General features: G+C 42.1%; 3 protein-coding genes across 5 annotated transcripts; 2 read left to right on the forward strand and 1 right to left on the reverse strand.

Moving 5' to 3' along the window:
* Positions 1-22,330: 22,330 nt before the first annotated feature.
* col1a1b (collagen, type I, alpha 1b) lies at positions 22,331-47,505 on the forward strand. Its single transcript, XM_031560650.2, is given in 50 exon segments — positions 22,331-22,560; positions 24,024-24,277; positions 24,980-24,991; positions 25,833-25,925; positions 26,896-26,967; positions 27,404-27,448; positions 28,183-28,236; positions 28,618-28,671; positions 28,944-28,997; positions 29,344-29,397; positions 29,493-29,546; positions 29,856-29,900; positions 30,118-30,171; positions 31,151-31,195; positions 31,558-31,611; positions 32,091-32,189; positions 32,283-32,327; positions 32,591-32,689; positions 33,143-33,196; positions 33,289-33,396; positions 33,690-33,743; positions 34,169-34,267; positions 34,721-34,774; positions 34,947-35,045; positions 35,248-35,301; positions 35,585-35,638; positions 36,052-36,105; positions 36,295-36,348; positions 36,594-36,638; positions 36,759-36,857; positions 37,718-37,825; positions 38,711-38,818; positions 39,091-39,144; positions 39,357-39,410; positions 39,734-39,841; positions 40,086-40,139; positions 40,887-40,943; positions 41,283-41,444; positions 41,877-41,984; positions 42,578-42,685; positions 42,819-42,872; positions 43,124-43,231; positions 43,438-43,491; positions 43,810-43,917; positions 44,497-44,550; positions 44,732-44,839; positions 45,030-45,306; positions 45,786-45,973; positions 46,256-46,498; positions 46,919-47,505. Coding segments are annotated over 50 exon segments (4,362 nt in total). The 5' UTR covers positions 22,331-22,475; the 3' UTR covers positions 47,066-47,505.
* Positions 47,506-67,903: 20,398 nt separating this feature from the next.
* LOC105909521 (complement factor B-like) lies at positions 67,904-86,077 on the reverse strand. 3 transcript variants are annotated; one of them, XM_031561190.2, is made up of 20 exons: positions 85,918-86,077; positions 83,251-83,463; positions 82,916-83,101; positions 82,669-82,716; positions 81,444-81,521; positions 80,754-80,896; positions 80,225-80,372; positions 79,361-79,489; positions 79,053-79,142; positions 78,451-78,588; positions 76,949-77,061; positions 76,406-76,535; positions 76,166-76,298; positions 75,415-75,503; positions 75,225-75,258; positions 72,323-72,402; positions 69,599-69,690; positions 69,094-69,226; positions 68,809-68,858; positions 67,904-68,276 (listed from the first exon to the last, which is right to left on the reverse strand). In XM_031561190.2, the coding sequence occupies exons 1-20, from the start codon at positions 85,979-85,981 to the stop codon at positions 68,121-68,123; spliced, it is 2,247 nt and encodes a 748-aa protein (XP_031417050.1). In that variant the 5' UTR covers positions 85,982-86,077; the 3' UTR covers positions 67,904-68,120. The 3 variants fall into 3 exon arrangements, with proteins under 3 accessions (XP_031417050.1, XP_012693612.2, XP_012693613.2); XM_012838158.3 differs by having other exon boundaries at positions 82,543-82,716; XM_012838159.3 differs by lacking the exons at positions 75,225-75,258; positions 75,415-75,503 and having other exon boundaries at positions 82,543-82,716.
* A 12,970-nt stretch (positions 86,078-99,047) lies between these two features.
* On the forward strand, positions 99,048-99,920 carry LOC116218745 (barrier-to-autointegration factor-like). The gene is made up of 2 exons (XM_042703266.1): positions 99,048-99,156; positions 99,430-99,920. The coding sequence occupies exon 2, from the start codon at positions 99,477-99,479 to the stop codon at positions 99,747-99,749; it is 273 nt and encodes a 90-aa protein (XP_042559200.1). The 5' UTR covers positions 99,048-99,156; positions 99,430-99,476; the 3' UTR covers positions 99,750-99,920.
* The last annotated feature ends 15,080 nt before the right edge of the window (positions 99,921-115,000 follow it).

Genomic DNA, 115,000 nt, shown 5'->3' on the forward strand with positions numbered 1-115,000 from the left:
AACTGAATGTTTACAATTCAGCGGGTGAAGTATACCAACGTGGACTGATTACTAGCGGTGTGAGGTTGTTCCTGAATATCCTCACTCATGGAATGTCTCTCGTCCAATCAGAAATGAATAAGTCACTCCACCAGATCTAACTGTTGGATGAATATATATGTTCGATAACATTCATTCACGCATGTATTGTGTTGTCGTGATCAATCATTGCTGTCACTTGCGAGTACTCAATTACTCTCTAGCATCAATCAGAGGTCCTGTTTCACCTTAAATCCTTACTTATGTGGATGCTGTGCATGGTTGGTGCCCCTCTACCTATACACTTCTTCATTAGCCCTTAGCTAACCTTAGGTAACCTCAGCTAATTTGCACTTTTACTCAGGCAGGTGTAGAGATTCCATAAGCAGCCAGCAGACTGAAAAGTAACAGATTTCAGAGGATGATTTCACAAAGCATGAAATGAAGAACCAAGATGGCTGCTCTCTCTCTCACTTACGCACTTACATTACTGGCTTCACTTAGACAATGGCCGTCCCTCAGCAGGTACTGTCACACCGGAATGTTGTAGCATGAATGTTCTAAAGAACATCTGGTCCATGGAATAAAACATTCATGGAACAACATTGAATCCTACATTGTTGACGAATGCAATCTTTTCTTAGAATGTTCAAAACTCCTTGGCTGAAGGGTTCAAAGTGGTTCCACTCTTCTTCCTCTGCTTTCTTCTCGTCCTTATCTTCCAGCTGTCTCTCTCAATCTGTGCATTTGTCACACAACTGTTTCTCCCGCAAGGTCATGACTGCTCGTCAGGCTGAGGGGGCTCATCGAAGTTGGGATTCAACAACACTACTTTCCACTTTGACTTTCTGCTGTCTCAACTTCAACTACAAATTCAAATGGCCTTTCTTGGCATGACCAGATCATGTTATATTGCCAAAGCACTGCTGACTTCAAAAGAGCTATGAGATGAAAGTGAACATCATTTTTACAACTGCAGTCAGAACCTCAGAACTTCAGAAACACAGCCAGTCTTTTTCTTCAAGAAGAGATATGGGGAAGAAGGTGGTATGTATTATGTGATGAAACACCTGGAGCTTTTAATTTCATACACACATCTCTTCAAATACCTGCCTCTGTCTGTGTGTCTGTGTGTCTGTGTGTGTGTGAGTGAGTGAGTGGGTGTGTGTGAGTGTGTGTGAGTGAGTGAGTGAGTGTGTGTGAGTGTGCGTATTTTGGCTTTTTATGTATGTTAACAGTTGTATTCCCCCACCAAGCCATTCATTACATTTTTTATGAAAGTGAAAATTATAAGGCTATTCCTTTGCGTACATCATGGCACAGGTTTGCACCATAAAAACACAAACGTGTTTTTTTTAGTAATTGCACACTGCATAACCAGATGTATGTGTCAGTTTTTGTCAGTTTAACATATGGTATCTGAAAACCTCCCCCAACTCTTTCTAGAATATAATTTGAATCTAATCTAACCCTAACATTTGAATAGGTTGTGAGTGTCTATTATGATTGCTTGTGTTCCCCTCTCCACCTCTGAAGTTACAATGGACAGTGTATGTAGCAACTGATAATATAAGATTCTGAATTGAAATACAGTGTCTAGAGTTTAAAGGGGATGTTTTCAGTTCAACACAGTCCTCATGAGTTTAAAGAGGATGTCTTCAGTTCAACACAGTCCTCATGAGTTTAAAGAGGATGTCTTCAGTTCAACCCAGTTCTCATGAGTTTAAAGGGGTGTCTTCAGTTCAACCCAGTTCTCATGAGTTTAAAGAGGTTGTCTTCAGTTCAACCCAGTTCTTTATGAGTTTAAAGAGGATGTCTTCAGTTCAACCCAGTTCTCATGAGTTTAAAGAGGATGTCTTCAGTTCAACCCAGTCCTCATGAGTTTAAAGAGTTCAACCCAGGTCTCATGAGTGCACAGGACCTATGGTTGGGTTGGGCAGTTGTTATACTGGTTAGTTTGCTGGCTATGAGTACTTGCAGGTGACAGTGACAGTGATTGGCCACTGTGGGAAGTCTCCAACCAATAGGACAAGGAATTTAACATCTTGTCCTGTGTATCACAAAACAAATGTATTGATCTTCTGCAGTAAGTCAATATTATTATTGTATGCACACTGGGGTGTTTTTCCCAGGTCATACATTTAATAGAACTGAATCATTATTATTGAACTGAATTCAACACACCATCCTTCACCAAGGCTCTCCCATCATCATCTGATAGCCATTAGCTAAAGGTTGGTAACTGTGTTGCAAAGCATGAATCCTAAGTTCTTCCCCTTTGAAACATGTGGCTTGCAGCAGGCTGGTCTGGACAAAGAAACAGAGAGAGAGAGAAATAGAGAGAGAGAGAGAGAGAGAGAGGAGAGAGAGAGAGAGATAGATGAGAGAGAGAGGTGGAGCGAAAGAACATGTGTGAGGTTAGAGACCCTTGGCAAAGTTCAATGTGTGAAAACAGAGGCCAGCGCTTCAGCAGGAGGAGGAGGAGGTGGAAAGGCTGTTCATTCCCAGCCTCGGAAACATGCCTGTCTTCCTGCAGCGCTGTAGGTCGGCTGGGCTGCTCATCTCAGAACGCAGCCAATCAGAACGCAGTGCTCTCTCTGGTCATCTCAGAACGCAGCCAATCAGAACTCAGTGCTCTCTCTGGTCATACATTTAAATCCATACTTGACATCATGTCCCATAGATTCCATAACAAAGGAGCACAGAGGCAATATCAACATGAATCTGATCAAGACGTTATGATCAGCGTGATGTTGTCACATTGTGTTAGTGTGTGACAGTTTTGAACATAGATACTGTTGAGGGTAGGACTGTGCAATTAATCAAATTTCAATTCCAATCCTATCCTATTTCAATTCCTATCATTATGGCTTCCAACGATTATAAAAAAAATCGAGATAAAACGATTGATATTCGGCCTTTCATTTCACTATGATGCTCTCGTTTTTATTTTGTGTTATAAATCCAGCACACTCATTTACTTTACAGCAGTTGACCTTTGCCAGTTTGATCCCTGATAGCATAAAACTTACTCTCAGCCACTGGTCAAGCAGCGACACTGCTGAAATTTTATGCAGTGTAATGTTCATGACGACGCATACTGTTACATTCGATCGAAAACTAAAGATATTATAATCGAATGCCTAATCTATACTGGGCAAATTACTAATGCCAGCCCCAGCCCCAGCCCCAGCCCCGGCCCGAAGTTAAGTAAGGGAGTAGCCTATTGGATAAGACTAGTGGTGAGGTTGGAATTTTTTAAACACAGAGATATACACGTTGAGTTTAAACAGTCCTCATGTGTGTCTCAATGTCCAAATCTGACGAATTGCAATGTTTGTACAGGGAGGAGCTGTCCACTCCCTAAGCATTCCCCACTACAGCCCTGTTCAAGACACGATTCACTTTTCTCAGTTATAGAAACATACCAGTTTAAAAGCTGGCTTAAAAAGTCAATTTCTTGATCAAGTGGTAGCATCGCATCTGATCTGTCATCCGTCAATATGTTTGTACTAGTAAAGTGTCCAGTGTACTAAAAAATGTCCAGTGTACTAAGAAGTGTCCAGTGTACTAAGAAGTGTCCAGTGTACTAGTAAAGTGTCCAGTGTACTAAGAAGTGTCCAGTGTACTTAAAAGTGTCCAGTGTACTAAGAAGTGTCCAGTGTACTAGTAAAGTGTCCAGTGTACTAAAAAGTGTCCAGTGTACTAAGAAGTGTCCAGTGTACTAAAAAGTGTCCAGTGTACTAAGAAGTGTCCAGTCTACTAAGAAGTGTCCAGTGTACTAAGAAGTGTCCAGTGTACTAGTAAAGTGTCCAGTGTACTAAGACGTGTCCAGTGTACTAGTAAAGTGTCCAGTGTACTAGTAAAGTGTCCAGTGTACTAAAAAGTGTCCAGTGTCACAGGCTCGTGTCTGCACACACAACCACACCGCTGATGAAGAAACACTGAATGAGCAATCGTGTTAAATAATCGCTGTCTACATATCGACCAAAAAAATAGTGCTGATGATAGTGGCCATAATAGAGCAGACGTCGTTGAGGGTGTCCATCAACCCCTCTTTGCCCTGAGCGTCTTGGACTTAGACAGTCAGACAACACTGGCTTCCTGGAGCAGTGAGTGCAGATTCTTGTGCTTTCTCCAATAATCCGGGTGGAATTTAGCATGGCTGCCACCCAAACAGACTTTTTACAAGTCTTCTGATCAGTGACAATGATGCAATAAATAGTTAGATAGATAGATAGATAGATAAATAAATAAATAAATAAATAGACAGACAGAGACAGACAGACAGAGAGATAGATACAGTATATAGATAGATATAGACAGACAGACAGACAGACAGACAGTAAGTTAGATAGACAGACAGACAGACAGACAGATTGATATAGATGGACAGACAGACAGATAGATAGTAAGTTAGATAGATAGTTAAATAGATAGATAGATAGATAGACAGATAAAGAGAGACAAAAAGAAAGTATTGTGGGGATGGGCATATCTAAACAATTCTCATACCATGTCAAACGTGGCAATGTTGCTCCAGTGAAAAAAGGCAAAAAAAAGGAAAAGAAAAAGAAAAAGGAAAAGAAAAAAGGAGGGGAAAGAGAGACAGACAGAAAGAAAGAAAGAAAGACAGAAAGAAAAAAAGAAAGAAAGAAAGAAAGAGCTAAACGGGAGTTGTGGTCACTGAGTTTAAAAAAAAAGAGCAAACTCTCTCTCCCTCTCTCCTTTCCTTTCCTCTTCTGAGCTGAGTGTGGGTTTGCAGCAGCTCCTGCTGCCTGGGTTTGACTGTTGGGGTTGAGGGAGAGGAGAGGAGAGGAGACCGCAGTGCATACTTTTCCATTGAAGTCACACTTTTTGCTCCCAACTGGAGTTCAGAGAGACAGAGAGAGAGAGAGAGAGAGAGAGAGGGAGAGAGAGAGAGAGAGCGTGCGAGAGGGAGAGAGTCAGAGAGATATAAAGAAGGAGAAAGAGAGAGAGCAGTTAAAGAGAGAAATGGAGAAAGCAAGAGAGAGAGAGAGAAAGAAGGAGAAGGAGAACGAGGGAGAGGGAGAAGGAGAAGGAGAGACAATGACTGAGTCTCTAACGTGTCCAGACCCCCATGTGTTTGTGCTGGGAGGAGGGGAGTGTGTGCTGAGTGTATGGCTGGGGTAGAGGGCGGCCATGCTGAAGGCATTTCGCTGCTGTTTAGATGTGTGTGATTGTGTGTGTGTTTGAGTGTGTGTGTGTGTGTGTGTGTGTGTGAGAGAGAGAGTGGAGCCGTGCGCTAATGCTGCCGAGCGATGAGTGGGAGTGTAGAGACTTTTAGCTGTGTGCCACATCACACATATATACACATACACACACACTCTCACACAGACAGTGAGTCAGTCTGAGCTGGTCTTCCCAGACCCCCTGCAATCATTCTGTCTCCCTCTCTCTCTCTCTATCCCTCTCTCACCCACTCTCTCTCTTTTCTCTCTTTTTTTCTCAGGACGGTGACACATGGTCACACACACACACACACACACACACACACACACACACACACACACACACACACACACACACCTGCTCGGCTCAAGAGTAAATTGTTCCAGCCATTACAGTGAAGGGGGGGGGGGGGGGGGGTATTACCTGTCACATAGTGAGGTAATGCACAGTGGTGGTGGTAGGAACGCACAGCACTGTATGTGTGTGTGTACTTCACTGAGGGCGAGACAGAAGGAGAGAGAGAGAGGTGGAGAGAGAGAGAGAGGTGGAGAGAGAGGGAGAGGGAGGGAGAGAGAGAGAGAGAGGGAGAGGGAGAGAGAGGGGGAGAGAGAGAGAGAGGTGGAGAGAGAGGGAGAAGGAGAGAGAGAGAGAGAGAGAAAGAGAGAGAGAGAAAGACAGACAGAGAAAGACAGACAGAGAGAGAAAGAAAGAATGGAGGAGGAGCTGTGGAAAAACTGGAGTCTCAAAGAAGTACCCGTGGCCCTGAGACTTCTGGGATTGATTTAGCCCAATGGCTGTTTACACTACATTTACATTTATGTGTCAATCTCTTTACCAGCGCTTTCAACTACAGCCTACTTTCACTTATTATTCATTTAACAATGGTGGCCACCAGCGTTGGGAAGGTTACTGTTGAAATGTAATAGGTCACAGATTACTAGTTACCCTGTTAAAAATGTAATAAGCAATGTAACTATTTTAATGACCTCATCATATCATCAATAGTTACCTTTTGATTGGCAGACGAGAGGCAGTGCCAATTCAAGCAGGAGAACCAATCAAAAACTACGCTCAGGATTTGAGCACATACTGCCGAATGAATGGAGCCTGTCTAGACGGCGAAAAGATACAAAACAACAGAATGAAAGTCATATTCTACATTAAAGTCTTTAAGGCTTTAAAGTTTAAGCTTTCTCAGTTTCCACTCATCTGTCTTCATGAGTCTTCTTCTGCTACATGAGTGCTTCTTGCACTGCTAATGTAACAAATACATCTTACAGGATGTTTTCTTTGCTGCCATTACCAAATTGCCTTTTTTTGCACTACCATAACCTCACTTTAAAGAAAACGTATGCTTCTGTACGTGTATCTGTATGTTTTATATCTATATGCAGGAAATGTGTTGTCTTATCTGTTGTGCCTGTGCTCTTTATATGTTTCACCGTAGGAGAGTGGGAAACGTCCTTTCGATTCCTTTGTATGTCTTGACATGCAAAGTAATTGACAATAAAGCTACTTTGACTTTGACTTTGACTACCTCTGTAGACGCTGATTTAGGGTCTGTTGGGTTGAGAGACGTGTGTTCAAACTACCACACTTACACTTAGAGCTTCAACTTTTGTCACTCAGTACTTCTCACAAGCAGTGCTTATTGAAAGAGTGGATGGCATGGCAGTCCCTGAGGTGTCAACAAGTTGGACAGACTCCAGTCAGCAACCATATCAGTCCATTTATTCTACCTCGCATAAACCTGGATACACATTCAAAACGAAAAGAAAATGAAAACAGCGGAAAATGAAGGTGAAACCACCCAACGTTCAATTTCTTTAAACTGTTTCTATTCGTCCATTTTTACTCTCGGTCCAGGTAATAGTGTGTTGAATCAAATGATGCAGACAACGGTGTGTGCTTCCCAGCTGGAACTTGATTGGCCCAGGTGACTTGTGTATGTCTGGGCCTCTGTGATGTCATAAACAGAGCGGTGTTCTGGAATGCTGGGCCGGTTGTTCTGCTCCCGTGGTGTCGGAGACAGAGGAGGAGGTGCACCCAGTGGCCAGGAGACCAGATGGGTTTACCTGCTGTTGGCCTCATTGGAAGCAGAGAGAGCCTTGCACCTCTGAAACACAGACAGGGGAATGAAAAGAAAGGACTGGGATTACGAAGGACGGAAGAATCAGTAGCTGTGTTTTCTGGCATAAGCCTCGCCGATTCAGTGTTTGCTTTCTCCTGCGTACGCCAAACCAGGGAGAATCTCAATATCAGTGGCAGAACCACAGGCCTTGGCAGGTTTAATAGACATTCTTCCTGCATGTTTGGAATGCTACCTGCAACGTCTGTTCTACTGGAAGGCTGAGAAACATCCAAATTGCAGAAGTGGTGCATTTCTCAAGTCAGGAAAGATGCACTAATTGGTGGAAGGAGAAAAATCAGTGCACAGCAGCAGGAGCAGGAGCAGGACAGGGCTGCCCATGAAAAGCAGGGCTGGTAAGAGCTTTCCTAGGTTCAGGCAGGGAGAAGGGGAGAGGGGGAGAGAGGGAGGGACTGGGGAGACTTAGTCATCCACTTGGGCTCCAGCTCTTCATTTTAGGGTTTCTCTGCCCCCCCCTCCCTCGTCTGACCCATCCTCTCCCCTCCCCCTTCTCGTCCTCACATCATCCTCATTTCATTTCTCCCCCATGCACTCTCTCTCTCTCTCTCAAGTCTACCTCACTCTCTCTATCCCTTCTCGATCACTCCCTCGCTCCCTCCATCTGTCAATCACATCATCGCCCTCCCTTTCTCTCTCTCTTTTCCACATCTCACCATTCCACCATCTCCTTCCTGTCTCTGTTGTTTTCTCAATCTCCTCCTCCTCTTTTACCTCACATATCTCCCTCGCTCAACCCAATCCCCCTTTTTCTCATTACTGTTTTTTTCCTGCTCTGTCTATCATTAATCCGTCGACGATTTCCTGCCCTTTTTGGAGAGGTTTGCACCTCCTAATAACCACCAGAGCATTCCCCCTATTTCTCTCTCTCTCCACGTTCTACTTTCTTCAGTTCTCTCCTTTCTTCTTCAGAACTCTGTCTTTCATTTCATCCTTTTCTCTCTACCTCTACGTCTCCCTCGTTATCCCCTCCTTGTTGTCTTATTCTTCCTCCTGCTGTTTTAGTCTCTTACTAACTTCCTAACTTTCATAATCCTTTTCTGTTCCTCTTCTCATTTCTTTCTCTCTCTTCCCTCTTGTCCCCCTCTCATTCTTTCCCTCTCCCTCTCCCTCTCCCTCTCTCTCTGGGTGTAGTATTTATGGGTGCCTGTGTGGAGTCTAACAAGCTTTCCAGACGCTGCCGTGAGCTCACATTCCCCACCATCACACATACACACACACACACACACACACACACACACACACACACACACACACACACACACACACACACACACACACACACACACACACACACACACACACACACACAGCCTCACAGTCTGTAAAATACTCTTTCGCACACACTCTCTCACAAACACTTTCTCACATATACTCTCTTACACAGTCTGCCTCACACATTCTGTTTCTCACACACTCTCCTCCACACACTCTCACATAGTCTGCCTCACACATTCTGTTTCTCACAAACTCTCCTCCACACACTCTCACATAGTCTGCCTCACACATTCTGTTTCTCACACACTCTCCTCCACACACTCTCACATAGTCTGCCTCACACAGTTTGTTTCGCACACACTCACCCCCACACTCTCACACACACACTCTCACCTTCACAAACTCTCCTACTCGCCCACACACACACACTCTCATCTCCACACACACACTCACCTCCCTGTTGCTCAGACTGCATCTGAGTAAGACCATGGCCACATCTGTCACACAGTCGTCTGCAGCAGGAGTTATCTTTCCACCTTAAGCGTTCCCATCTTCAGTCTCAGCCGTCCGATGCAAGCGTGGAAATATTCTCCTCAATTCAGCTGTCTCCCAAAAGGCCTCTTCAGGCTGCTGCTGTTGTTCATCACTTTTTCCCCTTCAAAGCTGGAAAGCAATAGGCAGGAATTAATCAGTCTGTGTTGTTTATTCACGTACTGATTCATTCATTATGAGAGCACTTCAGTGGATGTCAATGCAACATAAATGGGAAGGGTTTTTAAGCTTTTAGTCATTTTTCTCAAGTCTCTAGAATGTCATTTCCACAAGTATTAGATTACTGAGTGACTGTGAGCTGTGGAGAGGTATGGGTTAATGGCCTGAGGTTGATCATCCATTCAAGATGTGCGTATAGAGATGGCAGGGGCTCCCCCAGTTTTACAGACTGTGGTATATTATCTCTGCATGGTCCCCTATGTTTACAACTATAGGTTGTTTATGTACAAGAGGATTGGGCTGAGAACGTTATCGGGACACGAGAACAATGCCGAGAACATTGCTACAGAGAGACGGGACAATCCTTTGGAGTGAAAAAGGGATAGTCTCTTTAAGCAGATGTGTCTCCGGGCAGACGCAAAGCTGTGTCGCCGCTCTGCCAAGGCGGCTGGAAACCCCGTCTGGAAACGTCGAGTCTGAGATGGAGATTCGACAAAAAACCTGAAACACTCTTTCCTCCATGTTGGAGACCAAACGCTGTCGGGCCTGAGCAGCCCTGTCCAAGGCAACGCTGTCTGTCTCAACCAAACCAACGCTGTCTCAACCAAACCAACGCTGTCTGTCTGAACCAAACCAACGCTGTCTGTCTCAACCAAACCAACGCTGTCTGAACCAAACCAACGCTGTCTGTCTCAACCAAACCAACGCTGTCTGTCTCAACCAAACCAACGCTGTCTGTCTCAACCAAACCAACGCTGTCTGTCTCAACCAAACCAACGCTGTCTGTCTCAACCAACGCTGTCTGTCTCAACCAAGGCTGTCTGTCTGAACCAAACCAACGCTGTCTGTCTGTCTCAACCAAACCAACGCTGTCTGTCTGTCTCAACCAAACCAACGCTGTCTGTCTAAACCAAACCAACGCTGTCTGTCTGTCTCAACCAAACCAACGCTGTCTGTCTGAACCAAACCAACGCTGTCTGTCTCAACCAACGCTGTCTGTCTCAACCAACGCTGTCTCTCTCAAACAAACCAACGCTGTCTCTCTCAGCCAAACCAACGCTGTCTGTCTCAACCAAACCAACGCTGTCTGTCTAAACCAAACCAACGCTGTCTGTCTCAACCAAACCAACGCTGTTTGTCTCAAGCAACGCTGTCTGTCTCAACCAAACCAACGCTGTCTGTCTCAACCAAACCAACGCTGTCTGTCTCAACCAAACCAACGCTGTCTGTCTGAACCAACACTGTCTGTCTGTCTGAACCAAACCAACGCTGTCTGTCTCAACCAAACCAACGCTGTCTGTCTCAACCAAACCAACGCTGTCTGTCTCAACCAAACCAACGCTGTCTGTCTCAACCAAGGCAACGCTGTCTGTCTCAACCAAACCAACGCTGTCTGTCTCAAGCAACGCTGTCTGTCTCAACCAAACCAACGCTGTCTTTCTCAACCAACGCTGTCTGTCTCAACCAAACCAACGCTGTCTGTCTCAACCAAACCAACGCTGTCTGTCTCAACCAAACCAAAGCTGTCTGTCTCAACCAAGGCAACGCTGTCTGTCTCAACCAAACCAACGCTGTCTGTCTCAACCAACGCTGTCTGTCTCAACCAAACCAACGCTGTCTTTCTCAACCAACGCTGTCTGTCTCAACCAAACCAACGCTGTCTGTCTCAACCAACGCTGTCTGTCTCAAACAAACCAACGCTGTCTCTCTCAGCCAAACCAACGCTGTCTGTCTCAACCAAGGCAACGCTGTCTGTCTCAACCAAACCAACGCTGTCTGTCTCAAGCAAACCAACGCTGTCTGTCTCAACCAAACCAACGCTGTCTGTCTCAACCAAACCAACGCTGTCTCTCTCAACCAAACCAACGCTGTCTCTCTCAACCAAACCAACGCTGTTTGTCTCAACCAAACCAGCAGACTTTTCTTTCTTGTTCAAGTCTTGTCTTTCAGTGCGAGTGTAAAACTCGATACACAATAGATTCTAAAAATGATTCAAAGACTTGAATAAAATAAATACTTTCATGTTGCTTTGTTGTCATTTTGATGTGCATGCATGAATACCTAGAATGCCAAACAGAGAACCCTTAAGTAAATGAACCCTAACTTTCCTAAACATGCCATCACATCATATCCTCATACATTCCTCTCAGCCATGGGCAGTGGTTCCCCTAGAGAGTAGCTCGTGCAGTGGAATATGCTATCGCTGGGATTTTGGGCTCTGTCTTCTGTTTTAGGGCTGTTTTAAACTGAGTGGAGCACAGTGTGGACAGTTTGGGAAGTTATTTTCTCCTTCTTGCTAAAGACTGCAAATGATGGCTTTGAGTCTATTTGACATGGCATTATTACACTCTTTCTTTGTCTGTCTTACTTTCTTTCTTACTTTCTCTCTTTCTTTCTTTTCATTCTTTCTTTGTCTGTCTGTCTGTCTTTCCTTTTCTTTCTTTCTTTCTTTGTCTGTCTTACTTTCTTACTTTCTGTCTGTCTATCTGTCTTTCTCTCTTTCTTTCTTTCTGTCTGTATTTCTTTCTTTTCATTCTTTCTTTGTCTGTCTCTCTGTCTGTCTGTCCTTTTCTTTTCTTTTCTTTCTTTCTTTGTCTGTCTTACTTTGTGTCTGTCTGTCTGTCTGTCTGTCTATCTGTCTTTCTTTCTCTCTTTCTTTCTGTCTGTATTTCATTCTTTTCTTTCTTTCTTTGTCTGTCTTACTTTGTGTCTGTCTGTCTGTCTGTCTGTCTGTCTGTCTGTCTGTCTGTCTATCTGTCTTTCTTTCTCTCTTTCTTTCTGTCTGTATTTCTTTCTTTTCTTTCTTTCTTTGTCTGTCTGTCTGTCTGTCTGTCTGTCTGTCTGTCTGTCTGTCTGTCTGTCTTTCTTTCTTTCTTTCTTTCCTCCCCTCTCCTGCTCTTTGCTCTGTGCTCAGTCGTGTCATGCCTTCCAGCAGCCTTGCAGCACATTATCTAAAGTCTGGGAAGAATTCAGTCATATTTTCCATTCTCTTTTTCTTTCTCCCCCTCTCTCTCTCTCTCACTCCGTCTGTTTCTCCCTGCAACTGCGCATGAGCAAAGGAGAGTATGAGTTGGGGTGATGGGGACTGACTGCAGAAGTGTGTGTGTGTTTGAGTGTGTGTGTGTGTGTGTGTGTGAGAGAGAGAGAGAGAGAGAGTGTGAGTCTGAAGGGACTGGTAGCAGACAACTGCATTTAGAGACTGAATGACTGAGAAAATATGAGGTTCTGCACAAGCCACAACAAGTATGTTTAAAACTCCATTTAGATGTTCATCGTCCAGGCCACATTTTCTCAAAAGTTTTGCCTCAGATGTCTTTTGAACCCCTCCCCCCCCCCTCGTTTAAAGCTGTAAGGACCTATTAAAGCTATTGATTTGGGGAGGTGGTACATTCAGTGAATCCACAAATCTATAGTATCATTGCTCTAAAAAAACATCTTTAAATTCAGTCCTCCATTTTCCCCTCAGATTTGCATTCAGTTGGGAGTGGCTAAAAGGGTGTGGCCTGGTGTGTGTGTGTGTATGTGTGTGTTGATGAGGAGGGGGCGTGGTTTTAAAGCCTCTAAAGTTTCTTATTTCAAGAGATGTCAGAACGACACCCTAAATGCTTCTGCAGCTCGTGTGTCCTCTAGTTCTTCCTCCTTCCCTCTCCCTCACCCTCTCCCTCTCTCTCTCCTTCTCTCTCTCCCTCTCCCTCTCTCTCCTTCTCCCTCCCTCCCTCTCTCTCTCTCCTTCTCTCTCTCTCCCTCTCCCTCTCTCTCTCTCTCCTTCTCTCTCTCCCTCCCCCTCTCCCTCTCTCTCTCTCCCTCCCTCTCCCTCCCTCTCTCTCCCTCTCTCCCTCTCCCTCTCTCTCTCCTTCTCTCCCTCTCTCTCACCATCTCCCTCTCTCCCTCCCCCTCTCTCTCTCCCTCTCTCTCTCTCCTTCTCCCTCCCTCTCCCTCTCTCTCCCTCTCTCTCCACTGTCTGATGACGTGGTGCCCATGGAAGACGACTTCATGTCTGCAGTGCAGTGCACATGCTCCATCCCCCTCAGATACCTCTCATGGCCACAACTAGCAGCCCTGCAGCTCCACTGATCTGCATTACAGGAGAGGTGGATGACTCCTCCATTAGAGGAGAGGGTGGATGACTCCTCCATTAGAGGTGAGGTGGATGACTCCTCCATTAGAGGAGTGGTGGATGACTCCTCCATTAGAGGTGAGGTGGATGACTCCTCCATTAGAGGTGCGGTGGATGACTCCTCCATTAGAGGAGTGGTGGATGACTCCTCCATTAGAGGAGTGGTGGATGACTCCTCCATTAGAGGTGAGGTGGATGACTCCTCCATTAGAGGTGCGGTGGATGACTCCTCCATTAGAGGTGAGGTGGAGGACTCCTCCATTAGAGGTGAGGTGGAGGACTCCTCCATTAGAGGTGAGGTGGAGGACTCCTCCATTAGAGGAGTGGTGGATGACTCCTCCATTAGAGGTGCGGTGGATGACTCCTCCATTAGAGGAGAGGGTGGATGACTCCTCCATTAGAGGTGCGGTGGATGACTCCTCCATTAGAGGAGAGGTGGATGACTCCTCCACATTTGGGGAATGAGGGAATGACTCCTCCAGAACTTGGAACACTAGAACCTACCTGTCACACCTCTGTTCTGTTCTGTTCTAGAATTCCCTCCAGAATTCCTCCAACGTTCTGTCTCTATTCCAGGGCTGTGAAGTAGCGCCTGTCTATGGCAAATGATTGGTGTGGAGGTCGGAGTTGGACCGGGAGCATGCCATAGAGACACAGGGCCTGAGAGCCACGCCGTTATGAAATGAAACTGCATAAGCTTCAAATTACAAAAGCGCCGGACTGCCAAGTCACCAGGATGAGAGGAACACATCTACCCTGTAATTCAGCATCTCTGCACTTCTCTCTCTCTCTCTCTCTCTCTTTCTCTCCTTTCCTTCGCTCTCTTTTTCTTCCCATCTCTGCTTCCTGTTTCCACTTGCCCAGAAGAAGAAGGCGAGTCTGCTTCTTCTCCTTTGAGATGTCTGTTTTTAACATAAGCTAGAGGGACACCTAGAAAAAGGGAATGGCAGCCATGTTTGAAGCCGGGGAGTCTGACATCCCAGGTCTCTTGCTTCCCCCACCTCTGTCTACCCCACAGGAGGAAGTGATATGACACTACCAAGCTCTGGGAATCTGGCTTTGGTTCTTTTTACGCTTCTTTTCTTTCTGTCGTAGAAAGACAAATGCTCCTTGTGGCCCTGTCATAAATGAATCCTGACCAGAATCCTTTTGACATTGTTCCTGAGAAGGCTTATCACAGGAACAAGCCAGAATCCGTTGAAAAGGCATTGCCAAGCTACACAAGAAAAAAAAAGGATTCACTAAAGGATATTTTAGAATGCAGACAACTGGAATGTTTTGTTAACCAGAGAAGGAATGACTTGGACCGTGGGTCTTAGGAGGAAAATGAAGGGCAGGTGTTTCACATCGCATGTGAGACGTGTGAAGAGACAAATCAGGGCAGTTGGAGGCAGGGTGTTCCTTATATCAGGGATAGAAGAACTACACCTGCAGTTTGCACACATTTCTCACTTTGGGGAACAACAAGAGCAGTAGAGAGAGAGAAACAACAACAAGAGGTTTTTTCAGAGCTTCCATGGGAAAGCCAAAGGTGTTTTGCACAGAACATGAATCAGTGGTGTGAAATACTGTACTGCCCCTATCAGTCTTCACTCTTAGCATTACACTGACAAGGCAGGTGTCTGTATGAGTGTGGCTGGGTCCAAACATTGGGTTAAAGGTACAGTCTTTGATTCTGATGAAAGATTGATAATATTTGAGCTAAACTGCCAATCGAATTATACCCCTTTCCTTCCGCGCTCCTGAAACAACTTGTTGATTGGCTGGAGCAGAATATGTCTCAGTCTGAGTCACTTTGTTTTCAGAGCTGTAAGGGGCGTAATTTGACCTCTTGACCTTAACCTTTGACCTCTTAGCTCAGATGGGGGTGGCCTGAAGGTACAAACTACATTTTGGAAGAACAAGTTGGAGGGGGAAGAAAGAGGTAAGGCAAAAAGATAGCAAGCATGTGCAGGAAGGGAGACAGGGGTGGTCTGGTCTGGTGGTCTGGGAATGGGAGACTGATTGGGAAAATGGAGGGGGAGAATGAGAGAAAGAAAAAGAAAAAGAGAGAGAGAGAGAGAGAGAGAGGGAGAGAGAAAAAGAGAGAGAGAGAGAGCGAGGGAGAGAGAGAAAGAGAGAGAGGTGCTAGTGGGTGGGATGGGAATTCAAGAGAGAGAAAAGGAGAGCTATATACACAGGAGTGACAGTGGCCACACTCACCACAAATACATGATTAAATGTATGGAGGGGGAGAATGAGAGACAGAAAGAGAGAGAGAGAAAGAGAGAGAGAGAGAGAGGGAGGGAGAGATACGTGATTAAATGTATGGTTGACAACCTTAGGCATACGGTAATCAACAGCTGCTTTAATATGAATTACCCAGAGTTCCCAAGTTCCAGCGCGCTGCTTTTCTTTTGGTCTTCCCCGGAGGCTCCTGGGGGAGAGTTATAGCCCTGGAGTTCTTTTCTCCGCCAGACGCCTTCTCCTTAAGGGGAGCGTGGAGAGGTGCGGAGAGGAGCGGAGCGGAGCGGTGATTCTGGAATTTCTGTCCGTGGTAGGCCTGCTGGAGTGAAGTCAGGAAAACGTTAGTCAGGCCTCCAATTCTCCTCCAACACCACCAGCACAGAAAGCGTGCGCACACACACACACACACACACACACACACACACACACACACACACACACACACACACGCAGAAAGCACTATATGAGGCCATTGTCAGGGGCGCTTATATCCCTTTTTATCCTTCACCATTACTTACTGTACAGATTTGACAAGATTGTTCACCAATCTTAGTTTCTTAATCTCTCTCTCTATTTACAAAAGTGTCATTTCTGTATGATTATTTTTGACACTATAATGTGGGTGTCAGTCTTGTGCATTTAAGAGCAGTAGTGTGGGTGTGTGCGTGTGAGATCCATAAGAAGCAAGTGAGGATATCAACAAAGCAGGGAAAAAGCAATGGAGAGCAAGAGAGACAGAGTTGAGGAAGAAAGACTGAGGAGGAAGGAGGAAGAGTTAAGTTTGTGGGAGGGGAAAAGTTTCATAAATCATGTCCAAAACCATTGACCCTGACAGAAAAAAAACATGGCATTATGTGGAGAGGGTGGAACAAGCCTCGCTTTCAATTACATTCACACGTATCACTTCAAGTAGGAAGATACCGCTGTCATGCCCGAATGTCCTATACACAGTTAATCCCATCTAACCTTTTAACAGTATACTAGAGCTTCAGTTGTCAGACAAAAGCAGTAAGTAAGTACATGGACCGAATAGTCAACAAAACCTGGAAACATTTAAGTTGAGGATTTAACAGCCAATACAACTGGATATATCATTAGCAATAAGAACGCTAAAACGATACATCTGATATTGGTTCTTTATGGGTTTGTCAGAGGACCAGTAACAAGAATAGTGAAAAGACTTTGCCCCTTTTAATTAAAACCATCAAAACAGATCCTTCCCAGCGAAATGATGATCTGACCCAAGACCAACTAAAAGAGGGCCTAGCTTTCCTCACAGGCCACATGAGCACATCTCAGGTTGCCCTTCGGCACTCCCTCGTCTTCCTCGTCTCCGGTATTTTAAGACGAGGGCCAAACACTAATTCTGGAAAACGTGTGGTCCACCTCACAACAGATGCTCAGGATCTGCATCAAAGTAGTCCCTCGCTTTTATTTGGATTCTGCAGGAGTGCGACTAAAAGGTGTTCCTAGAGCACCTGGTAAACACAACAGCTAAATCAACCGCAATGGAACAAAAGTAAACATGCTGATGAAAATGAATCAGTCCTTTGGATGGAAGTTTTTTTTTTCTTTAAAAAAAAATCATACGGTCAAGCTGGTTTACATACAGAGAAGTAGCACACCATTATTCATATTCAAAGAGTGAGATGAAAATTTCTCTGTTAGGATTTAAAAAAAAAAATGATGCTAACTCATGTTAGCTATGGCCACGGTGTCGATAGCTAGCATTAGCCTGTTAATTGAATTACCCGTTTCAGCCATACAATAGCTTCTCATGGAAACAATTTGAATCAGGTTGTACAGTAAACCTGTAACATTGAAAACTAATCACAGATATGTCTAGAAAAGTTAACCTTTTATTGTAATATTTACTTAATCCCCTTTGTTGATATGATTACCATTAATCTATAGGTCAGTGACAGTTACTCCACACCCCTACTAAACTTCTACACATAAACAGGTGGGAGGTGGGAAAAAAGCATAATTATGGTCATTCTGATGTGAAACTTCAACTGATTCTAAATGCACTTTCCAGACAAAGCATTTTAATGAGAGTTTAGAATATAGTGGGTGTATACAAAACTTCAATAGTGAATTTCACTTAACCAGTGTTTTCTTGATCATATTTTCTGTCCTGCTTTTGCAGTCTCCTGAGTGTAATATTACACAGTGACTGGTTGTGTGCATGTTTTTCTCTTTTCATACACCACGAAGTTCACAAAGAAGTTTAGACGTGGTCAGTCGTTCCGAAGGTCGTGTGATTCCACTGGGCCTTTAAGGTCTGGGCCACTCACCCCCCCTGCCTCCCTTCAACCGACTGCCTGAACCCTCACACACAGACACACACACACACACACACACACACACAGACACACGCTCTCTCACACACACACACACAGACACACAGACACACACAGACACACGCTCTCACACACACACACACACAGACACACACGCTCTCACACACACACACACACGCTCTCACACACACACACACACACGTTCTCACACACACACACACACACACGGCGACCACAGAGGCACACATTACTAAGCTCCCATTCCAACCCAAACACTGAAAATAACCACCCTTAATTCAGCCCAGCCCAGCCCTGTTCTGCTCCTTCTCGTCTTAATCTCTCCTGCTTTTTCCTCCTTCCCACTCTCTGCATCGCCGCGTCTCCCATGATAACCGCTTATCAAGCCAGACGGGAGGAATCTAAGTGTGTGACTTCCTATGAGAAGGAGTTGTGGAGACAGAGCCATTGCTAAGATTGGTTGCAGAAATCCGCATGAGAAGTTATGCTAACTTGAAGCACTAGATTTATTTAAGTTGACAAGAACAATGGAGATGCTCCAAGAATAGCATTGTCCAAAATAGGCACAACATTCAGGAGTTTAAATGTTCAATAAAAAACAACCTTCAGGAGTTTTTAGAACTAATAGGGGAAAACAGAGTAATCTCACGAACTAGGGAAAACAAGGCACGGGAACACCGGAACACGGGCTCTAGGGAAAGGACACGGAGAAAGAGAATGACCTGGAAGTCGGGGAGAAAGACAGGAACAATCGTGGGGGGTGAAGAGTCCGGAGTCTGAATCTTCTGGAGTTTAGTCCTTTCAAAACGAGGCCAGACAGGGGAGTGAGGAGTTTATATAGTGGAGTGACAGGTGCTGGTAATCAGGTAACCAGTAGTCCTCCTGGTAAATGTATACATTCATGGTGCTTTGAACGAAACTTCCGCAGTAAAACATTGTGAAATGATGGATGGATGGATGGATGGATGGAAAATTAACTTACATATCACTTTCTATGCATCTATCTAGACCCCCCTCACACACACATACACACACACACACACACACACACACACACACACACACACACACACACAAACACAAAAACACATCACATATACTGTAGAACACTGTAGTCTTCCCCACATTTGAGGAATTCAAAGTTGTTTATTGAGTTATTTTGGTTGTACACACTGAAACGACAATTAGAGGACTGTGAGGAGCAATTCTGTGAATTTGACAACAAGTGTGTTGGATTAGAGTCGTGGACCACACCTTTAAAGGGAGTTTTTTTCCTTGCAGAGCCAATGTTCATTTTGAATGGCACTTGAATAAACATGAACTGAACATTTCTGCCAAATGCCCACATACACACAAGTACACAGGACACGATGTAAGAGATTCCACCTGCTAGGAAGCAGAACAGCTCAGACCCTTGTCCACTGATTTGATGAATGGCTTGGCTGAACATAGCCATTATTGGCAGGCCGGTTATAACCATTCAGATGGGTGCTGTTTGGCCATTCTGAGAATGCTGATCGGTCCTTCTTCTAGTAATGAGGACCGCACACCACGAAAACCATCCCTGAGACATGTATCAAACCGTCACGACACCTGGGACTACAGGTAGACACGATTCCCCACCTTTTCCACCTCTGAGGGGGGAGGAGTCAGTGAGAAGATTGGCAGGTGCCAAACAGGTGTGAAGTCCTATCTTCTCTTGGCCTCCGACACCCTCCAAACAGATCTCCCGAAATACCAGCTTTGATCACCAGACTGATAGCTGCTGTGTCATTTCAGCCTCCATTTTCCCTTTCTTCCTCCCTCTTCCTCCTCCTCCTTCTTCCTCCTCCTCCGTCTCGCCAGCTCGTAAAGCGTAATGGAGGTCTAAGAGGATGTGGACGACTGTATGCAGCACGGCTTTCTGAATGGGCTAGACAGTGCTGTGTATACCATTATGCACCCAATACCCCATCATAGACACACGTGGGGGGTCTCACTCTCTCACTACCATTAGTGCTGCGGCTTTTAAAAGATAATCATAGGCACCCTGCACTTCTTCACAGGTGTAAAGTGCAGAAACCAAACACATGCAGAACTGCTCTCCTCCACACTCCAATGGTGACTTCAGCAATGCCGTAAAGACTGTTTGCATTTCATTATTTGCTGTAAAAGATTCCGTAGGGTGCTCCGACCCAAACCATAGAACTACAGAACAGAACTACAGCCTGGATAGTTAATGGGAACGACAGGTGTGTTTATCTGTCCTTCACATGATCATATTCCATCACAATTACTTTGTAAGCTACAAGTTGCTGCATTGGTTGTCCTATAGGTCAGGGGCTCTCACACATTAGCAGTTGCTGGTAGATCTGTCATCTACTCTAAATGTTTCGAGACAACTTAACCATGGAGCACAAAAGCATGAATATATCCAGCTTTTAAATGTACACATTTAGCTAAGACTGTCATCCATAGGAAATGTAAATACAAGATTTGTATTAGGGTATGCGCTCCCTGAGATTTTAAACCTGTGACCTTAAAGCAACACTGTGCAACAGACTATTATTGGCTCGAGTGCAGACTGTGCATTTTCAGACTCTACTTCGGAGTAGTCTGAATAGTGTGTTATTCCAGTCGTCAAAGAATCAAACGTGTACAGTATATTGTTTGTTTTTTGGTCGAATTAATCTTTCCATTTTGAGTGATGAAGCCCGCATCCGCGTGCTCCCCCCGGCATGCTCTGCATTCGTGTCTTCAGCTGTTTGTGAATAGTACCGAATTGTGCTGAGACTTTCTCATGTCTGACTTTCATACCGGTGGATTGAATAGTCCTGTTCTATATAAAGCCAAATGAAAGACACGTTTACTAGAGAAGTGACAGGAACCCACGCACACACACACACACACCCAGGGAGGTCAGGCAGGGCCATGGCTGTTGAGGTTGCAACGTGTACACGGCACTAAAGATCTGCCTTAGAGTTGCAACGTGTCCACGAGCTATCTCTCTCTCTCTCTCTCTCTCTCTCCCTCTCTGTCTCTCTTTCTGGCACACGCAAACTCACACGCAACTCTATCTATCTCTTCATTCCATGCAAGCAAGCACGCTTTTTGCTTTACAACAATGCATTAGTTGTAATTGGCATGCAGGTTATCTCTTGTATGTATCGTCAGAGACAGTCATTGACCATGTGTATGCCAGTATGAGTATGTGCTTCTTTATCTTTGGTTGGATGTTACAGTTTTTACTTTTGAGTGCTTCTGCTGTGTTGTGTGAAACCCAGTTGCAAAAAGAAAAACCCATACCTTTGCCTGCTTCCTTAGTAAGCAGATGGCGAGAACAGTGTAAGACTGTGAAACATGGTTTACTCATTCACCTGGTTTATCTCTGGGTTGCGCTCCCAGTTACCGCATCATACACACACCCATATGGCATTGAACAAGATCATCTGGGGCCAGTAGGTATACAATGCCATCAACATGACTGGATGATCATAATTAAAATATAATGTATGCAGACGAAATGTTATGCATGGTTTCCTTGTAAAGACACTCCAGAATGGATTCTAAGATATCGTGAGGTTTTTTGGCTTTGTCAATTGAATCCACGTTTATGAGATCATTGTTCAAAATGTACTGTTTTCCTTATGAGATATGGTGAAGGGATTCATCTGGAAGCTATAAAATGTGTCTATTACATTTTCACAGTCCTGCCATGGCCATGACATACTTCGTTTATTACAAATATGATCAATTTTTATTTTTTAAAAGAAACGAACCGTGCACACACGCACAAACTTCCCCATTTCTTCAATATTTGAAACCGTACCCTAAAATCACTTTAACAATGGTTTAAGGAATGTGGAGTACGAACGAATTATCACTTTCCACTTTCCACTAACACAACCACCTGCCTCTAAACAACCCCAGCGAAGTACCTTCAAGAGCACAACGTACCAAAGTTGACCTGGCAACACTGAGAGAAGTATGATATTAGTGCGTAAAAGAGAAACATTACTGACACGCAAAATAGCCAGTGATCAGAAATAAATGTGCCAAAACACTATCTTATCATTTTGTCTAAATGTTTAATGTTAACGTTACTTGGATACGACTGTGTAAAAGGATGATGTCCAAGGAAAAGCGATCTTTAAAAACGATGTATCCATAGCTGCCTTTTGGATTTCTGCAGATGTGTCCATTCTCGTCTAAAACAGTCCTCGTTAGCTCTGATTTGATGTAAAAGTGTCCACGTTGTGAAGAGTACAAGGAGTTGCACGACATGTTTAAAGGCGGCCTCAAGACTTGGCGAAGGAGGGACTTTTCGACTTGTACATGTAGAAGTTATCTGGTACGCAGGCAGCACCTCCCCAAAACATGGGCATATAAAAGCTTCGGCCACCCGTTTGTTAAAGCAGTAGGGAGTTTCTGATAGGGTCTGTATTGGAGTTACACAGACCGGACCCTACCGTGCATGACTGGTGCTTCAGGACAAAAAAACAGGATTCCCCTTGCCTCAAAGAGTCTACATGTCTAATATTTAGACATGTTCAGCTTTGTGGATATTCGGTTAGGGCTGTTGCTCGCCGCAACAGTACTTTTGGTGAACGCACAGGGAGAGGAGGACGAGAGTGAGTATAACTTTTGTTACGCGCTTTTGAAATGATGCTGTGCAGAAAAGGAGAGACCGTTTGTTGGAAAAATGGAATTTAAAGTGGAATATGTGTGCTTTAAAGTTTTTCTCTCTTCGCATAAACGTGGCTCGAAAGATAACTATTTTTTCAGAGCATTTTTTTTTTTTCGTCCCCAACTACTCCCACTGCTTTCGGCGTTACATGGTGGATTCTCGCCTTTCTTTTGCCTGAGAGGCTGCGAGTCAGTTTCTGCGTGCCGTTACATGTTCTCAGCGCCTGTTGCTCGTGCACGATTGATGTCCTGGAGCGAAGGAAATTCTCGCAGCTGCAGCAGCGTGAACGCGCTTCTCCAGGGATGCAAAGGGATGGAGACACGCCATAGATCCAACCATTTGACAAATCACTGGACTTTTCTTTTTTTTTAAAAGACGGCAGCCCTTTACTTTTGGAATAAAAACTGATATCTTTAGAGAGGAAAAACTAGATCGCATAGGCCTATGTCTTTTTCTGTGCTGAAGGTTTATAGCCCCTAAAAGGTTGCATAAAGACGACTTTAACATCTGGATGTCATCAAGTTTCTCTTGAAAAAAGAACATCATTAGGATTGAACGACTGAATGTATCACGTTCTCTTAATTTGTCTGGCAGCATATTTTGGAAACCTACTTTTTTGTCAGTTCTTATTTTATTTTAAGCAATTTTTTTCGGTTATGATGGAAATATGTCGTCTGTTCTATATGGCACAGCTGAACGGAATATCTTACGTCCGCTTTGCAACAGTCTAGACATCCTTTAGTTGCAAGTCGATCCTGCGGCTAAAAATCATATTACGGTTATGGGGCGCCACCATGCGACTGAATGTGATACTGCAAGGGTTTTACTTGACCTCTGTAATTAGGCATGATGACGCCGGTCCAATTTACCCCCCCCCCCCCCCCCCCCCCCCCCGTTTCCTGAGAAAATAAGGGGATTTCATTCGAGTTCAAAAACACTCGATTTTACGTGGGTTACGTTTACGTTACAGAAATGTTGAATATACCTCAGTACTTACCTATAGTTTAACTTACATTTTCACTGTGGCATTATACTTATTTTTAAGTGATTTTAGCTCGACAATTGTATGCGTTCATGTCAAGGCTCACTGCTCTCCACAATCATGTATGGTACTGCGGGAAAGGCCATGGTTGGCCTTGATCCTTGAATAACGTTACCTCCGTAAATTTGCAGGAGCCTGTTTATAGAATCAGATTTACATTTGCTGTGTGTATTTTGGTAGTGTAGTTTTCACAATTGACACGATCCGATAAGGTCCGATTTCTCCGGTAATAGAATCATGACATTCCCCGTAGATAATTACTGCTTCACTTGTTTTTAACCATCATATTACTTACCTATAGTAAATGCTTGCAAGGTCAAACAGATCACTGTCTCAAGCGCATGTTGTGCTGTTGTCCTGCGCAGGCACCTACGGCAGCTGTACGTTGGACGGCCAGTTGTACAACGACAAAGATGTTTGGAAACCCGAGCCTTGCCAGATCTGCGTCTGCGACAGCGGAAGCGTCATGTGCGACGAGGTGATTTGCGAGGATACATCCGACTGCGCCAACCCAGAAATCCCCGACGGTGAATGCTGCCCCATCTGCCCCGAAGGTACAGCTGTTCCCCCTCATGTCGACCTCAGCATCATATTCCCCACCTCCCCACCTCCACCCCCTGCCGTATCGCTCCACCCTACTCTCTGCTCCTTCATGTTCTCAGGCCATAGGCTCACACCGGTGCCCTCCAGGTGACCCAGACTTAGTCTGAATGCTCCCTCAGAAACCTGTCGGGAAACGAGGCAGGGTTTAACACCACCCCTCCCTCCCTTAAAGAAGAAAAAAGTGGAAAAGGGACTTTGGCAAGGATATCCCTGAGAGAAAGATGTGCACCAGATTCCTGGATTATGTTTGGGTTGTTGCTTTACAGCTTGGATTGGACAAAAAAAAAAAAATAGCAGGTTTATGGTTGCTTTGCCTGACCTGTTTAAAAAGCCAAAACAAACCAGAATTTTTTAATTTAACATCTCATTCTTCACTGACACGGTCTCCAATGAGAACCCATGCACATTTTAAACACATTTTGTTTTTACATTTAAAGTTTAAGAACGCTGGTGGTGGATTTATTACATATGAGAACAAACTCTTTGATGACACTTTTCTGTTTTCCATTTCATTCCCCTCACAGACCGAGAACCAGGCCCCGAGGTTAGTTATCATGACATTGAACACAACCTTTAAACTATTCATTACACATGTACACACACACACACACATACACACACACACACACACACGTACACACACACACACACACACACACACACACTGAATGCTTTTGTTTGTTTCACCCTACAGCCTCCAGTTCTTGAGGACGGCGAGAAAGGTGACACTGTAAGTGACACCTCATGCTTTAATGTTTTCTGACAAAAAAAATTATGAAATATTTATAAGAATAAACATATCAGCTGTTTTTAACATATGGCATCACTCATTTGCTGTGGAAGGCTGAGTACTAGATTCCTACTGGAGTAGTGAATAATAATAATAATAATAATAATAATAATAATAATAATAATGATAGTAATAATAATAATAATAATAATAATAATAGATGATAGGTGTTGTTTTGATATTTAGTGTTTATGCCATTGGATTACACAGATTTCTCAAGATGAACTGAATCCATATACATTCCGTTTAAGTTCAGGAGTGTTTTAGAATGTAATAGTTTAATATAAATAAGCTTAATTTGAATGGAAATAGATTAATTTGCCAATGGTGATCACTCTACATGTTAACTGATGTAAACACTGAACAATCATGTCTATTCAGTAGTCTGTAATATGTGACAATGATTGGAGACCCTTAACACAAAGATGGCAACATAATGATGTCATTATGATTGACATTCTGACCTTTGACCTTTGTGACTTGTTGTCTGTAGTATAAAGCTAATGTATGCAGAATGTGGAGAAATGTGTCAGTAATGGGGAGACTGCATGAAAGACGTGATGGTGATTCATACTGACGGACGCTTTGTCTTAATCGTACGTAATTGTTTAGCGGTAGCATCACCTAGGCACTCTGTAGGAACAAAACAGAAGTGCTTGACACACTACATCTCTCTGATCTGACCTTCAGTGATGAGAGAAACTGTTGAACTGTTGACCCTAAGTGATGACCTCCTACCTGTCGCTTGTCTCAACTGCTCTCCCCTTTGTCTGCGGTTCAGGGTCTTCCAGGGTCTCCTGGTAACGATGGCATTCCCGGTCAGCCCGGTCTTCCCGGTCCCCCCGGGCCTCCTGGACCCCCTGGCTTCGCTGGAGTGAGTAGCATAACCCTCAGGATTAATGTCTTCTCCAAATTTGTGTGTGTGTGTGTGTGTGTGTGTGTGTGTGTGGGCGTGAAAGTGTGTGTGGTTGTGTGTGACCCACAATGAGGTATTTCCATCTAAAGCCACAGGCTGTAGCCTTGTAAATAGAAAGGTCAGTGTAGGTGTAGTAGTGCTATAAAATGAAGGGACATCCTTACACACACACACACACACACACACACACACACACACACACACACCCACACACACACACACACACACACACACACACACACACACACACACACATCCAGGTTCTCGTCTGGCACGGATCCACATTACAGATGTCAGCGTGTTAAACAGGGTCACCGTTAATACTGATTTCTTATTGGTTGACAGTAAGCAGTAGCAGTTCAATGCTCATGGAAATAGCAGTCACCATCAGTTATAGTTTATAATGATATAATCTGAATAGTAATGAATAGTAAAAATTGCAAATCATTATTTACTGATAAATAATTGAAAAAAAGGTATGAGACGACTGATAACAGCATTAAGATATGGTGTCATAACCAGTGCTGGGATTCGTGTATAAAAATAATGTCTTCACAAGATTAGATGCATCTCATCCTGAACATAATGGCCTCTGCCTCTGTCTTGTTCCTATTTATTGCCCACTGAGAGACCTCACTGAAGTTCACCTCACTCACGCATGTCAGGGTCAGTCACAAGGACAACTGTTTTATTTAGAAAATAGTTGGGTGTGAATGTAACCTGCACTTCAGAGAGGGGTTCAGTTGAAATGAATAGTAATGTTGCATGTGTTAATCAGGATCTGGAAGGCTTCTGAGTGTAAGGTCCTGTGTGTAAATGTGGTGTGTGTGTTCTTCTGAGTGTAAGGCCCTGTGTGTAAATATTGTGTGTGTGTTCTTTTGAGTGCAAGGCCCTGTGTGTAAATGTTGTGTGTTTTTATTCTCTCTAGGACTTCAGAACAGCTTCCCAGATGTCCTATGGTGGTGACAAGTCCAGCGGCCCAGCTCAACCTGGTCCAATGGTAAGGACTTCTCTCCTCTACACATTACGTCAGTCCTTTCCCCATATAATTTTGGTGTTGAGAGAGACCTATTGAGTAAGCTACTAGGCTTCGCCTTGTATTTAGGGCACAGTGTCACCAGCTGAAGGTCTCCGAGTAGCCTTAGCCTCTCCACACAGGCCATGATGAGAACAGACAAACCAAACTGGACTTGTTTTACGTTTCTAGTACACAAAGCCGAATGTCTCAAAAGCTTCCTTCAGTTTGTTGCAAGGATCACCATGTTGTTTTATTGTCATCGTTGGCCATGACTTGGTGAACTAATGAAAGATTTCCAGCAAGATATGCAATGAAAAATGCTTAGGACAATGTTCTACTGAACATGCCCATCTCAAAGTGTTTCCTCTCTCTCCTTGATTGTCTTGTGTGTTTAACTTGTCTCCCCCCCCCCCCATAGGGCCCCATGGGTTCTCGTGGTCCCCCTGGACCTGCCGGATCTAGCGTAAGTGTTTTTTTTTTCTCCCCTTTTACTGAAATGTGTGGCCCTGGTTTACTTATCTGCCCATTATTTAAAAAATGTCCATCTCTAATAATAGACAAAACAAATCTAAGACTCCCAGAGCAAGTCCTCAGTGATCAAGCATTGCATGTGATGTATTAGATATATCTTTGGCCGCAGCAGGCTTGTGTGAGACAGAACAAACATATCAGTATAACAGATGAAACGGGAGATTAAGTGTTTATGGTCGGAAACCAAGTTTCAATGGCAACAGCTGTCAGCTACAAGTAAACATATGTCAATGTAATACGCAGACTATTATAGTAATAGTTTTCACATGACAGGGTGCTTAGTAGATTGTCCTGTAGAGCAGAATGAACAGCAGCACTATGGAGTAGATCTTTGTTGTTTATTAGCCTGCACTCTGGGCCATTTTGGTGTCATGTTTATATAAAACTGCCATTTTAGCTCCATCTTTTCTTCTACCAAAAGAGCACACAGTTGGATAACCCAATAATTCAGAATCATATTCTGTGAATGAATTATTTAGACACAGTTTCCTGGTCCAGGTTTTCTGGGATACCTAAGCAAATAGTTCCTGTTAGGATCATGTCCAGCCAGCTAGAGACACACCCAGTCTCACAAACAATGGCCAACTAGAGAGTTGATCACTGATTGTTGATGATATTGATGGTCGATCAGACTGATTGATCTGTGATTGCCTTTCTCCCTCTCAGGGCCCTCAGGGTTTCACTGGACCCCCTGGTGAGCCCGGTGAGCCAGGTTCACCTGTGAGTATGAACGTTTACCTGTCCTCAACTTACCTGTCTTTACATTACCTGTCCTCACCTTACGTGTCCTTACATTATCTATACAGACATTATCCGTGCTCACATAACCTTACTTGCTGTAGTGACCCAGATTGACTCGTGTCACTTACTCAAACAACACTTCCTGCTCTTAAAGAGCCCACTTTCACCTAGTACACACACACACACACACACACACACACACACACACACACACACACACACACACACACAGAAGACATTTTCACACACAGCCCCTCTTTTTCCGACATCACCGTTTGTGCTGTTTGAGGAGCCCTGTTGTGGTTGAATCTCGGTCAAGTCTCACTTGAGACTCTCCTGATTCTCTCCTCTGTCTCATAGGGTCCCATGGGTCCTCGTGGTGCAGTTGGTCCTCATGGAAAGAACGGAGATGATGTGAGTGATGTTACTCTGGCCAGCAATCACTTCTTTTAAAGATCACCTTCATGTAACAGTGGTCTGAAGAACAGAGATTCTAATCGATGTGTGTTACGACCTTAAGTTAAGAGTGTATTACATGTCAGATATGATCTTATTAAATGTCTTTGCTACTCATTCTATACTGTTGTTATGACATTGGTAATTACACAGTGAGTATTTTTAACTGTTGAGAACTTTTATGTTGCTTATAAAGTGTCTCTGATTTTCATTTTTTTTTCTTTGTTTAGGGTGAGGCTGGCAAAGCTGGTCGCCCCGGTGAGCGTGGTCCCTCTGGTCCTCAGGTGAGCATCACACACACACACACACACACACACACACACACACACACACACACACACACACACACACACACAAACACACACACATTTACACACACACACCCTTTCTTTGCCTTTCTTTCAACACACACACACCCTCTGGACAGATGCTTACTCAAATACACACACAAACACACAAGCAGCCTCAGTCACTTCACCATTCCCCATCATCTATGCAAAACCCATAACCTATAACAATTCTTCCAGCCTTATTGTGATGACTGCTTTGCATAAAGGTCATGTTCAAAATGGCTGCCATGTAATGTCATAAGATGGCCCTGTCCTAATTGCTCCCTTCTCTTCTCTGCAGGGTGCTCGTGGATTCCCAGGAACCCCCGGTCTTCCTGGCATCAAGGGACACAGAGTGAGTCCTCTTCCTCAGATATGACATCAGATGTCACAACCCCGGAGATGATGACCCCGTGACCTCTAACCGACGTTTCTCTTTTCTTTCCACAGGGATTCCCCGGTCTTGATGGTGCCAAGGGAGACGGTGGAGTTGCTGGACCTAAGGTACTGTTCTGAGTCCAGTAAAATTAACATAATTATTATTGAAAACATTAACATAAAGTCCTCTTTTCCTCTAAGACCAAATGAGGATGTTCATCACATAGTGTTTAGACAGTGTTTGACTGCATATATCTAATTTCTGAGTAGTTATTTGGCAATGTAGTTTAGACAAGTGAACAGATCAAAGCAGACTCAAAGCGGAATCTGTTTGACATGTTTTGGGGCTGAACTGCCATAGTTGTGGTGGTGTGAGCCCTCAGTCCTTCTCCATGCAGCTGACCTGACGGCTTCTGTCTCTGTGTTGTGCTTTAGGGAGAGGCCGGTTCCGCTGGAGACAATGGAATTGCTGGTGCCATGGTAACCTTCCCTTCCTACCTCTCTCTCTCTCCATGTCTCTCTGTCTTCTCTCTCTCTCTCTCTTTCCATTTTCTTTTTGTTTTTTGTCACTATTTCTATATGTCTCCTTCTCTCTCGCAAAAACAGTGACAACGTAAAGCCATACGAGAATGCAATTTGTGTCTTGTATATTCACCCGGCTGATGTGTGTGTGTGTGTTTCTGTCTTTCCCTCTCAGGGACCCCGTGGTATGCCCGGCGAGAGAGGTCGCCCCGGACCCCCTGGCCCTGCTGTGAGTCCAATTACCCACAATCCTCTCTGTGGATACACAAAAACTCACAAAAAAACTCATTTAGCATTTCACTAGCTGCATCAACATGGCTGCATCAACATGGCAACATGACAGGCAACCATTTAAAATAAATCACAAGCAAGACACGTGGTGTAAGAAATATATTTAGGAATTTAGATTACATGGGGATGTCAATTAGTGGCGTTCATTCAGCTATATCTTATATATAAACAGTGATGGACAGTGGAGAGTTTTCACAATACACAAATATTACATTATTTGAACTATGCATATACAGAGGAGAAGTGGACAGAGTTAGAGAAGATATCTCATTCTGCTCAGCCCTGCCTGCCCATCACATGAGTGGCTTAGCAGCTGACTGCTTTTGCTTTGGAATATGAGGAATAGGCTAGCTGAAGATTTTGTCAAAACTGTTGAATGCATATCTTCAGCTTCAAAAACGATAGTGAAACTACATCAGCTTCCTGATAGTGATCACTGAAAGAGATGCTGTAAGTGAACAATGGAGTATTTTTTATTATTTGAATATTTATTATTATTTATTATTTGTATTATTTGAGTGCCTCCTAGGCTCAGAACAAGACATATTTTAAATGGACGCGTCAGGAAAACTGGAACAGGCAATGTTTAGCCCATGAGCAACAACAGTGTGTGTGTGTTTGTGAGTGTGTGTGTTTCACTGTGTCGACTTTTATAAAAGGAAGGGAGGGTTAGCAAAGTGTGGGCGACATTAGCAAGAGCTACGGAGGTCAATTCCCATAGACTGGAGAACGGAAGAATAAAACAGCATCCCTAAGATTAGCATTTTAGCATTTTAAGGCATTACTTCCCTTCATCGGCGCATGTCTATGTCTCAACTATACAATTTTTGACAGTCTGAGAGTGTGTGTGTATGTGTGTGTCGTTGCCATCATTTTGTGTTCAGTTCAATAATCATTTGTTTGTTTGTTTATTGTAGGGTGCTCGTGGTAACGATGGTGCTGGTGGTTCTGCTGGACCCCCTGTGAGTGTTTTCACAAACAACAACAAACAACAAACTACACAACACATCAAATAAACAGCACAGCAATGGAAGCATAACAAACCACTAGTCGTTTTTGTAGGCATGACTCATTCACAGGACTGATCTTTTTGTGCATATCAATATAGCATAGTAGCTAAAAGCTATATGGTCAAAGCAACTGGTATCTAGTCATAGGTCATGCTGTGAATTATATTTATGTGAGTAATTTATATGAAGTGAAAGTCCATGTTTACTCAAGTCATACCCCATTTACGATGCCATATTCTATAATATATATATATATATATGTATATAATGTTCTAGTTGTTTTTACTGTATATTAATTTGTCTCATTGTTATAGGGACCTACTGGCTCTGCTGGACCCCCAGGATTCCCTGGATCTGCTGGAGCTAAGGTAAGGTTTACACACACACACACACACACACACACATGTACAGACACGTACAGACACAGACACATACGTCTCCTTTTATCCAACATTTGAAATCCAACATTGATCAACTATAGCTATTAATCAACAATATAACAATAGAAATACACACTATGACAACAATGACCATAACACAAATCAACATTCCAACGGTATATATCAGTTCATTGGGATTGTAAATATGCACACACACACACACACACACACAGACACACAAAACACATAATACCTCAACTACAGTATGACACACACACACCAACAGAAAGACCCCCCCACACACACACACACACCAGTTGAAGCACCAATTGACACACACACACACACACACACACACACACACACACACACACACACACACACACACACACACACACACACACACTCTTTCAAAGTCTCCACATACACACATCTAACCCCTCTCTTGTCCCCCTGGTACCCTGCAGGGAGAGACTGGCCCTGGAGGCAACCGTGGTTCCGAGGGACCCGCTGGATCCCGCGGAGAGCCCGGTAACCCCGGACCTGCTGGTTCTGCCGGTGCTGCTGTGAGTACCACTCAGAAGTGCACAGAGATATGACCTATGACTCTTGACCTCTTGACCTTGACTCAACACCTGATCTTTCTCTCCTCCCAACAGGGTAACCCTGGATCTGATGGTTCTGCTGGTGGCAAGGGTGCCACTGTAAGTGTTATTTTCTTTTTTATATATATATTACCTGTTATTCTTTTTTAATCACTTATTTTATTCAGAGGGCACCCCTCACTAAATCAAAACTTAGAAACAATAAAAAAAAGAAAAGATGATTTGGTTCTTTATGCTCAGATGAAAGCTGAATATGCTCTTCTAGCTGGAGGCCAGCTGTAATCACAGCGCCCCCTGGTGGTGGTGCCCCTGTGTGCATCCACTTTAATGGACCGTTATCTCCACTCACATGTTGACTGCAGGGTTCTCCTGGTATTGCTGGTGCTCCTGGCTTCCCTGGACCTCGTGGACCCGCTGGTGCAGTGGGAGCAGGAGGCGCCCCCGGCCCCAAGGGTAACAACGTGAGTATCACCCCCCCACCCCGGAAGCTGTTCCGTTCATACCCATCTGCCTAAACTAAAGAGGATAACGCAGTCCATACATCACCCACAGGAGAGGACAGAATGAAGAGGATATATTACTTCCGTCAGCTCATACTTTTACAGTTTTGTAGGAGATATTGCAGATAGCATGATTGGCAAAAAATAAAAATACAGACAAAGATTTGAATAGGTTTCAAAGGTGCCATAAGTTCACATCCAGTTTCTGCTGGTCAACATAGCATTCTTAACGCTCATCACATTCAATTAAGCATTCTTAACGCTCATCACATTCCATTTATAATCTAATATGCAATTCCAGGTGCCAGCAATAATCTCCGAAAATGATTATGATGAGTTAAATATGACGTGTGTGTGTCTGTGTGTGAAACCGAAACTGAAACTGAATTGGTTGGGTGTGTTCTGGCCTAACAGGGAGATCTCGGTGCCCCTGGATCTAAAGGAGAGCCCGGTCCCAAGGGAGAGCCTGTGAGTATATTTACTTCTGATCTCACTCTATAAACCCATTTCAGTTGACCTTGATTTCACCTTGATGTGACCTTCCTGTGACCTCTTGCCAGGGCCCAGTTGGAGGTCAGGGACTTGCCGGTCCCGCTGGTGAGGAGGGAAAGAGAGGCGCTCGCGGTGAGCCCGGTGGTGCCGGTCCCGTTGGACCCCCAGGAGGCCGTGTACGTTGAACTTGTCATTAAATAATCTCATATCACTTCTACCTGTGACACAGTGTACCCCAAAACTATGTCCTACTCGCTCAGTCTACACATACTCTCTTTTCTTGTTAGTTACTAAGCTTCCACTGTTATCACTGTCACCATAGCAACCACAATCCTTTAGCATCTGACCATTTCTGATATTTCTTGGTGACAACAAATGAAAGTGTCTTATTATAACTGATTATGATTGATTAGGTATTAAATACTGATTGTATTGATTAGGTATTGATTGTATATGCTGTGCCCAATAGGGTGGCCCTGGAGCTCGTGGATTCCCTGGTGCTGATGGATCTGGAGGCCCTAAGGTTAGTTCAGCTGCCCACACACACACACACACACACACACACACACACACACACACACACACACACATATTTTGACGTACTTTGAATTTAGCCAGTAGATAAATGCAAGCAGTATTGCATGGTTAGTGTGTACAGGATATGAAAATATTAAATAAATTGTAAAATATTAAATATTGTAAATATTTAAGTAGTTTTTTTTCTTTCACACAAATCAATCAACCTGTCTGAACAGTTAAAGTAGCCCAACACTCCCCTCCTCTGAATTCCCTTACTGACACTGGATGGGAGCCGGCGCTGTCCTCGGTCCTGAAGTCGCTGACCGTTCTCACCTCAGTGGAGACGTCAGTAGGCTTTAGCAGGCATTTAAATGCCCTGTATCTTTCTCTCTCTCCCTCTCTCTCTCTCTCTCCCTCTCTCTCTGCTAGGGAGGACCTGGTGAGCGTGGTGCCAATGGCGCCATGGGTGCCAAGGGTGCAACTGGTGAGGGCGGACGTCCTGGAGAGCCTGGTATGCCTGGATCCAAGGTGAGGGATACATCAGTGTTGACTTCTGACCTGCTACATCTCTTTTTCTCTCTCTCTCTCTCTCTGCCCATACATCTCTCTGCCCATATTCTCTGTCTCTCCTTTCTCTCTCCCTGCCTGTACATCTCTCTCTGTCTCTCTCTCTCTCTATCTTTCGCTCTCTCTCCCTCTCTCCCCGTACTCTCTGCCTCTCTCTGCCTCTCCTATCTTACCCTCTTTCTCACTCTGTCCAGACTATCTTATAACCTAAACATCGTACTCTGTTCTGTTCTGATATTCTATCTTGTATCTTTGTCTCTCTTCCTCTACCTCCTAGCATTTTATAACCATATCTCTCCATCTCTTTTCAATCCATCCACTCTTGCTTCTTCATTTATTCTGTCAGTTTTTTGTCGTCTTCGATGTGCTTGAATCAGAGTGTTTTAGCATCTTTGTCCTCTTTCTGCCTTGTAGGGTATGACTGGTAGCCCCGGTTCTCCTGGACCTGATGGCAAAGCTGGCTTTTCTGTAAGTACAAACAAACAAAACAATCACCATAGTAACTCACATTCATAATAGAATAATGGAATAATTATTCTCCTCTTCTGCTTTCTGGTACTACATTATACCTCTCATACTGCTGATGCCTCTCCAACCTGTATTCTGATTGGTTAATTTTCCCCTTTCTGCTCTCTGATAGGGTGCCTCTGGACAAGATGGTCGCCCCGGACCCCCTGGCCCCTCAGGATCCAGAGGTCAGCCTGGTGTGATGGGATTCCCCGGACCCAAGGGACCTGGTGTAAGTTCCAGCTTAGTCCTTTCAAATAAGATTTAAAGTCAACCATTAAGTAATTCATTTGTTTTTCTATATATTAGTTATATATATATATTTATGTACACATACAGTATCTAACCACAATCTCTGCACTATGTAAGGGCATGTTATCTCAGCATGCAATCCCATACTCTGGTGTTTATTCTTTTCCTCTGGTTGTCCTCAGGGTGAGTCTGGCAAAGGTGGTGAGAAGGGACCCGCAGGAGCGGTCGGTGCTGTTGTAAGTGACCCACCTCCGTATTTATGACGACTAACATGACCAGATAGGGCTGCCATTAGTCATACCATCCTCACAATATACTGTTATACACGCAAGGCAAGTAACAGAGAGCTTATAACATAGGGACATAAGGTTTAAATGCAACACAAATCAGTTTCCTTAACAGAGAGCTTATAACATAGGAATATAAGGTTTTAATGCAACACAAATCAGAGCAGCTTCATTGTAATTGGTGTGATTGGTCAAAGTCAAATATGTGGTTTGTTTCTTTTTTTCTTTCAAGGGTGCCCCCGGTAAAGATGGTGATGTTGGAGGACCTGGAGTACCTGGACCTGCTGTAAGTATGTTTTATGGCTATGGAACCCTGCTGCCGGAGATGTCATGGTCATTAGCCGTGGTAGCAACCATAATAATTATACATCCAAAACTATTGCTATTCCTGAATCTAAAGTTAGAGCACATAACTGCCTCTTCCTCTCAAATCGACAGGTATGGTTTGCATACCAAAACCTACTCAGAATTGGTGTATCAGCACATCCTGAAATGATCTATTGCAAATGTGAATAAAAATGTCATAGAAAATTCATAGTACATTCATACTGATGATAAAAACGGATTATCAGCATAACTAACAGGTCATTAGTAGTGTACGCTGGCCGGATAGGAGCTCATTACAACACTGTTCCTTCCCCTAACAGATTATTGATTATTGTTGTGCTGATGTCACTTCTTGTTCTTGTTCCTCTACAGGGACCTACTGGAGATAAGGGAGAGGGCGGTCCCTCTGGCCCACCTGGATTCCAGGTAGATACATTGTACACACACACACACACACACACACACACACACACACACACACACACACACACACACACACACACCCACACCCACACCCACACACACACACACACACACACTCACACATCTGTTGTTTATTAAATGCCTGAGAAGTTTTCTCCACAACTAAGTGTAACCACTTGTTTTCTTTTACAGGGTCTGCCTGGACCTCAGGGAGCTACTGGAGAGTCTGGCAAGTCTGGTGAGCAGGTGAGTGCTCCAGAGAACCCATCCCTTCAGCAGCACACACACACACACACACACTTTACTCATTCTTTATAGGATCAATCATGTTAGCTTGTCTCTGATACCTTGTATTATGTTTGGACTGCTAAATATCTATGCTACCTACTCTATATTTCGGTTTACACTTATAGATGTCATAAAATGTGTCTTTAAGAGTATTTTTTTTCTGTGAACGGAAGTGACACACTCTCCCTCTCTTCCCCACACAGGGTATGCCTGGTGAGGCTGGTCCCTCTGGACCTTCTGGAGCAAGAGTAAGTGACTCCCCCAAACTACATTCACACCCCATCACCCCAAAATGACCTTGCGTGCCTCCCGTGAAAAAGACGTACCTCCATGCTGACAGGGTGCTTTCTGTCCGCTTCCTTCCCCAGGGAGACAGAGGCTTCCCTGGAGAGCGTGGTGCCAATGGCGCTGCTGGACCTATGGGAGCTCGTGGTTCCCCTGGTGCCGCTGGTAACGATGGTGCTAAGGTACGCTAACAGGAAAAATGCAACGGAAATAATGTTAGGTTATGGTTTAAATATTTAGTAGACACTTTCATGTGAAGTGACTCAGAAATAATCATATACATGGAGAATTTGAACAGTTCCAAAAGCATATATGTGACAGGATGACTTTGAACTCTGTGTCTAAGCATCCCACATGCAGAGAGCAGTCAGAGCTATGCTAAACCCTTAAGACAATATACTGTTGATCTCTGCACAGATGACGAATCATTATCCATAACTTCCTTTTACGATATGTGGGTTATTTTATGTCATATTAACTCAGGCACTGCCATTCCACCTGCCCTTCTCTTTACATGCCGCTCTCTTACTCTTTCTTCCGCTGATACGGTTCATTTCTCCGAGGATTAGCTGCTGACTCACTTCAGGTCCCCAGTAACCAGTCTGTTTGCAGGTTGTTAGCGTTAGCTCATTAGCATTAGCTCATCGCTCATTAGCATTGATGCTCTCTGCTGTCCCTCCCTCTGGCTCTCCAGTATGTTAGAATTATTATGGGTGCCCTTACTCATCTCTTTCTGACTCGTCACTGTGTCAGGGGCAATAACGGCCCTTTGCTTCCTCTCTCTACCCCATAGGCATTCTTCCCCATAACCCTTTTTAAAACATTTATTATTATTATTTTTTTATTATTTTTACATATTTTACATACATTTTATATTACTTTAACTCCCCTTTGCCATCTCTCTCTGTCTCTTCTGTACGTTGTGTTTATTTTGGATGCCCTCTGGCAACCCTTGTCCTCGCTCTCTGCCTCTCTCCAGTATGTCGTGATACATGTGTTTGCCCTTTGATGACCCTTCACCTCTCTCTGCCTCTGTCTCTAGGGTGAGGCTGGTGCTGGTGGCGCCCCCGGTGGCCAGGGACCCCCTGGCATGCAGGGAATGCCCGGAGAGCGTGGTACTGGTGGTATGCCCGGACTCAGGGGAGAGAGGGTGAGTGTGTCCACCACACATACCTCAAAATGAAAGCTCAAAGTCAAAAGTCAAAGTAGCTTTATTGTCAATTACTTTGCATGTCAAGACATACAAAGGAATCGAAAAGGACGTTTCCCACTCTCCCACGGTGAAACATATAAAGTGCACAGGCACAACAACAGATAAGACAAGACATGTCCTACATATAGATATACATATAGATATAAACATACAGATACCTATATGTGTATCTATATGTAGGACATGTCTTGTCTTAACCAAGCTGACTCTGGACCTGATAAGGCTCTGATCTTACCAGAGTGGTTCTGGAGTTAGCGGCAAGGCATGCAGGGTTGGGAAGGTTACATTTGAAGGTTACAAATGAGTTACTAGGTACCCTGTAATAAGTAGTATAACTTGTTTAAATACTTAATCAAAGTAATGTAATGTATTGCATTTGATTACTTTTTGATTGGCAGAGGAGATGTGATGTAAATACCATATGGTATATATATACCACACCATGTAGTGAATATGAGTAAATTCATTGTGGAATATTTGACCAAATATCATATCACATTTTTACTAAACTGCTTGATTTAACTTCCTTTTTTATGCAGTATGCATCGTGTACTGTGCAGTATCACAGATACAATTATCCAGAGCCAGGCCTGTGGCTAAGGCTAACACTAACCCAGAGATAGTGTACATTAGATGTGGGCCTGTGGCTAAGGCTAATGCTAAGGCTAACCCAGAGGTAGTCTCCATTAGGTGTGGGCCTGTGGCTAAGGCTAACACTAACCCAGAGATAGTCTACATTAGATGTGGCACTGTGGCAGAATGGTAACCCAAAGCTGGCGACATTATGCTATTGCTAATGCCTTCCCTCTTCCTGACTCTTAGGGAGAGGGTGGAGTCAAGGGACCCGAAGGTGCCGCAGGCAAAGATGGCTCCCGCGGTATGACTGGTCCCCTCGGACCTCCTGGCCCCGGTGGTGCCCCTGGAGAGAAGGTGAGGGCACGGACAATGTTTTCTATGTTTATTGTTTGTTTGTAGTCAATTTTGATTTTAATATTTCGAAAAGGAAATGAGCTTAACATATCTTGATGAAAAAAAATATTTTGAGATTCACTAGTTCATTTCAGTAGTAAACCAGAGTCCATGTACCAGTGGACACCAGATAGTCAACATACTAGCATCAGACTAACATCCTTTCTGGGGTTTTTTTTCACCTGTTTTTTATTTTACATTGCTGTGCTTTCTCTTCTCCTCCTGTGTAATAGGGCGAGGGCGGACCTGTCGGACCCAATGGACCTGCTGGTGGTCGTGGTTCCCCTGTGAGTACCCCTCTCCACCAGGCTCTACTCACAACTTCCTGTAGTTAATTTGACCAGTTAGCAGATCAATCAGCTGTTCAATAAGAATAGTCAGCAGTCTGAAGGGTCATTATGGCTTACATGAAACATGGAGATTTTGACATAGCTTGTAATGTGTTGTTAGCCTATGCTTGAGACTGACCTTTGACCTCTGTCAATCTACACACTCTTAGGGTGAGCGTGGTGAGGGTGGTGCCCCTGGACCTGCTGGATTCGCTGGAGCCCCAGTGAGTACACCCCATCCTTTCTGCCCCAAAGTCCGCTTCAAAATTAGATGCTTACCCCTTTTGTAATGGAAAGCATCATTTCTGTTATTGGTCTTGACTGTTCTGTTGCCCTTTCCTGCTGAATGAGGTTATTATAAAAATGAAATGTACCATCAAACCATTCTACTGCTACTTCTACAACTATTCCACCACTACTACTAGATTCTGTGTAAAATAATGGTAATACCTTTGTAATTTTACATTTCAACCTGACCTGGTGTTACCTGGTGATGAGCCTATGTGCCATGTCCACTCAGCTCGTCCTCCTCTGTGTTGATGTATAGGGCGCTGATGGTCAGCCGGGTGCTAAGGGAGACAAGGGAGACACAGGAGCCAAGGGAGATGGTGGTGCCCCTGGACCCGCCGGAGTTGTTGGAGCTGCTGGACCTCAGGTAAAGGACTACATTACCCAGACTGCATTACATGCAGAAGAACATTTACAAAGGAATTATTATCATTATTATTATTATTATCATTATTATTATGTTTATGGTGCCTTAATAAAGATGTATTTGTGTAGTTTTAAGCGCTTTGAACTGCATTGTTTTGCATGAACGGTGCTATACAAATAAAGTTTATTATTATTATTATTTATGTTTATCTGTGTGTTCATGTTTATGTTTAACTCTACCCCAGGGACCTGCTGGTGCTACAGGAGCCAAGGGAGCTCGTGGTGGTGCTGGTCCTCCTGTAAGTGCCTCCACTCTCTCTGTCCCTGGATCTCTCTGTAGTTCAGATACTCCCATCCCAACTCGAACATGTCAGGGTTCAGATACTCCCATCCCAACTCAAACATGTCAGGGTTCACATACAGCATCCCAACTCAAACATGTCAGGGTTCAGATACTCCCATCCCAACTCGAACATGTCAGGGTTCACACACAACATCCCAACTCAAACATGTCAGGGTTCACATACAGCATCCCAACTCGAACATGTCAGGGTTCAGATACTCCCATCCCAACTCAAACATGTCAGGGTTCACACACAACATCCCAACTCAAACATGTCAGGGTTCACATACAGCATCCCAACTCAAACATGTCAGGGTTCACATACAGCATCCCCAACTCAAACATGTCAGGGTTCACATACAGCATCCCCAACTCAAACATGTCAGGGTTCACATACAGCAACTGAAAGTAAGAAATCTGGTCCTGATGTGACAGGGGTTGGTTCAGTGCTAGATCAAGGCCAGATTGATTTCCCTGTCTGTCGCTGTTAGTGATAAATAGTAATTGATGATGATAATTGATTGATGTCATGATGCACTTTCATTGATAATGAATAAATCATTTTCAATGCTCATCTCATCAGGGATTGATGATCAACAATAGATTTTTTTCAGAACTTTTTCAGTAGTCATCTGAACAATTTAGATGTACTACATGGGTAGCGGTTCAGAATATCACTCATGGGCTTTTGTGTTTTTGACAGGGTGCTACTGGATTCCCTGGCGGTGCTGGCAGAGTTGGACCTCCCGGCCCGCTGTAAGCCTCCTTAATGACCTCTTCCAATCACTTTATTTGTTTATTTGTTCTGGAGTCACCATTCACTGATGATGCTTTCTCTCCATCTCTGTATTTCCTTGTTTCTCTCTTGCTTTCTCTCTCCATCCCTCTCTTTCTCTCTCCATCCCTCTCTTTCTCTCCATCTCTGTATTTCCTTGTTTCTCTCTTGCTTTCTCTCTCCATCCCTCTCTTTCTCTACATCCCTCTCTTTCTCTCTCCATCCCTCTCTTTCTCTACATCTCTGTATTTCCTTGTTTCTCTCTTGCTTTCTCTCTCCATCCCTCTCTTTCTCTCTCCATCCCTCTCTTTCTCTCCCCCTTAGGGTGTTTCTGGACCTCCTGGCCCCAACGGACCTTCAGGAAAGGAGGGACAGAGAGGCGCTCGTGGTGAGAAGGGAGCCGCTGGCCGTCCAGGAGAGGTTGGCCCAGCTGGAGTCCCCGGACCTAGTGGAGAGAAGGGTTCCCCTGGTAGCGATGGACCTGCTGTAAGTATCCTCCTCTGTGTTACTGCAGGTTCGAGACTGTCACACACACACACCACTGGTGGTTGTTGTTAAACTTTCTATTAAGTGCCCTTAGGTAGTATGGACTTCATAACGAATTGTGTAGTAGTCTGCACGTCATACTTAATACAGCAGCAGTATGTTTTTTATATTAGTACATGCTGCAAGAATGTGCACTTTGGGCTAAGGTTTTGATTATCAGTATGTAATAAGTTGTATGTACATGAGAGATATGCAGTATTATTAATTACTTTCTGGAGTTACCTGCAAAAGAAGAGTTCATATAGAGTGGGTCAATGGTCCTTGCTATGGGTACACACACACACACACACACACACACACACACACACACAGTAATGTGCCCAGCCACTAGCAGGCATGGTGACAAAGCTCTGCCTCATCTCTTTCGCACAGGGCCCTCTGGGATCTTCTGGACCTCAGGGTATTAACGGAGGACGTGGTATCGTTGGTATGCCCGGACAGCGTGGAGAGAGAGGATTCCCAGGCCTGCCTGGACCCGGAGTAAGCACATCCATTGACGCTGGACTTCCCTCACCTATTCTGTTCTGCTCACTGGGGGGATTCTGGAACTTCACCTGATAAATTCAATTCAATTCAATTCAATTCAATTCAATTCAATTCAATTCGAATCAATTCAATTCAATTCAATTCAATTCAATGAAATTCAATTCAATTCAATTCAATTTTATTTATATAGCGCCAAAACAATACAATTGTCTCAAGGCGCTTTGCAGAGCCCAGTGCCTGAACCCCCTTAGAGAAATGTGAAACCTTTATGGCCCAGAAATGGCATTTTGCCGACTGACCTCTTGCCATGTGCAGTTGCCCGTCAGGGCAAGTAACTCATAATGGTCACTGCAAACTTTACATTTGTATTAGATTTCGGTTAACCTATTTAGAAGTGTGGGGTTAAAAAAGAAAGAAAAAAAAAGACATTTCAGAGTTGCTTTGTTCCAGTCTTATAGCCAATCTTTCTCTCTGTCCAGTCTTATAGCCAATCTTTCTCTCTGTCCAGACTTTTTGTTTACATTCCTGGTGTGCTCAGGTAGCTCTTCCCCATGAAGTCATACCTATTCTCCCTCCTCCCTCACTAGGGTGAGCCTGGCAAGCAGGGACCCGCTGGACTCTTTGGCGAGAGAGGAGCCCCAGGACCTATGGGCCCCTCTGGACTGACTGGTCCTCCTGGTGAAGCCGGCCGTGACGTAAGGAGATCTCTCAACACACACACACACACACACACACAATTATAATAATAATATTAAACACAATTTTTAAATAATTCATAATTTTAGTGGAAATCTCTGACCGCCCACTCCATGTTTTCTGCATATACAGGGATCTGTTGGTAACGATGGTGCCAGTGGTCGTGATGGACCTGGAGGCCCCAAGGTACAATATCCTCTTCGTTCACCCTCTGCTGCACAACAGGAAACACTCTCGCGTCACTTCCTGTAGTTCTGTCAACATGCAAAGCATGTGGACTCCTTTACAGGACTGAAACGGCAGCTATCTTATGCTGTACCTACTTATGTCCCTTTTGCCTACACAATGCTTTTAACGGCTGAATATTTACCCTGGTTTGCATTCAAGGCTCCCTGTGAATAATAATCCCTCATAATATCCTCCCCTGTCCGCTTTAGGGAGACCGTGGTGAGACTGGTAATGCTGGCGCCCCCGGCGCTCCTGGTACCCATGGACCCCCTGGCCCCCTCGGACCTTCTGGCAAGACTGGCGATCGCGGAGAGGCTGTGAGTACCTGTGAACTCACCTCTATCTGATTTGTCTTTGTTACGCACGTGTGTTTTGAAGACTGAAGGAAAATACATTTGAAAGACATTACACTCTTAAGTAGAGAAGAGGAGACTCACATCTTATCTCTCTGTCTTTTTATTTCTTGTTTTTATATTTCTTTATATTTCTTGTCTTATCTCTCTTTCTTTCTCTCTCTATTCAGGGTCCCGCTGGTAATGTTGGTCCTTCTGGTCCCGCTGGTGCCCGTGGTGCTCTTGTAAGTCAGCAGTTGAAGCAAAATACCCGAACACAAATAAACCTTCTCAAATAAACCTCAAGATTCAGTATACTTTTAGCACAACCTTCTCAATCAAACCTCAAGATTCAGCATGAATGAGAATGTGTTTTTATATCACATCTTTTTCTCTCCCTCTGTGTTTCTGTATCTCTCTCTCTGTCTCTCACTTTATCTCTTTTCCTCTTTCCATCTCTCTCTCTCTCTGTCTCTCACTTTCTTTCTGTTCCTCTTTCCATCTCTCTCTCTCTTTCTCTCTCTCTCTCTCTCTCTCTCTCTCTTCCCCTCTCTCTCCTTCAGGGCCCTGCTGGTGGCAGAGGAGACAAGGGAGAGGCTGGAGAGGCTGGAGATAGAGGCCACAAGGGACACAGAGGATTCAGTGGAATGTCTGGCCTGCCTGGACCTCCTGTGAGTACACATTAAAACAAGGATCACACACACACACACAAACGCACACACACACACACACACACACACACACACACACATTAACACGAGGATCAAATGCAGGAGAATCAGTTCACCTTGACAGGCAAAGAGAAAATTGAAGGATAGAAGAGAAGAGAAGAGGAGAGGGGAGGAGAGAATTGAAGAGGAGAGAGTCATCAGGTCGCTGGTCACGTGCAAGTTCATAAGTGCAATATTGAAAAAGAAAGGAACTCTTAATCATTTTAGTAGATTCTAGGCGTAGAGTGGGGCTGTTAGACCATACCAACACCTGTTTTTAATCATTCAACAATGACGTCACACTTACATTCAATTTTAAAATGTTGCAGGTAAATAATGATATATATGATTAATGATACAGGTTGCTAAATTCTGCTTTGAGAATCCCAAGTTGTAAGAAGTAGTGAAAACATGTTTTGGTTTGCACATTAAGAGTCATAATGGACATAGACATACACATGAAACAAAGATACCCTCATTTACAGGCTTAAGGGTACCCTTGGTTCTTATGTGTGTACATTTGTATTCTATCATTCATAGGGTTCTTCTGGAGAACAAGGACCTGGCGGAGCTACCGGACCTGCTGGACCCAGAGTAAGTACTGAAACAAATGGCCTAATGCAACATATGTATACTGTCTACTGTACTCAGAATTGGATAGATATTAGCATTAATATTTGCACTGAAATAGGCAGGTTTCTAGTGTTTTACATTGGCGCTAAACTGCAAAGATATAAATAGCATCACCTCGTGACAATTATAACCTGTCTCACAGGGACCTTCTGGATCCAATGGAACACCAGGAAAGGATGGCATGAACGGTATTCCCGGACCCGTTGGACCCCCTGGACCTCGTGGTCGTAATGGAGAGATGGGAGCTGCTGTAAGTGTTTGACCCATACTCATACCCATACTGTTATATTGTTATATACGTATATATATATTGTTATAGTTATCGTTGGCAGTGTGGGCAGACCTTGAATCCTGAAATTGCCTGGATCTTTTGATTCAACCTGATGCTGGGTTTCACCCCAACTTTTCCAACCCTTCTTCCATCCTCTGTTCACCATCAGGGTGCTCCCGGCACACCCGGACCCCCAGGCCCCCCTGGACCTCCCGGTTCCGGCATGGACTTCTTCCCTCAGCCCCAGCAGGAGAAGGGCCCAGACCCCATGCGCAGCTACAGAGCCGACGACGCTGGCGCGATCCGCGACCGTGACCAGGATGTGGACACCACCCTCAAGACCCTGAGCCAGAAGATCGAGAACATCCGCAGCCCCGAGGGAACTCAGAAGAGCCCCGCCCGCATGTGCCGCGACCTCAGAATGTGCCACCCCGAGTGGAAGAGCGGTGAGTGACAGCTGGCCCTTGACTACCTCCCTCCAGTCCAGAGTTTCTCAGTGGGGCCCAATTACAGTACTCAGTAAAGTAGTAGCACTACTTCATTTTGTCAATACAGAAGTCGTATTCTATGGGCCTCTGCTACAGCAGTTTGTACCGCAGTAGCCCTCTCATACCTCCACACCCCCCCCTTCCACCTGCACCTCACCCCCTCTTTCCATCCTTTCTACTGAGCTGGTCTCAAGCAGATGGGTCCCCCCTGTTGAGCTGGGTTCTGCTCAAGGTTTCTCGTCTATTGTTACTGGAGTTATATATCACTCCAGTAGGGGAGTAGGTGATGCATTTTGTTCAATATTCGATTGCTCCATTACAGTTAAATGAACTACTGGCATAAGATGTATTTGTGCTCTAACTAGTATCCATATGTCAAGCTGTGAATGAGGGTTGTTAATGAGCAATTAAACTTAGCTGGTTTTATCTCCCGATAGGATTCTACTACGTCGACCCCAACCAGGGCTCTCCTCTTGATGCCGTCAAGGTCTTCTGTAACATGGAGAGTGGCCAGACCTGCATCTACCCATCCCAGGCCAGCATTCCTCAGAAGAACTGGTACACAAGCAAGAACAAGGACAAGAAGCACGTCTGGTTCAGCGAGTCCATGCCCGAGGGCTTCCAGGTAAAGAACAGGAGACTGGGGTCGTGTGGGACGTTTAAATGATCAGTGTTAGAGGGCATTTTAGTTTTCAATTACCATGCTGCATCCAAACTAGTGCAGTACATTTATACAAAGTTGTGGGATACAAATGTTTGTGGTTTACAAATGAATGTGCTTAGTTGAGATACACATTTACTGAAGCTAAGGCTACAGATTATTGGAAAAAATGTCTGAAGAAGAGTACATTCCTACTTCTGGGTATGAACCATCAAATGTTTTCCCACCTTGTTTCTCCGACTGTAGTTCCAGTATGGCAGCGATGGCTCCGATCCTGAGGATGTCAACATCCAGCTGACCTTCATGCGTCTGATGTCCAACGAGGCGTCCCAGAACCTCACCTACCACTGCAAGAACAGCATTGCCTACATGGACCAGGCCTCTGGCAACCTGAAGAAGGCCCTCCTGCTGCAGGGATCCAACGACATCGAGATCAGAGCCGAGGGCAACAGCCGTTTCACCTACAGCGTCAGCGAGGATGGCTGCACGGTCAGTGGCCCTTCTCTGTCTCACTCTCTCTCTCTCCCTCTCTCTGTCTGGTCCTCTCTCTTTATCTCTCTCTCTCTCTCTCTGCATGGTCAGTGGCCCTTGTCTCTCCATTCATTGAATGTGTTTTAATTCTAGGGACAAGGGGCAATTTTTTTTGATTAATTTCTTACAGGACCTAGTAACATAACATAACATAAAACTTATTCTATGAATAATACGAACTTATTATATGAATAGTTTTTCGTAAAAAAGGGTATTTAATATAAAGGTGTGTGAATTTTGGCATTCAGGCACAATTAAGTTGTTTGGGTCCTTGCATGGCTTTAAGGGCAAATACGGATGATTTGGTACATTTAGGTCCTGGTTATGTTGTAAATCTGTTACTGAAAAACTTACATGATTTCTTTGCTTCCACAACAGTCACACACTGGCACATGGGGCAAGACAGTCATTGACTACAGAACAACGAAAACATCTCGCCTGCCTATTATTGACATCGCTCCTATGGACGTTGGTGCTCCAGATCAGGAATTCGGTGTGGAAGTTGGCCCAGTGTGCTTCTTGTAAAAAGAGAAATCTGGACATGAAAAAATTGTTTTTTTTTAGCAGTCATCTCTAAATCTTCCTCTATGCATTAAAAAAAAATCGGTCCACCTGCTTCACACTACATTCCCGAAGACAGTGTTTCAACCTTGAAAAAAAACGTTCTGCTTTTTTTTGGGCTTTTTGGTTTTGGATTTTTTTCGAGGACCACTACAACATCCAGCACCGACACCAAGGACACTCAGAACTTTTTGTTTTGTTTCAGCTGACAACAAGAAAATAATATATACTTGTGTAAAGTGTACCCCGCCCCTCTGGAGCTCCAAAAGAGTGAAGAAGAAAAAACCAACAAACAACGAAATGAAATACTGGTGACTTTTTTTTACCACTGCGGAAGGACAATGAAAAACAAGCAAATGCTTTGTACCATTTTCTGGTGATAAATAAATTTCAAAAAAACGACAGCTGAGTGTCTTGTTGTTGTGCCTACAAGGGGACAAAGATCCAGAAAAATAACATTGTTCTTTGACAAAGTTACACAGGTATTTTAGTGGAAAGGGAAGAGTTAATTGTTTTGCTACCTCAGTAAAGGAGACCAGACAACGCATGACCATACATAAGACAACACAAGAACTTTGTCACGAACCCCCAAGGGCAGGTTTACACTTTGTCACAAGTAATATTTAACGAGAAAGAAAAAAAAAACATCAAAAAGAGCAACAGCTGCAAAAAGGTGCTAGTTCCTTTAAGGTCACAGCGGTGGTGTATTACTGATAGCTACTGTGAGGACATCAACCAGACCACTTGGTGCTAAATGTCGAATGTTTTGCCTGCCATTGAGTGCAACTATTTTCTTTTTTTCAAACGTTCCTTTGAGTGTCGATGTCGACCAAAAAAACTGAAGCAGGAAGAGGTTGCTGTGGATGTGAAGCATGTTTTCGTGTCTAATGCAGACCAAGCAAGTGGACTGGTTTGTCTCCCCTCCTTCAGTCCCCCCCCCCCTTAAATGTTCTGTCCCATTCTGCTGGTGTCTGTTTCTGGCTCCTCCGCCTCATTTAATGGTTGCTATTTTTCACCAAATCATCCTCCTCTGTATGTTTTATGTTTTGATTATTTTGTTTGTTTGATTTTTTTTTTTTAGAGAAAGGTCTTTTTTTTTTTTTTTTACAAAACTGAAATGAGGCAGAAATTAAAACAACAAAACAACAATGCAAAAATATCACAGAAACAGACACCGCTGTGATTTCTCCCCAGAGGATTTGTACTTATTTTGTACATGTATGATAATTCAAGATGTTTTTAATTATTTTGGATGCTGAAATAAAGCATGTTGAGTGATAAAACTGAATGACGGTACATGTCATCTTGACTCCCTGCCCCCCCCAATCTTTCTCTAATACTACAATTAAACAAACTCGAATGCTTTCACGCAAACAATCATTCTTTTCCATGTCTTTCTTAGACTTGAACGGTAGTTTGTGGTTGCACAGATAGAGTTTGTGGTTGCGCAGATAGAGGGATGCTTGTTATTGTTTGTACTTACATTCACTTGTATTCATTGATCAGACACTTTCATCCAAAGCCACAGTAGCTCGTTTTTTTTGTTAGCTTAGCTTAGTTTTTGCTAGCTAGATTTGTTAGCTAGTTTGTGAGCTCCTTGGATATCAAACCCATGTTGTTATCAGCCAATGACTTACCAATTGAGCTGCAGTTGTAGCCATACATATAACATATATGTAAATTGCAAACGCAATACATTTTTCTCCCCTCAGAGAAACAGCAAATTCCATAACCTAAAATGATACAGTGATTATTTGTTGTGTCAGTAACGAGGTCAGGAGTACAAAAAGGCCTTTTAGTGTCACCACTCGTTTTTTAAGTTAATGCTCTTATTTCTGCCTCAAAGCATCTCAATAATGATCTGGCTGATTTGTGTTTATTCTGACACTTCCTCTGTCACCGTTCAAAGAAAGCTACAGGATTCCCCAGAAAGCATCTACAGTAGAGTCACTTCCTGTCCCATGCGAAACATTGGGCAGTGACATCCTGAATGTGATGATAAACCAGAGGAAGAGAAAAAGAAATGGTGAAATCACAACATTGCAAAGAGAAATGCAGTCTACGGGGTCTTCAAAAATGAAGTGGGATAAAGGTGTCTGTTCACACATAAAACCTTCTTTGGTCCATAACCAATAGTTTATCCTTGATAAACAAGAAATAAAAATAGCTATCCCTCTCATTGACTCTCTGTGAGAGTTTGCCAACAAGGGAATTCTACTCTATAAAACGTTCCTGAGGCTAATCTAAATATAGTAGCAGAAAGGTCACGAGTGACATGAGGAGGTGGGGTCAATCGGTGTATGACAATCTGCTAGCTGAGTTTACACGCTCCTCGTGTACTGCTCACTGTGGCTGCTGACCTACGACTTACGACCTATGACCTGCAGTACTAGTCAAAAGTTTGGACACACCTTTCATTTTTTCAGTGTTTTCTTTACTTTTATTATTTTCTACATTGTAGATTAATACTGAAGACATTTAAACCACGAAAGAACTCATATGGAATGATGTACTAAACAAAAAAATACCATGTAGAAAATAATAAAAGTAAAGAAAACACTTCTCAAAAAATTAGAAGGTGTGTCCAAACTTTTGACTGGTACTGTAAATGTCAAGGAAGGGTTGCCACCTGTTCTGTTCATGAGGCAGTATGACGTTTCTGTTTCCTGTTTTTCAAACAGAAAACATTTCAACAAGTCCCCCAGCAGAGGGCAGCAGAACACTACTGGAGTACTGCACAGTCCATTCAGATAGGATTCAGACCCCTTCACTGCTTTCACATTTTGTTATGTGTCAGCCTTGCAGAGTTAGTGTGTCCAGAAGCAGGTAGAAGGCCTGATACAGTCAGTGCTTTTTTCATTTTCATTCATCACTCACAGAAGATGATTTTCTTTTTAAAATCATGTATATCTTATATCATGGTGTAATGCCATTGAAATTCCTATAACATGCATATAGTAAGGGTTCACACACTAAGGGGTCATTGTTGTCTTCAAAGAAATACGGGATAAATATTTTGTTATGTTAGGATTTTATTTGATTTCTTTAAATAGAATCTGCCTCAACTCAGTCATGCTGTGTGAATTAACACACGTAACCGAGACACAGAAGTTTTGTACTCAGTCATGCGGTGTGAACTAACACACGTAACCAAGACGCAGAAGTTTTGTACTCAGCCATGCGGTGTGAATTAACACACGTCACCGAGACGCAGAAGTTCCCAACCCAGCCGCGAAGTACATGCAACGCAACGTATTTTCTTGAGCAGTGAGCTGAGCTGAGTGTGTGTGTGATGCTTTGTGACAAGGGCTTATCTGCAGGTTTATGACTTCTCAGAGTTTACTCCGTCACATATTATCCAGTTCTTATCAGACCCCAGTCTCTAGACTCCACTCTCTGGACTCTGCTCAGCACCACACACACCTGTTAACAGTGTTTATGGATGTTCCAAAGAATGAACTTCAATAAGAGTGTGTGTGTGTGTGTGTGTGTATGTGTGTGTGTGTGTGTGTGTGTGTGTGTGTGTGAGTGTGTGAGAGAGAGAGAGAGAAGGAGAGAGAAAGAGAAAGAGAAAGAGAGAAAAAGATAGAGACAAAGAGAGTGCATTATATGGCTCTGTGTGCTGTGCTTAAAGACAAACAGGTCTCATCCGAAGGTGGTATTAAAAACTGTATGAAATGAAATTAAATGAATCAGGTACCTAAAGTTGTTGTTTTTGCTCATTGTGTCTCCATTTACCTGCTGTACAGTCCCACTGTGTGTGAAGAAGAAATAAGGCTCCTAGTCCTAAACCAAGATCTAAATCATAGATAAAGACATGTGTTATAGTTGAGAACAGGAGAGGGCTGAGACATGTGTTATAGTTGAGAACAGGAGAGGGCTGAGACATATGTTATAGTTGAGAACAGGAGAGGGCTGAGACATATGTTATAGTTGAGAACAGGAGAGGGGCTGGCAACAAAAAGCAGTCAGCAAATTTGGTGACAAGTGGCCTCATTGTGATACAGCAAATTTGAAGGCAGAGTAAAGGACTCGGAACCATGATCTGGTCCTGTACAGAAACTCCAGTACAAGAATATGTATCATCACATTTTCACCATTTGAGTAAATTGTGGACCTCAATCAATAAAACATACGTAGTATGCTTAGACTACGTAGGCAAACATTTCTTAAATGGCACTTTACAAATCTTTTCTCATTTAGTAGACATAATCTCTGAAGACGGTAGAGGTGCATGGCTCAGAATTCTGTCATTCATCAGTGACATATAAAAGAATATGTGATGATTGTGCTGGAAATTAATCAATAATTTTGTCAGTGAGAGGAAAAATAAAGATCTGATAAACAGTTTTGTCTGTGTTATTTATTCAGAAGAGAATCACACAGTGAAGAATCTTGGTCGAGGCCAGAGCTCATACACCAATAAATGGTTCAGAGGTCTGACAAAAGCAGAACTAAAGATTGCTATACTCATGACCTACCCCTGTGTGCGCACAGGCACGTACACTTTCTAGCCTCTGCAAAAGATTTCACTTTCATAACATAAGCAGACACTTGGTGGTTCTCGGTACAACAGCTTATTGTTTCAGTTAAGAGAGGAAGTGGTACATTGAGCCATACAAGGACATTAGTTCAGTCAGAGTTCACTTAAGACAGATGCAAACTTACAATGGAAATCTCATGACAATAAAGTGTGGCGGAAATCTGATAATAACCAGTCTAATACAGATCAGTCTTATAATTAGATATTAGTAATACGTTTATTAGTCTTCTGCAGAAGGATCAGAAACACACAGAGTGAACAGCAAGCGGTCAGTGAGAATCGGAATTACTTAAAGAAGCAGACTGAAAGAATCTGTGGAATGTTCTTTGAAACACTTGAAGCAATCTATCTGATATGTACCTTAAATACTGTACCAGTGTACCTATAGACAAACTGATACTGTTCTAGAGACAAAGGGAGGTCACACCAAATATCGATTTGATTTTTTTTTTGGGGTTATTGCACATGTTATGTTATAACTAGAGTACAAACTTTTCATGTCATTAGCTATGAAAGCAGTGTCTAAAATTTTGCACAGTTTTCTCTCTATTCTTAACATAATTTTTTAATGTTGTTAATATTGGATGGGTTTGTTTTTTTGCTTTGTAGGATTTTTTTTATAGTTGGTGAATATTCATACATGAGAGTATGAATGGCGTTATTTAGGTAGTCTTTGAGAAAATGTGCGTGGTGCCAAACAGGTAACACGCTCTGATTGATGTGGAGGTCAGAGGTCAGATTGCAGGGTTAGATCCAGGGGTCAACCAAACAACAGATAGATGGGTGTGAACCGAATTTCTTTTAAAAAGATGAATGCACCATTCATACAGTGAGATTATCCATGGAGCATGTTCTGTTGAAAGCTTAGAACGTTTCAATAAAGAATCCGCAGATACACGTGTTTGGCCTCTCGCCTTCTGATTGCGAAATCTTGACTAAGTTGCTCTTTTCTCCGCAACACCTAATCTTCATCATCTGTCGTTTGTTCTGTCATGAAATGGCCAAGATATTTTACCTCATGACAGATACTAAGATCATGATGACACTCTTACTGACATTAGATTTGATATCATGTTCCACACCAAACACATAACATAGTATAGTAAGGCCTGTTTCACACTGCCTGCACTGTGTGTGGGTGGCAGCTGCGTTACCTGTCGATTTGTATTGCATCTGAACAGCCTACAGTAAGCGCACTGCCTGTGTGAGACGTGTGGTTCGCCCGCGCTACTGCCCCTAGTCATGTGGTGTTTGGCCGTGGAGCCTGCTTTTCTGGTGTGGCGTAAGAGTGAGGAAAACGGTTCTCAGCAAAACTAGACAGTAAAAATATGTTTTAATTGTCATATTGACATCGTATCAGCAACATTACATCACTGACACCTTTCACTGAAGTTTTGATGTCTGGGCTATGTGTCACAGACATGACAGAAACAAGATATTACATTTTTTAACCATTTTAGCAATCGCATGTTATGAAAGGGGAAAGTGGATGCTACATGTGTACTATACACTAACTTCATGTAGGGTTATAATTACACTATGTCCATAAGTTAACAGAACAGTAGGTGAAGGGCAGTAGTTTTCCGTTGTGCTCTCTCTCTCTCTTGCCCTTGCTCTGACGAGGGTAATAAAAGTCACGTAACTGATTTCTGGTTACAACTGGTGAACTTTCTGGTCTTCGCTTTTCAGACCACTCATCAACGATAAATGATACCAAACCAAATTGTTTGATTGAAGGCCATTATCAAAGGCAAACTCAATGCAGAAAGACAGGGCTGGCAGTAGCAGCGCTGCAGCAGAAATGTGTGAATTTGGTGCAGAGTGAATAAACACATGTGACCGAGACGCAGAAGTTCCAGGAGGCAGAAGTTCCGCAACGCAGCTGTTTATTTTCTTGAGCAGTGAGCTGAGCTGAGTGTGTGTGTTTGTGATGCTTCGTGACAAGGGCTTATCTGCAGGTTTATGACTTCTCCGTCACATCTTATCCAGTTCTTATCAGACCCCAGTCTCTGGACTCCACTCTCTGGACTCTGCTCAGCACCACACACACCTGTTAACAGTGTTTATGGATGTTCCAAAGAATGAACTTCAATAAGTATGTGTGTGTGAGTGTGTGTGTGAGAGAGAGAGAGAGAGAGAGAGAGAGAGAGAGAGAGAGAGAAGGAGAGAGAAAGAGAAAGAGATAGAGAGAAAACGATAGTGTGCAGGACACGTCATGTGGACACTAGGAAGAGGGGCTGTCCTTCCCACTCAATGTTCTTCAGAGAAAGTCAGAATCACATTACAGTGAGAAGACAGAGAAGAGAAAGGGAGGACGTGAAACAACTGAGAGAAGACAGAAGAGAACGTGAGGAATGCATGCAGATAACTGAGGTACTGGCTGGTGCTTCTTCTTCAAAACTCTGACAATGACATAAAATAAAATCGTCAAGGGTCATTCAATAGAATAATTATGAATATCACATATGTGGACATGCCACTTCACAAAAAGTTGTGAACTACTAAAGCTGTGAACTATCACCTTTCTGATTTTTAAATCTACTGAAGTATAATCACAGTTGGATAACACAACTGAAGGCTAACTGTAAAAGAGGTAAGTACTTTGGTAGAGTAAAGTTAGCCAAGACTAAATGTGCAGTCTGTGATTCTAATCCAATACACCTTTTGGTCAAATTCAGCAAATTGCTCCTCAGGGGCTCTATGCACTCAAATAAACCTCCCGTGTTCATATACAGTCCTGGAAATGGGAAACAAAGAAAGTGGCTCCTATTCCAGAGGCGCTGTGTGTCACACCCCAGCCACCGTACTCTAGATCGCCTGTAGTGCTTTCTCACATCTGGCATTTAGTTGAACACTGAGTCATGTTTATTTCTTGTTGTTGATATATAAGAAGTACCTGAATACATCCAAGAAGACCACATATGTGTCTCACACATGTTGTCTCACACATGTTGGCTCAGAGAGCTCAGTGTGCCACCACAGCAATAGCCATAAAAACTGATTAAACAGTAACAGATAGTTCAATCCTTTTCATGTACACCACGGTGTTCACGTACATTTGCGGTTACTTTTTTGGACAGCTTTCTGCATCTGCACCGTCTTCCGATTGCGACTGTTCAGTCTCACATCTCTCAGTTTTTTTTGTTACATCAGTGTTACGCAACACCCAACAATGCAGGCCCCCGTGTCAGGCAGCACGTACAACAAAACGGGCATACAGACCGTGAGCTTTCTCCACAGGGGAAGTGGGTTGGTGGGGGAGGGGGTGGGGGTGGGGGTGGGGGTGTTCCAGGACCTCAAATGCAGATATGAGTCATACAGACCATGCATTTGCAGGTTGCATTAGTCTGACTGTAAGAACACAACATGTTGCCTGCGGTCTATGTGCACGTGTGTGTGTGTGTGTGAGAGAGATAGATAGAGAGAGAGAAAGAGAGAGAGAATGTAAATTACTGAAAATAAATGAATGAATAACTAGCACAAAACCCCTGAGGTGGGGCCATCATGTGTTAATGATCTAGTAACTACTCTCAGTACAAAATTAAGGACAGCACTTGACTCTGTAGTACCCTTGAAACAAAAAAAGATTTTAGTCAAACAAAAAGCTCCATGGAGAAATGAGGAAATTATTCAACTTAAGAGATCTTGCAGAAGGTCTGAGCGTATATGGAGAAAGACCAAGCTACAGGTCCACCTTGATATCTAAAAAGGATTATCTTTCAGTCTTTAATAAAGCAATAAGAAACATTAGGAAGGATAATTTCTCAAATTTGATATCTATAAATTCTAACAATTCTAGGGTGCTCTTTTCAACAATCAACCCCCTTATAAAGCACCCAAAGTAGATGATAGTCTCTTTTCCACCTCCAAATGTGAGGAATTTGCAGCATTCTTCAGAGATAAGATAACGAACATTAGGATGAGTGTTGCTCAGGGAATTCCAAATGTCTTGTTTTTTATCCCCTTCCTGTATCCCCTTCCAGTAACAGTATGAGCTTTTTTGCACTGGCTGATATAGAAATGCTAAGCAAAGTAGTGTCACAACTTAAGCCGTCTACATGCCCTCTTGATCCCATTCCCACCACATTTTTTCAGACCATCTTTAACTCTGTGTCTAAGGACATTCTAGCCATTGTAAACTGTTCCCTGCTTACAGGTATTTTCCCATCAACATAACAAAATTGTGTATGAACTTACCCACTGGCTCATCTTACCCCTCTCTCTCCCCCAAGCCTAATTGCTTGAGTAAATATTCAGCTGGATAAATGAATGGTGTGTAGAAGTGTAAACTGTGGATCAAAGTGTGTGCTAACTGCAGGAGGTTTCATGTCATTTTATGTTATGATGTCATCAAAATTCATATTTTTTATCCAAATGAAGGTCATTAAATGTTATCTATTTTTCTGTCTTTTTCATCTTTCAGGCCAACACAGGCTGCACTTGAACATCACTGCTTAGATACCGAAGGATTCATAAAAAATGGGGAACGGACCGTCAGAGAGCGGCATGGGCGACCGGCTAAGGTGCTGTAAGTGTTATAAAGTCCTGCCTCCTTGCCGTTCCGACTCAGATTATTACAAAAGTACTGTCTGTGGACGGCATGTATATGTTTACAATAATGGAGAATACTATAGACCAATTGGATACGATAATGCCTACGAGTGTAAGGAGTGCTTTCACAAGCCAGAAGAGGAGAGGATACGATTGGAGGAGAGGACAAGAGCGGCGGAGAGGAGCAGAGAGGAGGAGAGGAGAAAAGAGGCGGAGAGGAGCAGAGAGGAGGAGAAGAAAAGAGAGGAAGAGAGGATAATATTGGAGGAGAGGAGCAGAGAGGAGAGGAGAACAGAGGCGAAGAGGAGCAGAGAGGAGGAGAAGAAAAGAGAGGAGGGGAGGAGAAGAGAGGCGGATAGTAATATGGCCACTGTGCTGAAATGCTGTAAATGTGACCATGTCCTGCCTACTGTCCGTAACTTGTCAGATGACTACCAAAGTACTGTTCATGGGCGGAATGTTTATATTTTCAATGGAGGAAATACTACAGACCAGTTGGACAAGACTATGAGTGTAGACAGTGCTTTGTCAAGGAAGAAAAGGATAGGAGATTGAGAGAGGAGCAGAGATGAAGAAAGGAGGAGCAACAGAGAGTGGAGAGGAGAAGAGAAGCGGAGCGAAAGAAGAAGAACTGTCTCAAAGACTGGAAGAATCACACAAGCAAGCTCGAGAGCAGCATGAGACACAACTGATCAGCGACATTTCAGAGGAACACGAGTCCAAGCAACATGTTCTAAAAAGCCATCCGAATGAGTTTGAGCCTGATAGGAATTAAATGTATCCCAAAATCCAGGTTTATTCTTGCAATGATATGCACCAGAGGAGGAGAGACTTAAATTTCACCGGATTGGCTTCACCTAATTCTCTTTCTGTCTACCTTTTGGAAACCACCAGTTTTATCCTGTTCGCAAGCAAGCTGGGGTGTCCGGCTTTCCCCCAATGAATCCTATCTCTTAACACTTCCAATACCAAGGCCTTTTTTTGACTCTGTTAGGTAGTCTGCCATGTCTGATATTTTTGTATATTTCACCTAACTAAAAACCATGAGGCAAAATTATTACCTGGGAGTCGCCGGGTCTGGGACACCCATTTGTTCACAGAGAACACAGGGGTGTCAGAACTCCAGCAATGATCAAAGACTCTATGCATGAGGCTGAGGAAAACTAAGAGACATGTAGGCCAGGTTCAGAATACACGTGAGAAGTTTTCCACCTCTCACGTTCTCCAAACAACACTAACATTACCACTAGGAATGAGATATATTGAATTATTGACTATGGAATATATTTAATAAACAAAATCTTAAATCCTGATCCCTTCAAGCCAAACTATGAATCAGGCAGTGACAGTGATGAGCTTCTAGAAACCCTCTCGTCAAAATGCAACATCCCCCTTTCAAACCTCAGCCTAGCTCAGCTGACTTCTGATCAGCTGGGGAACATCCTGTCAGTCCTGGACAAACTCCTGTTTGATGAACGGATCAGTGCTCCTCCATCCCTGAGCACTCTCTGCAGCACACTCAAGTGTTCATCACCGAGCTGTGTGCGCTGTCTCTGGAGAAGTCTGAGGGACTTTCCCTGCAAAGCATCTCCAATCGTGTGCAGTCCCTGGTGGGGTCTATCAGCCAATCAGCATGCAATGTTTCTGAGAGTTTCCTGCTGACTCAAGCCCTGTATCTGAACCTGATGCACTTCTTCACTGACCATGTCAGCTGTGATAGTGATGCAGCTCTCACAGCCAAACGATGGGTCAAGGACGATCTTTCCACTGAGGATCTCTTCCTTGTAGAATTGCTTGGCACCCTCACATCATCATTGCATAATGTGGCAAAAAAAGAGATTCTGTGTCCATTTTACAGATGGAAATCCGGTGCTTAAAGTCTCTCCTACTCAGGCTTACACATCTAAATGGCAAGGAAAGCCACACAGAGTCCATTGACATGCTCCTCACACTTGTGCAGACAAGCCAGTGGCCCCCAGTAGAGGCAGTGACTCTGCTCAAAGCGCTGTCAGAGAAATATGCAGAGGATGCTGTAATACCGGAAGTGCTCACGTTGGTACAAGTGTATAACATATCAACAGAGTGGACAGATGACTCCGGACGCTCTCTCATCCAGGCTCTGGACTTCTGTGGTTCTGAAAGATTCCAACTGGATTCCCGAAAGACTCTTAGAAAGCAGGATGAGAGTAGTCTAGATTCAGCTCTGGCAGAATTAAAGAGGCCAGTCAGAGGCCATCAAAAACATTACCACTGGTGTCCTACAATATTCAGAAAATACCCCAAAGGATGAACCATTTATGAAAGATTCATTTAAGGTCCAAACCTGAACGCAGATGAGCCATTTTTGACACAAAAGGCTGGTGGCCCACAGTACAGCAGATGCTGAGGTGGTGTGTTAGTACTGACTGAGAAGAGTGGAGCGTTAGAACTGGTTGGTGTGGAAGAGGACCCCTGTGTCAGAGCCATGTTTGCAGCCACACAAGTCTGCATGGGAAACAAACTGGACATTGTGCTGAGCTCTGACGTTCACTCACACAAGCAAACTAAGGAGTGGTCTGACTTCTACAAGGACCTGGGAATTTCTTTCAACACAAACGTGACAGAAACTAGGGATGTCTATGAAGCAGACATTGTGTATGGTCTCAAGAGATCAAACCAAAGAACTTTTCCAGATGGTGTCAAATCTTGTAGCACAACACCTTTGGTCACCAGAAGAAGTCTTAGACCTCCTTGTAGCATTAACTGATCACCACCATGATGAAGACTGTATTTCCATCATGAAGATTTTACATCTGATGAAAAGCTATCAGGTGTCTTCTGATTGGACAGATGAGAACAGCCAGTCTCTCCTTACGCTCTTGAACTCCTATGAAACAGAGAATGTGATACAGCGCTTAGAAAAGAGCTTCAGAGATGAGAAAGGAAAAAGTATTGACTGTCTTTTTGATGAAATACGGCAGATGAAAAACATTGATGAGCAAACACTAGAGAAATGTTGCTGTATAGTAAAGACTGTAACAGCCGGTGATGAGGAGATCGATTGGCCTATGGGTTCTTGGCTGTGGTCTTGGGGTGAATCTGTTTTTAAAAGATGAGGCTACTGATTGGTCTATGGCAGCGTTTCTCAAAGTGTGGGGCGCAGAGACGTGACAGGTGGGGTGCGAATGGACGCGATGAACGGGAGATTTTCTCGTTGCAATGCCTTCCTTTATAGACAATAATGATCATACACTCCCATTGCACTAAAACAACCACACTCAAACAAAGAAATATTGTATTAATTAGCCTATTAAGTATTGTATTGTATCAATTAGTTGTTAACCTTTCCTGCTGGTCGTAGTCGGAGATTACAGGGTAGACTTTTGTTTACTGCTCCAGGGCCGAACTCCGGGGTTATCTCCCTGTTGATGCGGTTGATGAGCAAATTAATGGCAACTTGATTTGGCCCGAGGATTTATTCTTCACACTTGTTGCACAGAGTTCAACATTACAGCAACATAATTTTGCTACGGTCTCTACATCTGATCTATACCGTGTGCATCACCGTTCTCGCGCTCTCTCTCTCTCTCCCTCTACCACACCCACCCAGTAGCCTACGTGTTGCTCCATTATACATTATACATTATAGGAGCAGCACCATTATATGACACTGTATTGACATTAGATGGGGGACCTGGATGAAAATGCGATGTTGCAATTTTAACACACTTTCCCGCAAATTTGACAAATCATTGTCGTCTCCCACAACTTTCTCCCTTCCGCTACACCAAGGGCGGAAATTCTGCCCTGCAGACACGGTGCAGACACTAGCAGAGTTCTAATCCGTTGTAAACAATGAGAATGGCTACACCAGACATGGCAATTGAACGCAGCCCATGTCCGCACTGAAGATTCAGAAATTTTTTATAATTTTCCGCAAGGTGTGCGTGGCCCTTTTTACATAGAGTATGGTAATAGATCTATGAAATGTAATGAACATTATTTATTTTGCTGTGAATAATGAAGGAAGCAATACATCTTATTATTTCCCAAACCCTTGAGAGCTGTTGCCATGGAGATTTAACATTACTTTCGGATTGAAGATAAGGTAGCAGCTAGTGTAGAATAATGGATTACTTGAAATTGGAACTACTTTAAATTAATATATGAAATTGAACAACATAAACACCTATACGGATCAAATAAATCAACAAGGATAGCAAAACAGATTGAAACGCATAGAATGAGAACGGCAGAAACGCAGGCAGGACGTCAGACGACGAAACAGATCACAGTTTTATGTGAAGGCTGAGATATTCATAACATTTTATTCAGTCTTACTTGTGGTCCTTTTGTAATACAAAAAAGGTGCATTTCGTTGTGGATAAGTAAATCCTATGTACGGTTCCCGCTACGTGTTTAGCATAACATAGCATAACTAGCTAGGTTTCTAGATAACTATCTAACAGCTGTTGCCATTCCCACAAGACGAACATTTGAATGATGTCAAAGTAAAAGTCCTATAGCCTACTATACTGTGTTCGTTTCCAAAACACCAATACAAGCAATATGCACTTCCTGACCTAAATAAGCAGAGGGCAGAACAGCCTATTTTGCAAATTTTTTGTAGTCCTGGTAATCTTTTGTTTGGCATGTTGGTAAGGTTATTTTGAGGACCATTTCTCAAGAATGTTTGTTTATAATTTTTTATTTTTCAACAAATAACTCAATTATAATTACAAAGAGGGAAATTCGCAACATTTTATCGCAACTTTCACTTGCTCCCGCAATTTCATCGCAACAAACACCTAAAAAACACTGAAACTTTCACCGCAACTTTTTGGAAACCCCCCGCAAAATCAGTAAATTTAGGCCGCAACTATCACAAAAAAGGCCCGCGAAATCCTGGGGGGACTGATTATTTATTCCAATGATTATCCACAAGGGGGATATTGTTGTGAAAATGTTTTCTTTTTCTTTGGTTTCATGGAACCGAATCACTTTTTTATTCTTTTAAGATGCCTACACTTCCAAGTGTATTATATGTTAACCCCATGTTTAATGTGTAATCAAGGGTTTGATCATGAACATATATTTTTGATGATCAAGGGAGAGGAATGAAGGACTTTGGTTAATTAATGTAAAGTTTTAAGTGAATTTCTGTATGTAATGTAAGGGTTTGAGTTCACAGCCTTTCTACTTCTCAGTGTGTCTAAGTTTCAATGAAAGGGAGTTTTCTAGTAGATTGTCACTGTGGCTTGATTTACCATGCTGCTAAGACTAAATATTCTTTGCATATGTTCCGTATGTCAATGATGGCCGTAAGATATACCGGTCTGAGGGTCACTTGGCCTTGCTGGGCACATGGATCTGGTTAGAGCGTCTGACTATACCAGCTGACACGGGCCTTCAGAGTAAACATCACATCGGTTGTGCTGTTGGTTTCACTACTCCCTAATATGGTCAGTTCCCAAATCTGTATCTGCTATGTGCAGCTGTTGGACAAATGATTTACGTCTCTTTAGTGGTAGAACTGAGGGCTTCCGGGACAGTCAGGGACGAGACAGAGACGAGACTCAGAAGGAGAGATGGAGAGACAATGGAGGGAGAGAGAGAGAGACCACAGAGACATCGCAAAGAGACCTTGAAGCGATGAGCGGTAACATCTTGAAAGACACAGAAACTCTCCAACCAAACAACATCGACACCTGATGGCCCAAGAGGACTTCAAGACTTATCTTAGCTTCACAGTTATTCTGTAGCCTGTGCAACTTTGTTTCATTTTAATCAATAAACGTTTTCAAGATTTTATTCCAGTGTCATCTGAAGACAAGTCTTCTGTTCAGGGAAACAGTCATGCTAATTTTCAGTATAGCTCATTTCAGAAAAAGAAAAATTAAAAACACCGAAATCGAACAAAACTGACCATCCTTGGTGCAATGGTCAGATTTAGGTTAAATAGTGCCAAGAACATCAAGAAATCACAACAACCCAAAGAGTAAAGCCGGGTTGGCCAGTTTTGAAAAGCTTTTCCAGCAACATTCGATAAAGATGGTACAGGAATGGTTCATCCCGCTTCAAGACAAGGGTGTCATGGAAACTGCCTATCTCAACACCCTTACAGCATGGATCAACAAAATCTCCTAAGAAATAATCCCGAGGTCCTCTTTACAGACTTTAATAATCCAAAGGTCCTCTCTACAGACTTCACAAAACACATGGACAAAAAGAGTTAAAAACAATCTGATATTTCACACCAACTGCCTATCAGAGTGGAAATCGGTCCTCTGCAAACACTATGACCACATAGGCAAGGAAGGCATCGGACGCGGAGGCAGATTTAAAAATCTGATCCTGAGTTGACCATCACCTACTACACTAAAGGCCCAATCCTAGTCCAGGGACACAGATTACCCTGAGTTGACCATCACCTAGTACACAATAAGGGCAGGGAGCAATCCCTCTCAAGGCAAAGAACAAAGATGAAGGAGGAACTGGAGATCTGGAGAACACACAGAGCTACACACACACAAAGGCAAACACAAACTGAGCTACACACGCACAAGGGTAAATACACACAGAGCTACACACACACAAAGGCAAACACAAACAGAGCTACACACGCACAAGGGTAAATACACACAGAGCTACACACACAAAAAGCTTTGTCTATGAGCTTTTTGGCCAAACCCATATTTTGACGGTAACCCGAGGCTCGGTCCGTCACACACATTAAAAACCCAGGAACTGAACCCAGAAAAGAGCTCTCTGAGCCAGCTGGTGCTGGAGCTCACTAAATTAACAAAAACTAATAAACAACATGCTCAGACCAGTACTGCTTCTATCTGACCCTAACAAGAGAGTAGACATTTGCAGAGTTATATACGTCCCTGTAAGTCTACACACAGATATTTAGATTTCCTGTTCCTTGTATTCATCTACATCTGTCACGCCAATAAAGAACTTTGAATTGAATTGAATTGAACTGAATTGAATACCCAAGTACTGGTCAAGTTAGCCAGCTTGCTAACTGATAACTCACTAACAACACATAACTACCACACTCAGGCACACACTGTTAACACTCACACACACACACACACACACACACACACACACACACACACACACACACACACACACACACACACACACACACACACACACACACACACACACACACACACACGTACTTACCTCCAGATGTGTCCTACAGTCATGACCCACTGATCTGAGAGTAGTGATCCTCCACACTTTTGGCCATACACCTCCAGGGAGACCATCCAGGGCCAAGCCCCCCTGTGTGCGTCACGGCCCTCCGCGATCGACAGACAGTCTGCGGGGGTAGGACACAGACGCACACACTCACACACACACTTCACATCACACACACACAACAGATAGTAGGCAACTCTTACACACACACACACACACACACACACACTTCATATCACACCAGACACACAACAGATAGTAGGCTACTCTCTCTCACACACACAACACATGTTAGTCTACTCACAAACACACAGGCGCACACTCATACTCACGCATGCACACACATACACACACAGACACACAAGCATCTCACCTGTAACGGTGCACATTAGCACCGTCACACACAGCAAAGTCCTGAGCCCCATGTCTGCACTCTGCCGTCTCCTACAGTCAGCACACACACACACACACACACACACACACACACACACACACACACACACACACACACCCTTACATCTATGGACACGCATGCGCTCACCTGCATGCACACACTCACACGCACATGCAACAGCTATGGATTCGGACAGATATGGGTAGGCACGCACACACACACACGTCTGGAGGCCTTCAATCCAAGATAGAGTCCTCCTCATTCAACATCAGATGTGTTATGGCTGTCCTCCATAGGGTAGCCTCTTCCTGTGATTGCATCGGCAAAACACAGGACAGAGAGAAATTAGACCACTAAAAACATAAAATGGGGAAAAAGCCTAAGAATACCTTGGAAAATATCATAATGCTTTCATAGTAGGTCTGGAAAGAGTGAGAAAAACACTTTATTTATTATGCAGCCTTAAACAGTAGACTGAACACATGTGTGGTTTATGTTTGGGACATTAGACCTATTCACCAACAAGGACCGACAGGAAACTCACCTTTTATAACATTTATACATACATACATTTATATATTTTTATGTTGTTTCAGAGTTATGCATAAGTCTCCCCAAGGCTTCCTGTAAAAAGTACATTTAGTAAGGGTGTGTGTGTGTGTGTGTGTGTGTGTGTGTGTTTAGTAAGGGTTCAATTCAGCGACGTTAAGGCATAAAGCCGGAATATTCCCCGCGTGTAGGAGTAGCGTCCCCAGTCTGCATTCGAAAGCTTCTTTGTGAGCCATGGTCAAATAATCTGGTAGCAGGGTATGATGTAGGCCTACAGCTAATTTCAAATGTATGTATGTAATGGTATTAAGTGCTAGAATCAGTATCAGTGTAATGGTGGCACTGACCTTCCCAAGGCAACCCGCCAAATCCCTTTCCCATCAGCAATTGATTTGTTGGAACAGTAAGACACAAAGTTCAGATTGGTCTGCTGTCACTCTTGTTCAGCGATGGATTCGAAAGTTGGAACAGTTGAGCACTGAGTCACAGGGTTCCGAATGGTCTGATACCACTCTTGCTCACTGGCAGATGATTAAAGTCACAGACCAGTTAACATTCAAACGTGTAGGAAATTGTTATTTATTTTGTATATTTAGCATAGTCAGTATATTTAGTATATTAAGAATGTTTTTAGTTTTCTACTTAGTATAGTTTTTTTATATGTTTATTGTACGTGTAATTTATGGTCAGAGTACTTATGTTATGTTAAGTTGTCATAAGCATTTCATCTATAGTCTGACTGTGTTGTTCTGTGCATCTGACAATAAAAACACGTGACTTGAATTGGATGGTATATTTGTGGATGGATTTAGATATAATGAATGGCCCTGTGATGCCAGGTCCAGGGCCCTAATACAGTGTGTTTGTTAGCTGAAAATGTACTCTCAGGACTCAGTATAGATCAGTATATTTATTCAGTAACAATTGCAATCGTGCTCAACCACAGCACAAGGATGAAAGAGAAGCAATTTCACTAAAATCGCACAGGGTTCATATACTTAAGATTTATCTAATTCTGACACCATAAATGTTTCCAATGTCAGCAAGAATAGCCACGCTCGACTAAAAGTCCTTTTGTGTCATCCCAACTGCGCTTTCTGTAATGCAAGGATGTCAGTTTTACACAGGGTCGAACAAGCACAGTTCGACCCTTCTTATCGTCTCTGAGCTCACCCAAACATATGAGGACTAAGTGGTGTCAATGACAAAAACACTAAGCTAACTCTAAGCTCACCCCCACCTAGTGCACAGAACTCATGTGACCTCATCTGGACTGTAACCTCTCACCCCATGGAGTGCACATGATTCTAACTGACGGCCTGCTCTACGTAAGCAAACTCTTTCTGTATACAGCACTTATCATACCAAGAATGCAGCTCGAGGCACACAAATACAAATTTAATAAATAGACCACACAATAATAAACAGAGATAAATCACACATTCCACAGGGGCATATAACAGGGAAGATCATATGAATTAAAGAAGAAACCAAAGATAAGAAACTCAGCCCACCTCATTAATAGCCCACTTCTTGATAGGCTGCTCCATTCGCAAACACAGAGCTCATAGTGCCTCAGCTCCAGCACCCTATATGGGGAATGACGTACAGCTTTGTATTCCAGGAGGAAAACTAAGTACATTGGTGCATGGATTCATGTATAAACAAAGGTCAAAGGTCAAAGGTCAAAGGTCAAAGGTCTGACTAAATGGTCTTCCCAATGGAGGTTAAAGGTGTAGTCCAGGATTCTAATGGAGGTTAAAGGTGTAGTCCAGGATTCTTATCCGATGCATTTTTTTTGTCACATTCAGCAAATTGATCCTAACGGCCCTCTAGCTGTCCATTCACTGTGTGCAGTAAAATAAGTGCTTGTGTGTTTGTAAACAGTCCTGGCTCGGTACATGGGAAGCAAACAGAGGACCAGTGGCTCGGATTGAGCCATTGCATCCGGAGCACGGAAGGGAGGGGTGTTAAATGACTGGATGTTGAGCTCAAATATCAACGACATTTTGCCAGAATATTGGACTACACCTTTAAAGAAGAGGTTGATGACATACAGGATTCACCACACTTGTGCTGTCTAATTTGCTATGCTACGTAAGCCGGCCTCTCCTCTTCCACAGTGCCATTGCACACTAACCCCGCCTCCTGCGCATTTACTGTCTGTCAGCCTTCTCAGCTGCGGATGTGTGGGGTGGTGGGGGGTGGGGGGCTGTTTACATAGCCTTGTTGCATCAGCCTAGCCCTTTGGTTCCCAAACTCTTTCAGCTCAAGATCCAACACAGGAATCTGGTGTCTCCCCGGGACCCAAACATAATTACCATGACATCTTCATTCATGAACTCCTGATAAAAATAAATAAATAAATAAACACAGCAAACCGTGAACTTTAAATGTATATGAAAAGTATTTATTTCCTTATAAAAACAGGCCACATCACAGCAATAACCAAATTTGCTATCTAATATTACTATACTATTGTCTGAATTTCTGCAGTTTTTTGGGTTACACTACAGGTTAAACAGGAATACTTATTCCAAAGCTATTCTGTCACTATAAGTATCACATTCAGACAGTATATTAGGAGGCTATAAACTTTCTATTTTGATTCTTCCTATATATCAGTAGGTTTTGATTGAGACCAACTAGCTCATTATTAAGCGTATGCCAGGAATAAATGACCTATTGAATAAGACTAAGAAGTTGGTGAATACAGGTGTAATAACTGATTAGTCATGCTTAGGGACTTCAGAGATCTTATTGGTCACTATTACAGACCTGTATTAGTTACACGTTAATGGCTAATGCTACGTTTCCATTAGGACGTTATTCGTCCCGCTCTCATTGGGAATGAATGGAGACGAAGTCCCGTCTGTCGAGCAACGAACCGTCTCCGCCTCCCTTCCAAAGTTGACGAACCTTTAACTCTATGCAAATGCAGACCAGGCGGTAACCAATCAGTTTGACGTGTGTGAGAATTGGCAGCTGAAGTTGTGCAGATGGGCGTAGAGTAACACATGATCGTTAAAATATTGACCCCACCTCCTCATGTCACTCGTGACCTTTCTGCTACTATATTTAGATGAGGAACAGTGAAGGGACCGGCATAGGTCATAAGAATATGCCATAGTCAATAAGTCAATGATATTATACCTAGTTATAATTGTTACTTTTATTTGGATTTAACTAGCCATGAGTGGACTTTCCTTGGTGAATATACTTTGGGCTGACCTGGGGAGTGAGGTGTGATACTAGACTCTCACCTTCCCCCCCAGGTCGAGACAAAGAACCCTGCATGCATGGCCCATTTGAATAGACGGTAACACCCCTTAGATATCAGTGTATTTAACAGACTGTTCCTCAAGGAATAAGTCAGATATACTGAGGTGAAGTTCTGTGAGGGAGGATGGATCCTCAGTCTCTGTCTCACAGTGGTCGGCCGCCATTCTTCAAGAATAAACCTGAATCCTGACTGATCAAACCTAAGACTGAATCTTCAATATATGGTATAAATTATATTCCATCAACAGGAACGTTTTATAGAGTAGAATCACTGATGCAAAAATGGTTGTCCAAACATTATCCACATAATTTCATCTTTATTGATTCATTCATGTCTGCAAATACTAATATGTGTTTTAAATACACAAAGTTGCTGTAATGCTTTCAAACAAAAGAGATTCAAATTAAAAGTTAAAAGAGTGACATTCATGTGTCTTGAAAGAGTGGTAAAAATCGATTCTTGGCCCTGAAAACAAGGTTGTTTTTTGAATACATGAGAAAATATTTTAGTCTATAAATGTTAGAGTCCCATCGACCAGGTTGTCCTTCAAGAACTGCTGTACTTTGAAGAGGTTGATGTGGAAATCTCTATTGTCATCACTAGATTTTCCTGAGCCTTCTCCTGAGCAGACATCCACCACACCCCAACTGATAACTCCAACCTCCAGGGAGAAACACATAGAGTCAAATTAACAACAGGAAGGTTAAAAACCTCTAAAATATTCAATTCAATTAAATTCAATTTTATATAGCGCCAAAACAATACAATTCTCAAGGCGCTTTAAAGGGCGCGGGACATTTCCTTAAAATATTAAACCGCTAGTTAAACCGCTCTGTGACTACAGCAGGTGAACTATCATTACATTACTTCACAAAAAGACATGCACACACACACACACACACACACACACACACACACACACACACACACACACACACACACACACACACACACACACACACACACACACACACACACACACACACACACACACACACACACACACACACACAAAATGAGCCTTGTGTGTTAGACTTGTGAGGCCTATGACTTGCTGATCCGTTGATTCAAACTGAAAATCACCCTTTCTTACCTGTATTGTACACACACACACACACACACACACACACACACACACACACACACACACACACACACACACACACACACACACACACACACACCTTTCTTACCTGTATTGACCGCTTGCGTCTCTCACGAAACAAGGCACCCCCAGAATCCCCTGTACGCAAACAAACATTTAATGAATTAATCCATACTGTATATGTAGCAACAGCAGGAGCCACACAAGCGAATAAAGATCTTTGGACTGAGTCACAAAGCAAGAGTGGAAACTATCTCTGGTCCAAATGGGAGGCTATGATTGCAAAGATGCAATATCCTCTAACAACAAAACTATTGTATTTTTGTTACATATTTTTCTTAAATCCAACAATGCCATGATAAAGTCAGCAAACCTTTGCAGGCAGCGTCATCAATATGGTCATGATCAAGCCCTCCAGTGCACAGGAACCTCTCAGTGACTACGTCCTCGTAGCGCTTAGTGGTTATTTGTGGGGCTTTTATTGACTTTTCAAGGCAGGGCTTCTCCTACAAAGCAAATAAAATGTTTGCAAGCACACATCACACAACTAAAACTAGTTTAAGCCTATCAAGTGACGACGCTGAGGTGTGCTTTCCCGGTTACAGTGTCTTTTCGTGTTCTACAAAGACACGAAAGCTAAACTTTACTAAAGATGTTTCATTTTCTACAAGTGTTTCCCAAAGTATCTCTTAAGAGTAACAAAAGACAATCTGAAAACTGTGTATCTCTTAGAGAACGATGTTTTAGGAAACACCTCCGAAAATGAATGTGCATCTTACTGTAAGGTATAATTTAGCAATGACGTAGCAACAAGAAGGCTCTGGAAAACACACCTGTGGACATTTTTAAAAGTAAAGTAAAGTCACACACGAGCTCACTTTATCTTTTAGATGGATGAAGGCTTTTTTCATCTTTCTTTGAGGTGACATGAATAATGCTTCAACATGTTCTTTATCCAACAAGATGTCCTCTGTTGGAGAAAAAAAAGAATATGACTATGGGCACAATAAACAATGCTTTATAGTATCCCAGGCCAAATCTAGACAGCATTGTAATCCCCAGTCATTATTTTCTGCATCTATGGGTGGGCTTAGCTGACAACACTTTTAAATTGTTTAGCCAACACTTATCTACTGAAATGGGTATATACCTATATATACACCAAAGATCTGTAAAAAACATAGAAAACACACTTGTCATGTACGATACTTGCATGATAAATCTGTGGTCAAGAGCTCGCATATACATTTCATACTAAAAGGGCAAAATGCCCTTCGAAATGCAGGTCATATATAAAACATATATTATTTATATGTTGCTGTATATGTAAGGGGTTAAATGTGTTAACACACTGTTATCTTAAATACTGTAGAAAAATGAACGTATATAGATTTTACAGATTTTTTGCTTGTGGGAAATCCATAGTCCATCATGTCTGTTTTACACATGTGTAGCATTCCACAAAACACACAATCATTCTGCTATAGCTAAGATATAGATTATCCTAAATTATTCATAATATATAATATAAATATATAATATTGATCCTAAACTGCTGCACTGCTGCCTACTGGATTTAAAGTCACGTGTTCATGTTCAATCGTACCCTTGAGTCTAAGCTTCTGTGATTGGCTACTGGGAAAATGCAGAGGAAAAACATGCATTTGTGGATCATTTCAAGAATGTGTCAAAATCCTACTTACAAATGCAGGGAAAATAAATGTATGTAAATAAATAAATGTTTGTAAATAAAAGTAACAATGGTAGCATATGTTTTGCAGAGCACACTAACAACTTTGAATTAATTTCCTGTTAAATATGAGCATGCATGGAACAGTATATTTCTGCACATGTCACTCAGTTGTCTTGTCTGCTGAAGCTGTGCAGATCCCTATTGTGCTAGAGAGTGGGTAAGTGTATGTTTCAAGTGTATGCATGAATATTAATGAGAAACCCTCTTTTGCATAAACGTGATTTGCATGTGAAGGACAAAACTAACTTTTTGAGATTCACCATATGTCAGTTCCACGTACGAAATCTTCTTAGTTAACTGTGCTAAGGTAAATCCAGTTCCATGTACAAACTCTTCTTATTTAACTATGCTAAGGTAACTCTTCTTATTTAACTATGCTAAGGTAAATCCAGTTCCATGTATGAACTCTTCTTATTTAACTATGCTAGGGTAAATCCAGTTCCATGTATGAACTCTTCTTATTTAACTATGCTAGGGTAAATCCAGTTCCATGTACAAACTCTTCTTATTTAACTATGATAAGGTACATCCAGTTCCATGTACAAACTCTTCTTATTTAACTGTGCTAAGGTAACTCTTCTTATTTAACTATGCTAAGGTAACTCTTCTTATTTAACTATGCTAATGTTACTCTTCTTATTTAACTATGCTAAGTTAAAGTTCAATTCAGATTCCATTCTAGGTTTTCTTGAGTGAGATTCGTATGTGGGAGAGGGAGAGAGACCCATTCTACCTGGCAGGGGTACTGTGCACGTTACTAACTTCCAGGCGGAAAAATGCATTCCCTTGTATCGACTGAACCCCGAGTATTAACTGCGTGCTGCAGAAATTTAACAAAATCAATGTATAAACCGCGATTAATTATTGGGAAATTACGGTACATTTATTAAAAATGTGAAATATTAGTGTGTGCATTCATACACTGGATTAAATGTATTTGTGAACTTAATTTTTTTTATATGTTGATTTTTTCCCCTTTATTTAGAATGCTAAATATTTGTGTCAGATATTTATATTTGTATATATTCATTTAATAATATTATTTAAAATATAATTATTATTTTTGCAATATCATTTACAATGTATTTTTGTATTAATAGTAGTGCTGTCAGTTTAACGCGTTATTAACGCCGTTAATGCAAACCCATTAATTTCTTTATCGCGAGATTAACGCGTTTTTTTTTTTGGCCTCGCAAACTGTGTAGTAGGCTAACGTTACGGTTTGAGTGAATGGTGAGTGCGATACGCCGAAATGGATGATAAACAGCTTCTGAATTGAAAGTTTACTTTTAAAAGTTGTGTTGTGCAAAAGAAGCGAGCTTCACTGTTGTCTGAAACTGTCAACAGGCAGCTGGCTGAAAGCAAAGAAGTAGTAGGCTTACCTTTTATTGGTAACCTAACTGTTACGGTTCAATGTTTCTGAAATAAGAGGCCTGACTGCTATGTTCCCAGAAAACTTGAAAAAAATGAAATATTAAGCCATGGTTTAACTGCACTATAGGCTGAGTCCTTGTTTACCTGAAATGTGCACTTTATAATTTTATTTTGAACCGCTCTGTTTGGCAATATTGGTTTTCAATTAAATAAAACATTTGCATAAAGCAAGCCAATCAACTTTTCCATGTTGATAAGGGCATTCAAATAAAAATAAAATGATGGAAAAAATAAATAAACGAAGGGTCATTTAGAATAGATAAAAATTTGCGATTAATCGCGATTAATTTTGAGTTAACTATGACATAAATGCCATTAATCTCGATTAAATATTTTAATCGTTTGACAGCACTAATTAATAGTTATGATATTTTTTTTTTCACATCATATTTAATCTGATCACATATATACTCACCATGCTGCTTACACGTAACACCCTTGCCGTGCAGTTTTAAAGCAGCACTGGTTTCCTTAGTGCAAGGAATGCAGATCGGTCTAAAGAGGAAAGGAGTAATTAATCACCATACACTGATGAAAGACCCCCTTATATTTAAGACACTGATAAAAGACACCCTTATATTTAAGACACTGGTAAAAGACCCTTATACTTAAGACACTGGTAAAAGACACCATTGTACATATATTGTAGTATAGGATAAACGTTACACCTGTAAACTAGGGGTAGCTGTAAAGTTTTGAAAGATGGAAATTGCTCAGGCGCCAGGCAGGTTCACCTGCCAAATTAACCTTCAACTCTTCGCTACAGTTGAACTACCACATGTTTCAGAAGTAACAGACACCAATTTTGCCTCATAGAAAAAAAATCAACCAAGTATTAACTAGTGAAAACAACTTAACAAGTGAAAATGACTGTAAAATACTGTGAAAAAGAACGTTAAACCGATAGCAAGTTTACTATCAAACTAATTAGCATATCCCAGAAAAAATTAAGAAAACATAAGAGCACTCTAAAGATCATTACAAAAATCCTATTAATCAAACATACAATGTCTTACAACACTTTCATTCATCAGCATCATTCAGTCTTGCGCAGAAAAAAAAAAACATGGATCAATAAATGTAAAAAAAAAAAACACACAGTCCACACAAACACAGTAGGTTCTCAAACCTGCAGGTCCTCGTTTCACTCAAGGATCCTGGCAGGCTGCTTGACATTCATTATTTCCAGGGTATAATCCGAAAGGCAAGTCCAAAGTAATACTAATTTAACTTTAATTTACTACAACTGTCTTCTGTTGCTCTCTCTTGTAATAATCTCACCAGCCGCCACACTGTCCATTGTTGGCAACACTTCTGAAGTGAGCCACTAAGTAGCGCTAACAGGCATCCTGTTAGGTAAATGAGAGTTTGGTAGATTGTTAATCATATAAATGTATCATTTCATAAATTATAATCATGCATATAAAGTAAATGCTTAAAAAAGGTTGATTATCAAAAAAAGAAAAACTATATGCACTATTCATGCAGTTTCTTTCTTTTTTTTTTTTTTTTGTAATGTATTGCCTTACAGTGGTTCATAGATAAATGGTTCAAAAGGAAACATTAAGTTAACAAATGTAAAACTGCACTGTTTGAATTGTAATTTATTTGTAGAAGACTTAACTGGTGTAGCATTTGGCCCACCGAGTGCCTTAAATGGTTAAATGGTTCAAAATGGTTCAAAAGGAAACATTAAGTTAACAAATGTAAAACTTCACTGTTTGAATTGTAAATTATTTGTAGTAAACTTAACTGGTGTAGCAGTTGGCCCACCTAGTGCCTTCATTTTCTGGTTTGAGAACCTACTGTGTTTGTGTGGACTGTGTGTTTTTTTTTTTTTTACATTTATTGATCCAAGACTGAATGATGCTGATGAATGGAAGTGTTGTAAGAAATTGTAGTCAAAAAATGTAATTTCATTAAAAAGATCTGATTCTTATCTTTTATCCCACATAAACTTGTAATTGCCCATTTTAAGCACAACCTTTAAAATAACAAGAGACGATTTTTGGTCCTTATCGCCCAGCCCGAAAAAGGAAATAGAATTATGGATTCTTGCATTAGTGCGTCAGACAGTTCTATACTATAGTATGTAAGGCAGAAATGGATCTGGCCAGTGGAAAATCACAGATGGCATTCTTCCTCTAGTAACTTCTCATTTGGTGGGGCCTAGGTGTTGGTTTATGGTGGCCCCAACAAACATTCCAGAGATGCACTGTCCCAATTGTTGATTTCCCCACCCCCTGCTGAGACTCTTATCTCAAACCTATGTGTCTGGTTCTCTCTCTGTGGTTTTCCATGCCGGGGTGAAACTAGGGGCAGAGGAATGAATGTAAAGAGTGCTTAAGTGAAATATTGCAGTGTAATATGATTTATTTGTCATTGTTGGGTTTATTTTAATGGTCTCAGTCTGAGTGGGAAAATGGTCTCAGTTCTACAGCTGTATATATTAATTAAAACATGGATATCAGAGACCTGATAATTCTGGTCTCTGTGAGAGTGCAAAGGTATCTCTCTTTGGAGGGGGTCCACCCCAAATTTGGGTGAGAACTCCCTCCATTTTGGTTGTTAATGTGTGATTCTCATCTTGAGAAACCTCTTATCTATGGGGATAATTATTAGGCTAGATGCAGGACAAAAATGTGTACTTAAGGGTAAGGCAGTCAAAGAACTTGAAGCATTCTGTCTCCAGATCTCCCTCACACCCGTGTGAGTAGCCATTTCTAAGCAGCCAGGTATGTTCATGTTCTCTGAGTGTTTTTATGTTTCATGTGGTGTTTAAAACTTATATTCTTCACTTTAGACTTGTTTTGTAACTGGTAGTAGTCACTTGTACCTGAGGTAATAAATTGGTCATTTTGACCCACTGTGACCTCCTCTGAAGTTCTTAGTTTGAAGGCTCTTCAGGTAACGGTGTTCCGGTAACGTCTGACTAGGATTTGGTTACAGACCGAAAAGTGGACAACACGCTTTGAGGTTCCTGGCTAAAATCATCTGGGCTAGACATGCCGCAGTGAACTGTTAATTATATAATATAGAGATAGGAATGCAGCTCAGCCTCTGCACTGAATTTGGGTGGTCATATTTGAGAGCGGGCAAACAGTCTGGCGCTCTGTAACTGAACCACGTCGCTTTACCAAGCTGAGAAATGCCCCTTAACAGCACTGTAGGACCGCTGAGCTAGCCCAGAACTAGATTACAGGTTATGACTGTGGAATTGCCTTTTGGAATCGGCCGGCCGTGGCAAGATCCTTAAATGACTCTATTCCTTTGAAACCCGCTAAGTAATGAGTAAGAGAGGAAATACAAATACAGACCGTAGGTGCATTGAGTTGGAGATCAGCCTACAAACTTGGTATTGTAAGAGAAAATCAAGTTTAGTGGGAGTTCATCAACAAACAGTTCTTAGTATAACATACTAATTCTAAGTTCCAAGAAATGAGGCCTGGAGGCCTGGTAATGGAGCTGTGTAACTTGACAGGGCCCGCTCTGGCCAGCCTAACTTACTATCTTTTAGGTCAGAAAGGCCACCACGGGACACAGACCAGATAGTTGTAGCAGGTGGGGTGTGAGAGCCAAGGTCTTTCTCTGAGGCCCTATTGTCAAAGAACTTAGTTAGTTACAGCTCCCCAGGGGAGCCATGATTAAGCAACATTGTTGCGCCTGAGGGGTTAAAAGACTCCACTGTGTAAGATGATGTCAGAATGCATTCTCCAGCCGAGAGGTGACTGAGCTCCTGTGTGAACTGTCTCTCCGACTGAATCTTGTACTCTCTTAAAACTCAGTAAACTCAACTCAAACTTATTGCTCTGTGTGGCGGTCTTCACTTTGATTCTCTGCAACCAACACGTAGATAAAAGTAAACTTAACAGCATAAATATACAGTAAAGTGAGGAGCTTAGACTGGGTTCCTCAAAAGAGTGGAGTCAGACACATAAAATGGAGTCAGATTAAGTATGAACATAATAAGAAAGATGTTTTAACAAATGTTACTTTTTCAGCAAAGCAAAGAGAGACGAATCCACCCAGACCTTCCAGACGCCTATTCCCTCATTCGTCTAGGAAATTACGTCTTTACAAGTAAACCAAACAATATGCACATAGTCCTAATTTATTTATGCTTTTATGTTTTCTTTACTTTTAATTGATAATAAGTTGTTATCAATGCTTTTGTTCAGTAAGCAAAGTACGTCTTGCCAATTCAATTGTTCATTTTGACAAGATCCAAGATTTGAGGAAATGTGACGAAAGGACTAACCTTGTCATGGCAGAGACCTTAACCGCCTCCTTAAGCTTAATAAGAGCCACATCGTAGTCGTAAAACTCAGGTATTCCTTTATTCGTTTTGGCCGAGACATTATATCCACTATGAATTGTGACCTTTTCCACCACTAAAAGAAATAATCAAGTATCAGCAACACATAATTCTATTATACAAAAATAGGTTACTTGAGTGTACATATATGTTTATGACTGTGTGTGTGCATAACACTGAAACCTGTTATCTCTTTGGAGGCGGGTGTTACAGTGGTTCTGTCAGTGTCTGCAGACTTGAAGCAGTGGGCAGAAGTTAAGACAAAGCGGGGTGTGATGAGAGATCCCAAACATTTGGAGAAGAGTTCTTTATGCTGAAAAAAGAACAGCGGTCATACAAGAGCTAACATTTGGAGCATTCACTGTCATACTGCATAGAGAGTGAAGGGCAAACAGGTAGCCAGTTCCTGCCAGCAAGGCCATGCCTTTAGCAATATGTCTGAATACAAGAGGTCACTGATTACTGAGTGTCAATGCCTTTAGCAATATGTCTGAATACAAGAGGTCACTGATTACTGAGTGACAAAGCCTTTAGCAATAGGTCTTAATACAAGAGGTCATTGATTACTGAGTGACAGTGGCTTTTTTGTTTTACCTTATTAAGCTGCAAACCTAACTTAGTGTCGTTTGGCTTGGTTTCCATAACAACTGGCATTGCAACAGACCATCGATTAGTTATTGTTCAATGCTAAATTTAAAAAGAATAATTTATAAAACACTGACTAACTTGGACAGAAATTTCAACCAGCCAAGGTTGTCTACGCTTTAGGTTTTCGCCTTGGTCGTCTTTGAATTGGTAGTCTCTGTGCAGTCCACACAAACCATCACTGCTCTTCTCATCTACAGAAAGGACAAAACAAAACAAAACAAAACTGAATGAAATACATAGTGAATCGATCATTCAGTTTGCCAGTACTGCTTTCATCACTAATAAAATAAATAAATTACATTGGGTATCATAGTATCGTACAGATATTAGGAAATGTCTGGTAACACTGAATCTCAGCCTTGTGTTCAAAGGGAAGAACAGAAAAAAAGAGATTTGGGAGAGATTGTCCATCATGTAGCCTAAATGTCCAGGGTCAGGGGTCAAGTTATATTATGAGGCTCATGGGGGGTCTCTAAAACAAGTGCACGAGGAGAGCTTGCTGTTTCACACTGAGGATACAGGAAAACACAGTATGCTCTAACAAGTGCACGATGAGAGCTTGCTGTTTCACACTGAGAATACAGGAAACACAGTATGCTCTAACAAGTGCACGAGGAGAACTTGCTGTTTCACACTGAGGATACAGGAAAACACAGTATGCTCTAACAAGTGCACGAGGAGAGCTTGCCGTTTCACACTGAGGATACAGAAAAACACACTATGCTCTAACAAGTGCACGATGAGAGCTTGCTGTTTCACACTGAGGATACAGGAAACACAGTATGCTCTAACAATTGCACGAGGAGAGCTTGCTGTTTCACACTGAGGATACAGGAAACACAGTATGCTCTAACAAGTGCACAAGGAGAGCTTGCTTTTTCACACTGAGGATACAGGAAACACAGTATGCTCTAACAAGTGTTGGGGGATACTTCACTGCTCACATTTTGGCTCATATCAGCTTGAAGCACATGCACCCATGGAAACTAATAGGCCCTATTTTTTTTTCAACTGACGTACCCAACATAAAACATTTACAACCTTTAAACATTTTTGTTGAATTCTGCAAATGAGGGTGAATTCAGTAAAAAGCAGCATATCCTGTCTGAGTTAAAGGTGGCATATCCTGTCTGGGTTAAAGGTGGCATACTCTGTCTGAGTTGTTTTCCTTTGTGCGTTGAAAAGGTACACATAATATACTGCAACGTTCCGATCCTGAAGGATCTTTCCTCAGGCGTATCCTGTCATGGGAAGTTATCATTGGAATCAGTTGTCATGGGAGGTTGTCATGGGAAGTTGTCATGGGAGGTAGGGTAGGATGACACTGATCCTCATCAGCGCTAATGGCTAGTGACTGGATGTGCCATGTCTTATGACCTGTCAATAACGCTACAGTTCTCACTGACAGGATTCTTGGTACTATACAAGTTACAGGAAATAGCCGACACACTAAATGTTTTGACTTTCTGTCACACCAGTGATACTGAATTGTTTCTGCATGAAAGGTGCCATAAAGCAAGGATTCTCCTTCTCAGGCTAACCCCTTTTGGAGGCAAAGTACATCGTAAGACAGCCCATACCAATCATGTCCGCAAAGATCGTGTGTAGTTTTTCCATGTCCGTCACTATAAAGACATGCTTTTCATTGTCTCTTTTTGTTGCGTAAATATTGAGGTCTTCTCTCTGAACATGTTCACCGACGCCAAACATGTATATATCTGTGGGGAAAAAGGAACATTTGCTTTAGTCTTGAGGGACCAAACATAACTTAAAGGCAAGCAGATACATCTGCAGATAACTCTATTTAAATATGGCTACTGAAAACCTTGGCAGTTCAGGGTAGGAAGTCTAGTGTTTCTTTCTAAAATGGTGCTGCAGAGATACATTTGACTTGTTTTATGTTTGAATATGTGCTGGTAGCTGGATCCGAACCTTGACAAGGCTTTGGGTGTGTTTATACTTGCAACAATATAGTTTCCACCCATATTCAAATTCAAATGTTCATTTTTGAAGTTTAGATAGTATTTCATTTTTGAAGTTTAGATAGTATTTCATTTTGGAAGTTTATATAGCATTTCATTTTGGAAGTTTAGATAGTATTTCATTTTTGAAGTTTAGATAGTATTTCATTTTGGAAGTTTATATAGCATTTCATTTTGGAAGTTTAGATAGTATTTCTCACCAAGATTCTCTAACTTTCCATTGTCTCTTTGTACTAGATCTTTGATCAGCCCAACCTTTGGTTCTGGGTTGCCGCCCATATTGGCTTCACCTAGAAAAATAGATGCTATATCTTTAGATGTGCTCGACTTGGTTATGTTATGATCAAAATACATATGTATTTATTTAATTCTAATGCTATGGTAATAATAATAATAATAATAATAATAATAATCATAATAATAATAATCATAATAATAATAATAATAATCATCATAATAATAATAATAATAATAATCATCATAATAATAATAATAATAACATGTTTACCATCAGTGAACATGATGATGATATGACTAGTGTTCACAAACCGGGCTTCATTTTCCCTTACCCAACTCATTTGTTCATAAATGTGGTTAAAAGCTCCAGCAATGTCACTTCCTGCGTTGTCTCCCTTTCCTGTCAAAAGAACAACAAACTTCTTGCAGTAAACACACAAACACATTTTAAAAGCAATTTATAAATCAAGAAAATTAGGTTCATAGCAGATATTATAGCCTGATATTTCGATTCTAATATAAATGTACATAAACAATGTTTATGTTCAGTGTGTAATGAGTGGCGTGTCACGTGAATTATTTCTCTTCTCTCATGTTGTGCTTTTGTAATCTTAACATTCCCACTGGCCAAATGATCATTGTCCATGGGTGTATTCTTGCACATTTCATCATTATGTGCTGCTCTCTCCTACTGTTGCTAATCTCATCACCATACGCTATGTATAAAACATATTCCTAATTGGTCCCCTAACTGGGGATGTGTTAGTAAGTAACCTACGCAATAAAGTTAATTCGATTTCCACTGTAACATTAACTGTGCACCTAAATAATAATTTTCCTAAAATCAAATGGTTCAACAGAGAGCTAGGTCATGCTATAGGCTGGTCTACCACGGCTAACTACTTCTATTGCAGTCAGTGACCCAATTATGAGTTTAGCATGCAGCCACTGTACTCTGTATTTTCAATGTTTCTATGTGTTTCTATGTTAACCCTATTTTCTTGAAATGGTCATGCCGATAAAGCGCATTGGCCTTAATGTAGTGACACACTGAGGGCGTCATTGTGTGGAAGTCTGTGCAGATGGGGATAGAATAGGATTGAACACCTTGTTGATCAAAGAAATAATTGCTTACCCTCATAATCAAAACTATCCAAATCAACAATGACCTGATCAAGTTCCCTTTGAGTTCCCCCATAGTACTTTTTTATGTCTACAATTGGGGTCACCTCTGTGGCAAAAATTACAATATCATATTTGGGGGTCATTTCATAGTAGCTGATCTGTTGGAGTATAAAACATTTACAAGCATTAGGAGTCAATTTGTAGGAATTATTAACAAATATAATTCACAATATTAATTTCAGTATAAAATGCAAAAATGCACTCAAAAATATGTAAATCTAACAAATTATACATTAAAATGAATACGATTCTGCACGATTCTGACCTGTTCAATGAGTTTTTTAGAAATATTTCGCGCAAGATTAAAGCTTGTGATGTTAATGCTATCAGAAGCAAATTATACAATAAAATGAATACCAGCACGATTCTGACCTGTTCAATGAGTTTTTTGACCATTTCTTTCCCATGATTAAAGCTTGTGATGTCAATGCTATCAGAAGCAAATTATACATTAAAATGAATACAAGCAAGATTCTGACCTCGTCAATGAGTTTTTTGACAATTTCTTTCGCATGATTAAAGCTTGTGAGGTCAATGCTATCAGAAGCATCAATGGCGATGTAGATGTGGAGGTTTCCTCCTTTCTCCATGCGTATTTTCTTCCCTTGTTGTTCATTTGTCACTGAAAACATGGAAAGCAGATTTAAAGGTATGTTCTGTTATTGAGGACAATGGCATGATTAGCACTGAACAGTCACATTTTTAATTTAACGGTCAACAAACAAAAAAGTGCGTTTCATTTGACTTTTTGTTCAGGAGAGCAGATATTTGCACTGCCAGTGCAACAAAAACATCTAATTCTCTGGAGTACAAATCCAACCCTGTCAGCAGGGTCTCAGCAGACAACAGAAGAAGAGACAAAACATCATTCCAAGTCCTTCTTCCTCACAGAACTACAATGCAATGCAAACTGGTGGTAGGCTAGTAGCTGTTTTATTCTACGTATTTTATTACCAGGTTTTTGAATAACTCTATATAACCTTTCATTTTAGTTGGCAGCCTTTAAGTTCAGTATTATACAAGTAGCTAACTTACATGTTGGTGTCTCGGCATGCTCAACACAAGTGCGAAGACTAACATTTCACAAACACATATGACAAATAAAAACAAAACAAAATAAGACAAAAATGTGACTTCTGAGTGGGAAGAATTGAGAAACTGGAACTCACTCTCTACAGTTAAGCTGGTTTTAAGGGAACTACTGAATGCCTCAGCAATTTCATCTGCTGTGTCGTACGTATAATCATCTGAAACATAAAAAGTTGAGTTAAATATATTCAAAATGTAATACAACATTTTATAATTCATATATAATCATAATTTGTTAAATAAAAAAAAAAGCACACATTGAAAGTAAACTTGGTTGTATTTTGCTCACAATTTGCATTTCTTTGCACAGATTGATACTCCTTTTCACCATTTATTTGGAAGGGCATAAGGTAGTAAAGCAGTTACAAATAATGTGGCTACAAAATAATGAATATCTGGGAGACACTGTCCCCAAAGTCCTGTTCGCTCTGAGAGACACTGTCCCCAAAGTCCTGTTCGCTCTGAGAGACAATGTCCCCAAAGTCCTGTTCGCTCTGAGAGACACTGTTCACCCCCACAGACTATCTACAGATGCGCAGATTGGATACAAACTATCTGTTGAAACACTGTTAACTACAATATATGGTTAGGGTTAGGGACTGGGTTTGGTTAAGGTGATGTCCAGTGAAGAAGTACTCATACCCAGCAACCCAACCTAAACAATAGAACAACTGCCCATCCATTGATCCTGTACAGCTGGGTACAACAACAAAGTACAACTGGCTGGAATCAACCGCAACATGCGCTGCAACAGGCCCTCCTTCACTGTACATAAACATGATTGAAAAATCAAGATACAGGAAAATATGTTAGTTATACCACTCCTTAGGAATAACTTTATTACGTTGTCATACGGCAGGAACCCTATGTTTTTGACCAACTGCATATTTTGACAAGAATTTTCTGTCAGAAGTTGTAAACAGTAGTAAAAGCAGGCAAGCAGGCAATGTCTGATTGATGCAGGGAGTGTGTGTGTGTGTGTGTGTGTGTGTGTGTGTGTGTGTGTGTCTGTCTTAGTGTGTGTGTGTGTGTGTGCGTGTGTGTGTGTGTGTGTGTGTGTGTGTCTTAGTGTGTGTGTGTGTGTGTGTCTTAGTGTGTATGTGTGTATGAGTGTGTCTTAGTGTGTGTGTGTGTGTGTGCGCACGCATATAGCCCGATATGAACCGGTATGAACCTTACAGTAACACGCTGGCTCTTGTCCAGTCCAGTCTCTACTCTCCAAGCACGTCCGCTCCTCGGAGCCTATCAGAATCAGTCCATCCTCACAACGGTAGCTGATTTTGTCGCCGATGTTGAAGATGTTACCTGTTCTGCGCATTCCTGCAGGAACTCCAGGATCTGGGCAGTGATCACCTATGACACAAAAGAGGGAGACAGAATATAGAATAAAAATAAAAATAAAAATAAAAATAAAAATAATAATAATAGTAGTAATATTAATAGTAATAATAGTCATAATAATAACAATAACAACAACAATAATAACAATTCCAATACCAATAGCGATAGCAATAACAACAACAACCACAATAACAATAATAATAACACTCACTGTTGCTACTGCAAATAGGTGTGCTACCACTCCACTTTCCATTGGCTTTGCAGACACGAGTCGCAGACCCATAGAGTTTGTAGGCAGAAGAGCACTCATACGTTGTTGTGTCATTTACGTAGTACCTGTCTTGTGCCGGCAGGACAGATCCATGTTCAAAAACCAGTGGATCAGGACATCTGACAACTGTGGGAAGTGAATAACAGAGATCTTTATTCTATTACTGAGTTCATCTTCACTGATCCATGATAAAAAGCCATTACATCAGGACAAGTCACTGACTGACGGACAAGACCTGAATGAGTGAATACTATTATCCCAGGAAAATCACTCACGTTTGCATATTAATCCCGGTCTTCCAGGTCTTGAGCGTTTTGGAGCAGGATCCCAGTTCCCAGTATCCAGACAGCGTCGACTTCTGACAGAAGGATAGTACCCAGGTGGACAGTGGTAGACCAACACACTGCCGGGCCCAAAGTCCTTGTCAACAGTATAATTTCCACCTTCAATGGACAAATGGTCTCCTGAGCAGTGCCCTGATGGTGCCCCTATTGAGTGGAGTTTAAAAGTATATGGTTAAGTTTAACAGAAGGTATGTAGATGTGCTTTTCCTCAAGTACATACGGGTGCTTGCATAGCAACTCCAACATAGCCCTTATGTTTACATTTACATTTACATTTAGTCTTTTAGCAGGCGCTTTTATCCAAAGCGACGTACAAAGGAGAGAACAATAAATACAATCTTACATTAAAAAATTGCAGGAATGTAATGATGTAAATGCAAGTTAAGTACTAGTGAGAGGAGATAGCATTAGAGGAAGGATAAGGAGAGGTAGAAAAAGGAAGAGGAAGGGAGGGAGGGGAAAGGAAGTGCAAGTTAGGAAAGGATGTGCTTTCTGAAGAGTTGGGTTGGGTCTTCTTTATGTCCTTTTGAAACATATCACTGGCAGGTGACGTGTGCAAACGAACTCTAGAAAGTACTAACTAAACTACAATGTTTAATCAAAATGCAGTGATCCTCATCATTATGATGTAACTTCCATCCTTATGTATATGGGTCTCCATCTGTCTCTGTTGTCATGTGTGGGGACCAATATCTAGCAATGTATACATTGATAGTGTCTGAATAGTCGAGCCTCCATTGCTCAGAGCAGCAGATTAGCACCTACAGTAACTAACCACTACCCATGATAAGCAATCAGCGTTTTAGGTGAAAATTCACTCAAATTATCTCAGGACTCAGGAGTTGTAGATAAGTGTATTTATTCAGCAACAATTGCAATCGACTCACTCACAGCACAAGGATGAAAGTGAGGCAATTTCACTAACATCGCACAGGGTTTATATACTTAAGATTTATCTAATTCTGACGCCATAGATGTTTCTAATGTCAGCAAGAATAGCCACGCTCGACTAAAAGTCCTTTTGTGTCATCCCAACTGCGCTTTCTGAAATGCAAGGATGTCAGTTTTACACAGGGTTGAACAAGAACAGTTTGACGCTTCTTATCACCTCAGAGCTCACCCAAACATATGCAGACTAAGTTACACACAATAATTTAGGTTACACACACACAGAAACACAGAAAAGCCATGTTTCTGCTTATATAAGCACATGATTCATACAAGGTCATTATTAATACAAGGCACTTGAGTGACCCTCCCATTATCTTTGGGGCCAATCTGACCCGATTTAATGTTTAACGTCTCTAAACAAATGTTTGACATCATTTTTTTTGCTTCATATTTAATGAATTTTCCTAACTTAATGGGGACAACTGGTTTAACATAAAATGAACATGATGATATTTTTCATTTTTTCAATGTCCTGTACACATGCTGTACGCATTGGTGTTCAATTTGACCCCAGGCTGTTTAAGCTGTATAAAACATTTAAGAAATATCAACATTTTACACCACACATTCTTACTATTTTTGATAACAGAAACTGTTTTTCATTCCAAATGTTATAGATAATAACAATATGTACTTAGAAATAATATAAAGCCATGACAACACCAAAAAGATATCTTTTTCCAATTTTAGGTCAATCAGTAACAGGTTGCATAACAGGTATCCTGGATGTATAAGGGGGGCGGGGGTATTTAAAGGGCTATTTAAGTAGTCAACAAACAAACATAAAGTACCTGACACATATACTTGGGTAAACATTTTAATTATAATAATTTTCTAGTTTAAATTGTGAAGGCAACAGGAGGGTTAAATACATTCTTAAGTCATGAACAGTGTTTTGAAATTAATTCTATCACCAGCCATATCTCAAAACTTACACGGTGCAACAACAATGAACTCTGATTCGTCACAGTTTTCCTAATTTTAAAAAGAAATCCAGCTACATGATTGGTTAAATTAAACTCCCTGCTCCCACCCAAAGGGTCACTGGATAACCTTTAGCATTTTAAACTAACAAAAATACATTCTGAGGCCTTTTGGGATGTCAAAACAATTATTGTGTTGGGTGTAATGTGTAGTGTTTTAAGTATAATGTTCGAATTAAGAGGGTATTAGTGTTCCCCTCTAATGTTAATGTCAGTGTGTATCTTCTGTTAGCGATTAGGGGTCTGTGTGTTCTGTGTGATGCCTGGTGTAGGTTCCCTCATGTATTAGCGTCTGTGTCCACCCTTAACCTGTAAACTGTACCTGTCTATAAGACCCTGGGCCTTGCCCTCACTCTGTATCAGTTTCTTCAAAATAGCAGTCACATATGATATGACATCAGCATCACACAGAAATCTAGATTGTTTCAGCGAAATATAAGGGATGTTTTGTGGATAGGTATAGGCTAAGTCAAGTTTGCTAAGTAAAGAGGTCTCTGTCCAAATGGTGAACTTCTTAACGTAAAATACAGATGACTGGGTGGTTTCAGAAAGACTAGCATAGGTACATAAGGAATTAGAAATGATTTTAAGGACAATGTTTTTGTCAGATGAGCACCAAAATTAGATATTCTGCTGGCATTTAGTTTACGTTTTTTGCTCTTACCTGCCACAAACGAAGACGCTGTGATCAGACTGAACAAGTAAGTCCACACAAATGTGTTTGCCATGCTGAGACCAACTCTGGACAGCCAGTTCTGAATGTTTTTTTCTCGACAGATAATGTGGTCACTGTTTAATTAAGAATTCAGCTAGGTCTGGGAGCAAGCGCTGTTGTGCAATGACCATGGTATGAAAATAGCCGTTGCACAACAGCACTTTTGGGAAATTCGTGTCCCCCTCTTATGTCAGTGTGTATTTTGTGTTAGCGATAAGGGGTCTGTTTGTTATGTGTGATGCCTCGTGTATTAGCGTCTGTGTCCACCCTTGCCCTGTAAACTGTACCTGTCTATAAGACCCAGAGCCTTGCCCTCAGTCTGTATCAGTTGTCCTTTAAAACAATGAACGATGTTACTGTCAAAGAAAAGCTTTGACTCCTCTTGTCGCTGTTATACCCATAGTTATTCTAATAGTAATAGTTATAGTGGATACTATACCGGATTCTATTAGGGATACTAAACCGGATTCTATTAGGGGATTCTATTATAGATACTATTACAGATTCTATTATAGATACTATTCAGGCTACTGCTCTATGGATTTCTATTCGGTGTTCCGAAAGAGATAGACACACTACTTCCTCAATGTTTTTATTCCATTTTATGTGCTTTTTATGTTCTTTTAATCATGTTTTATTAAATTTTATTGACTTTGTCCTTTATTTATTCACTATGTTCTTTAGCTTTTATTCTCTATGCTCCTTTAACTGTACATGAAATGTGCTATATCAATAAACTTTACCTATATAGGCAACACTCAAATCAACTAACTGGAGAATGAGGTTCATTTTCTCTTGGATTAAACAGAGAGGAGTCAAACTAACAACTGAATCTGACTCAGGTAAATGAGCGCACGAGCGCGGAACTGAAAACTATGATTCACCTAACTGACTCACTTAAGACTAAGCGCAGGGGCGCGGAACTGAGAATCTCGGCGTACTGCCGGACAAGAGGGTCTCGGGAAGACCTGGGTCCGTGGGGCACGGATCTCGCTGACGTGGAAGGCAGCAGACAGGGAACTTGCTGGGATGGCCAGCGGACGGGAAAAATCCAAGGGGCGGAGAAACAGGAGACGGAATCCTATGGAACACGGTTGGGTCGCGGAGCTGGTCGTCTCGGGCGGTTGCTTCGTCCATATAGCGATGAGACCAGACACGGAGTGAGAGGAGTGAAGAGTATATGCAGGGTGTGGGACAGGTGAAGGTGATTGTGTAATCTGAAGTAGTGAAATGACGTGCAGCTGAGGAGAGTGGACTTGACATGATTGGGATGATGTGCAGCTGGGCGAGTCCGAGTGACGGCACACTCACACGATTGCGTTGGAATGCGTTGATCCAACAGATGACGGAGGAGGAGTCTGGCGCATGGGCTTGTGTTGATAACGGAGACGTTATAGTGAGATTGACAGGTCAACAAACCAATCACGCCGCTAGCAAGCTGTTTACCTTGTGGGTAGTAGCATGCTAACATTAGATAGGTGGCTCAGACACCTCACAAATCCTCTCAGACGTATTTTTCAGTTACAATAACGGGGTTTTTACATTGTACAGTGTCTATTTATCGGTAACTTTTACCAAATCTGAGCAAAAAAGGTCAAACAAACAACTTTTATGTAAAAAAACTCTACGGATCAGGTGTTTATCTGTCCTACACATGACCATATGCTATCAAAATGAATTGGAGGATGATACCAAAACTAGTTGCCTATAAAACCATATCTCAAAAAGTGTCAAATTGTTGCATAGTGTTACTTTAAAGCAATGGTGTTAGATTATGTTAAGTGAAACTCAAGTTACCTCAGGACTCTGGAGTTGCATATAAGTATATTAATTCGACAACAACAATCCTGTCGGGCTCACCCACGTCCTGGCAGGTCAGAGAGAGGCACAGGCCCTCTCTCAGAGAGAGAGGGAATCCGGGCTCACTCCTATACTGCAACAGACGAGAGAGAAGCTAAATTAAAAACATCACACAAGGTTTATATAGAAAAGAAGTTAGCGTTCTCTGAAGCTAAAACACTTTGTCAGCAGGGATAACCACGTGGTGGGTCTCTGACGTCCGAGGTCATCTTGCTATGCTTTCTGTCATGCAAGGATGTCGGTTTTACACAAGGTCGAAAGAAGCACAGTTCGACCCTTCTTATCACCTCTCACCCAGACATGCTCTTACACATATGCAGACTAAGTGGTGTCAGCACCTAACAATCTAAGTTACACACACACACACACACACACACACACACACACACACAGAAAGACAGAAAAGCCATGTTCCTGCTTACATAAGCACATGATTCAGACAAGGTCATTATTAATACAAGGCACTTGATTAATACATTCTTAAGTCATGCACAGTGTTTTGAAATGAATTATATGGTATATTTGTGCATAGATTTAGATATAATGAACGGCCCTATGATTCCAGGTCCAGGGCTCTAACACAGGGTGTTGCCATGGCTTCGAGTGGAATTCAGATTGACACAAGCACACTTGAAAAGAAAACAAACAATAGTAGAATTAATTTTTTTGCAGACTCTTTGTTTCTTATTGTGTCAATGACAAAAACACTAAGCTAACTCTAAGCGCACCCCCACCTAGTGCACAGAACTCATGTGACCTCATCTGGACTGTGACCTCTCACCCCATGGAGTGCACATGATTCTAACTGACGGCCTGCTCTACGTAAGCAAACTCTTTCTGTATACAGCAACTATCATACCAAGAATGCAGCTCGAGGCACACAAAAACAAATACAAATATAATAAATAGACCACACAATACTAAACAGAGATAAATCACACATTCCAAAAGGGGCATAAAACAGGGAAGATCATATGAATTAAAGAAGAAACCAAAGGAAACAAACTCAGCCCACCTCATTAATAGCCTACTTCTTGATAGGCTGCCCCATTCGCAAACACAGAGCTCATAGTGCCTCAGCTCCAGCACCCTATATGGGGAATGACGTACAGCTTTTTTTCCAGGAAGAAAACTATGTACATTGGTGTATGGTGGGGGGGGGGGGGGGCTGTTTACATAGCCTTGTTGCATCAGCCTAGCCCTTTGGTTCCCAAACTCTTTCAGCTCAAGATCCAACACAGGAATCTGGTGTCTCCCCGGGACCCAAACATAATTACCATGACATCTTCATTTATAAACTCCTGATAAAAATAAATAAATAAATAAATAAAGACAGCAAACCGTGAACTTTAAATGTATAGGAAATGTATTTATTTCCTTATAAAAGCAGGCCACATCACAGCAATAACCAAATTTGCTATCTAATATCACTATACGATTGTCTGAATTTCAGCTGTTTTTTGTGTTACACAGGTTAAACAGGAATACTTATTCCAAAGCTATTCTATAAGTAACACATTCAGACAGTATACTAGGAGGGTATAAACTTTCTATTTTGATTCTTCCTATATATCAGTAAGTTTTGATTGAGACCAACTAGTTTGTTATTAAGCGTATGCCAGGAATAAATTACCTATTCAATAAGAATAAGAAGTTGGTGAATACAGGTGTAATAGCTGATCAGTCATGCTTAAGAGAGACCTTTTTGATCACTTATACAGGCCTTTATTATATGGCAACGACAGTACGAGCGTTCTGATTGGCTAATGGGTAGTCATGCCAGCCACGTATTGACCTCCTCGCCGTTCTGATACGGATCCTTATTGCCCTCTGACGTCATCTTCAAAATGAGCGATATTGATAGACATCAACAGCCATGAGGAAATTCAGAAGCAGCAAAAATGTGTTATAGTTTGAATCACTTGTGTTGTTACTTTACTGTAAATTAAAGCCATTTTAGCTGTAGTCTAGGTCCTGGGGAAGATTTGTATGCGTTTCATTTAGCGGAGAATATCTCAACTGTTATAGACTAATATGACCCCATTGAACAACGTGGGATGTGTGCCAAAATCTCTATCCGGGACGAAAGTCCTGAAAATGACCACTATTGGTGACACTATTATCACACTACAGGTGAATGGGTCTTTTTTTTCCCTTAATAGATATCCTCATCAATTTCTACCAGATTAATCTTCATATTAAGAGAAATACTTTTTGTACTACACTTTGTCTCAAAAATCAAATAAAATATGCAAAAATTAGGCAATATCTCATTAAATATGCGTACATATAAACTCTTGAAGCTACAGATTTTCTTGGGTGATCACAATGTTTACAGTGTAAGAATTCTGGTTTGATATTTATAATTGTGTCTCTGTAGATGTCCAGGGTGGATGCTGTGTGTGTGTGTGGGGGGGGGGGGGGGGATTATAAATACAACTGTATACAAACACAGGACTTTTTTAAAAGAAATAAAACAAGCATTTAATTGATATACAGATATTTTATATCCAACCTTGCTATTATCATTGGAACGTTAACTTAAAGTGAAAAATACAAAACAGCAGGTGTATTTCCTGTGTTGCAAGGTAACACTTCAGGTCCAGGTACTGGTAGGAGTCCAGGTATGGGGATGATGATGAGAGCTCATTCAGTGATAGGATTTTTACAACTATTGCCTCCCTTGCATTTGCAGTACTTGCAACAACGGATACCAGCTACCCAACAGGGACATCCATTCTTGTGTGCACACTTGCCACATGAGCAGGGATCTGGCAAACCTTTAGGTTTTGAGATTACAATCTCAGGGACTAATAAACTGCCCGTTCTTACAAAACCATAAGCATCTGCATTTAAGATTGAGGTGGCGTCTGTAAATGGTGCTTGGACCCAAAGCTGCTGTTGATAATAGGCTCTTTGTATATGTTTTCTTGCATTAGTTGAGGAGCAAGCGGTCCTCTCAAAGTCCATCTTGAGGACATTACTATCGAACGCAGCAATGCGCAGGTCGTCAAATGTCTCCATGTCTGTTGATGGTTTGAGACATTTGACCAAGAATGTTTCCGCCATTTGTATTGCACTCTCTGGACAGTTGAAATTGAGAATCAGAGAAGAGTTGTCTGGTTTGCGGACTGTGTTCAGAGCTGCACGTTTAGTTGAAATTTTGCTGGTTGTATCACACCCAGTCAGCGCATGTAGTGCTGCTAGGAGGCACTGTGTGAGCTCGTCTCCCAGCGCATTGCAGATATCATGAAGTGGTAATATTGATCTTTTCACTCCTGATTTGCGGATAAGCCAGAACTCTTGGAGGCCAAGACTTCTCCAATTGACTGTTATGTGGTATAATAGGCACACAAAGACATCTGTGTCACCCGATGACAGTGTCAGTGATGTAGATCCTGTACGGTGACTTAAAATGTCCTGCACATGGAACATCATCCTGTCATCAGCTTCCTCGTGTGTGCAGTTGAGCCGAGGGAATGGAGTAGCACTCGCCGCTGACACAATCCATGCCTGTGGTGATATACCAAGGTATAGTGGTTTGGTGCCTTTGTAATTGGTGGTCAGCCACTCAACATAGAATGCCTGAAAAGCAGTTTTGCTAATGGAAGATGACCAAAAGTTCTCTAATACCACTGGAACATTTTGGTTTGGTGATATCACATCAAGGACAACCATGTTTTTTAATTTTCCTCTTCTCTCCCTCTCTCCATGTTTGATGCTGTCCTCTCGGTAAGTGTCGAAAACGATATGGATCTCATCACAGTTGCCTCCAGCTTTGGTGACCATAAATGTCAAAGCAATAGCAAAGCCGTGGAATGTCTTGATGGGTGGATCAAGTTTCTTTAAGGAGACCTTTCTCAATGCCATGAAGTCGATAGCACTCGAAGCACTCTTCCTCAAGTAACCGTCTTTGTCAATCAAAAAGAATGCAGAGTTGGTGATCTCATGCTGGAGTAGCTCCTCAACTGTGAATCCCCGCTGACACCCATACTCAATAAACATGAGAGCTTTGATTGTCTCATCTTTGATGTCTGCTTTGGAAGCCAAATTCAAGGTGGTCTTTGGCAAAGTAAACTTGACTTTACTAATAGTCGAGTGCATCGATATCGACTTATTATACTAGGAAATGTAAGCTTTAAAAGTTTAGGTTAATAAATAACTGGCAATTCCTGTATGTTGCTAGTTGTATGTAATAGGTAATAGTTGCAACTTTTTTTATCCATTTTATTTATATCAAATCAGAATGCTTACACTCTTCTGTGACCTTATAATCATGGTCATTGTGAACATTGTGATCACCTCAGAAAGTCTGTAGCTTCAAGGGTTTATGTACGCATATATAATGAGATATCGCCTCATTTGCAGATTTTTATATTATTTTTTAGACAAAAAGTAACAAAACGTTGTTCTCTTAATATGAAGATTAATCTGGTAGAAATTGATGAGGATATATATATATAAAGGAAAAAAAAGTCCCATTCACCTGTAGTGTGATAATAGTGTCACTGTCACGGAACGAACAGACTCCGAGATAGGAATACTTGGAAACAGAGTTTATTGCAGACAGAGACAGCCAGGAACACACAGGACAGACAACAGGTTGCAGACACGGAGATGCTGATGCAGACACGGAGATGCTGAGGGGTTAATCCTCGATGAATAGTCACAACCCACGGAGGGGCGCAGGCTCGTAGCACTGCTGGGAACTGAGGAAAACGCCGCTGCGGCAAACAAAACACGAGTCACACTCGGCAAGGTACTAACTACACAAGAACTAATACTATAAGCAAAACTGGAACTAAGACGATTAACGTAACTGGTACAAACTATGATGGGAGCGAATGTAATCCATATGCAAGTCAGGTCGCGGGAAATCCAAGGTTGTTTATCCGTTGAAGTGCGATACCAGACACCGCGTGAAGGGAGAGTGAGGTATATGTAGGGGCTGTGACAGGTGTGGGTGATTAGGAACCAGGTGAGTGTAAACGCGGTGCAGGTGAGTGAGGATACAGGTGTGAATGATCAGTACGCCGGTGACTGAGCGTGGTGCTGGTGAGTGAGGCGAGAGAGTGGAACAGGTGTATGTGCTTGTGTGATTGGGGACCTGAATGCAGCTGATGAGCGTGCAGCTGGGAGAGTTAGTGAGCTGAAGGGGGCGTGGCCGGAGCAGAGCTCCGCAGGAACCTGACAGTCACCTGTCATTTTCAGGCCTTTCGTCCCGGATAATTTTGGCACACATCCCACGTTGTTCAATGGGGTCATATTAGTCTATAACAGTTGAGATATTCTCTGCTAAATGAAACGCATACAAATCTTCCCCAGGACCTGTACTACTGAGCCATATTGTCCGTTTTCTATTGATCATTGTAACTTGAAGTTAGCAAGTAATTGGTTGCTAGGCAACACCTGAAACACACTGTGTCGTGAGAAGACTTGAGAGCTGAACAAAACGACATGTTTTCTATTTAGAATTACCATTTCTTTTCATTTACAAAATGAAAGGAGCTAAAAATGCCATGTAATAAACAACTTACTAACCTCGATCGCTCGGTCGATACTTTAAAGCCTCAGTCTGATATTTCCCGGCATGACCTCACTCTCGGTTAGTAAGTAGTTAGTATTAATGACACGTTAATGGCTAACACACAATCGTTAAAATATTGACCCCCCTCCTCCTCATGTCAATCGTGACCTTTCTGCTACTATATTAAAATTTGGAGTACTTTTATTTACTGATGCAAAAAATGGTTGTCCAAACATTATCCTCATAATTTCATCTTTATTGATTCATTCATGTCAGCAATATGTGTTTTAAATACACAAAGTTGCTGTAATGCTATCAAACAAAAGAGATAAATTCAGAAAAATTCAAATTCAAATTAAAAGTTAAAGGACTGACATTCATGTGTCTTGAAAGAGTGGTAAAATCGATTCCGGGCCCTGAAAACAAGGTGTTTTTTTAATACATGAGAAAATATTTCAGTCTATAAATGTTAGAGTCTCATCCACCAAGTTGTCCTTCAAGAACTGCTGTACTTTAAAGAGGTTGATGTGGAAATCTCTATGGTAATCATGAGACTTTCCTGAGTCTTCTCCTTTGCAGACATCCATCACACCCCAACTGATAACTCCAACCTCCAGGCAGAAACACGTAGAGTCAAATTAACAACAGGAAGGTTCAAAACCTCTAAAATATTCAATCCAATTCAATTTTATTTATATAGTGCCAAAACAATAAAATTGTCTCAAGGCGCTTAAAAGGCGCTGTAAATTTTCTTAAAATATTAAACCGCTACTTAAACCGCTCTGTGACAACAGCAGGTGAACTATCATTAGATTACTTCACACACAGACAAAATGAGCCTTATGTGTTAGACTTGTGAGGCCTATGACTTGCTAATCCGTTGATTCAAACTGAAAATCACCCTTTCTGACCTGTATTGTACACACACACACACGCACACGCACACGCACACACACACACACACACACACACACACACACACACACACACACACACACACACACACACACACCTTTCTTACCTGTATTGACCGCTTGCGTCTCTCAAGAAACAAGGCACCCCCCGTTTCCCCTATACGCAAACAAACATTAAATGAATTAATCCATACTGTATATGTAGCAACAGCAGGAGCCACACAAGCGAATAAAGTTCTTTGGACTGAGTCACAAACCAAGAGTGAAAACTATCTCTGGTCCAAATGGGAGGCTATGATTGCAAAGATGTAATATCCTCTAACAACAAAACTATTGTGTTTTTGTTACATTTTGTTTTTAAATCCAACAATGCCATTATAAAGTCAGCAAACCTTTGCAGGCACCGTCATCAATATGGTCATGATCAATCCCTCCAGTGCACAGGAACCTCTCTGTGACCACATCCTCGTAGCGCTTAGTGGTTATTTGTGGGGGATTTGTTGACTGCACACATCACACAACTAAAACTAGTTTAAGCCTATCAAGTGATGACCCTGAGGTGCGCTTTCCCGGTTACAGTATCTCTATGAAGACTCGAAAGCTATACTTTACTAAAGATGTTTAATTTTCTAGTGTTTCCCAAAGTATCTCTCAAGTGTAACAAAATACATTCTGAAGACTGTGTATCTCTTAGAGAAGGATGTTTTAAGAAACACCTAGAAAATTGAATGTGCATCTTACTGTAAGGTATAACTTAGCAATGACGTAGCAATAAGAAGGCTATGGGAAACACACCTGTGGACATTTTTAAAAATAAAGTAAAGTCACACACAAGCTCACTTTATCTCTTAGATGGATGATAGCTTTTTTCATCTTCCTATTAGTTGACATGAATGATGCTTCCACATGTTCCTTATCCAACAAGATGTCCTCTGTTGGAGAAAAAAAGAATATGACTATGGGCACAATAAACAATGTTTTATAGTATCCCAGGCCAAATATAGACAGAATTGCAATTATTTTCACATCTACTGAAATGGGTATATACCTATATATACACCAAAGATTTGTAAGAAACATAGAAATCACACTTGTCAGGTACGATACTTGCATGATAAATCTGTGGTCAAGAGCTTGCATATACATTTCATACTAAAATGGCAAAATTCCCTTTGAAATGCAGGTCATATATAAAACAAATATTATTTCTATGTTGCTGTATATGAAAGGGGTTGTATGTGTTAATACACTGTTATCTTAAATACTGTAGAAAAACGTATATACATTTTACAGATTTTTTGCTTGTGGGAAATCCATAGTCCATCGTGTCTGTTTTACACACGTGTAGCATTCCACAAAACACACAATCATTCTGCTATAGCGAAGATATAGATTATCCTAAATCAGGGGTTTTCAACCAGGGGTCTGTGGCCCCCTGGTGGTCCGCGACGGCATTGTAGGGGGTCCGCGACATGAGCCTATGTTGATCAGTTCACCATTGACTTTTTTTATTTTTATAAAATACCTGGGCCCGTCGACATATTTATGTCTAAATAGCCAAGTCGCATTTCCCAAAATACTGATGTAGACCCATATTCAGCGAAGAAATTACACTGACAAGTATTATAGGCAGAATATGTGTGCGGGAGGAAGGGGCGTGGCGGCGGCAGTTACAAACATGAAAAAGAAGGGTAGGGGACTGTAAAATGTTTTTTTATGAATCACTGGCACATCAGGGGCCGCGGATTACTTTCTGGTCAGAATGGTGGTCCCTGGGACAAAACCAGTTGAAAACCCCTGGACTAGGGGATTGGACTCGGAGCTGTACGGTGAGTATATGGTTCTTTGTGTATATACTGGGAGAGCTATCTGAGCTGTACGTGATGATATGGTTCTTTGTGTTTATACTGGGAGAGCTATCTATCTCCGGTCCTCTGGTAGGCCTCTGGAGGGCAATCATAGCCAGAGGTTAGAGACTAACTTTTGGAGAGTTACAAACCTTCTTGTGTGAATTTGGACTCTTTAATTAGCTAGAGTTACAAACCTTCTTGTGTGAATTTGGACCCTTTTATTTAGTTAACTAATTATTTATTTATTTAGTTAGTTAACAACGCTCCTGTGTGTGTTTTTCTGTAGGAGTTAGAGACTAAATTCTTTCCTCCTGAAAGAAGAGATATATTCCTACTTCTGTGTGTTTTTCTGTAGGAGTTAGAGACTAAACTCTTTCCTCCTGAAAGAATAGATATATTCCTGCTCCTGTGTGTGTTTTATGTGGGGTTGAGACTAACTTTTGGAGAACATCTTCCCGAAAGAATTTTCGAGAGTTAGAGATACTCCTGTGTGTCAAGGTCTAGTCCAGTCTCCTTAAGAGACAAAACATAAACGTAAAGAAACTTGAACTTTAACAATAATTAAAAAAAATGGGAAACAAGGGATCTAAAATGTATGATATAGCTTAGTTAGAGGGGTATAGTCCGTTACGAATAGATATATTCCTGAGGGAGACGAATTAGAAGAGCCATCTCCAGTCTCCTTAAGATAAAGAAAAAGAAAAAAGAGTTAGAGATACTCCTGTGTGTTGTATTTATGTGGGGTTGAGACAAACTTTTTACAATGGGTAAAACACAGATAATTATTGTCATAATTTATGTAATTAAAGAACTGATCTCTCATTACTGAGGTGCCTTGACCCGGAACCAGTATAGGGGACTGATCACCCCAGGGAAATTCCCTGGCCTCAACCTCCTCAAAAAACGAGTGAGACGGGGGACCTCTGGTCGGGCTCGGGTTGACTCAGCATTGCGATCTCAAGAACAAACTATGAGAGTCTGAAAATAGAAACATAACTAACCCTAGTGTGGAGATCAGACACAGGTAATACATAAAGAATAAATTAAACAATGGTGTGTCAAAGAAGTGGTGTCCAAAAATATTATTATGTATAGAATATACACTGTTTAGACCCAAAAAGATTTACAGTAAAGAGACATTTAAGCCTGTCACACTAACTACATTAACCTAGACTGATGCATTGGACTAAGACAGGCTGGGTGGGGGCTGAGTGCTGACTCAAAAGTATCTGCTGTTCCTCCAGGTAAGAAGAACTGTAAACAACATACAGTTGTTTCGCATTGTTAAGATTTTTAGCAGAAACAAGGCCACAAAGTTAGCAGCTGTGGTCCACTAAAGTAAAGCTATCTTTAAGAAAAGCACCTCAGCCACAGACAAAGACATAAATTATGTATTTTCTGGGAGTGACTAAATTCTGTAGATAATGGATTCCTAACTACGCCTTAGAAACACAAATGTTGCAGAGTTTACTTTATTCTCAGCCCATGTCAGCTGGAGAAAGCAGGCATTTGAACAGATAAAACAACTGTTGGTCAGTTCTGCTGTCTTAGCACATCCATGACACGATAAGCCATTCGTACAAGACTGTTAAAAAGGTTATATGACATCTGTGTTAATGCATAAGTGGGGACTTAGTTGAGACCAGTGGCATACTTTTCCACACGGCTAGATCCAGTATCCCAAGCAATGTCTGAATGTTTACAAGCAGTAGTGCCTGCAGCCTTGGCGGTGCAGGCCTTTGCTCCTATTGTACTACACAGCCCACTTACACTGAAAGTTCCACATGCTTACACGTCACCAGCCAGACAATTATCTTGCATGACTGTTTTGCACTCACAGCCTCATATCACTATTGAGCGCTGCGTCACATTTAACCCAGCTACACTTTTACTTACGGCAGAGGATGGTAATCCACATGATTGTGTAGCAAAGACAGATAAAACAGGCAGCCAGAGCTGACCTACGAGATATGCCTTTTCCAGAAGCTGATTTAACCATTGTTTGTTGATGGTTCAAGCAAATAAACCTTGAACGCACAGCCACTACTTCCACACTATTCCACACAGGCAGCGGAACTAATTGCCCTGATTGCACTTCGCACACACATGCAAACTTTTTCAAGTAGACAGATTAGGAACCCAAAAGCACGACAACAGACACAGTGGGTAGGGAAAGTACAGTTTACTTCCGTGTTAGTTCAAACAGGGTCAAAACTAGGAAATCCGTCAGGTAAACAAACAATCCGACAAGGAGCAGGCAGGGTATTCAGAATCCGATGAACAGACAAGCAGGGTCTGAACCGGGAGATCAATCAATCAAGCAGACAAATCCAAAGAGGGGCAGGCAGGGTAATCAAAATCCAGTGTACAGGCAAACAGGGTCAAAACAGGGTAATCAGGCAATAGCAAGGGAACAAACACAGGATAACTTGGCAAAACACAGAGACAATCTGGCAAGGAACAAGTGAGAGTGGACAGGTATAAATACAAAGATACTAATTAGGAGATGAGCTGCAGGTGAAGAGATGGGCGGGGAATACCAGGTGAGAGAGATGAGGAGATTGCCTGGCATGTGGGAGTGGCCAGATCTGAAATGACAGGAGATGTTGATAAGACATGAAAGCAAAACCAGATGAAAACAAACTAGAATTCAGGGGAATTCGTGACAATGATAGGCCTAAATAAACTTAATATGCATTTTGTGCCCATTGACTTGACTAAAATTTTAATAACCTAAATAAGCGAGTGGAAAGTAACATTCCAGAGACCGTAGCCTATGTCTGAAAACGTCATTGACATTAGCTACAGTTAATTCCTTCCCCCTTACAAGCTGGTACATGCCAATAAATTGTCGGCATTGGTCACAGAATGATATGTTACCCCTGTACCACGATGAAAAAAGGAGGAACTTCTACCAACCTGGTCACCTAATTGAGTGCCCCTCCCCCCCTTTATTTCTTCGCGCGCCTTCACCCAGTATAAAACGACGCACGCCAAAGGCGTCTTTCTATTGCAACTGTGGAACTCTTTGAGGAAGGTAGGCCGTAGATGCTATAGGTATTAGACACTGCCGTTACTGTATGTTAGCATTTAAGCATAGGCTACCATGATATAGGCTTATTAGTTATATTTTCGAAACGGTTGCCTACAGGCTATACAATTGGCCCACAAGCAGCCAGCTGTTTAATACCTTAAGAATAAAAATGGTGTAGTGTGACATAAACTAACGAAAGAAAACTACTGCCCCTCTGAATTGGCATATTGAATAGTGGTAGGTAATTGACGGTTGGGTGTATTTATCTTCCCACAGGACGTGTCTGAATAACTCTTTCTATTTTGAAACTACCAATACGCAAGATGTCTAACACTTCCAAGAAGCATCAGTCCTTCTGCTCCGAACCGATGAAGGGCAAGCCAGTCACTGCTCTTCCCGGGATAGGACCCGGGTGTGGCAGCCAGCTGCAGTCGCAAGGCTACCACAAGGCCACCGATGTCTTTGGCAAGTACCTGACCGTGAACGAGAACCGCAACGAGTTCCAGGGCTGGCTGAAGGACCAAAGCGGGGCCAACTTCAAGCAGCAGGGAGGCTGCTACCATGCACTGCGGGATTGGAGCGACAACAACCTGTAGAGCGTCCGTCAACACGCCGTTGTTCTTTTCCCTCCTTAAAAGGTCAAGATGTTTTTAGACCTGGCTTTGTCAACCTAATTAGGCTACTGTAAAATGTTTTGCTTATGTTCAAATGCAGTGAAGATTGACTACTAGTCTAAAATTGGCTTCTGGTTTGCTGGTCGATAAGACGGGCATATGGGCATGAGGGTCTGCTATCTTTGTTATCCATTATTGATATATTTGAGGGGAAGTCTGAAATACAGTTTTTTTTTTCTTTTTTTTTTCTTGAGAGCTTCTCTAACGCTGAACTTGTTTTAATGGGAAAAATAAAGAATTAACAGTATAAGTGTTCATTGTTCTCTTTGATTCAGTTTTGGAAAAGCCACATTATTTCATTTAAAAATTAAATCCATGGAAGTATTCGAAACATTTTGATAGTTTAAACACTTGCCCAATAGCCTATTAGTGAGATGCTAGGCTAAGCTAAGCTAGGTTTGAAGAGGCCGTACATTGTGAAACACTGAATTGCTACTCGTGGTCTTAGCTGTCCGTCCAGTGTTTGCAGTGGGGAAAAAAACCCTCCGGTGTTCGCACACAGCTCTGTAAATGGGAAACAAACAGCCCTCCTTTCATCGGAACGTTAGGCCTATTAGTACAAAAACTAAATGGAGTATTTGCAAGTAATGAAGAGATTCATCAAACATTACTATAAAGCCTAACTACAATGGTAATAACTACCCCGAATGGTAAATTCACAAGATTGATGAGCAAAAGTCGTGCCACGTCGCCATCCTCAGGTTGGTAAAAGGTCTTAGCTGGGCATATGGATATACCTATTTGTTGAGGGGAGACATTTATATTGATTAATCTTTTCCGAAATGTACTTATTATGAACAAATACAAATGTAAATTGTCAGTCGTATGTAGTGGCGTATATTACTACCCCCCTCAGTAAACGGAAAACAGAAACTAGTATAATCATAGGTAAGAACAGGATATACAACAGAATGTACAGTTCATACAATAAAATGAAGTTTGAGGTGATAAAATTCAGAATTGGGATAATGACTAAAATGCATGTTTGCCTTTCTGTTGCCTGGATGGGCTGGTCACTCAACGAAACATCCACTAGATGGCGCCCTTCTCCACAGTCGAGCGTTCCTCTTCCTCGGTTTTTGATAACGGGCTATTCCTACTCAGAGTGATTTATCGTGACTAGATTGGTGTTGGTGCCAGTCCCCACCCTGGTAGGTATTCCCTGTACGTGGTTTAGTGACAAACCTGGATAAGTTAACTCAGAGTAAGTGGTAAACCTCCTAATAGAAGAACCCTCTGACGTTGTTTTTCTAGGAGAATTAACTAATGGGGGGTTCTTTTATTTATTTATTTTATTCATTAAGAGGTTTACCACTTATCCAGGTTTGTCACTAAACCATGTACGTTGAATACCCCCCTGGTCATATATTTACAAGTAGAATGTGCGAGGTGATCTGTCAGGCCTATGGTACGTGAACTGCATTGTAAAAAGGAGAGATAGTAAGTCCTTGAGGTCAGAAAGAAAATTGAAAGCCTTTATTGTCATTGTATTTGCATACAACTGAATTTGAAGCGCTGCTCCTGTTGGTGCCACGAGGGACAACATTTCACAACACAAAAATACACTAAAAAAGATAAGAAGAAGTGCAGTGGTATGGAGTACAAGTACTCCCCCTGAGGTACGCTGCAAATATATAGATACACATGAATAAGGTGACTGGGATGGCAAAATGACTTGCAGCAGAATAAAATGACTAAAGTGTTTGTATTGCACATTGAATTCCCGTTTTAGTGCATGTCTGAGTTTAATGTTCTGGTAGCTGTCGGGGAAAAAACTGTCCTTTAAACGCGTGGTCCTTGCCCTAGAGGAAAAAATGAAGGGCCTGAGATGTCTTTTCTACTTATCTGTACTCCAATAACGTGGCCCCAAACAGTCATATGGATACACACCTGTAAGCACAGACCTACACATGCACACATGATACATAGTTTCAGGGTCGAAGTTAAATGACTGTCATTTCACTACACTACACTTGTTGTTAAATGTTGTTAAAGTGAATGGTGGACTAAATACATGTGTTCATGGAAAAAACAAACAACAACAACCAAGAGACATAGGATGAGTGTGAAATGCTTATTAAAATCCTTAGTGCCTGTTTAGGGTGAGCTTATTGCTTGTGTGATGATGCCTGTGTGAAGACCTCAGCTGACTGCATATATGGCAGCTGGCTGCACAGCAGACTCACACCAGAGCTAGGCCACACCTGACAGTCAGGTCACAGTCAGTCTGCCACAACCTGTGTAAGATGAGACCTGAGAGATGCCCACCTCCGCCCTTATGAGACCTGAGAGATGCCCACCTTGGCCCTTATGAGACCTGAGAGATGCCCACCTCTGCCCTTGTGAGACCTGAGAGATGCCCACCTCGGCCCTTATGAGACCTGAGAGATGCCCACCTCAGGCCTTCCTGAAAGCAGAGCTCTCTGTGGAACTGTTGTGTCCTGTCCTCATGTCCTAACAATAGGGTGCGGTACAACCATCATACCGATACTTACAGTAACTATACCTACGACAGCAACAACAACAATAAAGGTACCCTGATGAGCATTTCACTGGGGTTGTCAAATGGGGACTTTCCTTCGTCAGCATTTCATCGAATTAGGCCCATGACACCTCCAGAAGGCTCAACAGTGGTATCACAGACCCACCCCCCTCCATACTCACCATGGGTTAGGACACATGTCAATATCAGGGACAAGTGTGTTAAGTTAAAATGTGTTTAAAATGAATTATTGTTTTCAGGTACAAACAGATAGGAAGTCGGGCAAATGTTCTGAGCGAGACTTGCCTCCAAACCAGGACTCTCTGCACATATATGTCAATATTAACTACACCTGAGTAATGGGTGAAGCGGGTGTCAATGTGGCTGCATCTGATTGGTTAATAATGTTCTCACGCCAGTATTACATCGTGTTATTGGTTGCACTGATTTAGTAGTCAACTGTGTTTGCCGGTGAGTTTAACAAACTTTTATACTATGGTTTTGACTAAATGTGGAACGATTTTCGCTGACAACAACTGGTTTATCGTTAGAAATAACACAGTTACCTCAACTGGAAAAAATCAAGGTTGTCCCATTTTAAATTACAAAGATGAACAGATACGGGGCTTCGGCCCACCACCTATATGTTTTGCTCGTTTCTCCTCTACTCACCTCACCTGATGGCTTTGGCCTTTTCCTGTCCATCTCTGCTTATTTGGCACTCGACAATCAACACATTACTACGGTGGCCGAGAGGTGCAAACCAACATTACAAAATCTGAAACACTTTTACAAAGCTTGAGACAAATATACATTTTGGAAAACAATTTTTACATATCATGAAAACAAAATCACATTACCATAACACATTTACCCGAAACAAATTTACATTTCAGAAAACAAATTTACATTTCAGTAAACAAATGAACAAGACGCAAAACACTTTTACAAGTCCCGAAACAAATCTAAAAGTGGCGAAACAAATTTACAAATGACATTAACCGGAGAGGGAATGTACCAACTCCGTGATTCGCCCATGCCCAAAACCGCCCCTGATTGTTTAACATCAAGGCCGTTATGACATCGGCTACTGACACGTAAATTACTGTGACTGTTTGCCACAGAACCGCGAGCACGAAGAGGCTCAACAACAACACGTACATGAGCTGCGGCGGCTGACAGAGAGCAAGGACACAGGCACACAGACAACACAATAACATGAACACATTAACTCATACAGGTCGTTACAGTATTAACATCATCTTTCAACATCTTCGTGATTTTAGCTTTAAATTCTCAGTTAAATATAAAATAGTGGAAGTAATTTGTTGCTTACCTTCTTGCTTAGTCTGATGAAAAAGCAATTCTGAGCATGCTTTAGATGGTTCGTGGTTCTTATTCTGCGGACATTGTTACGTGTTCAGCGTATGATGAGCCTCCAGTATTGTTTACATTTACATTAGACGCTTTTATCCCAAAGCGACGTACAGAGGATAGAACAATCAAGCTACGAGCAATAGAGACCTAGTGTAACAATAAATACTATTTTACATAATGTTGCAGCGGTAATCACAGAATTAATCCATTCAACGTCAGATACATTTTTGTTGCCCATTTAGCAGATGCTTTTTATCCAAAGTAATTTACATAATAATGTATTTATTGTAAAGTTGCTTAAGTAGTTTAACTAGTAAGAAAGCTGTGATGTAATTATGCACACCCGTTGTACTGCTGAATATTCCATTTCCGTCTGAACCCTGGAGCTAGGGGACACATCAGTCACTAAATCACCCAGGTAAGGGGTGAACCTTATCTGTGGACTCCTGTCAGGTTGCCATACCCGTGAGTCAAAGTCTCCAACTACTGGTGCTAAGTTTAGTGTACCATATAGCCACAGTGGACTAATGTAAGATCAGCTAAATTAACATAAACAGTGAACGTAACACTTTAACAAAATCAGTTTATGTGCACAACAATATAATGATAACCCATTATAATGAAAAACATCTATCACAGTAATAACAATTTTTACAACAACTTTATCATCCCAATTATTATTAGAAAAGATTATTAATGAAAGATGCTAATCTTAAGAATCAAAATAATCTAAAATATAAACAGATTGTAGACATCTCCCCATGTCTTGGAGTATGATTTTCAACCACTGACACTTTTGGTGTTTCAAGTAGGCATACTCTAATGTGCCTTTTCCACAGGAAAGGATAAGGCAAAATATTTCATATTTTGATACCACTTTTGACTCCAAGTATTGCTATATTTATTGTAAATCCAAACACCATTAACTTCCCTAATATCTTCCGATATGATATCATAAACACCAAATGTGTCCAGGAGTCCTATGGTCAGGAGGATCATCTGCCCAACTCTTTCAGCAGGTCAGGGCATTCCCTCTGGAGGATTCTGAGGAACACCGTCTTCCCTCCAACCCCATGAGAAACCAGGGCGTCAAACACACGTCTCATCTTCTCCTGTTCAGTCGGTGCCGCTCGGATGTTGTCATACACTTCTCTGTTGATAAGGTTTTGCGACAGCATCTGATCTGCTATCTGTATCACGTTCTGAACCTTCTGAATGAGAACCGCCCGCTGATTGGAGAGGAAATCTGCAGCATCTAATGTGCTCTCACCACCCTGTTGGGGTTTTCCCCTGAAGCATTCATTTTTCCAGATCGTTGCCTCCCAGTGTTGCTGTTGGTCTACAGAGCTGAGAAGTTCCATCTTGAAGTCAACAGCCTCGCTTAGGTGCACCTCAGAGAAGTTGGGAACAATATCACTGCGTCTAAGTTTTAGTTTTCCTGGACAGATATTGGCGTTGCAGGTGGTCTTGAAAACATAAAACTCATTCATCTGAAGAGGGTCGTCAGGCCGGCCCTTGGCTAGCATGGCACCTCTGAATCCTTCCTCCAATTCCTGGTCCTTCAATAACTTACTGAGATGGGCATCTGCTGGCAGGAGGTATGCGCGGAAAGTGAATGGTACTGTGCTGCTCAGATAGACCTGAACATCAGCATGGACCTTCACCTCCTTCCCAGGGAGCAAGAAAGATATCAAAGAGTAGAAAAGTCCAAGAAGAGAAAAGGAGGGGTTCACCAGCCTGGCATGGAAGCGACTCAGCTCACACTTCTCCAAACACACTCCACTGTCCTGCTTATGCAGAACCATCACAGCATCCTTCAGAAAAGACTGATTACCTCCCAAACAGAGGAAATGTGGCAGGTGGATCTCCTGCAGCTCTCCTGAGATGAGCTTGATGTCCATCGAAGGGCCAGCTGGTCTGTACTGCATGTGAGGCAGCTCTCTAGCCAAGAGATGCCAGTCTTTGAAGCGGTACTGCAGGGTGACTGGACCGGCACACGACCAGCGCAGACCAGACTCTAAGCACTCATACCTCCCTGCAGGAGAGCTCAGGCTGTAGGTTGAAACGCTCTTCTCTGTGGAGACGTCAGGCTCCACCAGGACCCAGTGGCTGGAGTCTGGAACTTCAGTACAGGCTTCACAGCGCTTCTCTTGATCTTCACTGTGGTAATCCTCCCTTTAACACACACACACGCTTCATCAATTTAAACACAGATAAACCAGCATAACCACAAAGATACACACTAATGAGAAGGTTCTCCCTCTGAAAAGGTCAAGGTGTTCTCTTCAGGAGGAAACCTGATGTTTCATCAGTCGAGGGAAAGGGAAGACTACGTTCACCAGACTCTCCCTCCATTATATCCCCAATACATACACACACGGATGCTTATATACACACGCACACACACACGGTCAGACAGAGGAAAGTAATGGCTACGTAGACTGGAGGTCATTGGAGGCCAGTATCACCTAGTGATGTGTGAGAAGTGACAGATCCAAACAAAATGTCATGTAAGCTAGCACAGTTGATTCACAAGTAATGATATTAGTGTTTGGAAGATTTTCAGTTTCCCTGCTTCCCTCACAGACTCACTGCCACACCCCTTTCCCAGCCTGTTCATTTCCCCATTCTGTTTCATTCATCTCCAATTAGCCCTGATCACTTGCCTATTAGGCCACACCCTGCCACCAACCTTATTAGCCACACCTGTGCCCACAGCCCCTTCCTTTCACTCAGAGACACTGAGAACCTGGATGCTACTGCATGTGCTCCTCCTGTGTGTGTTATTTGAGCCATGTAAGTGAATTGTAGCTTGTACTTCAATGGACTGATCCTGATTTAGTTTAGAGATGAAAATGAACTAAAATGTGCCAGTGAATTGTTTGTTACCTTAACCTTGTTGCCTTAATTGTGAATGCTTCTAAGTTTATATGCTCACATATTGCCTGTGTAGGCTGAGACCTTATGTTGTGCTTAATGATGTACAGTTACAGTTATTATTATGTGGCACACGGAATGATCTATTTACTTATGTAGTGTAACTTGAGCGCATTTTGAATGCTGTGGCATCGTTTGTATTATAGCATTGTTTGGAGCTGATTGTATTTCATTTCTCCTTTCCTCCTAGAAACCACACACACACACACATCCATACAGTCCTACTCATATTGTAAGGCTCTGGACTTATTTACCATTTAAAACGTTATTTCTCCTTTTCATGCTGAAGTACTCTTAATTTGTTGTTAGCAGCACCGACGTCATGCCAGAGAGAGAACGCACATTGTTTTACTTTAACCTGTTTGTTTCATTTAAAGGTTGAATATCTATGGTTATACACATTGTATAATAACTAGGGCTGTCAAAGTTAACACGTTAATCTATGAGATTATTGTGGCTGAGATTAATGCGATAAAATATTTTAACGCAGTTAACGCAACTTTGTTTACTTCCGGTGTGCGTTGACCCCTGACACAAAACCGCTGCGTGCCTGCAGTCAGTTAAATAGGAGACATCGAGACGGTAGTTGAAGATGGAGAGAGCTGAGGGATTGTTGGGCAGAAAGTTTCTGTTTAAGAGGCAAGATGACGGAACAATCGACAAACCTAAAGTTGTATGTAGCATTTGTCAAATGTTATTTAGCTATCACCTTAATGCAAAGCACCCGACAGAAAGCAGTCCCAGGTTAGATGGTCGCCAACCCACACTCCACGACTTCTCTAGGAAATTAACTAGACAAGTCTGTGAAAAGGTTACCAACACTTTAGCAGTTTGGGTTGCCGGTGACTGTCGGACCAGCAACCTTTGAAGTCCACGCTCCCTGTGCAGGAATATGGTGGTTTTTATGGGGAATTGCTTTTAAAGCTCAGCAAGTTTTTGTCGGAGAGACATAGAAACCTTGAACCCTTTTCTTTTCAAATATACACAGTTTGAAACAAAAATATAAATAAGCACTTTGTAAGGAGAATAGGACTAGTCTCTTGCACTTTTCAGCAGAGGTGTAAAGTAACGAATTACTTTTACTCACCTTACTGTAATTGAGTAGTTTTTTTGTGTACTTTGTAATTTTTAAGTAGTTTTTGAAATCGGTAATTTTACTTTTACTTAAGTAGATTTTGACTGAAGTATTGTACTTCGCTACATTGGAAATTACATCCGTTACTGAGTAAAAAAAAAAAACATAGTTCAAGGCGGGAATCGCGCACCACAATTCTCACTGCAATGGTGGATGCTGCATAGAGTATATGATGAAGTCATGCAAGGCGCCGGTACGGTGCCGAGTCACGAGAGATAGATATGGAGGAAGATGATAGTGCGGACTACCAACAAGCTGCGGACCACCAACAAGCTGAAGCACCGAACTTTCCGCCAGTTGAAATTAAAGAAGATGACGAAAACCCGTGGCCACATCTCAGCAAGCAGTTTGCCTTCCAACGTAAAAGAGGCAACAGCTATATGCTGTGTAAACTGTGCCTAATCCGCCAGTCAGAACTTTCTGCTTATAAACATTCATCTTCAAATCTGCGCAAGCATGTTTTGGTAAGTACAGTATTTGTCCCTTTCCATTAGTAGTTCAGACAGCATTTTTGTCATTTAGTTAGCTTTGCTCCATTAAGCAAAATATGCGTTTCATGGCACTAGTAGGTAGTAGCCTAATTTTGGCTAGCACTTGCAACCGCCCTGAGTATGCTAACGTCGACAGCGGTCATCCAATAGACTAATAATAATTCCATTCCTGTCTTCCATTCGTTTCAGGTCATAGCATTATTATGTTCAGTCTCTCATATTGTGTTAAAAACTGCAGATCAGTCATCAGCAATGAAATACACCACATAAACTGATATTAGGCTAATCATTTGGCTGCCTCCCATGCCTTGAAACAGAACAATGTGAATGCGCACACCATCGTTTTCAGACAGTTGGACAAGTCAATGTGTATGTCGTTATCTGCAATTTATCACGATGTTTAGTCAGATATTGATAACGATAAGTGGTGGCTTTGCAACGTGCACGTCTTTCATGTTCATGTTCATGCACAGGGGTCTCGGTTAGCAAGAATTGAGGATTATGAATTGTGATGCATGTAGAAATAGAAAATAATGCTATAATTCTGTATACTGTAGGTCTGTCATCTCAAGTAGCTATTTATAGCTATTTCTGTGTTATGATGCACTCTTGATGGCAGCTCAATACTTAATTGTCAGAAATGTTGTTTGTCATTCTACAGGTCTAGTCTATGTCAGACAACACCTTGACCGGATGTTGGAGGCTGGAGCAAGTTGGACAACATTCATCAGATGAAGATGATTTATTTTCCTCAATGAAGTCCAGAAGGTCAGAAGGTACAGGGGAGTTAGAAGGGTACCTAGCCTGTGTCTCAGTCAATACGGATCTGCTGAACGCCTTTCAGAATATCAAAAAACTGTCCCTGAAACTCAATACTGGCCTACCTGCCTCGGCCGCCTGCGAGCGACTCTTCAGCTGTGCTGGATTGCTGTTCAATGCAAAGCTAGCCCAGATGAACTCTACTCATCTTGAAAATCAGCTGCTGCTCAAACTCAACAAGAAGTTTGTAGACTAATGCTCTAAAGGTGGACACAAGTAAAGTAACCAAAGTTTACAGTGGGGCAGCGGTATTTAAACTTTTTATTTTAGCTGTCATGTGGTTCATGTCTTGACACGTCCTCCCAAAAGTTCTTAAATGTTGTGTTGACATGTTTAATGTTTGACATGTTTAATGTCATTGCACTTATATTTCTAAAGATTCTCCTTTAATAAAAAATAACTAGTTTTTGTATTGGATTTATGACCCCTTGTCCTTTTTTGCACTATATAGGAGTGGCCCCCATCAAGTTGTTGAAAGTAACTAAGTAACTTTTACTTAAAGTACATTTTAAATGAACTACTTTTTACTTTTACTTGAGTAGATTTTTAGATGGGTCATTTTACTTGTACTTAAGTAAAATTTCATCAAAGTAATTGTACTTTTACTTGAGTACAACATTTCAGTACTTTTTACACCTCTGCTTTTCAGTCTCTGAGTGAGGTTTCAGCTCCTAACGACCCGCCCATTAGCAAATGACAGCTATTCATATGATAAGGGTATGGTAATTCAGTGATCGCTATTGGGTCATGATGTGTCAAGAAAACCTGTGGGGGGTACGGGCCACAAAGACATTCCAGGGCCATTAGGTAATGGCCATTGTCTTTGACTGAGGTGTCCCAGGTGTGTTTACACCTAACTCATCAACATGCATTTGTAGGGTCACTAGTTTTGAAGAGGTACAGGTCACTCTAAAATTATAAATATATAGTAGTGAAACCACACACACTTTCTAAATGTTAAACTCACCTTTGTAAAACTAACACCTATGTTTACAAAGTTCAGAGTTCAAAAGCCTTGCTCCAAAATCTTTACAATGTATTTTTTGTACAAAGTCTGAGCACCTCTGAAAGTATGTTTTTGTAAGGGTTTGTTTAGATTTGATTTAAATTAAATCTTTTTTTACTACATTCCTTTCATTCCCATGTTATTATTGCTGAGGTATTCTAGAATATAAGCATACATGCCACTTTTGCCTCAATGATTTTAGTTAGGTGAAATAAACAAAAAAAGCAAGGCATGGCAGACTACCTAAGAGAGTGAAACCAAATTTTCATTGGAAGTAAAAAAAATAACAGACAAACAAACTTTTAATCGAGATAAATCTAGATTAATGAATTTCAAAATGAGAGATTAATTAGTAAAACATGTAGTAAAAAAAACTTGACCCATCAAATGCAATCAGTTAAAGTGTTTTATTAGGTCATTTTAGTTTACATTTCAGAGCAGCAAAACTAAAACATTTGTCAGAAAAAAACATTTCCTGATACAACAACATATTGACAGTGTCTGTAAAACATTTGTAGCAGATAGACAAAAGTTTACAAGTTTTACACATCAGTTTACATATGATGTCTTTAGAAGTGTCTCATAACCTCTCCAACCTCACCAAATACAAAAGCAAGTACCTGTCACTGTATATCTAGCATTCATACTCTATACTACAGCAAACCATTCTGAATTAATTTCAGTGTAATATATTGTAATTTCTTGTGACCACACATATGATGGTCTTTAGCCTCTCCAAAATATATAAATGGTGGGGTATGGAGGTGTGTGGAGGTGTGTGGTGGGGTATGGAGGTAGTGTAGAGGGTTGTGGTTTACTTTAATCTGTCGCGCTTCTGAAGCAGCAATTCCATGTTTTTCATGTTGTTGAGACCAAGAAACGCCTTTAGTTCGACGTGTGCGTCTATGAAAGATGTAAGTTCTCTACTGTGATGTTAGTTCCATATCTTAAGCAGTGTTATATGTTGAAGTAGTGTTCTGGCCGACACTCAAGATTGTGTGTGGTGATAAAATACGAACAGCCCCTATACAGTCCTACCCATCTACTAACCCTCACCCCCATTAATGGTCCTTCGAGCCAGATATACATCGCACTCAATCTAGATCAAGATGGATCTTCAAGGGTTCAAAGCCTATGGTGCGTGCCCCAGACGCCCCCCTCTTCGTTTTGAAGACTATTACGTAAATCTCCATGGCCTTGGATCTCACTGGCACGGACACGAAAAAGAACAGATGACTCACATGAAGGGAGCAGCCGAGAAGCCCTACCCTCTCCTCTCAGTATTCTACTCCAATATGCCCGCTTCTGAACTGGGATGCTGCCCTCCACGAAAGCGATGCATGCTATGCAACCAAATGTCTGCTGCATGACCAAAAAGAACAGCTAGCCCACCAGCTACGTCAAGACAGAGGAGAAGGGAGGTCACGTGATCATCTTACCCCCAGTTATGGCCCGCGCCACGAAACCCAGCAAGGCACAGTCTTCAGAACAGAGTTAGAGGAGATCCAGCGTGAGCGGCGCCTGCTTCAGCAGTCTCATCAGCGTATGTCGGCCGACCTGGAAGAATTGAAAGCAGTCCGTGCAGTCATGCAACAGCTAATCAGCATTACACGCAGCTTCCAACAGTCACAAGAGGCGCCCAACAACCACCTGAACCCAGTGAACATCGATGAGGATGATGACTGGCCCCCACTGCCACCGCAGCGAATTGCCACAGTAATGGACACATCCGACATCAGGCGTGGAGATGTGGCTGCCTTCGAGAGATTCTCTCTTCAGATCCAGGCACTGGTGGGTATGTTAAAGACGCTTGGCGCTGATGGAGAAGTGGAGCTGCAGTGCGGTTCCCATGTTGCTCGCCTGCTCAGCAAGTTACCCCCCGAGCAGCGAGCGGAGTTCCGCAGATGCACGTTCAGTCGGTCAGGCAATACCTACACCCTCAACGACCTAGCCGAATGGCTGAAGTTTGAGTCCTGGTGCCAAGATTTCGATGGTCAGCTATCCTCCACAGCAGCAAAAGACAATCAGAATAGCCCGAAGCCTCACAAGCAATTCGGAAAACGTCCTGTCACTGTGCTGCATGGATCAGAGAACACACCGAAGGAAATGAAACCTCCCAGTAGCTCTCCCACCAATGGTAAGCCTTCACCTTACTGTGCCTTCTGTGATAACTGTGAACACCACCTAAGCCAGTGTGCAGCCATAAGTAAACTCAACAAAGACCAGCTGACGGAGTGGATAAAGTCCAACAAAAGATGCTGGCACTGTGCTCGCTCACACCAAGCAGCACGGTGCAATTTGAAGAAGCCCAGCAGGCTGTGCAACGGTCGCCATTTACAAGTTCTACATGATGTCAACACGGGGCAGCAGAAAGGAACAACACAGGCAGTGGTGACTCAGGATAGAGGTGAGGCATCAACAAGGGTGTTTTACCTCGACCGACCAACAGAGGGCAGCCAGATCCTTCTCAAAGTCGTTCCAGTGTCCCTGCACCTGGCAGCTGCACCTTCGATACATATGCAGTGCTGGACGACGGGTCGGAGAGAACGATGCTGCTGCCGACCGCCGCTCAGAAATTAGGCTTCCAAGGCACACCAGAAACCCTGCCTTTATGCACCATCAGGCAGGACACGCAAACCCTCCAGGGCAACTGTGTCTCCTTCCTCATCTCAACCAAAGCTTTGCCAAATACCCGCTATCGCATCACCAACGCCTTCACAGCAGCTCGCATCAACCTCGCTGATCATACTTACCCAATAGAATCACTCCAAAAGAAGTATAAGCATCTGTCCGGGCTACCCCTCCAGCAGTTCAAGAAGATCAAACCACTGCTGCTCATAGGCAGTGACCACCCAGACCTCGTCACTCCCACTGAGCCTGTGCACACTGGTTTTTTTTTTTTCAAAGTTCAAAGTTCAAAGTACTTTATTTGTCATTTTCACAAAAACAAAGAGACAGACGATGCAGCATCAGACAGCTAAAAACTTAAGTTGCTGTGGGCATTAACTGCCACAGCTAAATAATAACAAAAAACAAACAATAAATAGATAAATAAATATCCCTGTGTAAATAAAAAAAAGTAATATACAGTATATACATTGAGGTGCATCACTTTTGCATATTCTCCAGTGCCATTTTTGGGTCATCGGGAGCTTCCAGGCTGTTAACTATCTTCCAGTCCGTGCTGTCAAAACAGTCCTGTAGCTGAGGGATGGCATCCTCATTCCACACTGTTATGGACTTGTTGGCAGGCCTTGTCGCTCTGATTCCGAGTCAGCTGTTCTGTCGGCCCGGTAGACGGTGCGGCTGCTAGCTGGATAGCTGCCTCTGGTGTGGTGCTGTTTAACCATGTCTCCGTGAAAATCATGCAGCAGCAGCTTGTCAACGTCCACTCATAATGAATATCTCTGTTAGAGAATTCCTGTAAACTGATTCGTCTTCAATACAAAGTGGTTACATCAGATCTTGTCTACTGATTACTTCATATCCAACGTGCACCTCTCCTGCCCTGAACATCCTGGCCTTGAAGTGATGTTCTGGCCGACACTCAAGATTGTGTGTGGTGATAAAATACGAACAGCCCCTATACAGTCCAACCCTACCTATACAGTTCTACCCATCTACTAACCCTCACCCACACATATCCTCACTGGACCTCTAATAAATGACCCTTGTGAACTGTGAATCCTGACTGGCAGTGTGTTCTCACCGACACCCCCATTTGGTCTCAATCCAGCCACCCTAACCTTTAAAACTCTTCTTCATGGTCCTTTGCTCACCGGAGTGCTGATGACCAATGGAGTCCAGTCATTTATTGCTTTCGCTACTTCAACCTGAGCGCCCACGCCGACAAACCCAGCTTCCTGCTCGCTATGATGAGTTCATCCTGCAGTATGGCCAACGGCCACAAGCGACCGCAGCAGCGCTGGAGCAACAGCCCCTCTACTCTGCAGACATCTTTGGTGCTGGTCCTCATTATGAACCCCAACCCCAGTGTGCATCTGAGAAAGAGGAAAAACCCTTGCAGCCACCTCGGGAGTCTATGGATGAGGAAGAGCCAGAGGATGCAGAACTGCCCGCAGAGAACAGAAGTCTCCCTCCCTTACCTCTCCCTTCTGAGGGAGCCCCAGCCCCCCCTCATGACCCCCGGGTAGCCCCAGTTCCTGACCCTCAAACTGCGATCCTACAGCAGTTATTAGAAGAAGTAAGAAATCAGGGCAGATTAATCCAGCAGTGCATGATTAGTGGTAGTGGTTCATTGCCATCCCCCTGCTCAATACCCACGGCCCCCAGGTAGCAGCATCCTCTCAGGCCCCTCACACTGCAGCGCCACCTCAGGCTACCACAAGTAGTCATAGGCCCTTTCCACACACAAAAATTACTAACTGGCTTTTAGTTGTAGAGGATTTACTAGTGTGGTTGGCTTCTTCACAATCTGACCGCGTACTGGGCTGATTGACTGAATCACGGAGCTGCCTATATCCCCGCCTGTTGGAAACAGCATGTGAACCAAACCGCTTTGAGGAATAGGGGGATCATGATTTTTCAACACTTAAAAAATACATTGTTTTACGTTCATAATTAGCACCGCTTGTGTTGTCGTGCTTCTATTTAATTTTACTATATTATTAAAAAATATTTATTTGTGTATACAATGATTGTTGAGGGGGACAACTTTATGGTAGGGGGGGACTTGTCCCCCCTGTCCCCCCGGGATCTAGATGAGTGTTATGGCCAACCCAGACAGCTTGCTCTTAGAGAGCTTCGAGCCATCATGGGCATGCCCGCTATCCGAGCAGGTGATGGTAGAGCCCTATATCAGTTTTCCCTTAGAGTCCAGGCCTTAGTGGGTTTTCTCCAATCCATGGGCAGTGAAGGTCTCTCCGAGCTTACCTGTGGTTCACGCGTTGAGCGCCTCCTTGAGAA

The sequence above is a fragment of the Clupea harengus genome, chromosome 23 (genome assembly GCF_900700415.2).
Source record: "Clupea harengus chromosome 23, Ch_v2.0.2, whole genome shotgun sequence".
In the NCBI taxonomy this organism is placed as follows: Eukaryota; Metazoa; Chordata; class Actinopteri; order Clupeiformes; family Clupeidae; genus Clupea; species Clupea harengus.

What these genes read in the sequence shown, in the direction of transcription:
- LOC105909521 (XM_012838158.3), bottom strand. Translation starts at nt 85,981, where the DNA reads ATGGCAAACACATTTGTGTGGACTTACTTGTTCAGTCTGATCACAGCG. An exon ending in ACAAGAGCCAGCGTGTTACT is followed by an intron (nt 81,522 to 82,542) that starts GTAAGGTTCATA and finishes TTTATGTTTCAG; the next exon opens with ATGATTATACGTACGACACA. An exon ending in TCAAAAAACTCATTGACGAG is followed by an intron (nt 80,373 to 80,753) that starts GTCAGAATCTTG and finishes ATACTCCAACAG; the next exon opens with ATCAGCTACTATGAAATGAC.
- LOC116218745 (XM_042703266.1), top strand. Translation starts at nt 99,477, where the DNA reads ATGTCTAACACTTCCAAGAAGCATCAGTCCTTCTGCTCCGAACCGATG.